This window comes from Tiliqua scincoides, chromosome 6 (assembly GCF_035046505.1).
Source record: "Tiliqua scincoides isolate rTilSci1 chromosome 6, rTilSci1.hap2, whole genome shotgun sequence".
Classification (NCBI taxonomy): domain Eukaryota; kingdom Metazoa; phylum Chordata; class Lepidosauria; order Squamata; family Scincidae; genus Tiliqua; species Tiliqua scincoides.
The window spans coordinates 81,935,046-82,079,224 of NC_089826.1; the positions used below are offsets into that span (position 1 = coordinate 81,935,046).

At 44.2% G+C, this 144,179-nt stretch overlaps 1 protein-coding gene and 1 pseudogene across 3 annotated transcripts; one reads left to right on the plus strand and one right to left on the minus strand.

The window, feature by feature from the left end:
- Positions 1 to 30,310: 30,310 nt before the first annotated feature.
- Positions 30,311 to 30,429, minus strand: LOC136656585 (5S ribosomal RNA; annotated as a pseudogene).
- An 18,803-nt stretch (positions 30,430 to 49,232) lies between these two features.
- On the plus strand, positions 49,233 to 117,656 carry RAB28 (RAB28, member RAS oncogene family). Of its 3 annotated transcripts, XM_066632099.1 has the most exons (8): positions 49,236 to 49,526; positions 56,662 to 56,758; positions 64,561 to 64,649; positions 68,566 to 68,695; positions 105,592 to 105,695; positions 107,481 to 107,558; positions 114,572 to 114,672; positions 117,169 to 117,251. In XM_066632099.1, exons 1-7 carry the CDS (start codon positions 49,449 to 49,451, stop codon positions 114,665 to 114,667), a joined length of 672 nt encoding a protein of 223 aa, XP_066488196.1. In that variant the 5' UTR covers positions 49,236 to 49,448; the 3' UTR covers positions 114,668 to 114,672; positions 117,169 to 117,251. The 3 variants fall into 3 exon arrangements, with proteins under 3 accessions (XP_066488198.1, XP_066488196.1, XP_066488197.1); XM_066632100.1 differs by lacking the exon at positions 114,572 to 114,672 and having other exon boundaries at positions 49,242 to 49,526; positions 117,169 to 117,656; XM_066632101.1 differs by lacking the exons at positions 105,592 to 105,695; positions 107,481 to 107,558; positions 114,572 to 114,672; positions 117,169 to 117,251 and adding an exon at positions 93,149 to 93,920 and having other exon boundaries at positions 49,233 to 49,526.
- The last annotated feature ends 26,523 nt before the right edge of the window (positions 117,657 to 144,179 follow it).

Genomic DNA, 144,179 nt, shown 5'->3' on the forward strand with positions numbered 1-144,179 from the left:
TTTCTTTCTTTCTTTCTTTCTTTCTTTCTTTCTTTCTTTCTTTCTTTCTTTCTTTCTTTCTTTCAACTCTTGATCAATTGCTCCAACCCGAGTTTTTTCTCCCCATTTGGGGCGTTTAAATCCCTTGTCTTCCCAGTCCCAAAAGTGTCTGCTTTTCTTTGCCAGTCTTTGCCAGGATTCCTTTATCTATTTCATTACACAAAGTAGATACGCCTTTCGTATCCTGTCTATTACACACACACACACACACACACACACAGAGAGAGAGAGAGAGAGAGAGACCCTCCCATGTGCACCTAACACGTGCCTGTCGTTGTAAATCGTGACAAATAGTAGGCAAATCAAACAAACAAGAGACACTCACAACTTTTTTTTCCAGTGGCTCACAAATTTCAGCTCTCCAGCGGTACTGGTGCTCAAGTCAATGTGTGTGTTCCCTGGGAGCCTTCAAATCCCTCCCACCCCTCCCTTTACGGGGCGAGAGAGAAGTGTTGAAAAATGGGGGGGGGGGGGCGGCTAGTGATGGAAACCCATCATACGTGCCATGCTCCGGACTTTTCTGCCCTGGTTTGTACATCCCTTGACAAGGTCTGGCCTTAAAAAATATAATAATAATAAGACCATGCCACAAAATAAATAACGGTGAAATTAGGTCACAGTCCAGCTGCAGCTGAAGCACTCTTGGAGCCCAGTCCTGGGCATGTCTACTCGGAAGTAAGTCTCATTGAAGTCAAGAGGGTTTACTCCCAAGTAGGCGTGGATCGAATTGCAGCTTTAAGGTCCAAGCTTGGACCTTGGCTTGGACAGGCTGCGCTTAACTTTTCCACCTTTAGGACCTCAAGAGGCTTAAACATTGACTGGATCGTGAGGGAAATGTGCTAGCCCTTCAGGACCTCCGATCAGGGGGTCGTTCAGGTACATCAGGGGGACACTGAGTCCGATCCTATGCGTGTCTACTCAGAAAAAAAATCCCATTATAGTCAATGGGGTTTACTCCCAGGTAAGTGTGCCTAGGATATCAACTTTTGCTGCTGTTACAGGCTTACAAAAGATGTTTCCCAGGCTTTGAACGAAAAGCCCCCCTAAGACTGATTCCCTATTCTTTTATGGGCCCAGTCGTGAATTTTTCCAGCGATCAAAAGGATTAAATCCAGCAGAGTTCATTCGATCTGAATACATATTTTGTTTTCTAGGCTGCTGGACTAACAGGTTTCAGGTACAACAACCAAAAAACAAAAAAAATCACGTAGGAAATCGGTTTTGTATCTTGATGTGGTTCAATATAATCGTGGAGAGGTCAGGTGTGGAAGCTGATCGGTCTCCATAGGGTTGGGATTGTTTTGTTTAATTCCTGTTTTAAAAAAAATAGAAGGGAAGGGGGGGAACTACCCTAAAACTATATGGAAAATAATTCCCTGAAAATCTCCCCTGATTGATAATGGCTGAAGAATCAGCTCTCAGGAGGCAGCAGTTGGAAAGCCCTTCTCTGCAAGGCACCCGAGAGAAAGGCAGGATCCAGAGCTCCTATGAGCGGTACGGCTGAAATATTCCACACCTATCCCTTGAGTCAACCAGGAAAGCTCACAAGTGAAGAAGTGTGTGCGATGAGTCAAGGAGAACGGTGCAAATGGCTGGAATTAATTTATTTATTTTATCTTAATTAATGAACCTAGGAATTAATTTCTCCAGATCTCAGGTTGGAGATCTACTGGAAACCGTTGCAGTTGATGTCTCCAGATCCAAGATCTCCCAACCCGGAGCGTTTATAAGCAAAATAAGCTATTGCAGGATTCTAGCCAGGTTTTTTTTTTTTTAAAGAGCTCAAGCCTATACCTGTCTACTCGGAAGTAAGTCCCGTTACAGGCAATAGGGCTTACTCCCAGGTCAGTGAGGACAGGCTTGCAGCATTACAGCCCAATCCTATCCACACTTTCCTGGGAGTAAGACCCATTGACTCTAATGGGACTTACTTCTGAGTAGACTTGCATAGGTGTGGGCCCCCAGGCGGCAATCCTATCCTCACTTACCTGGGAGTAAGCCCTTTTCATTTTTATTATTATTATTTTTTACTGTTATGGGGCTTACTTCTGAGTAGGCATGCACAGGATTGGGCTCTTACGTTGAGTACATGCACAGGACTGCGGCCTTTCGTTCTGGAGTGATGTGTGTGGAGAGGGGCGAGTGATATAATGAAGCTATACTTTATACACTGGTAGCGGAACCAGTGGCGTAGCTGGGGGGGCAAAGCACTAAGTTTTGCAGGGAGCCTCACCGCAGCATGCAACTTACTGGCCCTTCCCCTTCGGAGCTATTCCAGCTGGTGGGAACAAAACAGGCGAATGGGAGAAGACCCCGGGAAGAGGCCAATGCCTCCGTTTTGCTCCCAGCACCCGGAATGGCTCCGAAGGGGGTGGGGCCCCTTAACACTCTGTGGTGAGGCTCCCTGCAAAACCTAGAGCCCAATCCTATGCATGTCTATGCAGAAGTAAGTCCCATTGTAGACAGTGGGGCTTACTCCCGCGAAAGTGTGGCTAGGATGGCAGCCTTAGAGCCTAATCCTTTGCCTGTCTACCCAGAAGTAAGTCCCACTATAGTCAATGGGGCTTACTCCCAGGAAAGAGTAGATAGGATGGCAGCCTTATTGCTTCTGCAGTGAGACTCCCTGCAAAACCTGGAGCCCAATCTTATGCATGTCTACCCAGAAGTAAGTCCCATTATAGACAATGGGGCTTACTCCCAGGTAAGTGCGGATAGGATTTCAGTGCTTCTGCGGCGAGGCTTCCTGCAAAACTGAGTGCTCTGCACCCCCTTTAGCTACGCCACCGAGCAGAATTCTTTTCTGCGAGGCCCTCGGCAGGGGAGGGGTTAACGTTGCCCGGGACGGGGGGAGCCTCTTTCCCCCTCCGCGGCTCTGCCTGGAGAAGATCAACAAGCTGGCCTGGCGGCGGCAGAGCCAATCCGGGGGCTGGGCCGGGGAGCCCAGCCCAGTGGGGAAGGCCGGGCTGCGGAGCTGTCACTCATAGGTGAGGGATGACAGCTGCGAGCGCCCGCAAAAGGCGGCGGAGGAGGAGAGGGGAAGGAGCAGAGCCTGGACGGGGCGGGGGAGCAGCGGCAGCAGCAGGGCCGGGAGAGGTGGCCCCCGGCCCCGCAGGAGGAGAGGAGCAGCCCCAGCGGCGCCTGGAGGGTGCCCCCCAGCCGCGATCCGATGGGAGGACCGGGCAGGGCGCGGGGGGACCCGACGGCGCCAGCGCTGCAGGGAAGCGGACCATGCGGGCGCCCAGCTGAAGCGGCGAGCAGGAGCGCAGGCCCGGCCCTCTGCGTGTGCCCCGAGCACGGGGAAGGGGCGCCCCGATGGCCCTGCACGGCAGCGGCGCCCCGGCCCCCCCGACGCCCTTCTCCATCCAGGCCATCCTCACCAAGAAGGACCAGCGCGGCGCGGCGCGGGGCTTCCCCCTGCTGCGGCCCTCCTCTCGCCCGCAGGGGGCGCCCCCGAGCCCGGCCCCGACGTGGCGCCCGCCTGCTGCTGGAGGCTCTTCGGGGACGAGGCGGCCGCGCTGGCCGCAGCCCTGCGGAGGGAGCAGCGCCTGGCCCCCGCCGCCGCCGCCGCCCCCCGGGCGCCCTGGGACTCGGACTCGGCCCCCAGCGAGGAGCAGGAGGCGACCGGGAGGAGGAGGACGACGAGGAGGAGGAGGAGCCGCCACGAGGGCCCCCCTACGGCGCTCGGGCCCGATCCCCGACGGGCAGCCCCGGGAGGGAGAGGGCGGCCGGGCAAGAGCCTCCGCAGGACCAGCCGCCGGCGAAGCTCAGCGACCAGGAGCTCTCCTCCCGAGTAGAAGGTACGCAGCGCTTGGCTGGACTCCTCTGCGGCCGCTACAGTCCCATTCACACTTTCCCGGGAGTAAGCCCCACTGACTATAGTGGGACTTACTTCTGAGCAGACAGGCATAGACTTGGGTTCTAAGGCGGCCATCCTAGCCACACTTTCCCAGGAGTAAGCCCCCTCGACTATAGTGGGACTTACTTCTGAGTAGACAGGCATAGGCTTGTGCTGTCTATCCCGATTAAGAGTTCAGTTCTATACCTGTCGATGGGTTTTACTCCAGGAAAGTGTGGATAGAACCGTAGCCTAAAATCAGACTAGATCCGGATTAGATGGGGGGGGGCAGAGGGCCTTTCCTTGCGTAGCTGAAGGCTGGGAGTGCCTTTCGTGTGCATCAAAAACTTGGGGGGGGCACGACCCTCCGAAGCAAGCCCGCTCTACTCCCCCCATGTGCTGCGGGGGAACTAATCCGCAGTAACTGAGCCGGAGCTTGACATCGGGCTCCAGTTTGAGGCACAGGCCCCTGGCCTCGGCCGCGCTCGGAATTCAGGGCACGATCCCGCCTGGCAGGGCATTTGACACGGTAGCGGTGGGACTGAAATCTCTCTCGACCCGGGGCTGCGTCTCTCCCCGGTCGCTTTGGGGCCACTTCGCCCGGATCCCTTCACTGTGCCGAATGAAATGGTGGATTTGGGGTCCTGAGATCCTGGACGGGACCACTGTAGTGGAGAAATGGGGTGCAAGAGCCCTGCAGGGGCCGGTGGCGTAGCTAGAGGGGGTGCAAAGCACTAAGTTTTGCAGGGAGCCTCACTCAGTGGCGTAGCTAGAGGGGGTGCAAAGCACTAAGTTTTGCAGGGAGCGTCACTCAGTGGCATAGCTAGAGGGGGTGCAAAACGATAAGTTTTGCAGGGAGCCGCACTCAGTGGCATAGCTCGGAGTGGGGTGGGTGCAAAAAACTAAGTTTTGCAGGGAGCCTCACCATGGCATGCACCCCTTACATACTGTGGTGTGGCTCCCTGTAAAACTTAGTGCTTTGCACCCCCTCTAACTATGCCGCTGCCTGGGACAAACTCACCTTCTCCACGTCTTCCTGTGGTTGTTCTTTTACGTCATTCAGGGTGTCGTTTTGGTTTGTGTGTTGTTGTTTAACTGGGGAGCATTCCCAAAAATGACTTGTCACACCCCCTGCAGACTCAGGTGGTTCAGTCCAGAATTCCACTCCCTCCCTCCACCCCCCATTCTGCTAGTATGTAGAACTGGGAATGTTCCTGCTGGTAATTTCAGCTGCAATCCTATACACACTTTCCTGGGAGTAAACATTAACTACAATGGGATTTATTTCTGAGTAAACATGCATAGGATTGAGCTGTTTTGCTGCAATCTTATCCACGCACTTACCTGGGAGTAGTTGACTATAATGGAGTTTGCTTCTGAGTAGACATGGCTAGTGGTCTTAGGTTGGTTAACAAGTGATCACAAGGCTGGCTGTCTTCCCCTAGCACTTGTTTAGATGCATGGTTGGGGGGTGGAAGAGAAGGGGTTCCCATGGGTTTCCCATATAAAGGAGGCCACAATAATACTGACAAACCATACTCTCCAAGGAAGGGGGGGAGGCATTAATACAAAACAGTGGCGTAGCTAAGGGGGTGCAGGGGGTAGCAGCAGCACCGGGCATCAAGCTTTAGGGGGGCAACAAGCTGAGCTTGGCACTAGTGACCAAAATTGTGAAAATCTTGGTATGTATGAATAATACCACCATGTTATATATCATTGGAAAGGTAATTCAATGCAAAATGTAGTTAAACAAACCACATTGGAATATCTGTATTCTATAAAAAGTTATGGCCAATTAACCAGAAAGTGAAAACACAACTGTCCTGTGGAACAAAAAGTGGATTTGCTTAACTCCAAACGGACTTGAGTCTGATTGTTCTGAGTGCCAATGAGATGTTATAATGATACAGCATGGAATCAATAACTTTTTATTTGATTAAATTTGATTTTATCGTGCAAGGGGGCTACAAAATCTTCTTTGGCCCCAGGTAGCAGATGGATGCCTTAGCTATGCCACTGACTGGGGGGAGGGAGAACAGCAAGCTGGGGTGGTGAGCTGCTGGGGGGAGGAGGCAGGTTCCCCCCCCCCAAAAAAAATTTCACTTTTTAAAAAGCCTGAACATGATGTCACTTCTGGTTGTGACATCACTTTCGGGGCAACATTTTGAGCTTGGCACCGGGCTACACGATCATTAGCTACGCCACTGATACAAAATTCAGTGAGAAAGAAGGGGAAGACTCTGTTTAGCACCCTAAAAAAAATCTGATGTGGTCATATTGCTGTTTTAGGAGTGAGAGAGAGAGAGAGCCCAAATCCTAAACATGTCTACTCAGAAGAAAGGCCCATTATAGTCAATGGAGCTTTCACCCAGGTAATACTGGATGCCTAATCTTAGTTTATCGGTGCTCAGTCCAAAACTGTGACCATTGGTCTCTACGGCCCTGTCATCCTGTCCTGGGTGGTTTAGGAGTTTAAAAATGGAAGGCAAATACACAAGGTTACTGCACCAGGCCGCAGGCCCCCCCCCCCCAAAAAAGGGACAGAGCCCTTTCTGTTTTCATAAAGAGAAGTAATTGGGTTTGAAGGGGATGCAGACGGCTTGTTCAAATGGCATCTGTCCTGTGTCCTTGCTTGTTAGCCAGGATGTGGGGTAGGGCTTCGGCTCCAGTGATGTGGTCCAGAGGCCAAAGTGAAATGTAGCCCTGGCAAAGAAGCCTGCAGAGGACTGGGCTGTCTTCTGTACCTCCCACACACCAATCCTCTGTCCAGTGGCATAGCTAGAGGAGGTGCAAGGCATTAAGTTTTGCAGGTGTCTGAACATTCAGGTGCCAGCAAGACTTAGTGCTTTGCACCCCTTCTAGCTATGCTACGGCTTCTGTCTAGGGCAGGGAAACCTGCTCTCTGGGATTTCAGGTTCCCCCAAATGTCTCTTGCTTTGAGGATGCACCAATCTTCCTGACGCACCAATCAAGCTGAGATCCAAAAGCAGGCTGGGAAGTCCCATTGTGGAAATTGAGGAAGTGCCATGATGGGGGAGAGATGTCTAAAGAGAACTTATCTGGTGCCTTCCCTGTGGAGGTCAGGTGCCACCCTACTATGGTGATGGCGGCTTCAGAACAGGAGAAGAGAATGGGCTAAACTGCTCTTTGCAGTCTGGCTAGGTGCAGCCCTTGTATGGTTGTATGCCCTTGAGATAACACAATAACATAAGAAGAGCCCCACTGGATCAGGCCAGAGGCCCATCTAGTTCAGCTTCCTGTATCTCCCAGTGGTCCACCAGATGCCTCAGGGAGCACCACAACAGATGTGCATCTATCCACAACTTCCCTGCACCTGGTATTCAGAGATAGTCTACTTCTTGAACCAGGAGTACTTCTTGCACATACCCATCATGGCTTGTAATTTGTGATTGACTTTCTCTCCACTGAATTATGTCCTATTCCTTTTTAAAAGGCATCTAGGCCAGACCCATCACTGCATCCTGTGGCAAGGAGTTCCACAGAGTGATTACACGCTGGGTAAAGAAATATTTTCTTTTGTCTCTTCTAACTCTCCTGCCATACAATTTTAGTGGATGTCCCCTAGTTCTGGTGATGTGTGAGAGGGGAAAAGAACATCCCTCTATCCATCCCATTCATAATTGTGTATGCAGTATCATTCAACAGTGTTTAATGGTCTTTCCTGACTTCCTGAAGCCCAAAAGAATGCATTTCCTCCAGGTTGTTGCCGGGCCTTGAGGCCCGCCGGCTTGCCTGAGTTTTGTGACTGGAGAGCTACACAATGTAGGAGGCCTCGGGAGAGAAGGCAGGGGGGCTGAGAGAAGGTCCAGGAATGGGGAGGAAAGTAGAAACCAAACCTAGCTTCCAAGTAAGGGCTGTTTCATATGGCAACAGTGTTGCTCACTAGTCTCTCAGTGGAGACACTGACCTCCCCGCCACTGAACCCCTAGTAGGTTTGGCCCCCATGGAGAGGGATCCACAGGGACGGAAGGCCTGCCCCCCAAAACGGTTGGAGCAAAATGGAACATCTTGATCCCTTTCACCTTTCCCCCTCCAGTTGCCCAGTTGAGGGGTTTAGTTGTGGGGTTCCTCCCCCCTTTGTGCTGCCTGCCCTTATTGAGTGATGGTTAGAGGGTAAAGCAGTGGAATTCAGTTGCTGGGCCCTGCAGGTGGGACCCCATGCAAATGGGGGGGAGGGGAAGGTTGAATTCCTGGATAGCTCCCCAAGGTGCTTGGATGTCTGTGACTTGCAGCATTAACAAGCGATCTTCTTCCATCAGCTTGTTGTGGGGGGGGGGGGGGCAGGGCAGAAGCTGCATGAAAAGATCTACTTTCCTCCTTCCTCCTCTTTCTGGTTGGGATGGGTTCCTTACTGGAACCTACATGTCAAACAACCCAATCCTAACCATTGCTGCAAACATTCTCTTACCTTGAGGAGGCCTGCATGATCATCCCCCCAAAAGGCAGCGTGCACCCCCCTTGGCATGGGTGCTGGAAAATTGGTTTGGATTGGGTAGAAACACTGCCTGCTCCAAGTTCCACCCCACTGCAGTTGACTGGGCCCAACTGAAGTTGACTGAGTAGTCAACTGAAATTGACTGCTGTAGAGGAACTAGGCTGGTTCTGATTCCAGTTCTGCAGATTTCTGACTTGTTCTGTGTCTGTTTCGCAGTCCGATCTGCATTGAATTCAAGGAGGCCTGCTCCACGCTGCTGTACATGTCTACTGGGGCGGGGAAGGACCCTCTTAATTCAATGGGCTCACTCCCAAATCAGTGTGCCTTGGATGGCAGCCTTAGGGCCCAATCTTATCCAATTTACCAGTGCCACTGCAGCCATGCCAATGGGGCATGTGCTGCATCCTGTGGTGGGGAGTCAGTCACAGAGGCCTCCTCAAGGTATGGGAATATTTGTTCCCTTACTTGGGGCTGCGTTGTGGCTGAACTGGTGCTGAAAAATTGAATAGGATTGGGCCCTTAGAGTGTTCTCACCAGCAAAAGGTAGGTTGGAATCTTAGAGTTGGAATCTTAGATGTACTTGAGTAAGGACTTTTGAGCTAAATGGAACTGACCTCTGAGTAGATCCTGAACATGTTGTGGCCTGATTTCCAGAGAAGTCCTTTGTTTTCCTGAGGGGGGGGCAACTGTGGGCCCTGCTGCAGTTTATGGCCTTTAGTCCAAATTTGGTTTCTTTCTGAAGTGAGGCTTATTTAATTCCTTGCAATTTATTTCCAGTACCATTGATGATATAATATTTGGGGGGGGGGGGGGTTGCAAGCTTAAAAACATACCAATCCCCTCCCCCAAACACACTTACTAGGAATCGCAGTGCGGTCTGTTTCCATGAAGTCTGTTCCACATTTTGGAGTCACTTTGGCAAAGTGGCTTCGAATCAAAGGTGACCCAAGACAAGAAGTGCTCTCTGGGGAGGGCAGGGGCCACCCCTCTCCCTCCCCCAGCACCTGTGACCTTTTCACAGGATCTCCTCCATTTCTGACAAGTGGCTTTTCTGAGTGGATCTAAAATTTTTAAGCGGTTGGGCATTTCCATAGCCTCATGAGAGTAACAGTTACATGAGAGTAACAAGGTAACATGAGAGAGTAAATGTTACATGAGAGTAACAGAACCTGACCCAGACTGAGAAAATATCTGCAATAATTCTTATGGAATATTAGAAATGTGACCCTGGCAAAAGTCTTGCACCATAAGCTGCTTTTATTTTTCAAAATGAAATTAAATCCTGAATTGTATCCAAGAGAGAGGCCATTTTTTAAGCACTGCTGAGAAGGTTGCTCCTGATATCTTTGGGATATTCCGCTGAAGTGGCGCAGCTTGGGGGGGGGGGGCAAAGCACTAAGTTTTGCAGGGAGCCCAGGGTGACCAGAAGTCCTCTTTCTCCAGGACATGTCCTCTTTTTAGCTTCATGTCTGAAAAAGAACTTAAATGTCCTCCTTTTCCTGTGAGCAGGCAGTGCATAGGCCTCTTGTAAATAATAAATTTCTGTAATATAGTTTTAAATTTAATAATCAGTAATGTAACATTTAAATTAACCACATGAAATAAATATACAAATGTTTTCAGCTTTTATTTTTTGATGTCCTACATTTTGGGGTGCCTTATCCTATTTTGCAGTTATGACATCTGGGCACCCCGAAAGAGCATCACCTCTACTTGCAAGGGGCCCCTCCCCTTCCGAACCATTCTGGATGGTGGGAGCAAAACGGAGGTGCATTCCAATCGAATGGCTCTGAAGGGGGGATGCCCTTTGCAAGCCGAAGTGAGGCTCCCTGAAAAACTTAGTGCTTGGCACCCCTTCTAACTATGCCACTGAGTGAGAGCCCAATCCTATGGATGTCTACTCAGAAGTCCCATTATAATCAATGGAGCTTACTCCCAGGACAGTGTGGATAGGATTGTAGCCTGAAGCTCCCTGCAGAACTAGTACATTGCACCTCGTCTAGCTACGCCACTGAGAGAGAGCCCAATCCTAGGCACGTCTACTCAGAAGTAAGTCCCATTAGAGTCAATGGGGCTTACTCCCAGGAAAGTGTGGATAGGATTGTAGCCTGAGGTTCCCTGCAGAACTAGTACATTGCGCCTCCTCTAGCGACGCCAGAGTGGGGCTCTCTGCAAAACTTAGTGCGTTGGCCCTCTCTAGCTACGCCACTGAGTGAGAGCCCAATCCTGTGCATGCCTACTCGGAAGTAAGTCCCATGAGAGTCAGTGGGGCTTACTCCCAGGAAAGTGTGATGAGGTTGGGCTGCGAATGCTTTGCCCCTGAGTGCGGGAGCCCGGGGGTCGCGGAGCCCCCGCCTGACGCCGCCCTGTCTGTGCTTCCCCGCAGCGGATCGCAGCCAGCCGGAGGAGGAGGAGGAGGAGGAGGACGAGCGGGGCGGCCTGCGGTGCTCGCAGCGGCTGTCGGAGGAGGAGGAGGCGCCCTCGACGGGCGCGGGCGCGGCCCCGGCGGGGGCCCCGGCGGCGGCGGCGCCCAAGCCGCGCAAGAAGCGCTCGCGGGCCGCCTTCTCGCACGCGCAGGTGTTCGAGCTGGAGCGGCGCTTCAACCACCAGCGCTACCTGTCCGGGCCGGAGCGCGCAGACCTGGCGGCGTCGCTGAAGCTGACCGAGACGCAGGTGAAGATCTGGTTCCAGAACCGGCGCTACAAGACCAAGCGGCGCCAGCTGGCCGCAGACCTGCTCGCCGCCGCGCCCGCCGCCAGGAAGGTGGCCGTCAAGGTGCTGGTGCGCGACGACCAGCGCCAGTACCAGCCCGGCGAGCTGCTCCGGCCGCCGCCGCTCCTCTCCCTGCAGCCCTCCTACTACTACCCCTACTACTGCCTGCCCGGCTGGGCGCTCTCCGCCTGCGCCGCCGCCGCCGCCGCGGGGGCCACGCACTGAGCGCGGCCCCGCCGGCCCGACCCAGAGACCTGGACAAGCGGGGGGGGGGACCCAAAGCTGCCTTAGCGGCCCCTCGAATCCGCAGTCCGGGAGAGAATCCGGGCTAAGGAGCCTTGATGCGGATTAAGAGACCTGGATAAGACGGGGTGGGCGGGAGAGGAGGGGGCTAGAAACCCGAAGCAGGACCCAAACCTGCCTCAGCAGCCCCTCAAATTCGGGTTAAGGAGCCTTGATCCGGATTAAAAGACCTGGACGGGGCGGGCGGGTTGGCGGACGGACCCAAAGCAGGACCCAAACCTGCCTTAGCGGCCCCTCAAATCCGCAGTCCGAGAGAGAATCCGGATCCCCCCCCCCCAATCGCTCTTGATCTTCCAGCGAACCTTACTGGGGCCTCTTAGACGGTGCTGAATGTGGGGAAGTCCGGGCTGCCCCCCTCCCCACCCCTCCCTCCTTCCCGCTCTATGCCTTGCAGACTTCAGAACAATTTAGAGCTCAAGCCTATGCATGACTACTCAGAAGTAAAATTCCATTATACTCAATGGACTTACTCAATGGATAGGATTGGAGCCCTAGAGAGCAGAAGGGCAAGATTTTTCTATTTTTTTTACACCAAAACACCAGCAAGAAAATAATAAAAATAATCCCCCCCCCCAAAAAAAATAAATCCTGCAACAATTTTTAATTCTTGGTGGGTCTGAGCCACCAGAACCATTTCCTATGCAAGCCTCCTTGAACCAAATGCAGTGGCGTAGCTAGAGGGGGTGCAAAGCACTGAAGTTTTGCAGGCACCTGCAAAATTTAGTGCTTAGCTCCCCATCTAGCTAGGTCACTGGCCAAATGGGAGCTGTTGCGTGCCTTCCCTCTGCGTGGAGAATCCCCCCTCCCAGCCTCATGCCGCATGTCTTCTGTTCCCCGCAAGGTCAGGAGGGGGGAATTTGGGAGAGTTAACAATTTGTGCACTTTCCGGTTGTATTAAAATTGTTATTGTGATAATAATTATTTTTATATTCCGTGTGCATCTTGGAAGCTGGGCCTTAAAAAAGCCAAGACACCAAAGATCTGCTTCTCTCTGGGGAATTTGGATACCTTTTTATTTTTATTTTTGGGTCCCTTCTCTGTCTTTAATTTCCCAGGAAACCTCTTGGGGGGAGGGGTGGGCGTCTGCACTCAGCTAGGATGACTATTTACTTGTGTTGAATTGTGAATATGTGTTTGTTTTAAGCCCCTTTCCCTGTACCTGTTTTCTCTTTTATTTTTTTTTAATTTATAAAATTCAGTTTAACTCACGACTAGTGTCTTCTTTCTCAGCTGAATTGATTTTGGAGCAGTTTGACCAAGTGGTTTTACTTCTGAGTAAAATCAAGGCTAGTAGCATAGCTAAGGGATCTGCTACCTAATGTCAAAGAAGATTTTGTAGACCCCCTCCAATGACAAAATCAAATTTAATTTATTAAGTAAATAAATAAATTTTTTTGATTAATTGGCCATATATTTCAACATGGTTTATTTCATTGCATCCAGCATTAAATTACCTTTCCAATGATATATAACATGATGGTATTATTTGTAAATACCAAGGTTTTCACAAATTTGGCCTCTGGTGTCAAGTTCAGATTGTTGCCCCCTAAAGCTTGTTGCCTGTTGCAATTGCTACCCCCTGCACCGCCTTAGCTATGCTACTGACCAAGGCAAGTGATTACAAAAATGGAAATCTTCCTTTGGAGTTAAAAACTGATTCAGGTTGTGCTGGGCCTGATCTTGTTTGCAGGCAATAGCATAGCAGAGGCTGGGAAAGGGCTTGCAGACTTGCTGGGGACGCACTTGCATTTGGAACTTTTACCTAGAAGTAAGCCCTAGTGAATACAGTGGGCCTTGTCCAGTGCCTCCAAGTAGGCCCTGGCGACCAATTCTCAGTGGGAGAACTGAGTGTTTTTCATTCATTAAAATCAATGGAACTGGAAAATAATATTTCACTCTGGCTGGCCTGAAAGGGAGTTGATTTCCACACAGTCCGATCCTTGACTCTGAAATGCATCTCACTGTGTTCAGGGGCTTACCCCAAGTACATAAATGTGCATAGGCTTGCAGGTTTACCTTGAAGTTAATCCTCAATGACACCCCAAGCCTGGGCATATCTATTCCAAAGTAAGCCTGCAATTCTATGTACACTTTCCAGAAAGAGCCCAATCCTATGCCTGTCTATTCAGAAGTAAGTCCCATTATAGTCAATGGAGCTTACTCCCAGGTTGGTGGGGATAGGATGACAGCCTAAGCCTCTGCATTCTGACTCAAAAGTAGATCTTGCTGACCTAAACAGGACTATGTCCCCCCTCGTTCTTTATTGGGATGAAAGAGTAGCAGCATGAGCCTATGTATGTCTACTCAGCAGTAAATCTCTATTATGTTCAGTGGGACTCACTCCTGTGTAACAGCCCAATCAAATGCATGTCTACTCAGAAGTAAGTTCCATTATAGTCAATGGGGCTTACTCCAAGGAAGGTGTGGATAGGCTTGTAGCCCAACAGCCCAACTTTCCTGGGACTAAGCACCATTGACTCTGATGGGACTTACTTCTGAGTAGACATGCCTAGGATTGGGCTGCAAGTCTGTATAGAATTGCAGCCTTAATTGCCCATGGAAGCCTGGGACCTGGACTTGCGGAGGGCAGGGCAGGGAGGTCAGAGTCTACCAGGCTGGCGTTGGCATGGATGGGTGGATGGGTGGACAGGGAGATAGATGTGTAGCAACGAAAGGGTTTCCAGAAATATATTGGTGGCTGTTGCGGGGCTTAAATGGGGTGGGTCGGGAGGGGGGGGCTTTGTTTGAAAAAGAGACCAGGATTAAAGGACTTTGAACTAAGTCTGCAGAATGCGATCCGGTGAGGAAATGGAGTTGGGAGGGTGCAGAAATTGCACTTCCAAACTCTTAATTAAACTCTAGCTAATGTAAAAAAAATAACCTCTTGAGAACCCCTCCAGATCTTGAACGGATCTTCTCAAACTTCCTTCACCATCAGACCCATAAAGGCTGGGTTTATTTCCTCTAAAATTAACCATGAGGGAAATGTGTGTGTGTGTGGGGGGGGGGGGGTACCTGACCGGGGGTGGAGGGAAGCCAGTTTATGGTCACAGTGGTCCTGATGTGATTCTACAAGAGCCAGGAGCGTTGAGTTGCCGCTTTACAAGACCTTGAACGGTTTTTCCCGCTACGGTCCAGGGAGATGGAGAAGTGAGATCGACGTCTCCGTGGAGCTAGTCCGGCTCCTGCAATCCGTGTCCAGGTAAGCAGGGCCAACTTGCACTGAAACCAGTTTATTGGCCTTAAAAATCATCACTGGAGCGACAAACTCGCGGGACAAACCCGTTTATATTCAGGTCTTGGCTTTGATCAGGGTGACCAGATGTCCTCTTTTTCAGCCTAGAAAAGAACTTAAAAGTCCTCCTTCTCCCTGTGAGGTGTCCCTGCAGGCAGCACAGAGCCTTCTTGTAATTAATAAATTATATGCAATAAATTATACGTGATATAGTTTAAAATTTAATAATAAGTAATAATATAACTGTATGGAATCAACAGACGAATGTTTTTAAGCTTCCATTTTGTCGAGTCCTACATTTTTCTTGGACGTCCTACATTTTGGGGTGCCTGGTCCACTTTGGCGGTTGTGGCATCTGATCACTCTGGCTTTGATGGTCGTCTTGGGAAACTCACGGTGAGTCGCTCACGGTGAGAACTAGAATCAAGGCAACCTATGTTCAATCCACACTCCCTTCTGAAGTGATCTCGCTCCGAATCGAGCAGGAAACTGGATCAGGCCTTGCAACTTTAGTTCATTCAACAGTGGAGAGTCAGTTTTAGTTTAGTTTAGTTTTTAATCGGAAAGGGGATTTTTATTATTATCATTTATTTTTTTTTTATTTTAAAATATTTTAATCTTTGCGGTGGCGACGATAAGCAAAATTATGTCTTTTTCGAAGTGACTGCAGTTGGTGAGCTACTGTAATAGAATGGAAAAGGGTAAAGACCACCTTGTTATAAAAAAAAAATTCTAATTTTCGAAACTGGACTTTTTCCTACATTGTCTTCTCTATCTCAGAAAGGCGCCTGGTTGGAGGTTTTGGTAACAGCGCACTGATTTCACTATAATCGACTAACTGCTGTCTTCATGGGTGGAAAGGCAGATGCCTAGTTGACCACAAACCACTAACCAGTAGTTGTAGCTTCCTTCCTAGCGAAAGCTTAGCAGGATGCTATCCTGAAGGAGATCGTGTGTGGGTTCATTATTGGTCAGTTTCCTATTATTGGTCAGTTTCCAATATTGACCAGTTTCCAATATTGACCAGTTTCCCATTATTGGTCAGTTTCTAATATTGACCAGTTTCCCATTATTGGTCAGTTTCTAATATTGACCAGTTTCTCATTATTGGTCAGTTTCTAATATTGGTCAGTTTCCCATTATTGGTCAGTTTCCAATATTGACCAGTTTCCCATTATTGGTCAGTTTCTAATATTGACCAGTTTCCCATTATTGGTCAGTTTCTAATATTGACCAGTTTCTCATTATTGGTCAGTTTCTAATATTGGTCAGTTTCCCATTATTGGTCAGTTTCCCAATATTGACCAGTTTCCCATTATTGGTCAGTTTCTAATATTGGTCAGTTTCCCATTATTGGTCAGTTTCCAATATTGACCAGTTTCCCATTATTGGTCAGTTTCTAATATTGGTCAGTTTCCCATTATTGGTCAGTTTCCAATATTGACCAGTTTCCCATTATTGGTCAGTTTCCAATATTGACCAGTTTCCCATTATTAATCAGTTTCTAATATTGGTCAGTTTCCAATATTAGTTATTAGTTTCACATTCTTGGTCAGTTTGAATGCATCTAGAAACAGTCTACCAGGAAAAATGAACTAATATTTGGGCAATGGGGGGGGGGAGAGAGAGAGAGAGAGATTGGAGATTATCAGAATATTAGTACTGAAATTCCAGAAAGCTCCTTGTTCTCTACTGGGGACATCTGTCTTGTCTAGCCAAAAGGCTAACGTTGCAGGAGACCCACAAAACAAGGGAAAGCCAAGCTCTTCCCCCATCTCATTTATTTCCATGGAAATTATTGATCAAGCGGGGGCCACTCTAAGCCCTTTAAGACTGAGGTTTCATCACATACGGCGTTGAAATATAACTAAAAGTTGTGAACTCTGAGGCCTGGCAATCGACAGCAGAGGCCATCCATCCCAAGTGAAGCTTTGCTATGGTCTTCTAGGGAGCCAGGCACCAGTGCTTCAGTCCCAAGCTTTTGGGAGTAGGCATCACGGAGCTTCCTTCTAAGCATGGGCTTCGCCTGCCCACCTCTCTGTGGGTGACAAAATGGGCCTTCATTTTGTCTGCACCGTGGTTAAGAATAGCAACAGGACCTTTGCGAGGGTCGTATACACGCGACTGAGAGACCCCGACTCACAATCCAGCAGCGACGCAGTCAAAGGGTCAGGATCGAGGCCACTGGGAGGAAATTGGTTTCTATAGGCGAGCGTGTCGAGTTAATTTGGTCTGCCGATCCGGACGCAGCCCCCTTGCCAGTGACGTAGCTAGAGGGGGTGCAAAGCACGAAGCTTGGCAGGGCCCTGACCGCACCGTGCAAGCGGCCCTTCCCCTTCGGAGCCATTGCGGGCTGGGAGAGCAAAACGGTGGTATGCCTCCGTTGTGGTGTAGCACCCGGCTCCGAAGGGGAGGGGACGCTTGCAGGGCGCGGTCAGGAGCCTGCTAAAACTTAATGCTTTGCCCCCCCTCTAGCTACGCCACCGCCTCCTGCCCTGGTGGCTTCTCTCCTTTTCCTGCTCCAGCGATCTTCGCAGTGGGGGAGCCGGAAAGGAGAGGGGGCTGGTGGAGGGGAGCCTCCTCTGGGGGTGAGAGTTTGTCTTGGGGTTTGGGGCGGAGAAGTGCGATGCTGGGCTTCTCTTGTCTTCAGATGTGTTGTCCAGCCTCTCCTGCTGTGAGTAGCTCCGCTGGCAACCGCGCAGAGAGCCCGTCCTGTGCCGGCCTCTTTGCAGGCCAAAAGGAACCCCGAAATGGCCTTCTGAGCCCTTGGATTATTTTTTCCCCTATTTTTCTTTCTCTTGGGCAAAAGTTTCTGAAACTTTCACCCTGAAACGAGACCAGCCCGACTCTCTCTGTCCCAGTTTCCCGTTAGATTCTAGAACACTGCGTATTAGTGTACTGGGGGGGGGGGGGTACTTCTGAGGCTCACCCACACTGGGTCTATTGGGATGGTTCACTGGGCCGATCCAGTCCAAAATAAACACTTCAAAGCAGTGGCGTAGCTAGAGGGGGTGCAAAGCTCTAAGTCTGTAGGGAGCCTCGCTGCGCGGAGCACGGAGGGATATAGCACCAGTGGCGTAGCTAGAGGGGGTGTAAAGCACTACGTATTGAAGGGAGCCTCGCTGGGGGGGGGCACGGAGTGACATAGCGAAGTTTCCTGTAAAACGTAGCGCTTTGCACCTCTCCTCTAGCTACGCCACTGTGCTATGTCCGTCCCTCCCAGCGAAGACCCCAGTTTCCGCGAAGGTGTTACCCTATTTCAGCACAAACAACGCAGGCTCTTGAGTTTGGGACATCTGAAAGACTCAAGCTTGGTGGACCACAGTCGGCTTCCTCGGCTGCCACCACCAGCGTGTTGGCCACGCCAACGCGCTTGGACAACTCGGTTAGCCTCTTCAAGGTGTTCCAACTTTGGAGTCAATAGGCTCACAGCCTATTGTGATCCTAGGCATGCCTAGGATCACAATCCTAGGCATGTCTAACCAGAAGTAAGTTCCATTAGAGTCAATGGGGCTTACTCCCAGGAAAGTGTGGGTAGGATTGGGCTGTGAGGCTGCAATCCTGGCCACACTTACCTGGGAGTAAGCCCCATTTATACTGGGACTTACTTCGCAGCAGATCTGCATAAGACTGGGCTCTTTCAGTACAATATCTTCTGCTCTTGATACCAAGAGCAAACTTCTGGTGGGACTGCAGCTCCAGACCAGATCGCATAGGAGAAGGAGGGAGTGTCGGGTGCTCTTGTAGGACTTTCCCCAAGGTAGGCTGGCTCCATTTCGGCGAGGGGGGGGGGGCTTTGGCAGGAGACCCCAAAGTTCTTCTGTCTCCATGTCCAGCCTGGTTAGTCTGGGAGGGAGGTCAGCTTTGGAGTTGGATCGCTTCCCCCCCCCCCGCCTTTATGACTGTTATTCCTGCCTTTTAAACGACTGTTTTGCTTTGCAGTCTGCCGTACAAAACGGAGGGGGGGGGGGAGAGAAAAGACTTAGTCTTGCAGCTTCGGGGGTCTTGGATTGCAAAAAGCAAGATCGGGGTTTCGATCGACTCTCAAAATACCTCCCTCCTCAAGGCACTCGTGGGGGCGGTTAGAAGAAGAAGGACCATCAATCCTCTTCTCTCCAAGCATGCAGACCCCCCACTCATCCCTTGCCAGTTACATACACACCCAGATTGTCTACTGAAATAAGTAGTGGAGGGAAAAGGGGGGGGGGCGTTCTTCATTTTGGCTCTACTGCACATTTTAGGGAAGAGTCCATCAATTTAGTGGGAAATCCCCCCCCCCCACAATTCCTGTGGTGCTTTGGTTCTTCACGTGTTTTCTAGAAACCTCCCACCCCATCATATTTTCTCTAGATTATCCTGAATAGCACACTTTAGGAAACAGCCCAGGGGCCACGTTCACAAGTCATGACTCTGGGATAACTCTGAGAGTGTTTGAAATCGATTTCAATCCGGACCTGAAAAAAAAGCATGGAAAAATTGGAAGCAAGTTCCCCTGGAATCAATGGGGGGTGGGGTGGGGAGAGTGCCAAGTGCAGTGGCGTAGCTAGAGGGGGCAAAAGACTAAATTTTTCAGGAGCCTCAGCGCGGTGTGCAAGCGGCCCCTCCCCTTGGGAGCCATGAAGGGCGGGGAGTGAGAGCAAAACTAGAAGTAGGCTACCTCAGAAGGCCAAGTGCAAGGGAATGGCAACAGAAGACAAGTCTTTTGCGTGCTACCTGACGCATCTGATGGGCCACAGGACTAGATGAACCCTGGACCTGATCCTTAAGTAACGAGCTTCAGACCATCAGACAGGTGCTATACTACTAATTGTGATGATGATGACTTCTTTGGCAGCTCTTCAGCGATCCACCAACCTTGTTCTCACTGTAACAGTAAACTTGAGTCAGGACTGTACCAGTCTAGATTGCAGATGGAGTCTCCTGTGATAGAACGCTCCTCCACAGCCCTTCAAACAGAAACCTTGACGTCAAAAGAGAAGAGATGAAACCTCTGGGTTTAACACCTCCTTGAGGACTAGGTTCTTCATCTAATCACATTATGAAGTTCTTGTGGGGCTGAAATCTTTCTCTGGGGTTCCTGGAACTCCAGGGGAAAGCGTCATAAAAACGTTCCGAACACGTAAATAAGGGCACAAGCCTAACCAGGTCTACTCAGAAGTAAGCCCTATTTTGTTCAATGGGGCTTACTCTCAGGAAAATGTGGTTGGGATTGCAGCCTTTAACACATAAATAAGTAAATAGGTGTCTTTAAAAAAAATGCAACAAGGTTTGCCAGGGGAATAAATTCAAATATTTTGACTGGGGATGTCAGCCCCATTGACGTCAGTGGGAGGGGCTCCTGCAGCTCGATTCTAAGCACAGGACCCCTCCGAAGCCTTTGCCTGAGTTCACTCTCACTTGGCCAGTGGCGTAGCTAGAGGGGGGCGAAGCACTAAGTTTTGCAGGGAGCCTCAGGGCCCAATCCCGCCCAACTTTCCAGCACCGATGCAACTGCAGTGCAGCCTCATTGCAGTGTTTTAATGCAACAAACATTCCTTTGCCTTGAGGAGGCTTCCTTGATTGCCCCTCTATAGCAGGATACAACACACTCTCCATTGGCATGGCTGCATCGGCGCTGGAAAATTGGAGAGGATGGGGGTCTCAGCGCGGCATGCAATGCCTCCCTTTTGCTCCCCCCACCCGGAATGGCTCGAAGGGGAGGGGGAGGGGCTGCAGTGAGACTCCCTGCACAACTTAGTACTTTGCACCCCCTCTAGCTATGCCACTGAGTGGGGCTCCCTGTAAAACGTAGAGCTTTGCACCCCCTCTAGCTAAGCCAATGAGTGAGGCTCCCTGTAAAACTGAGTGTTTTGCACCCCCCCAGCTACGCCACTGCTTCAAGGAAACTTGTTCCCACAGCTTGGAACTCCAGACGTGCTTGGCAAGGAAGTCCTACTAAAATCGAGCCTTGTTCTGCCATCGCAGATCGTTTCTCCAGTCCAGTGATCTGGTGAGTCTCCTAGGAAGCTCCTGAAGCCCCCCCAGGCTCCAAAGTTTCTGAGTGCCGAGGAGGCGCTCCTGCCCGCAGCCCCAGGGAAGGCTGGCAACGCTGAGCTTCATCCCCTTGCAGTCTCTGCTGACCCGTGAAGCGCCCGTCTCCAGGTCAGCCACAGCGCTGGAGGGACCACCAGGCACCTCGCAGAAGAGGAAAGAAGCCGAGGCAGGAGCAGGGATGCGAGGCACGCCTCGCTGGAAGCCCAAACACGCAGGGTCGGAGAGCCCCCGTTAGATCAAACCAGAGGCCCACCAGGTGGCTTCCCACCGCGGCCAGTCTTGAAAGCGCCCGAGCAAGACCTGAAGATAGGAGGCCTTCCTTGCTAGTCATCGCCCCCAGCAGCATCTGAGATGCACCCCAGCCCGCCTGGGCGCTCCCTTTACTTACCAGGGAAGACGAAGAGACCCCCCCCCCACCCCGCCTCCATTTACCTGTCAAATCTTTTTAAAAGGCCCTCTATGTCCATTCATATCTTGTGGCAGGGAGTTTCGCCGGTTAACGGTGTGGAGCGGGACTCTCTTTTGCTTGCCCTGAAGCTACTTGCCAATCAATGTCATGTTGGGGAGACCTCCAGTCCTGCGATTGTAGGGAAAGGAAGGAGGAGAGAAGTTCGGTTTTGGACTCTCTCCAATCTCCAGAACGTTTATGATTTCATTCAAATATGCATATATGTATATGCATATTTATATACGTATATATATGTATGTATTTAAATACACATACATATATAAATAATACGCACGCACGCACACACACACATATTTAAATACACACACACATAAATAATACACACGCATTTATATACATACATATATCTAAATGTAAATATGTATTTACACACACACACATTACACACACACACACACACACACATATCTAAATGTATTTAAATACATACACATGTTTATATAAACACACACACACACACACACACACACACACACACACACACACATGTATTTAAATACACACACAGCCCAATCCTATCCACACTTTCCTGACAGTAAGCCCCATTGACTCTAATGGGACTTACTTCTGAGTAGACATGCATAGGATTGGGGTGACACACATTTATGTGTGCATTAAATACACTTGTGTGTGTGTGTGTGTGTGTGAGTGTATATATATATGTGTGTGTGTATGTGTGTATATATGTGTGTGTGTACATATGTATGTATATACGTATATATGTGTAGTTCGCAACTATATATGCGTAGTTTGCAATGGGAGCTTGCAACTAAGAAGAAAGTGGGCTTAGATCCGCTTTGGATCGGTGAGGGCGGGCAGGTTGGTGTAAATTCAATGTATCTTGGAGGTATATTAGCTCGAAGGAAAGAGAACGACTTTTCCATCCCTGAACATGTTTAATTAGAATTACGTACCATATAAATCAGTGGCGAGTTAGGGCTGCAATCCTATCCGCACTTGCCTGGGAGTAAGCCCTATTGACTGTAAAATGACCTACTTCTGAGTAGACACGCCTGGGATCGGGCTGTGGGTCCGGAAAGGCGAGCACAGACTGCGCCTTTGCTGATTTTCAAGACTGAGAGCCCAATCTCAGATCGGTGTACTCAGAAGTCCCATCATAGTCAATGGGACTTACTCGCAGGAAAGTGGGGGTAGAGTAGAGTGGAAACGCGTAGAGTGGAAGCGGGGAGAAGTGAGTCGGAGTTTGATTCAAACTCGAACTCTTCAGGCTGGAATTTTTCTTGATCTGTTTTTGAACCGAAACTGACACTGACATTGACGAGAAAACAAGAGTTGGTTGGACCCCTTAAAACAAAAAAATGGAGCCACGATTACATTCAGGTTACAAATTTGGGTAAGTCCTGAGGGTAAGTCCCATTGAGGGAAGTGGGACTTACTTTTGAGTAGACTTGCCCCGGGAGAATTTAGTCTCGTCTCCCCCCACACACACACACTCGCACAGAGCCTAATCGTGTAAGAGGCGATCTAGTTCAACATTCAGCGCTGTCTTATAAAGCACAGAGGACTCAATCCTAGCCACACTTGCACTTACGCACTTACCTGGGAGCAAGCCCCATTGAACACAATGAGACTTGCTTCTGAGTAGACATGCATAGGATTGGGCTGAGAGCCTTACCAGGCAACTTCTGTACATTCCTTCTGGTTAGGTCGCTGGTCCCCTTCAATTCTTACACTAAACTAGGCTGACCTCCAGGGAATTTAAACTACATCGAGAACTGCAGACCTGACCCCCCACCCACCCGCAACACACCGCCACCACTCTCGATCAGAGCCCAATCCTACGCATGTCTACTCAGAAGTCAGTCCCATTATAGTCAATGGGGCTTACTCCCAAGAAAGTGTGAACAGGATTGCAGCCTCATTTCTTTGAATGTCATTTATTATCCTCACCCTCTTTTGCCCCAGGTTGGTCTTGCATTGCAACCGATATAAATAACGCGTGTTCACATGTAACCCACGCGATCCCACGCACTTCTGTAGAGCCAGAGATAGATGATGGGTCGTAGCAAAGCGCTAAGTTTTGCAGGGAACCTCACCGCAGCCTGCAAGGGGCCCCTCCCCCTCCTTTCAGAGCCATTGGGGTGCAAAACGCAGGCGTAGAGGGGGGCCCTTGCACGCTGCAGTGAGGCTCCCTGCAAAACTTAGCTCTTTGCACCCCCTCTAGCTACGCCACTGGAGCAGGAACACTTCTTGGTGAGCTGCGTGTCTCTTTTTTTTGCTTTCCTAAAAACCTTGGAGCGCAGGAGAGAGAAACTGCAGGGCTGTTCAGAAGCGAGACTGACTTGCAAGGGTAATTCCTCGCGAGGAAGCCTCCTTTCTTCCCTTAGTCGCTAATACGATGGTATTTGGAACGGAGGAAAGAATCCCCAAAGACTTGAGAAAGAAGGCACCCCTCCATCGTCTCAACCCAAAGCCCTGATCCTGGGCACGTTTGTTGGGAAGGAGATGAAGGTTTAGAACAGTGGATTCAGCCACGGATCCACCACCACTTGCAAGGAAATCCCATTGGAAATAATTGCCACGGAATGTGCTTGGCACAGGGACAACCCACGCGTGGGTTGTGGGTGCTTGGGTGCCTCACAAGGCAGTGGCACTCACTCCGGTGGGGAGGCACTGCCTCACCTGCCTCCTTGCTTGGCACTGGGGGAGCCAACCCGAAAGTAAGAATCCTGAAGGTGACTGGGTGAGACTCTTGAAGACGTGATCAAGGCAACTGCATGTGAGGGGAGCTATGCGAGGTGTGCAAGCACTCACAACCCACGCGCTATGCGCATTTCGGAAGACTAAGGCAGGTGAGGCTCTGCCTCACCTGCCTCCCCACCCACCCCACGCCCGTCCCTGGTTTCTAGCTAGAGTCGGGCTCTGCTTTGATGTAAAAACAGATTCAACTCCCATTTATTTATTTCTTTATTTATTTTAGAACCCAATCCTATGCATGTCTACTCGGAAGCAAATCCCATTCTAATCAGTTGCTCTTACTCCTGGAATAAGTGTGGAGAGGATTGCTTTGCCCCTCTCTAGCTACGCCACTGCTATTCTTCCTGAGATCAGCCTCTTGAGCCCTCCCAGCCTTCCAATTTTTCTGTTTGGAAGCCCTCCCTTCCAATTTTTCAAGTTGGAACCACAATCTATTTACAAGGAAAGGTTCAACAGGCCAGTTCTAATTCGCTTTACGGAGGATCTAATGGACCCTTCTGGATTCACATTCTAAACATATTAGAAGGAAATAGTTTTAAAACACCCCTCCATTACAGTACTATCACTGCAAGGAGTTCAGTGGAGCTTGCTTACTCCCAAGTAAGGGAGGAGCTGTGCATCAGGCATTAGAAAAATCTTCTACAGACCATCAAACACCATGCTAGCAGTTCTAGAGACCTTTTATATTCATTGAAGGGCCTTTGAACATCTCTGGATGGCACAGATCCTAAGACTGTAATCCTAAACCAGCTCCAGTATGCCCAAACTCATGGGGAGGAAGGAATAGATGAATGTTAACTAATACTAATGAATACATAATAATTTGGCATTTGCAGTCAAGTAATTCCTGGGAGAAAGTGCAGTTGAACACAATGGGACTTACTTCTAAGTAGACAGGCATAGGCTTGTGCTTGAAGAGTATCTGGGGTTGCAACAGATATATGACACTGGGTGCCTTGCATTCTGATTCTATGTAGGTTTAACATGAAGTAAATCCTGCTCTGTCTCCTGGAATTTACTCCCATGTAAGGGTGCACATGATGACAACCTTAGTCACCCCAGTCCAGATGAAACCCATTGACTGACCCACTGACCCATTGACTGACCACTGACTGAAGACTGCACAAGGTCTCCTCTTCCAATCTCACTTCTGTGGGGAAATTCTCCTCTTCTCCCAACTGGGGGGCACTGGAAAAGTAGGCGAGAAAGCTTGGTCTGATATGTTAAGGTGCTGACTTTGCAGTCAGAGGGCATTCAACTCTCTCTGAGGTCCATTACCAGAAGGAAAAATCCCCTTAATGTTAGGGAAACTAAGGAAACAGGAAAATGGAACCTTCAGGCACAGGAGCACCATACCTGCAAATACCCAGTGCCTGAGTTCAGGAAGCAACCTTGATCATCTTTGCCTCACCTGGAAGCTTTCAGTGGCATTGGATTGGCTGCTGTTGGAATCAAAATGCTGGGCGATTTTATTTTGTTTCCAAATTATTTGTGGCATGGGAGGGAGACAAGATGACTCTCTCAGAACCAGGGGACATCCATTAGAATTGACTGTCTAGAGCAGGGGTGCCAAAACCCCAGCACGGGGGCCACTTGCAGCCCTCAGGAGTTACCAATCAGGCCCTTGGGGAGACCCAAGTCTCCAGTGCGCATCTGGCCCTCCAGGGACTTGCTGGAGCCCATGCTGGCCCGAAGCAACTGCTCTCAGCATGAGGATGACTATTCAACATCTCATCTGAGCTGTGGGATGAGGGCTCCCTCCACTACTTGCTGTTTCACACCTGTGATGCAGCAGTGGCCGCCAAGGAAAGGCAGGTCTTGCTTTGTGCAAGGCCTTTTATAGGCCTTGAGCTACTGCAAGACCATCATTCATTCATATAAGTTCCATCTCTAATAAATTCATTTATGTACATTTATTCAAATTTTAAATGTAAATTGATTCTCCCCCCCCCCCCGGGCCCCTGACACAGTGTCAGAGAGATGATGTGGCCCTCCTACCAAAAAGTTTGGACATCCCTGGCCTAGAGAATTAGAACAGACAAAAGAAAATATTTCTTGACCCAGCATGTCATTAGTCTGTGGAACTCCTCACCACAGGATGTGGTGGTTGCATCAGGCCTAGATGCCATTAAAAGAGAACTGGACAGACTTCTAGAGGAAAAGTCTGTCACAGGTTACAAGCCATGATGGGTATGTGAAACATCCTGATTTTAAAGCAGGCTACATCAGAAGGCCAGGTGCAAGGGAGTGGCACCAGGATGCCACTTGTTGTCTTGTGTGTTCCCTGAGCATCTGGTGGGCCACAGTGAGATACAGGAAGCTGTACTAGATGGGCCTTGGGCCTGATCCAGTGGGGCTCTTCTGTTCTTAATCTCGGATTATGTAATGTATTGGAGCAAGTGAATACTACTGGAGTCAGCAAATACTCTCACAGCCATAATCGTATCTTGGAGGGCATCACATCAAGAATTATTGCCATGCTGGGTGATTTTTGCAAAAGAGGCCCAGAATCAGAATTGCCTACAGCAGCCTGATTTTGTCTGGGGTGCAGGGATGTGTGGTGGGTGGGAAGGCAGGTGAAGCAGAGCCTCCCCACCAGAGTCCTTCAAAAAGTGCCTCCATGGGGCAGTGGCTTGTGAGTGCTTGCACACCTCATATGGCACACCTCATATGGCTTTCCAAAGGATTCTAGTGGGGAGGCTCTGCCTCCCCTGCCATGTCCCTGCTGGGGCACTGGATGATTACTGGGTGAAAAGCTCTCTGCATATGCCCAGAGGCATTGGTAAATAACATTTGACTAATCCTCTTCATCCTCTTATTACTATTGCTAGTGCTGGTTCCCGGGGCAGAGTGCCTCTGAGCATAGACAGAGCATTGGCAGGGGCGTGGTTTCCAGGAGACACTGGTTGTGGCCATCATCATTCTCTCTCTGTAGGGCTGAAGTCTCTCAGTCCCCCAGTGGAGGCCCCACTGGGTCCTCTCTCACCTCCCCCCCCCCCCAGCCCTGTCACTTCAGCTTTGGATTTCACACGTCAAGGCTAATTTGCACCCCCCCTTCACGGCCTGACATCCATAATGAGCGCTAATCATTCCGCTTATTTTTGCCAGCCGGCCAGACATGTTCCAGTTGTTGGGACAGATCGCGTTTCAGACCCCTAATGATGGACAATTACCCGCTCTAATTCGATGCCGTCGCCGCCGCAGAGCCGTTGACACCTAAAGCCATGCACCAGATGTGCGCTCTTGCGCATTCCGCAGGCCAAGAGATCTCCCTTCACAGGGCACAGCAGGGATGTGCGATGGGTGGGGAGGCAGGTAAGCCAGAGCCTCCCCACCGGAGTCCATCGAAAAGCGCCACCACACAACCCATGTGCTGTGAAGCAGTGACCCCCCCATTCCTTCTGCTCAGTGATGTCCCCTTCAAGTGGTACCCATTCAAGGGGGAGTCTCCACAGGAGAAGAAATGGGGGCATGAAGCTGCCAGCACCTCTTCCCTCCAGGAAGAACCCAAATGTGACATCATGATGTAACGTGAAGTCATGACATTACTGCCCCAGGTCACAGAACTTCCAGGTATGCCTCTGATGGAGCACCGTGAGGCACATGTAGGGTGCCTTTGTTGGAATTGGTGCAACTCCGTATGCTCTCAGGGGGTGGCAGGAGACTGTCCTAAAAAGGGTTAAGCCATAGCCCAGCGTCCTTTGCAGTTTACCTGTCCACCTTGGATGACCTATGTGGGAGGGGCATGATCCAGACCCTATATAACTCCTGAGCACGCCCTCCTCCCTCCCTCTTACCTCTTCCTCACCACAACTGAGGAGACAAGATGGCATGCAGCAGGGATCTGCTGGCGCCGCCATCTTGACCACATGGCACATGCAGGAGGAGGCAGCTATAGGGCCTTGTTATCTTTACGTCAGAGTACCTCTGATTCTTAAATCAGATGCTGTAACCGTACTACCATTGAACTGTGAGTAAATGAATCTGTTCTTGCAACTTCAACCAGCCAATGTTGTTTGTGTGTTTCTTGACTAGCAGTCAGCCGGGTGTGGGAGGCTCCCTGGGGTTGATTCCCAGCAAAGGGGGGTTCTGCTGCTGAAGCGACTCTGCTCCCCCCCAACGGAGGAAATCTGGTTTAAGAGATTCCTCCAACAGCCTTTCCATACCATTGAATAAAAACAGTCTCCCTCTTTTTCTCAGAGCCACACCCAGCAGAAGCTGTGGAAGAAATTGACCTCCATTAGATGATGGTGAAGGTCCGTAGCCTTAGAGCCCAATCTTATTCATGTCTACGCAGAAGTAAGTTCCATTATAGTCACTGTGGATTACTCCAAGGTGCGGATAGGATTGCAGCCTTTGTGACTTAAAAAAAAAAATTAGACAAGTTCTTGTAGGATAGGCCTATCTGCCAGCAGAGCTAAAATGAACCTCCATAGGCAGGGGCAGTATACCTCTGGATGTTAGGTGCCCAGGAAAAAGGAGGTGAGCCATCCCTTTTCCTGGTCTGTTTCCTTAGCCTCTGAGAGAGATCCCTTTGGCTCCTGTTAGAACCAGAGTACTGGAGGAGATGGGCCTTTGGCCTGATCCAGGAGCAAGGCTAAAGGCAAAGTCATGTGTGGCTTGCATGTGTCAATTACAGAGCAAGCCTATGCATATCTACTCAGAAGTAAGTCCCATTGTGTTCAGTGGGGTTTACTCTCAGGAAAGTGTGCATAGGATTGCAGCCTTTGATATGCTCATGGAGAACAATGGAGCATTAGTTGGTATTAGCTATGATAGTTTGGCTGGAATACATTTATTTAGGGGTAGGTCCCAAGGGGTGGGTCCCTTTAGGGAGAAGGGCGGGATACAAATAAAGTTTATTATTATTATTATTATTGAACTCAATGGGACTTACTGCTGACTAGACATGCATAGGATGGCAGACAGAGAACCTCCATACCTGAAAGTGCTCCAGAGAGGAAAGCTATTGGGAGCTTCTCAGAAGTTGCAACCAGAATGTGGGCTAGAAAATCTGATTTCCTTTTGAGGGCATGTCACTATGTTTCGGGTGCCCCAGTACTTATGCCTTTTTCATTTCCACAGCCTGTTCTTAGTCGTGTTTACTCAAAAGTAAGTGCCCTTAGGCTCTACACATGCAGCAGAACTAGGAGGCAGAATGGACTGCACTCCTTCAAATTGCAGATCAATTTTAAAAATGCTCTATAGTTCCCTGAAACTAGAAAATTAGCACAACAGGGAGATTCCTGTGCTTTCCCAAGACTAGTTTTCTACTTGCAGAGAGAGAGAGAGAGAGAGAGAGAGAGAGAGAGAGATCATGTCTACTATAACTTTCACAAACATACACCCTTGCACACTGAAGTGTTATAATCTGTTCCAAGCACCTCAGAATTTTTCCACTTCAACCGAATAGGGTGTAGAGTATTGGAGGAATCTTAAAAAATTGGTTTCCTCTTTAGGGGGGAAGCAGAGTAGCTTCAGCAGCAGACCCCCCCCCCCCTTGCTGGGAATCAACCCCAGGAAAGCTCCCACACCTGGCTGACTGCTAATCAAGAAAGACAAATGACAATGGCTGGTTGAAGTTGCAAAAGAAAGTCATTTACTCAGGGTTCCATAGAAGCATGTTTAAAGCATCTGATTATGATCAGAGGTTACACTAAACTTGAGATAACAAGGTCCTGGAGCTGCCTTGTCCTTCGTGTGCCATGTGGTCAAGATGGTGTCGCCAGCAGAGCCCTGCTGTGACCCATCTTGTCAGGTCAGTGTTCAGTGAGGAAGAGAGGAAGTGCACAGAGCAGAAGGGAAGGTCATAGTGTCTGGGCCACACCCCCACATAGGTCATCCAAAGGGGACAGGTAAAGTGTAGGGTCACTGGGCCATGGCTTAACCCTTTCAGGACAGTATCCTGCCATCTCTGGATAGTAGACACAGTTGCACCAAACTCCAACATAGAGTTGGAGCTTTAAAGAACTGTTTAAAGAATTTCTTCTCAGGGAAATTTGTGGTCCTTGGGGGAAAGTGAACAAACCAAGATCAGCTTTCTGCTCTTTCTTCAATGAGGGTGATGGCCTCTCCTGTCTTTGCTCCTCTCTGGGAAGAACCCCCCCCCCCTCAGCTACAAGGATGGGGGCCTGGCAAGCAGGGGAATGGGCCTCTGCTCCCATCAGGAACCCTATCCCGGCTGGCAGGGTCTCTGAGAAGAGTTTTATCAGGGGGTACAAAGTTTCTTTTGGGCCCTCTCCCAAAGGGTAAGGGGGTAATGGGGGAAGGCAGAATGGGGGGCAAAATAGGGCAAGGGGAGGGTGCTGACAGCCAGAATAGTCTTTGGAGCCCAGGTCTACCAGTCTTCTTGATGCGGAAGCCAGGTCTACCCAACCATGTGGCACTGGTTGGCAACCTTCAGTCTCGAAAGACTATGGTATAAGCCTACAGCACCTGATATTCCCAGGCAGTCTCCCATCCAAATACTAACCAGGCCCGACCCTGCTTAGCTTCCCAGATCATGGTATAAGCCTACAGCACCTGATATTCCCAGGCGGTCTCCCATCCAAGTACTAACCAGGCCTGACCCTGCTTAGCTTCCGAGATCAGATGAGATTGGGCATGTGCAGGATAACAGTTGCACTGGCAGCTAGATAAAGTAATATGAAAAACCAAACACACTTCTAAGTCCCTTTGAAATTTGGAAAATCATTGCTGAAAATTAGTGTCATTGTATTTAGGCTCACACTAGAATGGACAGTGTCCTGTGTGCACCAAAACGCACTTCTGCAGCAGCTGTAGCCTTGCAGCTCTGCCCCTGAGCCCCAATACACTTCTTCATGGTTATCAGATACACAAGCCAAAGAGCGACTATAGCAGGCCAGTTTCCTCCCAGATCTGACACTGTGTTAAGGAGGGTCATGGGTGCATTTCTGGGCCAGGTGTATATGGCTTGCAGCAGCAGTTATGCCCCCAGCATCATGCATAGGCAGTGAGTTTGGGTGAGATAGGAAAATGTAAGATCCCAGGAGCTTTCTGGGCCCCCTCCTTTGACTCCTGGGCTCCCTTTCTGAGCCTGGGCCCAGGTACAAATTACCCCCTCTACCCCCATCTCCTAGGACCTGCTGGCGCTGGTTACTTTTGGGATGCTGAGCAAATCTGAGCAGGAGAGAGGGCACCAAAGGGAGCAGGGTGACCAGATGTCCTCCTTTTCAGGACACATCCTCTTTTTTTAGCCTCATGTCCTGGTAAAAACTTTAATGCCCTCTTTTTCCCTGTGAGTGGGCCCCTGCAGGCAGCACAGAGCCTTCTTGTGTTTAATAAATTATACACAATAAATTATATGCAACATAGTTTTAAGTTTAATAATAAGTAATCTAGTGTTTAAATTAGCCACATGAAATCAATAGTGTTTCTAGCTTTTATTTTGTCATGTCCTACTTTTTTCTTGGATGTCCTACATTTTGGGATGTCTGGTCCCCTTTTGAGGTTATGACATCAGGTCACCCTGAACGGGAGGAACAGCCAAGGAAAGGGGAAGGGTACTGCTGGTGATAACCTGTGGCTGCAATGCTAGGCACACTTACTTAGGAGTCAGCCCCATTGAACTCACCTAGAAGTAACTCAGATGTATCAGATCTCCTAGAAGTACTGGGAGTACATGTTGGCATCCTTCAGTCTCGGAAGACTATGGTGTCACGCTCTGAATGGTGGTTCTGGAACAGTGTCCTCTCCAGTGCACAAAGCCTGGGTAAAGTATATAGTTGGCATCCTTCAGTCTCGGAAGACTATGGTGTCACGCTCTGAATGGTGGTTCTGGAACAGAGTGTCCTCTCCAGTGCGCAAAGCCTGGGTAAAGTAGGTATGGAGGATAGGCTGTTACCCATGCAGCAAATCCCCCCTCTCCACGTCGCTGGAATGGTCCAATGGAAAGGCAGAAGCCAATTGGGTTGGTTCCAGTGTGTTCAGCCATGAACTGCCTCAGGGACTCTGGCTCCGGATTTTGCCTCGAGGTTGACTCCTGAAGCCTTTTCCGTAACTGGATGTAGCCACAAGGCAGTGGAGGTTTGGGATCAGAGTTTTCCTTCTCTCAGATGAGTTGCCTTCCCAGGCTAACATCTACCCGGTGGCTGTTTAGTCGCCTCTTACGACAAGCACAGCCAAACTGAGGGCCTATTCTTATCCCCAGTCCCCAGGGGTACATGCACTCCTAGAAGTAACGCGGATTTAGTAGGATTGCACCCGCTGCAAGTGATTCTGGGTGTGTTCACAGAGGGTGAGAACTGGTTTGCTTGTGAATGTTACCACTGTTGCTAGGATTTCTTCACCATCACTACTATGACTTTACCAATGGATTCCTAATCTGCATTATGAGGCCCTGAGCCTTAGAGAGAGTCTGGGAGTCTCTACCTAGGCTCTCTCTAAGGCTACAACGAGCCATGTTGAATTCCAGCGTGACTATTCGGTTACTCCAAGTAGTAGGTCACTTCTGCCGTCCCTTGCGTTGCGGGGGTGGGGGAGCGGGGAGGCAGAAACTCATCCCAAAGAAGTTGAAAGCGAATTTCATCCTCAGCTCAATTTCAATGTCAATTTCATCCTCAAGTTATTGATCTCTGCGGAGGACCGCCTTCCCAACCCCAGCCCACGCCGTCTAGACGAGTAGAGATCAGGTTGCACAGGGTAGTTGAAACAGCCGGAAAAAGGCAGAGACCCCAAGGCTGTTGCCAATCCCCCTTCCCCCCCAAAAAGGCTGCGATCCACGGTTCACAGACTCCAGAGTAGCCCTGCAGGCTTCAGTGGGAGGATCGCCCTGCAAGTGTTTGTAGTACCCCCCGTTTTGCCTCCTGAAGGTGGGCACTGAGAACCCAATCCTATGTCTGTCTACTTGGAAGCAAGCCCCATTATAGTCAATGGATCTTACTCTCAGGAAAGCGTGGATCAGATTGCAGCCTGAACCTCCAGCCGTTGGAAGCCCGCAAGTCCGTCATCCGAGCCAACCACAACTCCAACCTGAGGTCACTGGTGGAAGATTATGCGGTCTCTTTAATCAATTTCCACGCTAATCCGAATTCAAGGCCCCCCTCCCGTCCGAAACCGAGAAATGTTCACAAGGAGAAGAGGAGAGGCGTCCAATGTGTTGCAAATCACTAACGTGTACATTTCATTATTCGTAATGTGTAAATTACTAAAGTGTTGTAAATTGCACACATAGTTGCAATTAACACTGCAGATTATTAAGAACATGAGAAGTGCCCCACTGGATCAGGCCATAGGCCCATCTAGTCCAGCTTCCCCTATCTCACAGCAGCCCACTAAATGCCCCAGGGAGCACACCAGATAACAAGAGACCTGCAAGGCTTTCTGGGAATTGTAGTTAAGAACATAAGAACAGCTCAACTGGATCAGGCCATAGGCCCACCTAGTCCAGCTTCCTGTATCTCACAGCGGCCCACCAAATGCCCCAGGGAGTACACCAGACAACAAGAAGACCTGCAAGGCTTTCTGGGAATTGTAGTTTAAGAACATAAGAACAGCCCCACTGGATCAGGCCATAGGCCCATCTAGTCCAGCTTCCTGTATCTCACAGTGGCCCACCAAATGCCCCAGGGAAGACACCAGATAACAAGAGACCTGCAAGGCTTTCTGGGAATTGTAGTTAAGAACATAAGAAGAGCCCCACTGGATCAGGCCACAGGCCCATCTAGTCCAGCTTCCCGTATCTCACAGCAGCCCACCAAATGCCCCAGGGAGCACACCAGATAACAAGAGACCTCATCCTGGTGCCCTCCCTTGCATCTGGCCTTCTGACATAGCCCATTTCTAAAATCAGGAGGTTGCGCATACACATCAAGGCTTGTACCCCGTAATGGATTTTTCCTCCAGAAACTTGTCCAATCCCCTTTTAAAGGCGTCTAGGGTAGACGCCAGCACCACATCCTGTGGCAAGGAGTTCCACAGACCGACCACACACTGAGTAAAGAAATATTTTCTTTTGTAAATTACTAAAGTGTTGTAAATTGCACACATAGTTGCAATTAACACTGCAGATTATTAAGAACATGAGAAGTGCCCCACTGGATCAGGCCCTAGGCCCATCTAGTCCAGCTTCCCGTATCTCACAGCAGCCCACCAAATGCCCAGGGAGCACACAAGACAACAAGAGACCCCATCCAGGTGCCCTCCCTTGTACCTCCACTTTTACCTTTTGAACACCGATAAGGGGGATCGAAGGAAGGAGGGGCGATGCAACCCTCAAAGTTGCACCCATTCCAAATCCATTTACACAGGAGTAAGAAGAGCTTATGTGTGATTTGGGTTTTTCTTCCAAGAAAATATATTTTAAGATCCAGCTTGTTAGGGTGGGTCTATTCTGGTTCAGTTCTCAGTGACTTCCAAGGGTCAGTCCAGGAGTACATTCAATTGAGATCCCTATAAAGGGGCTTTAGGGGAACTCATTTTAAAATATCAGTGGAGCCCCCATTCTACACTCTACTCGAATTATGGGGGGGGGTTTAAGGGGGGAGGTGAATGAAATCCACAGTCCCTACTACTGATTTGGGAGGAAGTCAGCATAGGGTTTGTGGATTTTATTCACCTCCCCCTGTCCTAATTTGAAGGGAGTGTAGAAAGAGGCATTGGGGGCTCCACTGACATTTTGAAATGAGCCCCCCTGAAGCCCTCTCGTAGAGATACGAGAGCCCAATCCTATGCATGTCCACTCAGAATTAAGTCCCATTATAGTCAGTGGGGTTTACTCTCAAGTAGGTGTGGATAGGATTGCAGCCCCAATCTCTTGGGAATAGATTTCAATGTTAGCCAAACCATGGCTCCCTTAACCGTCTAAAAAAGCAGCTTGGGTGGGGGGCTATGTTCTCAAAAGATAAGGGGTCGCCCTGTTAATGCAAGCACCTTGTGTATCTATTTCCCCCCCCAGCTACGCCACTGGTTCTCTGTGCGATCTATTGCATTGAAATCTCAAAGCAGCACTTTGTAAATACGTGGGGAAAGGGGAACCAATCGTGTTAAAACCGAGGGCATGTTTCACACGTGCGTGGTCTTTTTTATATGATGCAGTATCAGGTGAGGACTTAAGCGAGCAACACGGGGGAATGAGCCTTCCAAAGGGTGGGGGGGAAAAAATAACAACTTTCCCAAAATTCACTTTCCACATCGCCTCAAACCCAGAAGCTTTTTACAGTGAAACCAAATAGCATATTTAGTGGGCACGATCCATGAGAACGCACAGAGAACCAGTGGCGTAGCTAGGGTGGGCCAAGTTTTGCAGGGAGCCTCACCTCAGCCTACAAGCGGCCCCTCCCCTTCAGAGCCGGGGGGGGGGGAGTAAAAGCAGGTTATTTGCAAATAAGTCCCACGGAGTGCAAAGGAGGCTTCCTTCCTGCTGTCTGAAGGGTACTACTACCCTTCAGCCTTAGGAGTGAGTAGGATGTATTACTCCTGAATACAGGAAGATTTACCTCGGAATAAACGCGTGTCAAGATTGCCGTGTGCATTCGGCCAATGCAGAGCTTTCCACTGAAGAGGAAGCAAAGATGCCCCTTGGGAATCTTGGAGATCCCATCACCCACTCCCCCTTTTTTTCCTTCCCTGCTTTAGATACACACAAGCCAATATCGAAGTCACTTGTTTTAACTGAAGACAAGAAAAGCCCCCCTGAGGATCAGCCCCCTCCTTACAGGCCACCCGCAAGAAACAGAGGCGTTGATTTCCTGTGAGCCAGAGAGGATCGCAGCCCCAGTCTTCCTGAGCCCAACGGGCTTACTTCTGAGTAAGGTCAATGAACAAGCGATTCGTTCATTGTCATCCAGTTGTGGCCATAGACTCTTCCCAGTGTTTGGTTTTCCATCCTCCCTACTCACGAGAAGTCGATCCATTGATACACCTTAGAATGGCCAAGGAGGACGAGTCCTTCTTGTAGCTCTGATATGGCGTGATCTTTATGGTGTGGCTCTCATTCATTAATTCATTCCAGACTACATGGAATATTTTTATTGGCCTTTTATTATTCTTAAATATACATGAAATATAATCATCTCCGTCATTCCAAACGACATGAAAGACAGTTGTTTGCTGCTGTGGAGCAATTGATACAAGTCTCAATAATAGACTCAATAATAATAATAATGCGCTATTTGGAAGGCAACAACATAAAAAAAAAAATATCTGCCTCTCCTAGGTCCTGGGGAAGGACTCAATGTCTGAATAAGACAAACCAGTCAATAACAGCTACCTGACTGTGCTAAAATGTCATGATGGTGGTGGTGGTGGTGGTGGTGGTGGTGGTGATGATGATGATGATGATGATGATAATATATTAATATAATTAATATATATTAATTATATTAATATAATATAATATTAATATATAATATTAATAATAATATAATATAGTTTATATATTAATATATTATTAATATTAATATAATATTAATATTATATATTATTATTATTCACATCAAAATGACAACACAGCTGATAACGATCATATCTGTACACACACAAATATTATTATTATTACTACTTCTACTGCAGTCATAATTTTCCGTGTAAATCTCAGCAAGTGTTATAGTCCACTTTTCTGCCCTCTCGAAACTAAAGGGTATACCATGGAGGAGTTAAATTAATCTTCGAACTACCCTGTGTAGCAGGCTGGCTTTGTAAACCGCTGCGAGAGTGGAAAAAAAGAAGAAGGGCGGTGTATAAATGTCACCCTACATACCCAGCGCTCCTCAAGCAACAAGAGGACGGGGCAGCAGGAGCGTCTGAACGCCTGGGATCTTACGCTCTTTGTATCTTTGCATTTGTAAGCCGCCTTGAGCACCTTCAGGGAGAAAGGCGGGGTAAAAACGCTATGAATGAATTAATTCTGGGAGGCAAATCCCACTGAGTTCAACGGGTCTTCTTTCCTAGTGAGGCTGCAATCCTAACCACACTTACCTGAGAGTAAGCCTAATTGAACAAAATAAGACTTACTTCTGAGGAGACTTGGTTAGGATTGGGCCCTAAGGCTGTTTAGGGTTGCAGTATTAATGTGGAGGAATCTCTGGGCACAGTCAAACTTGCTTTGCCTTTCAAGATCCAGGCTTTCCTGGTTCAGTTTCACGCTCACCTCTGGAGTAGGCTCCAATTGCAGCCCTTGATCAGTGGCCCAGCGCTGACCCGTGGAGTGGGGAGCGTGTGAAGAGGAAGAACCCAACCCAAGCCTGAGCATTTTCCCCAGAGAGGAAGCCTTACGACGTTCAAGGGGGCTTCCACCGCGCTAGGCTTGTTGAAGGATCGCCTTCTTCAGTATTTCGCCTGACCCACCGCATCTTCAAACCTGCCCCCGGAGACGCGTTTACTTGGGAGTAAGTTCTGTTGAGGGCAGTGGGCTCCTCGGAGTGAACGTGCACAGGAGCCGACTGTACGATCTGGAAGTAGCGGGGATCTTGCCCCCGGGTTTCTTGTGATCAGTGGCGTAGCTGGGAGGGGCAAAGAGCGAAGTTTTGCAGGGAGCCACACCGCAGCGTGCAAGGAGTATCTCCTCTTCGGAGCTCACGCCTCCCTTTTACTCCCCCAGCCCGGAATGACTCACGCTGCGGTGAGGCTCCTGCAAAACTTAGCTCTTTGCCCCCCCCAGCTATGCCACTGCTGCAAGGCAGGCTTTCTCTGCAGCTGCCTCCCCTTGAATGGGGGAGGGGGGGCTGGTCTGACCGGGAAAGAGAAGTGCCTTGTTCCTAGACCTCTCCTCGCCCCCCCTCCCCGCGAGCCCCCTCCTCAGCCACCGGCCCTACTGCTGACAATCGGGATTTATCGTTTGTTGCTTTTGCTCCTTGGCTCTGTTTGCGCGTTCTTGCCCGTCACGTGAGAACTTCATTCCTGGTGCACTAACATCCCTGCAAGGAAGGGAGTCCAGGATTTGCTTCCCAGTGGCTGTAATTGGGACTGGAAGACAGACAAGTTCCTGCCCCCCCCCCCACAATTGCTGGACCTCTGCGTTAACTTGGAAGGAAAGGCACTTTTGACATGCTCAGAATGCTACTTTCCTTGATTATCATCCATCTGCATACATAAAGTGCGTTAACCCACCAGCGTGGACTCCTTTTTACCTATCAATGCAATCTTATTTACCAGGAATTGTCACAAATCATTCAACATGGACATTTGACCTCAATGTAATCAATCAATCAATCTTTTTCTTTCTTTCTTTCTTTCTTTCTTTCTTTCTTTCTTTCTTTCTTTCTTTCTTTCTTTCTTTCTTTCTTTCTCCTCTATTGTGTGATGAAATGAACCATACAGTAGCCTAAGACGACTTACGCTATCATAATTTTGTTGGTCTTTAAGGTGCCACAAGGCTCTCAGCATTTGTTTATTTAGTTTGCTGCTGCAGACCAACAGGGCTTTTTCTCTGGACGGACACTCCCAAAGGGTGAGCTGGCTGATCTGATTCTAAAAGCTGAGGTTTTTCTCTCTCCAAGGACCCAATCCTATATATAACTTTGCTGTGCAGGCGCTACAACAATGCAGCCCCAAGGAAAGGGAACAAACTTTCCTTTATCTGGAGGAGGCCAATGTGATTGCACCCCCCCCCCACAGGATGCAGTGTATGCCCCATTGGCATGGCTGCACTGGCGCTGGAAAGTTGGATAGGATTGGGCCCCAAGTTCCTAGACAAAATATTGTGGTGATGAATGATAAGTAAAACTGGAGGGGGAGGGACATATGTCTAATATATGGAACTATGTGGGCTAATGTAGCTTATCTATTTTTTTTTTTTTACACAAAATAACAAAGCACAATAATGAATGACAGTATCAAGGTGGTCCACAACAACCTCCCCACAATTAACCCAAACCCCCTTGAATTGGGCACCCACCCTGTGTTCAACCAATCACTCACCATTAGGTAACCAACACACATTTCTACTGAAAGGGGAAAAAACAGGAAGAAGAAAAGGGAACAAAAAGAGAAAAGGAGCTGAACCAGTGGCATAGCTAAGATGGGGCTGGCAGGGAATATTGCCCCAGATACCATGCCTTTAGGGGGTGCCTTAGAAACCTTCTGAGGCTGGCCTCTTAGGGCCCAATCCAATTTTCCAGCACCAGTGCAGCTGCATTGCAGCCCTGAGATAAGGAAACACATGTTCCCAATCCTTGAGGAGGCCTCTGTGACTGCTTCCCGGACACAGGAAGCAGTGCATACCCATTGGCACAGCAGCACCAGGACTGGAAAATTGGATAGGATTGGGCCCTCAGAGGCCACTGAAAGGCACGTCCAGTTTTTGCTGAAAACCAGCAAAAACACCCCCTCAAGGTACCAAATATATGGGTATAGAGTGTATGGGGGGATGTTATGGGGTGTGGGTATGTTAAAAATGTTTGTGCCCCCAGGTGCTAGATGCCTTAGCTACGCCACTGAGATGGGCAAAGGAATATTTAATAATGCTGAAACTTATTATATTTATAAAATATATATAGCACCATCTCTGTAGATGGCAATTTAGAACAAGTGGGAGGAGATGGGAGTGCCTGGAGGGGCTCACAATATAGAACTTGACACAAAGGAGATGAGAGAGGAAGTGGACAGGCGTAAATGAGGGAAGGGTACCTGGTTGTCTCATGTCTCCAACCTTCAGCTTAGTTGCAGTAGGGTACAGGGGTGAGGGAGTTGTGATTTTTTGTTGCCTTTGTTAAATACTGTAATTTTTTTAAAAAAATTGTATTAATAATCCTACCATTTAAGATATGTCTTTTCATTGCTCTAAACCAGAGTTTCTCAATGTTTGCCTCTTGGGGTTCCAGTTCATGTCGTCCACCTATTCGAAGCAACTGGCAATGATGTCATCACCAGTTGCCTCTGGATTGGGAGGCCAGATGTGATGTGACAAACACTGGTAAGAGGCTGAGGGCCCATGGGAGGGCTTTTTTGAGCACGTGAAAAAGTCGGTGCTGGAGCTCTGCCCACCAAGCCATGCGTCCTACTGATGCTTGTTGCATTGCATTACTGGTCTTGATGCCAGGTGACAGGGATTTGGCGGTCCTGTGAGTACCATCAGACGCCACCTCAAGTACCACCGGTTGTACCCATACCACTGGTTGACAAACACTGCTCTAAACCAGTGATTTTCAGTCTATTTCATCTCACAGTTCACTGACAAGCATTAAAATTGTCAAGGCGCACCATCAGTTTTTGACAATTGACAAGGGACCCCATGCTGCCAGCCAGGGGCTCACATCCCCCAATGGCCCTAGTAATAAATGACCCTCCCCCAAACTCCAGTGGCACACCTGCTGACTATTCACGGCACACCAATGTGCCACAGTGCACTGGCTGAAAATTGCTGCTCTAAACCCTATTTAGCAGAGTGCTATTTGGTCCAAGTTTGTACCTGATGAATACTTGATGCTGGTAAACATTCGTGCATGAGCTGAAGTTCTTAGGTGCTTTTGAAATGCATTAGAGGAGTCCATTGTGGATATCACAAGAGACCTGTGCAAGTTACCACGCATGCAGCTCCACTACAGGTACATTTTTCTGAACAGTGCCCAAGACATTATAGTTACACTCATAATTCAGGTAAGTGCTCTGGATGCAAGCAGTTGCTGAAATGGACAATCGAAAGAGAAAAGCACATGGTTAACTGGGTGTCACGGAAAACTGTGACACCCAGAAGTGCTGGACTTTTTAGATTGTAACCCATACAACACAACCATGAATTCCTTGAAAGTATTCCTGAAAAGAAACATTTCTTTATACATGTGGACAATCCTATTAATCCTATTCCTATTAATCCTATTCCTAATAATCCTATTTTTATTTTATTTCTTTCTCATGTTTTTATTCTGCCCTTCCTCCAAGGAGTTGAAGGTGGTGTACATGGTTCCTTCCCTCCTTTTTGTCCTCACAACAACCCTGTGAGGTAGGTGAGGCAGAGAGATAGTGATTGGCTGCAGGTCACCCAGGAAGCTTCATGGCTGAGCAGAGATTTGAAGTCCAATACCAGAACCACTTTATCATCCTGGCTCCATTTTGCACAATTTGATGCTTATGCTTACTTACATGGGAATCCATTGGAATTCTGTAGGGAGAAAACATCCATAGGACTTGGTCTTTAGATGTTCAGTATACAGGTCCAGCCTATTTATACACGGATTTTTTAATACATGGATTTGACTCAACACGAATGGCCCCTGCAAATGAGAAGGAATGTGCTGATCCCTGGAGAAGGGGAAAAATGCATCCCTTTAAAGTCAGTTTAAAAACTGAACAGTCCTTTAACAGTAGCCTCCTTAATGAGAGAGGGGGGGGCAGCTGGCTCACAATCCATCAATCCTTCTCTCTCCAGCTTCCTTCTCTCTCTCCCTTCCCCCTGAGCATCTGAAAGAAAGGTGATCACATTGCATTGGTGAAGGGAGGGGCTGAATGTAAGCTCTCAGCTCTTTGTAAGCTCTTGGAGGAGGACTGATTGATGGATTGTCTTCTTAATAACTCTTATCTTACATCACAAAGGTCATCAAGGCTGTTTTTAAATCACTGGAGCAAAGAAACATTGTTTTTAAATTGATTTGCTATAGTGCATTTTTTGCCATCCATGTGAGTGCTTGGAACCCAGGTGAATAATTAGTCTCAACCTGTATACTTTTATAACATGCGTGGGTCTTGGGTAAGCCTATGTATTGGAAGTAGACAAAGGCTGTGACCCTATGCACATGTACCTAAGTCCCATTGAACATGGTGGAGTTTACTTCTGAGTAAACACATAAAGGCTTGCACTGAAAGTTATTTGTAGCCTTAGTTAAAAAATGATATCCTTTTCTAATCAATAAAAAGCTTAAAATGTATGTGAAAGATGAGTAAAGAAGCCAGCACTGATTTTATGTCTCTTGAATCTGTATGTATGTTTACATTCTCAAGGTTATTTTAAGCATGCTCTTTTGAAATCACTCTGAACACATGAATGAAATCACTCTGAACACAATCCAGTCTGTTGGAAACCCTTTCAGACACCACTTTTTAAAATGTGAGAGTTAAACAGATACCAGAATCTCACCCATTAAATAAATGGAATCAGTGGCATAGCTAGAGGGGGTGCAAAGCACTAAGTTTTGTAGTGAGCCTCACTGCAGCCTGCAAGCAGCCCCTCCCTGTCCCCTTCAGAGTGTATATGTGCTCAGTTTTGCTCCCACCACCCAGAATGACTCTGAAGGTGAAGGGCAGCTTGCAAGGTGCATTCAAGTGCTTGCAAAACTCAGTGTTTTGCCCCCTTTAGCTATGCTACTGAATGGGATTGAAGAATAGCTTTACTTTCTTGCATTCCCTCTTGGAAAACATTCCATAACATGGACATGATTTAGCCTAAACATTCGATAAGGTGGACATGATTCAGTTTTTCCATCTCATTTCATTCAACCAGGGAGATTTAGGCATATGCTTGACTTTCTCGTTGGAATTAATGAAACTCAAAAGTGGTAACTTTGATTGGATCGTGCTCCATGTTTTTCTTATTTAAAGGCAAATATTTGGTTTCACGTTTTTCTTTCAGAACAAACCACAGAATCTAAAGGATATTGGCCATCGTGTAATTTGTAGGTGTGCCTTAATACCATGTACATTTTATTCTTGCCTGGAGAATTCCTGGAGTTATGATCTTTGATCTTTGTTCTCAAGCAACTGGTACCCAAGATGCATATAAAATAAGCATTAAAGTGGTTTTCTACCTTGTGTTTCTTCATTAGGCATCCACCTTACCACCCACCACTGCTGTGGATTTAAGGGACTCCACATAATTGAGTCTGTAAATTAAGAAACACCCAGACAGCTGCAGAAACTGAGCCCTAGGTGGGACATTGGCCCTAATGTTCTCATATTAGCACGTTAAACAAGCGAAAGGGGAGTTCTTAATTACACCTTGTTTTATGGGGGCATGATATATTCCTGTTCCTGGCCTCTCTGCAATGTCAATGGCCGTGTTTGTGCCAGCACTGAATTAATAGAGATAACCAAAAAAAGAAATAAAACCTTCCTTAGATTGAAGGATTATTCTGTGTATCTGAAAAACATCAGAAGTAGGTAGTAATGAACCTGGAGCACACCCCAGGCTGCTATTCAGTATTCTAAACTACCCGTTATTCAGCATTACAAACTGACAGCTTGTAAATGTAAATTTTATTAAATGCGCAGCAATAAAAATTTGTAGGTTTCTGTCACTTTGAATTTTAGTGGCTCGAGCCTTTTAAATTACAGCTTGTACAAGCGCAAGGCCAGAACCAGGCAGCTGTCTTAAACTGGGGCTTTTAAAAAGCTTCATTATTTACACTCACTCATGTAATATCCTTTGCAGGTTCCAGGTATGCATGTCTCATAACACATGTACGGATGACAGCCTTGCATATACACATAGGCCAGTGGGGCAGGAAGGGGCAGTATATATAATTTTGCTCCTGTGGCCCTGAGTGTCAGAGGATGGAATCAAGACACTTCGTATACCAAACACAGGCTTTCCTGGATCCACACCATGAGTAATTTGATTCTGATGCATCAGTTGGTTTGAAAAGCATGGGTAAAATTAGGGTATAACCAGCAGTGGCGCTAGAGGGGGTGCAAAGCACTAAGTTTTGCAGGTGCCTGAACGTGCTGTGCAAGCAGCCCCTCTTGTCCCCTCCCCTTCAGAGCCATTCCGGATGGTGAGAGCAAAACAGAGGCAAATGCAGGAAGATAGGGCGGCAAATGCCTCTGTTTTGTTCCCCTTGCCCTGAATAGCTCCTAAGGGGAGGGGCCACTTGTACATCATGCAGTCGCCTGCAGAACTTAGTGCTTTGCACCACATCTAGCTACGACACTGGGTATAACTGCACTACACCATAGATTTGAAAGAGTTTGGTATTTAGTTTAGTTTTCCTCTTGCTCCAGAGAACCTCAAGAATGACAGTGGTGTGAGAGGGGAGGATTTCCTGGAGAAAATTCAGAGCACCTTCACCAAGCTGCAGTTTCCAGCTTGTAAAGTATTCTTTACAGGAAGCCATAGTAGATAAACTAATATAAAGCCAAGCTAGAGCATAGTGTAGATATGCTCTGGTAGATAAACCAGTGATTTTCAATACTTTTCTTCCCAGGGCACACTGACCGCTATGAGCTTGATCTCTTGTTATGTCTCTTCTGGGTTCTGCAGTTCTGTTTCTGGCACATCGGTCTGTAGTAACCAATTGTCTGTTCCCCTTCCTTTGCCGGCTGCCAGCAGAGAAAAGGGGACAGACAATTGGTTACTACAGACCATTCCCTAACAAACAGAACAGCAGAACCCAGAAGAGATTTTCAGATGTTTTCAACCATTGTGCTCCAAACTCCAGTGGCACACCTGTGGACCTTTCGTGGCACACCAAAGTGTTGTGGCACTGTTTGAAAATCTCTGACATAGGGAATAAATCATTCTGTCCTTGTAGTGCACAGTATTTTAACTCATGCCTGCAGAATATGAAAAATAATGAAGACCAAAATTGAAAATATTTCTTTACTCAGCGTGTGGTCAGTCTGTGAAACTCCTTGCCACAGGATGTGGTGATGGCATCTGGCATGGATGCCTTTAAAAGGGGATTGGACAAGTTTCTGGAGGAAAAGTCCATTATGGGTTACAAGCCAAGATGTAAATGTGCAACCTCCTGATTTTAGAAATGGGCTATGTCAGAATGCCAGTGCAAGGGAGGGCACCAGGATGCAGGTCTCTTGATGTCTGGTTTGCTCCCTGGGGCATTTGGTGGGCTGCTGTGAGATACAGGAAGCTGGACTAGATGGGCCTATGGCCTGATCCAGTGGGGCTGTTCTTATGAACAGTACTGGTCTCTGTTAATTGCTGCGGGAATTTTGCATCATTAACAGCAGAATCCTATGCATGTCTATTCAGAAGTCCATTGAGTTCAAGGGAATTTATTTGCAGGAAAATGGGTATAGGTGTGCAATACATGATGTTCCATTGATTTTCACTGGAGAAGTTTAAAAAGTAGTTTACAAAGCTGAAATAAACAAATGGTTCCCTGTTCCAAATAAGCTCACAATCTTTTTTTTTTTTTTTTTAAAGATGCAGAAGAAACAGCAGCAAACAACCACTGGGAAAAACTGTATTCTGGGGTGAAAAGGGAATTATAAGAGCACCACTTGCAGATTTTCCCAGTTAGCAGAGCAAGGAAGCAGCCATATTTACAGCCCAATCCTATACTTCCCGGTGCCAAGCAGCACAGTAGCTCTGAAATGGCCACTGCTGTATCCTTCCGGGCCAGGAAGTGCGGCGGCAGTGAAGAAGGCCAATTCTATGCTTGGGATCATTAGGAAGGGTATTGAGAACAAAACGGCTAGTATTATAATGCCGTTGTACAAATCTATGGTAAGGCCACACCTGGAGTATTGTGTCCAGTTCTGGTCGCCACATCTCAAAAAAGACATAGTGGAAATGGAAAAGGTGCAAAAAAGAGCGACTAAGATGATTACGGGGCTGGGGCACCTTCCTTATGAGGAAAGGCTATGGCGTTTGGGCCTCTTCAGCCTAGAAAAGAGGCGCCCGAGGGGGGACATGATTGAGACATACAAAATTATGCAGGGGATGGACAGAGTGGATAGGGAGATGCTCTTTACACTCTCACATAATACCAGAACCAGGGGACATCCACTAAAATTGAGTGTTGGGCGGGTTAGGACAGACAAAAGAAAATATTTCTTTACTCAGCGTGTGGTCGGTCTGTGGAACTCCTTGCCACAGGATGTGGTGATGGCGTCTAGCCTAGACGCCTTTAAAAGGGGATTGGACAAGTTTCTGGAGGAAAAATCCATTATGGGGTACAAGCCATGATGTGTATGCGCAACCTCCTGATTTTAGAAATGGGTTATGTCAGAATGCCAGATGCAAGGGAGGGCACCAGGATGAGGTCTCTTGTTATCTGGTGTGCTCCCTGGGGCATTTGGTGGGCCGCTGTGAGATACAGGAAGCTGGACTAGATGGGCCTATGGCCTGATCCAGTGGGGCTGTTCTTATGTTCTTATGAAGGCTGCTTGAGGTCTACTCAGGGGAAGGGGACAATAATCCCCTTCCTCAAGTAAAATCCCAACCCCCACAATGGGGCTTTCTGAGTCTGCGCCAGCTAAATTTCTGGTGCAGATTTGAGAAGCCCTCTGTTGGGCTTCCACATCTGGGACAAGGGATAGGATCTGGTGGAGGAAGCCTCCTCTAGTTCCACCCTCCTTCTGGATGGGTGGCACTCCTGTTCTGCCCTCCCCTGCCCAGGAATGCCTCACCACGCCACCACTCTCCCTATGCCTTGTGCCGCTTGGCGCTTACCTTTACTCCGCTGGCAGCTAGGGGGTTCCTCCTTGGTGCTGATGGGGCAGCACAGGCCTCCTTGCTGGCCCTGTTTACTTGTAGGGAGGCAGAAACATGCCTTATGGCACGTTTGTGACACCCAGCAGTGGTGCTGGGCTGCAGCGTTGGCTGTAAAGATTGATAGGATTGGGCTCTTATTCTGGAATCCGAAACAGATCAGAAAGTAAGCCCCACAGTGCTACTAACTACGTAATAAACAGTGACAGGGTGTGTTCAAAGCATTTCACATAATTTCACAGGCCAGAAAGTTGGAAAAGCAACCTCAGTTGTTGATGCTCAGTTCTTTTCAAAATCTGCACAACACTAAGAGTTGATGGTGGGGACTTGTTACTTTGATCTGCCAGGCCCTGCCTACAGATATAATTTCTTTTCCATGTAGTAAATGCATTGCTCATAAAACCTAGAGGGATTATCCTCTTGGGAAACTGAATTGCTGACAAGAACATTATTTAACGCAGAGCATTCTTGACACCATTATCTCAGTTTACTAAAGCAGCTCATGAACAAAAATCAAGGGCCTGACCATTCATGTGCCCCTATTCCATTCTTCCAGTCTCCACAGTTCATTGCGAAATATCCCATCATGGACAAGTATAGTCCAGAGGTTGATTCCAACAGATAAAACCCTAACCACAGATTATTCTTTTTAAAAACAGCTGTAAAAGACAATTGCTACATAACACTCATCGTTACTTCGGCCATGTGAAGATTTTGGTTTGAGTTGACTTCTTCTCAGCGGTTATGCGGTTGCCAAGTCTGCTCTTCCCAGGAGATGGCTCCCAGATGTTCCTTATTTATCTCCCAAAGGCACCACCACATCCTTGTTTGCTGTAGTAATCTGCATTCATAAGACTACATCCTTCTACCCTATAGCCTGTTTCCTAAACCTTCTAGCACTGGGACCCACTTTTTTAATGAATCTGTATTGGGACCTAGTTTTACAAAAATAAAGTTCCACTTTGCTTAAGTCTTTTTTTAGCTTTTTTACTATGGGTGGGGGGGGGGGACCACATTCTGGAACGCTGTTGAACTCCATGTTCATCGAATCAGGACCATTATGATGGCCTTGTGTTCCCCTTTGCAATGGACAAAGCCACATTTATCTACTCATGAGTAAATGCACATGTGTGACTCAGTTTTGCTTTCCATAGGGTTCAATACATTTTCTTTGTCAGTGGGAGGGGGATGGGGTGGGGAGGGACTTCCTTCTTGAGAGTTTGTTGTGGTCTGTTTATCTGACAGGGACCATGTTTGCATTCCCCTAGGCCGGCCCTTTAAATTTGGCTGAGTCAGGATCACCTACTGATGAGTAAACATGCACATGCTACTCTGCTATGGTTTCCATATGGCTCAATACATTTCCTTCTCAGCTATCAGCTTATCAGTTTTAGGACCCATCAAAAATTGGGTTGCGACCCACTGGTCAATCCAGACCCACAGTTTGGGAATCACTGTCCTATAGTAATCTGGATTCTGGAATAGCAATACCCCACCAGTTCTGTTCTGCTCCGCTAGATCCAGAACACTGCGTTGGAGGTCCCTGTCTGACATGGGACTTCTCAACTCTGCACCTGCTATGAATAGCCCCATTGTTGGACTTGGGTCTTTCCCTGGGGAAAGGAGACGAACGTCCCCTTCCCCAAAGGAGACGCTGCCAGCTGCCCAGCATGCATAGGATGCAGCGCCAGCTATTTTTGTGCCACTGCTCCTCTGGGCATCTCAGGATTGGGCTGTCAGTCCTTTTTCATGGGGGATCTTGACCAAAGGTTTGGAATTGGGGGCTATGTGGAATAATAGTAGCTTGACATTACCCCTGCAAGATGTCTTGCAGAATACATGCCCCAGTTCACTTTCCAGTCTTTGACACCAAGAAGTTGAAGGGTGATCCAATTTGTTTATTAAAAAAAACAAAAACAAAACAAAAAACTAGTCCTATTCATGAATTTGCATTAATTTATTATTTTAAATAAAAATACTTATACCACTTTTCAACCAGACTAGTTCACAAAGCTAATTTATAGAATAAATTTATTTTATAATATTTATAATATCTATAATTATATAATGTTTATTTTAATAATATTTATAAATATTATTTTATTTTGGTTTCATTAAATAAATAACAAAATATTATTTTTATTTTATCACTAAAACAAAAATATTAAATATATAATAAAATATTATTTTATGTTGTTAATAAATTAAATATTTTTCAATTTTTTAATTTGATACTTAAAAATTATGCTATAGAAAGTTATTATTAAATAATAGCATTTAATATTCAATAAAATTAAATCATAATGTTAATTTAAATTATTTATAATTAAATTAGATAAAATAAAAATTTAATTTTTCATTTTTATTTATTTTGTGACACTTAAATACCACATTATATAATTAATTAATTATATTTATTTATATTTATTATACTCATATATTTATATTATATTTATATAAATTATATATTATTATTATATATTATAATATATTATATTAAATTATATTTATATTAATTTATTAAAAATAATAAAATTAATGTTTAATAAGAATTAAATTATAAATGTTAATTAAATTATTTATAATTAAATTATATTGAATAAAATAAAATAATAGTTTTATTTATTTTTGTGCCACTTAAAAATTACAAGAGTAAATTCAATTCAGTCGATAATAGTCTAAAAATCATTAGCCTCCCAGAAGTCACGTGGTCTGCACCTTTACAGCCTTCAGACTTGTTGCCGCCATCCAATCAGATCACCTATTCAAGGTCTTCCTATCCCAATGCGCATGCGCAACGTCTCCCTGCGAAACCCCGCCCCTTTTGTGTTATTGACAGGCAGGTCTACTTCCGGTCACGCCCCATGGCAGGTAAAAGGGGCGTTCCCTCTTTCTCTCCTGTCACGTGTCACGGGGCCTCAGTTACCACTCCGGGCGTTGCTAGGAGAGCGAACCATTGGCGGTCACTCGTTCTAGGGCTGTGGGCTGAACCATTCGCTTCAGGGGGGGAGAAAGTGTCAGCGCTGAGAGTCTCCGGCGGAGGCGTCTCTCGCTCCCCCTTTCTTCCCCGTCTCTCAGCCCCCCCTCATTCTCCGGCCCCGGCGTCGTTTCCTTGCGGCGGCCGCCCCCGCCTAAGTGTTTTCCGCGGCTTCATGGCGCCTGCCTTTGTCCCCCGCGCCGATGGTCTCGCCCGCCGCCTGCCCTAGCGACGGGCGCTGAGGGGACCAAGATGGCGGCGGGGGTGTTGCCGCTGCTGCCGCCCCCGTGAGCGGATGCGCGCGGCTCTCGGCCCTGCCGGCCAGCGGGGCCATGTCGGACTCCGAGGAGGATGAGTGTGCCGACCGGCAGCTCAAGTTCGTGGTCTTGGGCGACGGGACCTCGGGCAAGGTCAGTCGGGCGAGGGTCCCCGCGGCCGCAGATCTCGCCGTGTCTCGCGAGAGCAGTGCTCCTTGCCCAGCGGGGAGGCGACAGAGCCTGTGTGTGTGCCAGACCGGCTTCTCGCCCCGTGCAGCCGGAGAGCTCGTGCGTCGCCAGGAGGCTCGACGCAGTCCTGTGCGGGTCTGCTCAAAAGTGAGCCCCATGTAGTCAATGGGGCTTACTCCCAGGAAAGTGTGCATAGGATGGCAGCCTTAGAATCCAGTGCTAGACATGCCTACTCAGAAGTAAGCCCCATTATAGTCTATGGGGCTTACTCCCAGGAAAGTGTGCATAGGGTTTCAGCCTGACTCTGGGAGTCATGTATTCACTAGGGCTGCAATCCTATCCACTGTTACCTGCGTTGTAAGTAAGCTCCATTGTTTACAATGGGACTTACTTCTGAGTAGAAATGCACAGGGTGCAGACCTTAAGCCACCCATACACTCAACTCACACTGAAATCCTATGCTTGCCTATTCAGAAGTAGTCCCACTGAATTCAGTGGGACTTACTCCTATGTAACTGTGCATCAGACTGCAGGCTTGGTCTCTTTCCACCAGCCTCCCCCCCCACCTGCAATATCAGGTTGTGCATGACCTGCTTTACAGGTTGCTGTAAGGCAGTGTTTCTCAGCCACCAGTGGTATTTGAGATGGTGTCTGGTCAGTGGTGTCCCTAGAGTTTGCGTCACCCGGAATGGAATACAAGAATACGAATGGAATACGATGGAATACGAAGAAAGGCTACGGCGTTTGGGCCTCTGAAGCCTAGAAAAGAGACGCCTGAGGGGGGACATGATTGAGACATACAAAATTATGCAGGGAATGGACAGAGTGGATAGGGAGATGCTCTTTACACTCTCACATAATACCAGAACCAGGGGACATCCACTAAAATTGAGTGTTGGGAGAGTTAGAACAGACAAGAGAAAATATTTTTTTACTCAGCGTGTGGTTGGTCTGTGGAACTCCTTGCCACAGGATGTGGTGACGGCATCTGGCCTGGACGTCTTTAAAAGGGGATTGGACAAGTTTCTGGAGGAAAATCCATTACGGGGTACAAGCCATGATGTGTATGCGCAACTTCCTGATTTTAGAAATGGGCTATGTCAGAAGGCCAGATGCAAGGGAGGGCACCAGGATGAGTCTCTTGTTATCTGGTGTGCTCCCTGGGGCATTTGGTGGGCCGCTGTGAGATACAGGAAGCTGGACTAGATGGGCCTATGGCCAGATCCAGTGGGGCTGTTCTTATGGTTCATCAGCCCCCATGATGAACTTTCTCCCATGCAATGGATGGGCCAATGCCCTGGGTAGTGGGTATGGTGATGCTCCATTGCTCTGCTCCTGGTGGTTTTTTGGCTATAACTTTTAATAGAATAGAACAGTGTTTCTCAACCAGTGGTACAGGTAGAGAGCCAGGGTGGTGTAGTGGTTTGGGAGGTGGACTTAGACCTGGATGGTCCAGGTTCAAATCTCCCCTCAGCCACGAAGCTTCCTGGGTGACCTTGGGCCAGTCACTTTCTCTCAGCCTCACCTGCCTCACAGGGTTGTTGTGAGGACAAGAAGGAGGGGAGCAGCTGTGTACATTGCCCTGAGCTCTTTGGAGGAAGGGCGGTATAAAAATGTGAAAAATAAAATAAATACAGGTACCAGGTGCTGTCTGGTGGTACTCACGGGAGCCCTGGAACTTGCCACCTGGTATTCCAAAATACTAAGATTTTAAAAATCTTGGCCAATAGTGGTGTCAGTCCCTTGTGCATGTCACCCAGTGTGGCCTGCACCTAGTGATGTTACTGTGGTTGGTGGTGCTTATGAGACCCCTAGACCTCTGCTGCCTGGCAGTGCGTCCAGCAATGCAACTTGACAAACAGTGGTAGGAGGTTCTGCTCAGCAAGCAGAGCTCCGGCCTGTGCTTTTCACGCACAAAGTCCTCACGTCCACCCTGAGCCTCTTACCAGTGTTTACTGTGTTATGTCTGACCTCCCAAACTGGAAGTAACTGGTGATGAAATCATCACCCGGTACTTTTGGTGGTACTTCCAATAGGTGGACCGTATGAAGTGGTACAGCGGGGGACAAATGTTGAGAAATGCTGTTGTAAAGCATTGCAACAGGATGCTGAATATATGGAATACTTTGAAAATATGTCTTTACTCAGCGTGTAAATGTATCTGTGAAACTCCTTGCCACAGGATGTGGTGATGGTGTTTGGCCAAGATGCCTTTGAAAGGGAATTGGACAGGTTTATGGATGAAAAGTCCATCATAGGTGACAAACCACGATGGGTATGTGTAATCTCTTGGTTCTAGAAGTAGGCTACCTCTGAAAGCCAAATGCAAGTAGGGCACCAGGATGCAGTCTCTTGTTGTCTTGTGGTGCTCCCTTGGGCATCTGGTGGGCCACTGTGAGATACAAGAAGCTGGACTAAATGGGCCTATGGCCTGATCCAGTGGGGCTGCTCTGTTAGTCTAAAAGCCTTCTATAAATGCTAAATATTAAGAGGGACCCTTGTTGGATTTTTTTATGGCACCCCTGTTTTCCCAGAAGAATGTCTGAGCAATGACAGTGCCTGGGCTTGATGTGGCAGGTATTGCTTCACCTCATGGACTAATATTCTTCTGTGCACATCTTTTCTACGTGTAAGAAACATTAACCTGTCTGGGAGAAGGTTAGTCTGGAGATCTCTTTCCTGCTGTCTTGTTTCCTGTGTGGAAGAAAGTTCTTCTATGTCTGATTGGCCAGTCCTGTGAAGTGGCAAAGCCCAGTGCAAGTTTAGTTTATCTGTGGTTTGTGAGAGCTCAGCCTTCTTTGCAAGGCTGTTTGGGAGTACATTCCATTGAATTAAAGGGGCTTCCACACAGGACTGTTTGTTTAGGACTGCTCCGCCTTTACATAATGATAATGGCTTTTAGATCTTTTTTAAAAATGTAAAATTTCAAAACTCTGGAAATGAGAGCTCAGGCTGCAATCCTGTGTACGTTTCCCTGGGAATAAGCCCCATGGAAGACAATGGGATTTAGTGAACATGCATAAGGTTGTACAACATGTCAAGTGAAGTTGTAAGAAATTTGAAAGTTGAAAAGTTGAGAAGAAATCTTTTTGGTTCAGTAATATCTTAAGGTAGCATCCATAGTTCTTCCACTGGACAATAGTCCTTATTCTAGAGAAACTATGAACTCTCAGGGTTGTCAACTAAGGAACCACGATGGAGTTAGGAGATACTGTGCATGTTTTGGAAAGTGAAGTCATTGGCAACACTGGTAGCGAAAAGAGTGGTTGGTATATCCATGTTGGCATCCTTCAGTCTTGGAAGACTATGGTATCGTGCTCTGAATGGTGGTTTTGGAAGAGTGTCCTCTCCAGTGCGCAAAGCCTGGGTAAAGTAGATATGGACTGTTTCCCATGCAGCAAATTCCTCCTCTCCACGTTGCTGAAATGGTCCAATGGAAAGGCAGAGGCCAATATGGTTGGTTCCAGTGGCGTTGCAGGAGTTGCCAGAACGTGACTTGTGTTCAGCCATGAACTGCCTCAGGGACTCTGGCTCCGGATTTTGCCTCGAGGTTGACTCCTGAAGCCTTTTCCATAACTGGATGTAGCCAAAAGGCAGTGGAGGTTTGGGATCAGTTTTCCTTCTCTCAGATGAGCTGCCTTCCCAGGCTAACGAGTCCCATCTACCTGTTGGTATAAGCAAGTAGAGAAATGGGAAGATTAAGAGAAGACTGCTGAAGATTATTAACAGTCAATAAATGATATGGCAAAAAAAGTGGTTAGAGAATGTTGATGAATAAAATAAATAATAACTTTATTTATACCCCGCCCTTCTCCCCAAAGGGACCCAAGGCGGCTATGAACTGCCTTGAATGATGAACCACTAATGAAATGAACAAGCTGTAGAATTAAAACAGGCACATCTACAAATAGCATGGAAGGGGTTTTATAGCATTTTTTTTTTCTCTCTCTCTCTCTCTCCCTCATCTTCTCAATCTTGGGAACTGCAATTCTGTGGAGAAATTGGGATGCTGTTGGCCACATTGGTAACCCTAAACAACTCAGGGCCCAGTCCTATCCAACTTTCCAGTACTAGTGCAGCTGTGCCAAGGGGATTGTGACAGAGGCCTCCTCAAAGTGATATTTTATTCCCTTACCACAGGGCTGCATTGTGGCTGCAATCGATGCTGGAAAGTTGGATAGGATTGGCTATCAGTAAAGTTCTCATGGTTTATGTTTGACAGCCTTGATGTAAACCCAATAATTCAGCTGTTCCTGATGGGCATGGGATATAGGGAGGACTTTGTGCCAGTACTCTTGATGCTCTTTATTGTTCTGGGCCCAACAATACTTGATCCATATAGTAGTGTTCCTTAACTAGGGTTCCACAGTGTTCCTTAGCCTTGAGACTGATCCTCAGGAGCAGCTATTTAGGAGGCTACAGTGAGGAGGAGAGACAGGGAAGATGCCTTGTGCTATGGGGCCAGCGTGACTGTGTGTGAATCCTTAGATTTCAGTAAAATCAAAGTGACAAAAATAGGTGAATTGCACATCAAGGTTTTGTTTTGAATTGTTTCAGGATTTTACTTATACATGTCACTAGACTGTGATCTGTCTTGCTTTCAAATTGCTGATTCTAATAGTCAAATGAGTTGAGGCTCACAGCTGTCAATCACAGAAAGGCTGTTGGAGTTTTTACAAACTTGAAACTCCATTAAAAAAGAAACCGCTAAAAACTAATTTTAGAATTAGTTTTCTGGATTTTTGAACCCAAACGTCCTATGAGGAAAGCCAATCCCTGAATAAGGTGTTTATCTGCTTGATACCATTATTCTTGGGGGATAAATCTTTGGCTAGAAGTCTTGTTTTTTCAAGGCATTTGGCATACAACCTTGTATATACCATTACATTCATTAACAGAAAAAGAAGAAGGGACCTAGCCAATGATTTTCTGCTATATGTTCTTTTGCATTAAGTGGAGGATGCAGGGAACGTTCTTTAAAAGATCTTTGCTGTGCTGTTGATAACTTTTTGCTCATATTGGCAGCTGTTAACCCCAATGCATGTTTTCATTAACGCCTTGAGAAACCTTTAGGGAATATTGAGTGTCACAGAGTGATAAAGTTAATATTTACAAAGTCCTTAAATCAAGGATGAAGGCATAAAATATATAACCCTACTGGAGGTTTCTGTATCTCCAAAGTTTATATTTAGCTATAAATATATGCTAAATATATTTTCCTTTTCTTATCAAAAAGAAGGGATGTTTAAGGTAAGAATAGGCAGATTGCAGGATAAGAGGAATTTTTGTTGATTTCTTCCATGGCTTACTCTAATCCAGTTATTTGTAGTTTTCTCTGAAGTTCTAATATTTATATTCTTCTTGTAAACCTCTTCAGTATTTTAATTTTGGAATATTCTAATTTTGCCTGAAATATAATTTTCTGGTCAAAATTTCAAATTAATGTTAGTCTGAATATCCTTTTAATAGAAATGAATGGGATTACTGCAATTACTGACAACCCTTTGCAATATGGATTGATTATTTTGGAAAATAATAACCTGTAACTTTGTCTAAATTAGTCTAAATTTGTCTTTCCCTCTTTTCAGAAGTCTTTGGTTTATGGTCAGAACTATGTAGTTAAGACTTTGTTCTTTTGAGAAATGTATTCCATTGCACTCAGAAGATTTTTCTTCAAGTGATGCAGAATGAATACTTGAAGCTTCTAAGGGCGCGATCCTAACCCCTTATGTTGGTGCTTTCCAGCACCGACATAAGGGCAATGCAACTCTGAGGTAAGGGAATAAACATTCCCTTACTTTGAGGAGGCCTCCATGAGTGACACCCAACTGCAGGATGCAGCACATGTCCCATTGGCACCGCTATGCCAATGCTGGAAAGCACTGACATAAGGGGTTAGGTTTGCGCCCTAAGTAGAGTTTGCTTTTTATTGCTTCTTATTTTCTAGGAATGTCCTCTAAAGATTTGCATATGTCCATAACTTCAGTAGACCTGATGTCTCCTGTATATTAAATTCCAGTGGAAAGCATTTTGAATTTGCTTCTAGGAGTTCTGGGTTCAGATTTTCCATGGGCTGCACTATTCAAATGGCTACCTTTCTGCCTCAGTTTTCTCTTTGTGAGGAGTAATCATTACCCATCTTATAGTGTATGAGGTTCGAAGTGCTTCTTTAGACATGCTCAAGAGCTTGTGCTAGCCTACACAGTAAAAACATTTCCTTTCATCTGCATACCTTCTGGCCACATCACAAACTGGATTTGCTATTCCCCTCAGGCTGCAATCCTATACACACTTCCCCTGGGAGTAAGCTTCGCTGAACATAATGTTACTTACTTCTGAGTAGACATGCATAGGATTGTGTTGTCGGCTTCAGCAGTTATCTGAATGGGGAGATGGGTGCTAATCAAAGCTAAAGTGCCCTCTCCCACAAGTGTGTTTTTTTTGGGGGGGGGGGTGTCCTGATCAGTGCCATTATGAGAACAAATGAGATAAAAATTCTGACATGTTTTACAATGGAAAGTATTGTCAGGATCTTGGATCTGAGAATGTATTTGTGCTCTATGCAGGAGCAGCCTGTGCCTTGTGTATGATATTGGGATATAGTATGTGTATTTAATTAATTTTTTCATTCTAAAACGTTTAGCTTTCCAGTCGGCCTAAACGGTCTTGCATTTAAAAGAGAGAAAAAATATTGCTTTTGCTTTAGGTATTTTAATAATATTTTAGAAATGGTAATCTGAGTGCACTTACGACATTCAGCAAAAAAGCATTCTCCAAATGCCTATTCTTTATGAATATAATCGAAGGCTGCAATTTTATACCTGCTTAGTTGGGCTTCGGGTTCAGTGGGACTTACTCTTTAGTAAGTATGCAGAGGGTTGGGCTGCATGTCTAAATGTTTCTCATTTTTCCTGCTATATTTTCCTTTGAATTATCTTATATATAGCTGACTAGGATTTCTTTCTATATTGCTGTGCAAGTAACTGAAGTGTTAACAGTCATTGATCTAAAAAAAATTGCCTAATTTTTATTTTATAGCATTAGACTTTAGTTATAGTTTTTATGATACCAAATGGATTTGATGTGATTCTGTTTTTAGACGTCCTTAGCCACACGTTTTGCTCAAGAAGCTTTTGGGAAGCAGTACAAACAAACCGTAGGACTTGACTTCTTTTTGAAAAGAATAACTCTACCAGGTAAGAAGAGATTAACATGCATAATATAGAAAAGTGGGAGTAACAACAAAGTGTTGAGAAACACATTCTGTACTTAAGAACAGAACTCTAATATGGAACTTTAAGGGTTGTTACAATATTTTTAATTTCTAATGCAGGATATGCTCTGATAAAGAACTGTGTATTTGCAATTACATCATTTTGTGCTGCATGTGAGGTATTTCGTTCTTGAAAGTGTTGGACTTAGCTTCCTACATCTAGGATTTTTAAGTAGGTAATACCATGTACAAACGAGAAGCTAAAGAAAAGTAAATGCAGTAATAGCAAAATGCTTTTTTTGAAATGAATATGATTTTAGATAAAATATTCCGCACTTTTACTTAGGTTGAGGGTATATATATAATGTAGCTATGGAATTGCTAGGTGAATGCTGTCTTATGCAAGGCAGCATGAAATTGCTGGCATTTAATAGACCACTAAAATTCAGGGTCCCCAGGCGCTCATAAAAATACAGTTTGAGCATTCAAGATGTTTCACTTCAGGATGCAAAGAAACTATTTAGATGCCAGTATTAGCATGCTGCATGGAAAACGCAAAGAAATAATTTAAAAAGAATGGCAAGTTCTTAAAAATTTGTTTCTAAACAATTGGGGGTCTAAAATGAGCCATTTATTCATTTTTATCCTAATTCAATTTGTAAGTATAAAAATATTCTATTGAATCCATTTTCCCCTGGTGTGCTTAACAAACCAAAACTGGAGAGAGTATTTTCTCTATGTCACTGCAGGGAGAATTGATAATGGTGCTGCAAGATTGATTTTTTATTATTTCAGGGATATTCCATGAGAATACAAATGAAGTGTAGTTTAATTGAACAGAATGTATGGTAGTGGTGGTGATTGTTTTGCTAACCCCCTCCCCAACACACTCTCTGGAACATCATATTAAACTATCATGCCAATAATTAGGACTCCAAAATATTTTAGATTCTGAGAAGCTAGCATCAAACTCTGAAGAGCCAATTTCAAATTTTAGAAGTGCCAGCCTTGCACAGGCTTGAAAAAAAGAGTTCAAATGTTTAAGCCCTAACATCAGTTTCACCAGGTTCTTGGGATATTTCTAGCCCTGCTAATAATCAATTTGTATGGATTTTTCAGTGTAGTATTAATTCCAACTTTGATCGCCAATTTCTTTAAGAATTGAAAAACTAATTCTGTTGGTCCTGTAGAAGTAAGAGTATGTATAATATTTACACTAGTACTAGTGAATGGAATGTGTGCCTTGTGCATGTGAGAACTTATATGCTGAGAACATATATTTCTGTGAATTCCCCTCCCCCCACTATAACTGCTCCTAAGTATACTTATTAGTATATTATGGAATGCTGAAATGGGATGGAATGCTTGGAAAAATATCTAGTTTTTTCTCTACTCGCAATTATGTCCTGCAATTATTTTTCTCACAAATTCTCATAATTTTCTCAGAGCTTCTGCATATTTTTTTATCGGTATTTATTACCAGTTTTCAATTATTTAGGTGTTGGTGCAGGAAGTAGAATAATTATTTCTGTAGAGTTTTCCACAAATTATTTTGTGAATGATAGCCTAGCTTTTCAAACCTAGTTTTTCCAGACACATAATTTTTTGCTGGAGAATGGGAATCCTTTTATGGTTTAAAATGTGCTTTTGTGGCATAGAGATGAATTAAGTTTTAATTTTAACAACATTGGTTATTCTTAAAAGTGGAATAACTGATGTTGCATTTTCTTCAAGGAATTATTAAACAGTTCTTCTGTTTACATTCACCAGAGGGACATAATAAATTGCAGCTCTTCAGTTACAGCATTTTTTAGCGTACATGTTTATATATTTTTACGATGACTTAAAACACTCAAATATATTATTTTGAATGCCCGTGCTGATTTTGCTTCCCTGTTCAAAAACATCTAATTTATCAAAAACTATATTGATTTCAGTTTATATTTGACAGCCTTCTATGTAGCAGTCTTGAATCTAGTAACCTCATAATACAGGTTAAATGAAAGTTCAGCAAAGGATTGGCAAAGTCAAAGATCCTAACACATTTACACAGAAGTACATTTGGCTGAAATTAATGGGATGTTCTTTGTAGTTGCAGCAATTCAGCAAGCATTTCCCATGTCCCTAACCAGACTTCTGTGAACTTCTGGATTGGGTCTGCGTGTGCAAAGGAAGGAATTGAACCCCACTTTGAGCTCCTGTTGTTTCTGAAAGAGTTTCTGTGTTGTACTCTTTCAGGAGCCACATTGCTGAACACATGGGTGACAGCCTGCCTATGTAAACCGCCTTGAATAAAGTCAGAGGAGTAATCTGATGACCAGAAAGGCGGTATATAAATAACCAGTTGTTGTTGTTGTTGTTATTATTTAGTTTTGACCAGTGGTTCAAGAACTGTGTGGCAGGTGCCATGGAAACCAGCCAGGGCAGCTGCAGAATCATTGTGAAAAGCCCATCACCCTATATAATGTGTAGGATTGTATCCCTAATGGGGAGCCATGGCCTGTGGCTCAGTAGGTCCAGGGAGCTGCCAGTTGAAAAGGTTTGGGAACCATGGCTTTGTCAATTGTTTGCAGTGGGAATGTGAGCTGATTGAGTGCACCTCTTTCCCACTCAACAAGTTTTCAGTGATGTCAAGGCTGACAGGAAACCATCTGTATGGCTGGTATGATCCTCATCATGCTCAGCCTATTTGTGTTCATGAGATTCTCAGCATTGGGGCCACTATATTAAGATTTAGGGTTTACCTTTTTCAGTACAAATCTTCAAATATCATTCAGCACCATGTACAAAGTATTACATATGAATAGTTAACTAGGGCAGTAAGAATGCAAGTAAAACAAGGCCAACCCAAAATGAAGTACTTGTTTTCATATCCTCTGGGAACTGACTGATGTACTTCAACACACATACTCTTTCTTTGAAGTTTACAGATGTGAAGGTATTCTTTCTCCCCACCTTGTGCAGCCCATGCATGCTTAGTAGCCCCCCCTCCCCCAGAACTAGTATTTGGACGGAATTGACCTACTTGATATTATAACAGCTGGAGGTGGGCATTAGAATTGGGGAGATGCAACAGATTAGTGTTAAACGAATCTCATTCTTTCTGTTTAAGGTAATTATGTTCCCAGTAGTGTTCCATTTCATGATCCACTGTGCTGTATAGTCTGGATGCAACCACTGTGCAGATTTCTCTGCTTAAAATAGGGTATCTGTTAGTTGGAGGTTTTGCAGATAGAGCTTCTTAACAGTCATAGTCAAAATACTTTCAGGAAGGTTGTGGGTATAGTCCAGTAAACAGGGTTCCACTGTGAAAAGGCTTTTAAAAGTCCTCAGTAAAAGAGGTGGACAGACATGTGTTTTTAGTTCCATCTTGACTGTGTAGAACTTTAAGTAAGGTTAACCATGCCCCAAGTATACTTTTAGAAGGTGGCTGTTGAAGCCTGGTAGTGGCTTCAGTTCTGACCAAAAGTGTTTGGATTCCTGCCCTATGTTCCCTCGTAAGCTCTGCATTGCTTTCAATTGAACACTATTTCCTGTAGAGTACAAAAATAAATAAATAATATAAATAAACATAAATAAATCAGCAATTTTTTTTGTAGAACTATTAAAACTGCTCATATGCACACTTCAATTTTAAAGAAAATGTGGGGATGTTTTTGTTGTCAGTGACCACAAAAGCATTATGCAATCCTATAAAAAATGTCCAACAGGGTGTAGTTACTAGGAATATTTAGCATTGTGTGATGCCTTCATGGATATTCTGTAATCCTTATAGTTTTATTTCTTACTAGGGATCTGGAGAAAACATAAGTGAAATATTTTGGATTCATCTGGAAAATGTACATTTTGTGTGACTGCAAGTAAGGGCACAATCCTATCCAACTTTCCAGCACTGATACAGCCATGCCAACAGGGCATGTGCTGCATTCTGTGTAGTGGCAGTCACGGAGGCTTCCTCAGGATAAGGGAATGTTTGCTCCCTTTCCTTGGGGCTGCATTGTGTTTGCATTGGCACTGGAAAGTTGGATAGAATTGGATCCTAATTCTCATTTAACTTCCTACATGTTTTGAGTACATTTCATAAGTTTCATAAATTTAAGTGGAAAGAACCATCAAATAAATTAACTTAAGATCAAGATTCTAGGAATATAGTCGGAGACAATGTAAGTATATTTTCAGGGAGAAAAATACTTGTTCTTAAAAACGTGTTTTTGAAGGCTAAACTCTTAATGAAATGCTGCATTCATAATTCAATTGCTCATAAGGAGATAGTAGGTTAGTCTTCAGAGTCAGCAATGCTGTTTGCTTGGTGGCTTCAGGTGTAATCCATGACGAAGTTCATTGAATGAATGAGTGTCCATTTATTTGCATGTGACTTGCCCAGGAAAGATGCCTCATGGATTGTACTCTATGCATATGTTTACATGGAATAAGAAGAGCTGCTGAAATAAGCTAGTTGTCTTATGCAGAAAGATTATTCCAGTCCTGTTTATACAGTCACTACAGATTTCTCTTCAACATAGACAAATTCATTAGCTGCACTGGATAACTTTCTCATGCAACCTTGTACAGTGTACACTTTATTTGATCATCCGGCGCTTAGTAAAAGTACTAAAATCTGCAACCAAATTTTTAGCAATTTTTAGAGGATTTTTTAAAAAGTTCAAATAGGAAAGCTTATATTTAATATTTGTATTAAGTTGTATATTGTTAAGGATACATGCATTTTCCCCAGTTACATGTCACCTCAGTAGGAATATGTGTATAAAGTTGTGCAGCGTTCCAGCTGTAGTTTATATTAATTTAACTATATAGAATTAACATAATTGAAATAAGATACTATTTGTACTTAATAAATATTGAGCACCATACGTGCAATGTGGTTTTTTAAACTTTGCTACACTTCAGAGAAGTAAAATATATCCTTATTATGGTTACAGGTTCTGATAATTTTTACTACTACAATTAAAAATCAGAAAAGCAAAGCATATTGGATTTTTTTACCTTCCTGCAATATAAAGGATGAAATCAATCTGAAGTCCCAACTAGCTTTCTCCCTGTTCATGTACAGTCCTTCCACTTCCTCTCAGCATGATATCTATCGTTGGGACTACAAGAATATTATTACAGTGGAATTTGTAACTTCTTAACCTTTAGGTTCTGAAATCACTTTTTCCTGACTGAGGGGCTGCACCTTTAACCAACATAATCAGCAGACACTTGGCAGATGCTTGTGTAAATGTCATCTTGGGGAAAGTTGCACCTATTGAATTTCTGTCATAAAGTTCATTCTTAAGGGCAGAGAATTTCTGTCAAGAAAATGGTAACAGCTTTATAGGTCTTGATGTTAAAGCATTTATTTGGGGATTTTTGTCTAGAAGAAAACTTGCATTGGCAGTTCACATAACTTGAGCATAGTATATAGTGATTTTGTGTTGTCTGGGCTGTACTGATTGAACTTTTCACTGAAGTGGTATATCTTTTACTGGTGTGGTATATATTGGCAATATATTTTGCCCTAGAAATGTTAATGCTGGTTATAATGATTTATAAAATAATAAATTACATAACTTGGGCATATATGTAAAATGTTTTACAAGAAAGGCATGTGTGCATTTTGTCACACTTCTGGTTGTATACCTGGTTAGGTATACAGGAGCACACTTCAACAAAATAGCATCAAATTGGAAATAATCTTTGGTCTTTACCTGGCACATACCTCCCGCTCCCCCTATAATTTCTATGCAGGGCCTTATTCAGCCAAAGTTGTTTTTTGTTAGTGACAGTGTGAGATTTAAGCTTGTGGCTTAACTTCTCCTTTGAAATCAGTGACAATGAAAAGTGTTTGGCTGTATTGTGCCCATATTTGAATTATTATAAAAATTTGAAATTAAAATAACTGGGTATTCTATATGAAAAATCTGAAGTGGATCTGGTTTTGCTTTTAGAATATTTAGTAAAGCAATATAATGGCAGGGCTAGTTCAAAATCCATAAGACAGTTTTTCCCAAACTGTGAGCCATGACTCCTCAGGAAACTATGGAAAGCAACCAGGGGAGCCTCAGAATCCTCACAAAAAACCCACCTCCCTATACAATGAATAGGATTTTAGCCCTAAAGGGGAGCCGTGGCCAATGGCCCAGTAAGTCATGGGAGCCGCCAGTCGAAAAAGTTTGGGAGCCACTGCCATAAGATATTGAGAGTGTTGAATATTTACTAATGCAGCTATGCCATATCTCTGAAACTAGATGTGATTGGGCAAAACTAATGCCATTTTTTAAATTGGCACCCCAAATATACCCAGTGTACCCAGAATGTATTGACAATCCACTTAACACTTCAGAGGACCAAACAATGTCAGAGATTGTAGTAGGTGACTGTTATTTAGAATGCAGGCCAGTTGTAGTTGCTGTAGAGTACAACTTTGTTCAAGTCTTTTTTTTGTGACCTCATCAGATGATAGCCAAGATCCAAAAAAAATACTTCTGCATGTACAGGAGAGTACTATGTGCTCAGCAGGAGCATGTACTTTTTTTTACCTTGTACACATATCATGTTATGTTCTCTTATGTACCATGCGCTCAGCTCAGCTTTCACTTTTCTTGGCAGTTGTTCCCACTTCTGAACAGAAAAGAAAATGGATGAAACTGAAATGGTGCAGAACTAGGGTATCTCAGAAATTAGCTCCTTTGGTATGAATATTATCTGAGAATGCTGATCTACTTTGGAGGACCTTCTCTCTGCCTCTTTCTTTCCAGAAATTATGTGATGGGGTGTGAGAGAGGAGGTCTTTTTGATCATGGCACCTAGATCTTGAGGTGAACAGTTCCCAAGAGAAATTTGCCTTTGTTTTCCCAAATACAAAATTAGTCACAATAATTTGTACAAAATTACAGTGTTTTCCACTTGCTGACCAGGATCCAAAGAAGTCCTTGGATAGTTACACGCACCCAAATCGAGCTTTAGAGCCCAATCCTATCCAACTTTCCAGTGTCGTTGCAGCTGTGCCAACATGCGATGCAGTATGTGCCAACAAACAAGGAAATTTTTGTTACCTTACCTTGGTGCTGCATTGCTACTGAGTCAATGCTGAAAAGTTGGGTAGGATTGGGCCCTTAATCTTGTATTTCTTCAGCACACAGCAGGCTATATAACAAACCGCTTCTTTAAATTGTGGGAAGGGACAATTTTAAGTGGGCATGGATGGAGCAGGATGCTATTCGGAACCTCAGTGGGCTCCCACAAACATATGCTTAAGTCACTCTTTGAATCCCAGCTAAGCTGTATTTACCATGGATAGTTGCATGTGCCAGTCAAAAGCTGGGATCCAGAAAATTGCTTTGGTGTATCCAAGGGCTGATGCAAGTCTTGTGAGATTTTTGTTTTCATTTTTTGCCACATAGCAGCCCATTCCATTTAGCAAATTATCACTTTTAATGAATTGGCATTATTTAATGTCAAGTACAACTTTTGAACAACCCCTCAGTTAAAAAAAAAAGTCATCAGAACTGAGACTGCTGTGTTTCCCAAATAAATCTAAAGTTTCTGTGTATATGCACACCAGGTTATGTGGCTCTTTGGATCCTGATCAAATGCGGGCCACCATTTTGCCACAGGCAATAGCAAAGCCTATATTGTATATGCTGTTAGTCTCCTTGTATAAGACAAATACACTCGCAGCAGCACCTTTGGCTGCTCCAATGTTAAAGATTCCTTATGTCCAATGTTTATAAATGGCATATGTCAAATGCATCAACTTTTAAAATGTTTTTTTTTCTTTTCCAGGAAATGTGAATGTTACTCTTCAAGTATGGGATATAGGGGGCCAAACAATAGGAGGCAAGATGTTGGATAAATACATCTATGGTGCACAGGTATGGCTACATTATTGTAGAGTTCTGATTGTTAGCCTTCCTAAAACGTTTACTGTAGAAATAGTTTTCAGGAAAAATTTTTTTGGGAAACTACTACAGCGCAACACATCTGCTTAAGTGAAACTGTTGGTTCATTGGTTTTGTAGTCTGGCTTAATTTTTGGGTGCTGGATTGCTCGAACAGTATTTCCTTTTATGAAGCAAAAGTGCTAGTTTGTATATCCCTAACAGTTCTCTGAAACAGATGTTCATTGCTCTACATTGTGGTTTAAGTTGAAAATAGCAGTTTTCATCAAGGTTATTTAGATATCCCCCATGGCATGGCAGGCATAGTGGCTGTTTTGAGTGCAGATGCTTCCTGGGGAGCAAAGGTAGAAAGAGGAAATTAAGAGCAATCCTATGCCATTAAATTCATTCAGCCAGCTGAAGTTCTTACAGGGTGAACAAAAGAAGGTAATGAGGTTGCTAAATATTCTTGCAGAACAGTGAAAATGAACTATGCTTTTACCAGTAAGTGAAATTTAAAGGTAGCGGTAACAATACAGATAAATACCTCTACATCTTTTCTTTCTTAAAGAGCATTTTCAACAGTGCACCCTTTGTTTTGGAGATGAGCTACATAACAACATTTGAGTTTAGAACTGCAGTTTTTGAAGAGCTTGTGCTATAAATATGGATAATACACTTATCATATAGCTGTGATAATATTTTCATATACAGTGGCACCTATTTTTGTTTCTGTTTACTGCTTCTTCCCATCGTAAAGAAGGAAATAGTTTGTGAGATGGATCTTGGGGTGTGGTAAAGTATAAATATAGAGGAGAAACTGTTAATTGAAGAGAGGCTGGAAATTGTACATTAGTAAAAGGAAAATGGGCAAACTTGTTAAATTTTACAGCTAGTCATTTTCAAAACTGTAGTTAACAGATGCTTAGCACATCTTACTCAACTCTGAGTCAACCTTGCCACATGTGTGGAGCCAAACAATGTTTTCCTACATAAAGTGAGGCAACACCATAAAATGAGATTAAATTAAAGCGCACAATAACATGGAAATTTCAAATATAGAAAGAAATCATATGTCCTAAGTTAAAAACAATTTCCAAAGGAGTTCCACTCCTAAAAACATTTATTTGGGGAAAAAATCCAATCAATTTTAATGGAATTTAGCTGCACCTAATTTTTAACGTGTATATAATGCTTTTTCAGCATATAAGTATCAGAAACATTAGACAGCTTAGTAATGCGAGTTATAATTAACTGTATTCCTTTATTGCAGTGAGAAGCTGTCCTGGAAGACAGTGACTTGTATAGGTTCACCTAGTCAATGATTGGGTTGAATCTTAAGTTGTCCTGCTTACATAAGGGTTTTCTCACACATGGAAGTGATAGCGTTAGGTTCTTGTACACAGGTTCTTAACTTAATGGAATCCTAACTGTATCTTGCACAATGTATTAGTTGCTGCATATAAAGTTGTCAGTACTTCATTGTTGTGCAATTTCTTTTGCACGCGCACATGTGGCTGCATGTAGAACATCACAAAATACCACCTTATTTCCATGTGTGCAGCTTAGGATGTAACCCAGATGCAAGATCTGGACCATGGAATATTAGCCATTATATGATGCTAGTACAATTGCAATTATAATTTCATTCATATGAGGAATTATAATTGCTTCATGCCCTTTGATTTGAGGCCACAGTATTTGATGCTTGCTGTCTTATAACATAACTTACACTAGAAACAGAATAATATGAATGTATGTTATGACAACAAAATTGCTGGTAATTTGTGGGTATCTGTATCCTAGACCATATTTAAATATGACCCATAGTGTTAGCTGAGCTGTTGTTTAATTGCCAGATCTAAGGCAGAGTGAGCTTTGCTGAGAAATCATCACCATATCTTTTGACATCTTCTGTACAGTGTGTTGGCAACCTTCAGTCTCGAAAGACTATGGTATCACGCTTCTGTACAGCTGCTATTATATATAACAGATTCTCAGTGCAGCCCTATGCATGTTTAGATCCAGGGTGGTGTAGTGGTTTGAGAGGTGGGCACAGACCTGGAAGACCCAGGTTCAAATCCCCCGTCAGCCACAAAGCTTCCTGGGTGACCTTGGGCTAGTCACTTTCTCTCAGTCTCACCTACCTCGCAGGGTTGTTGTGAGGACAAAAGGAGGGGAGCGGCCATGTACGCTGCCCTGAGCTCTTTTGAGGAAGGGCCGTATAAAAATGTGATAAATAAATATTTAATTGTTTTGTATCCCACGTTTTTCCCCAAAGTGCATCCAAAGTGGTTTACTTGGAGTAAGTTCCCTTGTGTTCAATAGGGCTTACTCTCATGTAAGTGTTCATAACATATACTAGATCAGTGATTTTCAACCCTTTTCATCTCGTGGCACACTGGCAAGGCACTAAAATGGTCAAGGCACACCATCAGCTTTTTGACAATTGGCAAGGCGTGCTGAGCTGTCAATGTGGGCTCACATCCCCCAATGGTCCTATTAATAAATGACCCTCTCCCAAATTCCCGTGGCAAACCTGGGGACCATTTGCGGCACACCAGTGTGCCATGGCACAGTGGTTGCAAATGGCTGTACTAGATCATTGTCCCAGCTTTCATCATTGTTGGTGCCATTTTACTATACACTGTAATCTCAAGGCTAGTGACTCCTGATCAAGACTCATCCAGGGGTGGTGGGAGCTTTAAGGTATTAGGAACGGGTGCTGGTGATAAAGTTTCAGTTGAAAAAGGAATTGTTGACTAAGAGGAGGATGTGTAAGAGCTAGGTTGGTCTCATACAGACAAAATTCTGTAGGCCAACCTAATTATTCAGGAATCATCATAACAGATTTTGGCTTCCATGTGAACATGGAATTGTCTAACAGCCCAATCCTGAGCTGCCTGGCGTGCGGGGCTGCAGCAGCGCTGGAAATGGCTGCGGCTGCTGCTGCTGCATCCATTGCGCTCCAGGCTGCTGCTGCCGCCTCCTCCTCAGGAGAAGGGGACTTTTGTCCCCTTTCCCCCAGGTAAACCATGTAGCCACACAATGGGGCTACTTGATTCTACATTGACCTGAAGCTCAGCGTAGAATAAAGAGCCTCCGTGTCGGGCGGCCAGCCTCCCTCCCACCCCTCTCCCTCCCCCTTGTATGCCTTCTCCATCCTTCCCCTGCCCCGGCACGCCTCCTCCCTGTCTCCCTCCATGCCCCCACCTACCTCTCCACTGCTTGGCGGTCCACATGACATTTGAGTGGCAGGTTTCTGTTGCTCCCCTGGCACTACCCCAGCGCTGGGCTAGCACTTCCATAGCACCGGAGCTATGGCCCACAAACTTGCCTTACAGCGCATTTGAGACGGTGCATGCTGGAGGTTAGCCAACATGCTCTGTATAGGATTGGGCCCACAGTTCTCTGAGTATACTATTTTTCTGCAATACAGTGTGATTAGGAATATAAGATGCCCCTTTTTGTAATTGTTACCTCTTAACTTTTTAAAGTTGTGTCTCTTCTTGATGTACTTGGCACATGACGTGGGAGGAGCATGTATGAACCTGAGACTCTGTTCTAAGCGCAGTGGTTCCCAAACTCTTTGAGCTAATGGCTCCCCTTGACCTACTAGGCCATTGGCTGTGGCTCCCCGTTAGGGCAACAATTCTATGCATTGTATAGGGAGGCGGGTTTTTTTGTGAGGATTCTGTGGCTCCTTGGCAGGTTTTCATGGCTCCCCAGGGAGCCACAGCTTACAGTTTTGGAACCACTGCCCTACATGCTGAGGGTCCTGTGTAAATCAGCCTTGTGTAGCTGTTCATTTTGTGTGACAGTAATTGTGTCTACAGAAAAAAAGATAGAGATAATATACATTCACATGCTTTTTTAACATGCTGTGCTTCACATTTATCTTTTCTTTTTAGGCTGTCCTTCTGGTGTATGATATCACCAACCAGCAGAGCTTTGAAAACTTAGAAGACTGGTATAACGTTGTGAAGAAGGTCAATGAAGAGTCAGAAACTCAACCACATGTGGCACTGCTAGGCAATAAAAGTAAGTTGTTAAATTGTTACTTAGTTGGAATGTTTTGGTGATCTAGCTAAAATGCAAATCAGCGCTATGTTTCATTTTCGCAGCTCTACGGCACAGTGATGTGCGCCCTAATCTTGCAGACATTGGTACATGTGTGGTCCCTTTCATTTTACTGGCACCATTGTGCATTGATTTTGGCAGGCTCTGGCCTGTAGAATATAATATTTCATGCATTAGACCAAATGTGGAGGGGGGGGGCTATATTGTGACAGCAATCACAATGTTTGTCTGCCAGGGGATATCACTTCACGGAAATAACTTGCTTCAATGATTAGCAGCATGATATTACCCATAAAACCTGGGAAACTTTGCCAGTGTGTTTTCCTTATTTTTCTCATATAAAATGGCTGCATTTTTTTTTTCTTGAACCTTGCATGGTCAGCAACACACAGCTTGATCCTTTTTTTCCCCTTCCTCTTCATTTCTAAAATGCTGTTTATGGTCACTATCAATTTTAGTGCTTGATTGATGGCACCATTAGTGTGTATAACATATTAGAATAATATAAGTAAGAAAACTAGGGTCCTGCCACAGTGTTGATAGTGTTGCAGAGTCAAGATTGGAATGGGATGGTAAAGGTAATAGGAGCTATACACACGCTGTTACATATGTTCTTGTAAGATCATCAGCAGGAGCCTTGTTTTCCCAAAACCATTTTAATAAATACCTTAAATGACATCTCTGCCTTCACATGTTGGAAGATGAGCACCGTCTGTTTTCAATGAAACTTTTTAGAAAGCAACATTTGTTTAGGTTTCCCTTCCCCTCTACATTCTTTGGGGCTACAGAAAGGGTAGAGTGCCCAGCCATCGCTGCCCCTTCTAACTGCTTCATAGTGTAATTGCATTTTGAATTTCCTGACCGTCATTTGAAATGTGTGAATAATATTGTGAATGTGTTTTAGTCTTTGCATGTATGAAGACTTACAATTCTGTGCAAAGGCTTACAGATACTATATTTCTTGCTAGTTTTGTTTTGATTGTTAGTAAAAGATTAATTTAATTACTCTGTACTGTATGGGCTTGGGAAAACCTTATGTCAATTTGGCATTCATATAATCTCGTCTGTGGGGAGTTAATTTATGTTCTTTCTACATCGTAACAGAAAGCAAGCATACCAGTCAATGCTAATACCTTTCATAAGAGTTGAGATGGTATGTACAGAGAGTGATGTCTGTGCAAATTCTTTAATTAGAATTGGTGCTAAGAAACTGTAAAGAAAAAAAGGCAATTGAGCAGACCTCCGATTTAGAAGTTCTTTATTTTTGACCAGCCTAGCTCTGGTTGCCATTTTAGAATGTCTCTGCTTTTTTCTATTCAACATTTAAGATTGCTGCAGAATATTGAAATTTTTGATTTCACAAAAATTGCTATGGTCAGCTGTGATTTTAACATAAAGGACAAGAACTAAGCATTAAAATGGGAATGTACAAAACCCCACTACCACCAGAGTATAATTTCAGTCTCTTTGGACCCAGCCTCTGCCCTTAGCGTAAGCAGAATGGTTTTAGAGCTCATATGTTGGCAGGATTGGAATTAACAATCAACTTTGTGTTTTGAGGCTTAAGTGGGGGATGAGTCTTGAACAACAGAATAAATATTCCTTTTAAATTTGTATTGTGCCTCTGTTCTTATCCATATTCTGCAGTTTCTGAATCAAACTGTTTTCTATTCTTATCATACTTTTTCATCTTGTTTTATTGTCTACAGTTTTGTGTATGTAGTGTGTACCTGCCACTTTGTAGTTTACTGAATCCCATGAAGCAGACTGTTGCCTATGAAAATTCTTGCCATAATTAAATATTTAGCTGTTAAGATTGCCATAGTACTGCCAGTCTCTGCACTTGCACTCTTGTTGGGTTGAAGATGAAGGTTCTTGTGGTTCTTTGCTCACCTTGACATAGATTGGATCATCTAAACTCTTCAGTGGTGCTGAACTTTTGTTCCTTCTCAAGGCAGCGTGTATGCTTTTAAAAAAATGCTATGATTGTGCTTTTTAACTATTTCCTTGTTTGGTAACTTCCTTTATATTGTAGCTATATCACTACTATTAATAATTTTATTGCCTTGATAATGACATTGTTTTATTGATATTTATTATTCTATATTGGCTGCTCTTGGCAGAGAGAGGGGAAGCAGGCTATAATTTTTAAAAAGTAAATATTTTGCAGGATTTTGCAAATCAGTAATCCAAATTCTTTGAGTTCTAATCCAGAACTCAGAATCTGGCAGCGCCAACATGCTGGAGTTGGTAGTCTGGGAACAGCAGGTATTCTATTGCTGTAAATTTAACAAATTTGCCTCAGTTTATGTACCTAGAATCTTCTAATGACAGGACTTTGTCAATTACAGGGATCAATTATGAGAAGGGGGGCCCTAAAATACAAGAATGTAGGCAGCCTATTTGCTCCCCCCACCTTACCTACCTTGAACTGAGCTGTATGGGGATGTAGAAATGAATGTTTTTCACTTGGTTTTGCTTGGTTGTTACTTTTGTTACTAAAAAGTGTTACTTTTTAAAATTAACATCTTGATGCTATGCATATTTCTTCAGTAGTCAATTTGAATTAACATTCAGTTCAGTTAGGATTACACCCAATAAAGTATACATTACGGCCTAAGTGTGTAGTTCATACATACTTTCATAGGCGTGTCCATCACTGAACACAGTGATGCTACCTACTAAGTAAACATGTACATTTATCGAGTGGCCGCAAAAGGCCACTGGTAAAACATGCTTCAGTTTTACTTGTTTCTAGAATTTTGTTTAACTTTTCTACTGCATGCTTCCAATGATGCCAGTAATTTGGACAACTAGGAGCATTAGTTATCTGAAGAATTAATTTGCCACTTTTTAATTATATACTGTCACAGGGGTGCTCACACTTTTTTGGCTCGAGAGCTACTTTGAAACCCAGCAAGGCCCGGAGATCTACCAGGGGGGAAGGAAGCATCTGACAGACACCCCCTTTAATGTATGGAGCCCCTGCTGGAGTCTAGTCAGTTTCGTCAGTTTTGTTGCTGCATGCCTGAAGAGCAGCTAAAGTGTCAGTTTCAGTGTCAGTTTAGTGTCAGCTAAATATGTCAGTTTTGTCTAGTCACTAGACGAAACTGACATATTAACAGTTTGGAGAGACAGGGTTTCGCTATCTACTCATTTTGCCTCGCGATTTACCGGTAGATCGCGATCCACCTATTGAGCACCCCTGTACTGACACATAGCTTCTTGGATGATCCAAGGTGGGTGGAACATGCAGGGAAATGGGTGTTAGAAATATGATGGAAAAGTTGTTCTAATGAATCAGTCCCATAACTGTTTTGCATTCAGTTATGATGGTGTTATGGCCTTTAGGAGGAAATATAGTGGCTGATAATATTTCGGTGAATTCATAACTGTTGCTAAGAACTTTGGTTCCAATTCAGGCTTTCATGTCTAACAAGGGAAACAAAGAAAAACATATTTATTTTTGCTTACAATTCAGTTACTTTATTCACTACCGACTCCTATGAGTTAAGTAAAACTTGTTAAGTTACATATGGTGCTGCTCTACTTTTTCCTTGTTCCTGATGAGTACGATCAGTGTTTTTCTTCCTTATCACATTTATAAGCAAAACCTGTAAGTGTCAAGTCAACATTCCTAGTGGATAAATTGTGACCTAAAATTAACCCAGGCTACATAGGAGCTGCTGCTGTTTGATTTACAACTGGATGATTGGCCCGAGGGCAGTGGTTATCAACGACTTATAGAAGGGGTAGGAATTATCAGGCAGCCGTGTAGTGTGGATGGATGAATGATATCTCCTCTTGGAGATATTAACCAGATCCTTTCCCAAGCAGAGCCTAATAAGTCAGTTTTTTAAACATTCATTGTGACAGATGGGGCCAAGAAGAGAGTGCATCAGTGCTAATTAAAAATGTTGACGGTATATTCACCACAGTGATGATTAATTGAGGCTGAAGTGCTGTCTCTGAGCAGGAAATGTTGTACTGTCGTAGAGTGGAGTTTAAAGGTTACATTTTAATGTAACTCCTAACATTAATGCATGGAGTTGTCCAGTCAATTGGGGCAACATAATTGTATTTAAAACTGTAATTGTAGTTATTTTTAAATAGATCTATAACTTCTGCCAAAGCATGCTTAGATATTTCCAAACAAACTGACCAAATAAACTCTGCTGGGTAATGCTGCTTTGTTTTGTGGAACAAGAAGGTGCCATAGTGACTTCCTTGGTTAGGCTGGGATGGCAAATCCTAATAAAAAATAAATAGTTGTACATTTTTTCATATTCATTACAAGGAGAGAGTTTGAAATCTAATACCTTGTTTTAATACATACGTATCTTATACAGTAGTGTCCTGGATGTCTGTGAGTGAGTCTGTCTACCTCTTTTTCCTGAGCAGGAGAGGTACCTTCAGAAAGCTGATGGTAGGATGAAAGGTAATGGACAGAGGTGTTTGTTTCTGGTGAGTAAGATAGGATTACAGTGTTACTGAACACAATGGGCTTATTTTTGAGTAAAATAACACCGTTTTCAAACACTTCTAGTAATGAACTGTGCTTGAACGTTTTGACCATCTCCCCATGCCATCTTACTGCTTTTCCTGGAGAAAGTAAAAGGGTCTTCCAACACAAAGTTAAGGGGGCATTGTGAAGAAAGTAGCTGCTTTACCAGTTCCCACTTCTTTTCTCCTGTTCTCTCTACTTCTACGTTCACGTGGGCCATGCTGCAGATCACAAACATTTTTCACAATTTCTGCTAAATATGTAGGAATTACTATATAATGGCCCAGGCTATTAGACAGTTGAACATAACAGCAGTGGGGTAGCTGTAGCTTCCTGTTCCTGCAAATGAAGCGGAGTGCTTTGTCTCGACCTAGCTTGGCAGATAAAACCCGCTTGTTAATGTATTTTGAGCAGTTATTGGTCCAGAGATGCCAGCCTTGTTAGAAATTCTGGTGCCCATACAAAGTTTTTAGGATGGTGAATTAAGTGGGCCATAAATTGCCTTACCAATGTGCTCCTACATTTCAGGCTATTTTGGATAGCACTGCTGCGTTGACACCTCTTGTGCTAGCTATGGTCTTTAAGCCACAATCTGGTTCTTGGGTATTTAACAGGTTAATCTTCTCCCACCATTTATCTCCATGCCAGGAAAGATGTCACCTGATTTCTGTGTGACAGGTTGCTGCTAAGGCTCTCTAGCAGGCCCAAAGACCCTAGCAATACACTGGATATAGGAGATCTACACTGGATCTTTAAATTCCTCAATGCGATTGAAAAGAAGGCAACTGTGGCTTGTACTTCCTCTTTCTCCTTTATCTTATCACCTGTCCTTTCTGCCTGATGTCATGAGCAGGACTCCAGGTGTTTTGCATGCCAGGGGAACAAAAACCATCACTGTTGGGGGTGGTGAAGGTGGACTGGAAAGCTACTGCTGTCCATTTTTTGTTGCATTACAAAATTTAAAATACAATGCAGATTTTCAAGTTGCATTGGGAACAGAGAACAGAGACTCGTGTGATGCTTCCTGGGAACAGAGACTCGTGTGATACTTACTAGCAGAGGAACTCTCGTAAGTTATTTATTTTTTACATTTTTATACTACCCTTCCTCCAGGGAACTCAGGGTAGTGCACATTGTTATTTCCTTCATTCTGTCCTCACAACAACCCTGTGAAGTAAGTGAGGCAGAAAGGTAGTGACTGGCCTCAGGTCACCCATGAAGTTTCATAGCTGAGCAGGGACTGGAACCTGGGTCTTCCAGGTCTAAATCCAATTCCCAAACTACCAAACCATCCTCCCATGAAAGTGTTCTTGCTTATAGAATCAGACTGTTAATCTGTCAGGACTCCGTGTTTTAATTTTTATTAAATTGTTGTGAATATTGCTGAAGCCTGCATACCATTTTTATGCCATTCTAATGTGGCTGTGAAACTTCCACACTTTTCAGCATGACAGTGTAGTTGTCATCATGAGTAGTTCCTAGTTCAGTGCACTTAGTCTCAAATTTGTTTCTTGGCAATTGCTCCTTAAAAGTTTCCATAGTTCATTTACAGTCTTACAAAAACTGTGCAGAGTAATGATGGTTGGAACGGTGCAGCTGAACAGCTTTCCAATCCTTCAAAATTGAACACTTTTATTTTTTCTAATGTGCAGTTGATTTTTTTGTGTGTGTCTGTGTCATACTTGAAGGTACTGAGGCGAAAGAAAAGAACACCAAGTATTAGAGAAGAAAATTCCTCAGAACAGCAGGAAAAAGCTTCCTTCAGTGGAGGTATAATTAATGGTCACAAAAAGAAATGAAATTCAAAAAGACTTTAATGCAGAATTTAATTGCATTTCATAGTGAAACAGTCTTTCAAATACATTCACACACATAAATTAAAAAAGGTATTTGTGGCACATTGAAGACTTAAAGCAATGTAGGAATTCTCTTTCTCTTCCACTTTGCAGAAGTGTCTCCACCTAATCACCTGAAGGAGATTCTTGCCACTCTTTGTAAATATGTTTATATTAAAAAGTATGTATGTGTTGATCTCCTAGTCAGATGTGAAAAAGATGACCATAGTGCATAGTATCATAAGTTTATTTTTACAAGAGTCTTAAAGCTGAACAAATGATAGCTGGAAACAATTCTACATTTAGAAAGTTCAAACTAGCTGGCAGCTTTAAGTGGTGCTCAATTTCGACCTATTTAATCCTGTGGTATGAAACCTCATATTTCCCTGAGAGTGCAGTCCTGGCCAACACTTAGGCTGGCCTATGGGACTTGGGCTGACTTTGAGGTGTCACGAATGTGCCGTAAAGCTTGTTCACACCACCTCAGGAGTTGGGCAGGCTGGTGTGAGGAGGTGTTCCGGCCTCCCGACACCAGTTCAGGCCAGCAGAAGGTGATGTCACACCTGCCTTGGGAAACCAGCCTGGGGGATGGGGAGTGTGGTGGAAGGGTGAAATGGGCGTTTTGGGGCAGGAGGAGGGCAGATTGGTGAGCAGACAAGACCCAGGAGGGCGGTGGAACCAGCCTGGGTGACCTAGACTGTACCCTAACCCCCTCCTGGCCAGCCCGGTGTTTCACTGGGCTACTCAGATCTGCACCAGCAATTTTGCTGATGCAGATCTGAATAGCCCCATAGGGGTGGCTGCCACACTACATGGAGTAAGTACATGGGGTAACTTACTCCAAGTTGCATGGCAGCCTCCTACAGTCAGCCTGCCTGTTCCGGTGCAGGATAGCATTGGGGTGTAAGTTATCTTAATGATGGAACATTGTATTTGAAAATTGTATAGCTAAGATAACAAAATATTGCCATGAAATACTAATTAAAATTGAAAAACATACAGTAGTATGAAGGGTGATAAGTGAGAAATGGTAGTAAACAATAATATGAGTATATTCTTATAGCCATGTGTTAGCCAAATAAGAGACATTGCCAGGAATTTTGTCTGTCTGTGTATGAAGGCATGATCTTCTGGGAAGTTATACTTTGCATGCTCAGTTAAAGGAAATGGGAACTGCACAAGCAGTCCTGTGCAAGCTCCATTCATTTCAGTAGCTCTTGTGTAGGAGAACTTTCTGATAGATTATATCAGCATATACATAAATGTAGTTTAATAAATATCCTTCATCATCCATTGTTTGAGATGAATGTACTTTTGTTTTTTGGAATTTTTTTTTCTGTGTAGAATTTTTTTTTTCTGTGTCCTTTGTAAGTTGGTCATCTCGCAACAAATGGAGAACTCTTACTTGCTCCAAGGGAAGTAGAGGGGTGTGTGTTTGTGTGTGTCTGTGTGTGTGTAGAGAGAGAGAGAGAGAGAGAGAGTTGTGGTTGATATGTATGTTAGGAAAATGGAGCTTGAATGAAAGCTATGAGCAAAAAATTTGAGAATGTGTTCTTGGTTAGTTACCTACAATTTATCTTAACTTACAGTTTTTGCTATTGATGCTCTAATGAATCTCTTGTTTTTTAAAATACAAAGGTGCAGCATTGTCCATCAAGTAAAATGAAATGTTTTATAGTTCTTTTTAAAAAATAAAGTTTGCTACCTGTATCAATTGCAAGGCATAACTGAGAGGTCTAATTTCTACCAGTTGGGCTGGCACACAAATAACATTTTTTGGATAACACAGAACATTCGGCTTCGTTGTGGATAATCAACATTAACCCCATGCAGTGCTTTGGCTTGATGGATTCAAGCATTATATGTGGTTGCGCTGCTCCAGCAAAAGGTTAAGTATTAATGGAAAATGTTCACAGCTCTTTTACTCAAAGAAAACATGTTACTTGTAAGTTTTCTTTTGATTTTTACTTTTACAGTTACATTGAATGTCTTCATTCATTTAGCCATCCATAAAGCAAATATTGTTGCACATGCAGTGGATAATAAGTCTTTTTAGGGCTACTTGTGTGGTATGTCACAGATCATTAACTGCAAGTAACCACCTGACTTGAGGGAAGTCTGGAAGCATCATTACAGTGAAATGAGCTTTTATTTCTGTATCACTGCAGCACATTGATTTGTAGGAATGTCTCCATTAGCTACTGTGGAAATATATCCTTACCAAAGGAAGCTGATGATAGAGGATAACGAATGTTCAATTGTGAGGAGGACATTAATACTGGGCGTTTGGACAGGGTTTGAAAAGGGAAGCAGAAATGTGTTCAAGAATGTCTATAAATCCTGTTCTGTATATGCCATCAAGTATTTTTTTATAATTGTTTCTTTCACTGAAGAGTGAATCAAATTAGGAGCTGCAATAAAACTTTGCTGCCAACGTACAAGGTTGGTGCTTATGCTGCAAATTCATCTCCAATCTGTATATTCACCAAATATAATGTTTGTTTACTTCTCTGCTAGTGTGGCTGTATGTGTTTTGGAGTGGAGAGGGATGAAAGGTGGAATAGGATCATCTAGAGAGAAAAATAAGACTTCTCAGTTTAATTCCAACTGGACAAAAAATTGAGGATTTTATAGCACTCCTTGACATTTGTTTATATCCTTCTTTAAACAAAAATAGGAATTCTGAAAAATTAGGTATATTTTTCATGGCCCCTAAAATTAGGGTAATGTAGCAATTATGGTAACTTGGACTTTTCCGAGGTGGTGATTCAAATGGCAGATTAACATTAAATAAAACATTCTGCACTACTTTTGATTTTAATTTGTAAAATCAGGCTATTAATGACCTGCCTTCTGAGACTATTGCAAGAATGAGTGAGGTGAACATTATGGACATTATCCAGTTGAAGTTGAGCACATTTATGCACCATATGATTTTGCTGGGAGAACAAAACAAATGCTTTACGCTGTTGCATTGAAATAAGTGGGAATGAAAGGTTTTTAATTTTGTCTTGGTCCTTTGTACATGTTAATGGAACTGCATATTCAACAGGAAGCATAGAGTTCTCGGGGTTGCTTGTAATGTTCTAAGCAAGATGAGGAGAGGAGAGATTTGTAGGAAAGATGTAGCAAATGGTGTGCTTAATTCTTGTATGGTCTCCACTTTTTCATCTTTAGCCCCTCCCTTCAACTGCTTTTCTTCCTAGCCAGCATTCCCAGATGTGCTTGCCATTCAAGTGAGGAAAAACAAAGTAGGAGAGGATTGCAGAGAAGTGTAGCGTGGTTTGTGTTCCCCTCTTGTCTGCAATCTGCCTTCTGCAAATTTGCCACCACTTTGCAGGCTGACAGCAACCATGGGGTTGAGAATCCTGTTGTCAGATTTTTCCTTTATGGAAAATTATTTCATCAGTGAATTAGTATACATCTATCATTTTATCAGTTGGATTTCTAATAATCTAATAGTCACAAACAGAAGACAGAATTGGTCATGATCTAAATGTTATCCTTCTCGAATGACAAGCAAATACATGTTTGGCAGGAGATAGAAAATACTCAAGAAAAATACTTGGAGGTTAAGGATGTGCTACCTGTATGACTTTTTTGATGCTGCTGGGGATTTATCTGCCATTTGTTAATCTGTTTTCTCATTCTTATAACTTTTGTAACTCTGATTTTATGTTTGATTCTGTGTTTCACTTTGTGTAAAGTTGTTTTGAAACAGTAGTTTATAAATCTTCTAAATAAACAACATGAACATGACTTGTCCAACTACTGATCACATAATTCTGTTGTTTTTCAAAGATACAGTTGAGCTCCTGTTTGGGCTCTGGTTTTAGTTTTTAATAATGGTTTTCTCCATTAATTTTTAAATGAAACATTTTTGAAGATCTTTATAGTAAGCATTTTGCTGGAAGTTTCATTTCTCTACAGAAACATTGGTTTTCTTCCAATATTGGTTCTTTTGCCTTCCTTGTACTGAGAGAGGCATTTTAGAGACTGAAAAGTGAGCATGTGAAATATTAGCTGTTTTTCTGATGTTGGTTTGGGCTTCCTCTTGTGTATAATCAAATTGTTTGTTTAAATGGAAAAATGACAAATTTTCATTATTGAATTTCTTATTTCAGTATCTCATATTTTGCCAGTTTTCCACTCATCTTCATAGGACATAGGTTGGTCAATCCTTGAATTAGAATTAAGAGTAATACTTCACTAGTTTATTTCAGTCATATCAAAATTAGCATAGAGAGCAGACAAATATACTTAGATTATATATAATGTCCAGAGTATTTGTTTTAACACAATCTCCTGTGATAATTAGCAGCATAATTTTCACTGAATTATTTTCATGGAGAACCTTGCTTCGCTTGTTTCCACATCTACACTTTATTGAAAAGCAGTAAATAAATTATCTTAATTTAACAAAGTGGTTGACTCAGTAAAAAGAAGACATGGTTTTCTGTCCCAGAGGGCTCAATTTTTAAAACAAAAAAAGATACGCAAGTGACACCAGCATGAAGTTACTAGAAAAGATGCTGTGCACAGATGAATAGTTGATTTTCCCCCTGCTAAGTATTATTATTCATTATTATGAAGAATATATAGTGCTTTCCAATGAGAGTAGTTCACAAAGCCATTTGCAGAGTAAAATAAACTAAGACATTGTTCCCTGTCCCCAAAGGGCACATGGTCTTTAAAAAAAAATACAGACGAGCCACCAGCAACAGGCACTGGAAAAGGCACCGTACTAGGCAAAGAGGGACAGTTGCTCTACCCCTGCCTAATATAAGATAATGCCTCTTTAAGGTACCTAGTTGCCTAGTTAGCAGGAGTGAAAACTAGCACTAAAAATGACTTTTAGCACAGATAGCAGGACAACAATCCTATACTAGAATTTTTGGGGGGAGTTCTTAGCCCTTTTCCATGGAACAAAGTTAGTCCATTGCCCCAATCAACATTGTGCCAATTAACTACTCCTGGTATTAGCTGTGTGCCAACTGGATGCCTTTTCTCATTCACAGCTACATGAAGCTGCAGCCCTTCTTGGATGGTTGCCATATGTTCCTGGAGTGCTTTTGCTTTCGGTGCTGATTTGAACAAGCCAAAGTATGTTCATCAAGACTGGCTTGGCTCAGCTCCATTTTTTGTGGGCGTTGCTGACACGGACTGAATTTGTGCTGAAAGTATCACTTGGGAATACTTTCAAGGATTATGGCCCAGCCTTTTCAAACAAAGTCTGGAGTTGTAGGATTTAGAGAGAGACAAAATTGTAACTGTGGAACGCATTTCAGTGCCATAATTGTGTGTAAGCGTTTGTGTGGAACTGCCTTAAATGACATCATCATCTACATTAATTTTAGAGAGTCTTGTCTGCCTCATGTGACTTCTGACCCCAGTCACTTAAACTATTCTCTTTGGAAACCCTTAAGCTCTTTTTCTGAAAAGCAGGAATTAAATTGATGCCATGAAAAAATATGATCCCCACAATAACAAACCGTAAAGTACTGTTTTTGGATGTTGAATAATCTCCTGGATGGGATGGTTTGGGACTGTTACATGTCCCAGACCAGTTCAGGAATTGTATTCTCCTGGCCAATTTTATAATACGTATGATCAGTAATTTCTGCTCTCAAGTGCATAGCAACTTATTTTCTTGGATAATAACACACATGTGTGGCTGCCTTGGAGTATCACATTTTGGTATACATTTTATCAGGTTTGCTTTTTTTGTGACCCATGCACTAAGCAATCACACTTTGGTTTTTCAATTGATCCTTGCAATTAAAAAATATTTTGTATGATAATCTGGTTCTTAAAAATAAGTTCACTGATCTTCTGTGTGACTTCTGTGCAGTCGCACATAGTGGTATTCTGCACATATGCAGTGCTGACCTTGGAAGCTTCCAGAGTGTTGTTGAGTATTATTCTCCTGGGCTCTAATGGATGGGAGAACCCTGAGAGTACTGTGTGTCTCAAGTACAGGTAGAAAACCCAGCAGAGAAGAGAAAATTCTGTTTCAGATATGATGGTGGGGTGGGGTGGCAGGCAGTGCATGTGCATGATTTCTAAAGATGCACTGAAAGTCTGCATGTGACTGAAGAAGCACTTTTGTCTCTGTTAGTGAATATGACTTTCCTTAGCTGGTGAAACATTTCACTTAAGTTGTCCGACATCAGAATCATAGAAATTAGGAGGTCCTTGAGCACCACAGATCATATTAATTTCTCCTTGTCTGTGTAAACCAGGCTCCAAGCTTTTGAATTTTCGGTTGTGAGTAATCCTTTCCTTTTTGCAGAATGAGCAAAATGTTTTTACTGTTTACCTAAAGTGCCCCAACTCCTTCAAAGGCAGATAGCAGTGAGGTGAAAGGGCAACTCGATGATCTCTCTGCATCCAGTTTCGTGTGTAAAGTAACTGTGTGCATGTTAAACAGCCTAAATATTCCTCTTTTTTTTTTTTTTTTCAAAAACACACACAGTAAACATTTGACATGTGAATCCTTTACCCAGGGCTACGTGTTTTCTGTACTGAGACAATTTGGATTCTGCACTAAGCAAAGATAAGCTCCACAACCTGTGTTGATGGGTACAAATGGAGAAAAATGTATTTTGCATGATTCAGAGTTTACTAGCGATGAAGAGGGGAAGAGAACCACAGAGAGCACTGACCCCTCTTCTCTAGTTCTGAAAATTTTAGTTAGTTCCTCCTTTGACTCAGGGCTGGCCCATCCATGAAGCCAACTGAAACTGTTGCAGGGAGCACCTATTTGCATCCAGCTACCTGCCTTCACTTATCCTCCTCTCTCCACTCCCTGGATTGAAAAAAGGAAGAAGTGTTGGGGGAAAATGGAAGTGTTGAGGAGAGGTGAGTGGTGGGCTAGAGTGTCAGAGGAGCAGAGGTGGGCACAATCTCCAGATAAGGGGAGCAGAATCTAGCACCAAGAGGCCTTTGGCTCATCCTGCTCTTGAGATTTCAGTAGATATTGCCTACACACTTTGAAGATCTTCACATCCATAGTGCAAAAAAATTGCTTATCAAAAAGTAGAGATTCTTGAGAAGCTAAATTCTACACCAAGTATTCTTTTTCATGTTTTTATACCACCTGTCACCCAAGGATCTTGGGTTGGTGTACATGGTTCATCCCCTCCTTTTGTCCTCACAACAACCCTGTAAGATAGGTGAGGTTGAGAGATTGTGACTGGCCCACAGTTACGCAGGCAGTTTCATGACTTAGTGGGTATTTGTACCTGGATCTTCCAGGTCTAAGTCCAGCACCCAAACTGCTACATCCTGGCTCTCAGTAACCACACTGCGCACTTTTCTGTGTTCCTGTGAAATTGCAGCATATACACAGGTCTTCCTCTTCTTTTCTTGTATGTTTTGCAATGCCTTTCTCCCCTAGAAAGGTAAAATCAGGTGTGGTATCAAAAGAAGGATCAGTTTGGGGGCATTTTAGGAATAGCAACCTGGGTCGAAGACATTTTTTTGTTTTTACATTTGAAGCCTTTTTTTTCCTTTTTTTTGGGGGGGGGGGATGAAAGTGTCTTAAAATATTTTTTGTAAACGGAACTTTTAAATGACCAGGTAGTTTTCTCATTAGAAAATTAATAATTTTCTTAAGCTGTCTTCTGGTCAAAAGCATAAACAGCAAAGTCAGTGGACTCCCTTTGGTGTTTATAACATCCAGTGTGAGATCAAAGCCGAGCCAAAGATTTTTCAGGGAGTTTGAGTAGCTGCATGTTTCATGAGGTAGATCACTTGGGCAATAATGCACATTTCTGAGCACAGCCAGTACTTTTTCCAGCTGCTTTACAGTGATATCTTGAAGCTTAAAATGTAATCTGTACGGGTAAACCACAAAAGCCACTCTATATTAAAGCAGGCCCAGATAGTAAATCACAACTGAACAGCTGGCCTCAGTACTATAAAGTAATGAACTTATTTATTAAAAAATCTAAACAGGAGAATTGTATTAAAAAGTAAGGTGTAATTTCTAGTCCAGTGGATGTAGTTTAAAAATAAAATCTGGAAGTGTTCTAGATTAAGGGTCAAATTTATGAACATCTGGTCCTGGCTGTTTCTGTGTGATACTTGCACTTTTTACAATAAAAGTGTGAAACATGTTTCTCTCCTTCTGCCATATTAATCATGCTTCTCTGCAGTTCATAAACCTCTTAGTCGACCTTACACGAGTGGGTTTTTCCCTCTTTACACACTTGTTAAAATAATTACTCCATTATTTGCCATAAAGCAAGTGTTATCGTAGCATCAGGGGTGGGGTGGGGGGTGGTATACTTACATCAGAAAGTTGACACATTGAGTCATGTCTGAGCTTTGAATGTGGTTAGGTTTTTTATGGTTTCAGAATGGCATCAGTACTGGAATAACAGTGGAGACTGGCTATTGATGGGAGTGATTATGTGTTACATCTTTAGATAATTGCTGAAAAGTTGTGTATAGCACTGGCAACAGAATGCGGTTTCCTGAGACTGACTCTTCCTTTAAAAGGTTTCTAGCCCTTATGGAGATCTACTTGACACTGTGCGGGTAGAGATATGGGAGAAAACAGTGATACTGAAATAAAAACATATAACACTGCTTTCTGCATGTAATATTCTTTTCTTTAAAAAAAATTACAGATCCAAGTTTTATATATGCAATTAAGTGTGCCTAATTACCCATTATAATTACTCAGTTACGTAAAGCCATGCACCATACTGATTAATGTAGCAAATTGTTAAGTGACCCCATATCTTTTCAACAGTTCAATTCAATTCCGCAGTTTGATAGCACAGAAAGAATAGCAAAGCAAGAGGGGTATATCTGCAAGAGGCCTGCCATCTGGATCTCTAGGGGGCCCTGTCTTGCACTTTGGGAACTGTGGCTTAAAATAAAACCAAAAAACACACTTAGGCTGCAATCCTAACCTCACTTTCCTGGGAGTAAGTCCCATTGAACACAATAGGACTTACTTCTGAGTAGACATGGTTATGATTGTGACCTTACACTCCTGTGATAGAATGGCCTCTGTATTTATCCCTCAATTGCCGCATATCACACAAGTTGTTCTTATGGTTGTTGACCACAGGTCTAACACTTTCTGACAGTGAAATATAAGAGTAGCTGAGAAGTAAAAATGGGAGACTGGTTTCCTAGGAAATGACAGGTATTTATTTAATAAATTTCTATCCCACCCTTTCTCCAAGTTGAAGCTGATTTTGGCTTAAGCGGCTTCAGGTACATTGGAACCAGGTTATGTTTCTTCAGTACATCAACTCTGCAAAAAAAAAAAATACTGAATCAACATTCTAAATATTTTGAAGATGAACTCAGGCATCTGAAAACTATGCTGATAAAGCACTGTGATAATGAAGCTCTGGGAAAGGTCAGTCTAAATCAGTGATTTTGAACTTTTTCTGTCTCATGGCACACTGACAAGATACTAAAATTGTCAAGGCACACCATCGGTTTTTTGTCAATTGATAAGGCTCACCATGCTGTTGGGGGAGGGGGCTCATATCCCTCACTGGCCCTATTAATAAATGATCCTCCCCCAACCCCTGCAGTGCACCAGTGTGCCACAGCACAGTGATTGAAAATGGCTGGTCTAAATGTTGTGAACCACAGCTGATGCCTTTATGTCTTAAGATCTCTTGTGGAAGCCAATTTGAACCATTTATTGTGGTGTTGGAGTGCTTATATCTGCTTCTCACAGTGAGGGGGCAGCCCCAATTGTGCCTGTGGTTGGCATGGTGAACCTTCTGGGAAGATTTTGAAATGACTCTGAACCGCACTTTATGAGCTGCCAACCATTTACTACCTCAAATTGAAGACCGTGCCCTTAACAACTACTCAGTTTTCTGGAGGAAAAATCCATTATGGGGTACAAGTCATGATGTGTATGCGCAACCTCCTGATTTTAGAAATGAGTTATGTCAGAATGCCAGATGCAAGGGAGGGCACCAGGATGAGGTCTCTTGTTATCTGGTGTGCTCCCTGGGGCATTTGGTGGGCCGCTGTGAGATACAGGAAGCTGAACTAGATGGGCCTATGGCCTGATCCAGTGGGGCTGTTCTTATGTTCTTATGTTCAATGGCTTGCAATGAATTGCAATGGCTTAGCAATGAGTTAATCACTGGTTCTCAAACTTTTAGCAGCAGGACCCACTTTTTAGAGTGTCAGGACACACCCAAAGTGATGTCATGACCAGAAGTGACATCATCAAGCAGGAAAATTTTTAACTATCCTAGGCTGTAATCCAACCCACCCAGGAATAAGTCCCATGTACTATCATTGTTAAAAGCATATACATAGTAGCCTGTTACAAGTACAGATCTGTAACATTTCCCCAAATGCAGTCACATACCATGGTAGCATCAAGTCTAATGTATTAAAAATAAAATACACATTGAAATTAATGGGGACCCACCTGAAATTGGCTCATGACCCACCTAGCAGGTCCTGACCCACAGTTCTAGAGAGTCTAGAGAGTCTGGTCTAGAGAGTGTATGAAAGCATTTAAAGGGGGCAAGAAAACATTCTGCTTCAGCTACAGTTTTTGCACATTTTGATTGCCCTATTCCTATAGCACTTCATATGTGCTCCACTTTGTTGTTGAAAATTATGCATAAATCAGAAGGGAAGCCTTGAGCATTATTTATGGTGTATGGAAATTTTATACCTATCTACATGATAAGAAATTTTGATTTATTGACTAATCAGGATCCAATACAGCATTTTTAAAAAACTAAAACAGCGTTGTTCTTTTGGTAGCAGCTCATATTACTGTCAGCATATTTTTATACTGTTCAGTACCCAAACATAACTTTACCCATTAATGCTGATGGGCTCTTATGTCTCCTTTAACCACCAGCCTCGCAGTATGAAGGATACTTCAGATGAAATTTGTTACTTTCATTTAGTGGACAAGCTGCCTGTCACTTTTCTCTCAGAATTATTTAGTTTGAGTCCCTGGGTTGAAGAAGTCTTAGGCAATTGGATGTGATGTTGGTCATTTCACACGGTTGGTTTGGTTATAGAACTGTGGTTCCCAAAGTTCGCCTTAGGAAGAGGGAACCAATTAAGTCTTTGTGGGGGCAGGGGGATTGCAGCAATGCGATCCTCAGGATCGCACTGTTGCCAGGGAAGGGGGGTGTTTCTGACATGCCTGAAGTCAGCACCGGCCTCCAGGGATGTGGGGAACTCCGTGGACACCTCTGCAGGGCTCCTCTAACCTCGAAAATAATAAAAATCTGGTTTCGTGTTCAGAAACACAAAGTGGCTTCTGATTGCACTCATTATTTTTGAGGCTTGGGGAGCCCTGCAGAGGCATCTGCGGTACTCCCCCTACATACACACACCAGAGGCTGGCACTGGCTTCAGGTAAGCCAGAACCCCCCCGGCAGCAGTGTGATCCTGGAGATCACGTTGCTGCAATGCCCCTGTCCCTTAAGGGACCAGAGCAGAGTGCTTCCCTAGCTGGTGGGTCATGACTCACCAGTTTGGAAACCACTGCTATAGAATATGGTCTGCTTTAATCAGGTCAGTTTGTTTAATAAGGCAAAGCATGTTTACTGCTCAGTAAATCTGTTCCTAAGAAAACATGTATAAGGTCAGGATGGCATATCATATTTTTGGTATCATAAGCATTACATGTATTATTTGAGCTGCTGTTTGTGAATCTGTGAAGAGTACAACCTGGGATTTAGGAAAACGTGAAAAGAACGTTGCTTTGAAAAGGTAACAAATATTTGCACAAGGCGAACTTTCCATTAATTAAAACAAAACAGCTGTTTAAGGCACCCACTTAATTTTTGTGGAACTGTTTTATGTGTTTTTACCTCACTTTTTTCTCTGGACTTCTCTCCATTGGCACCGGCACAGCTGCATCACCCGTTGCCATTCCCCTTTTAACCTCTACTTTTAATTAAGAAAACCTTAAATCAAATGCTTTTTAAAGCTTCTAGCTTAGCGTTGGGAAAATAAAACTTCACATCCAACCCAGAGGTAGGTGAACAGCTGCTTAAGAACCACTAGCAAAATATGCTTATAAATAAAGGGAAGATTTTTTTTTAAAAAGTGAAATTTCCACCTAACCTTGCCTATCTAAAGCTCCTTGACTTTGGTCTGTTGCTCTTTAACGTTTTGAAGCAAGCGTTCATGTAATAGGAATATCAGGACTGTCTTTATTGCTTTATTGTCCACCGTTTGGGAGTGAAGCAATAAGAGGCCAGTACCAAAAAGACATGGTTGGAGAAAGAATTTGAAGCTCTTCTACCATTGCTTTGAGAAAAATCTTTAAATGTAAGGAAAGGTCATAGATCTCTTTATTGAAAATCTTTAAGGCAGCTCTACTCTACTAGATCAATCTGTTTCCACATTTTTTGGATTTACTTTATCAAGACCTGGTTCTTTTGCTGGTATTTGCTCTTAAATCTAGGGAAGTCTCTTTGAAAAGGAAAGAATCAAGAAAGTAGAAGGGCCAAAAACCACTGAATGGAATTGTAAATTTGATGGAGACCTGTGTGCCCATTAGACAACAGCCAAGTGTTGATGGATGGGTCCACTTTTGACGTAGAGTGTAAGTGGGGGTATCCTTCCCCTGCTTATTGCTTTTCCTCTGCAACTCTCATGTGTTCTCCCCTTCTGTGGGTCAGTGGTGATCCTGGCCCCTGTGTTCCCAGAGCCAGAACTGTAGAATGCCATCGCCCCACCAAGTAAATGCCACTCCCCACCATCACATCCAGGGGCCTTTTGGGGGCTGGAGGAGTCTGTATGTGGCTTCTAAGGCCTTCAGAAGGCCTTCTACCATCACTTCTGGAAGGGATGCTTTAAGGCCCTCAGAAGGCCTCTGAACGGGGTGGCCAGGGTGAAGAAGGCGGCAAGCAGTGTGTGGATAGCAGTGGCGCCCCCATAGGTGTGGTGCCCTGGGGCATTTTCCCCCTTGATCTTCCCTAGGTATGCCAGTGCTGTGATTTCAAATGTGTTTGCAGAGTGATGTGTAGGGAAGGATTACGCATCCCCTCTGCCCTTTGTTTCTCCACTTCAAATTTGGCTCTGACACTACTTTGGTGTAGCTGCTGTGGCGTGAGCCCACATTTCCAGACTCCACATGCTGCTGAGCATGTAGGTCTTGCCACAGTGTCTATATTCACGGCTATTCTATGTCCTATGAAATTTGGCTGCAATTGTGGAATTGGAATTGTGTTGCTGAAGCCTATGTATATTTAACCAGCTGTTGGATATGCAGTAGATTTCACTACTAATTCACAGGTCCATGTATCCAACAGTGGACTACATGCATGCAACTTCACATAAAGCTTTCTGCATGTTTACCCACCAAACAGTTGGGGCAGGGGGAGAAGGTACAAGTTTGAGAGGTTATTCACCACAATGGTTTATTGACCATTTTCATGACATTTTTAATCTGCAGTTTGGTGATGGGCTGTAACATGAATTATCACATGCGGTTACAATTTGGCCAGGATTTCTTATCTTGAAAATGGTGTATCTTACCATATTTCTCCTTTGAAGTAGAATAGACCAAGGCATCTTAAACCATTTCTAAAACATGCAAAAAAAAAAAAAATCCAGTAACTTGGCATGAAAATTTTAAAGATGTAATTATGCCCTGTGAGTAATATGTTTGCTGGCCTTTGCCATCAAAACATCCCCAAGAGAGATGCAGAGCAGGGGAAAAAATCTCAGCCGTCCACATCTTTATTGCCTCTGCTGGAGATGGTGCTCAAATGAGCTGTGGAATGTTCATCGAGCTGAGTTGCATTGCCACTCTTGGAAGTATGTAATTGAGGACAGAGAAAGAAAACGCCATAGGTGACAAGGCATTCAGATGTTTTATGGCTGTGTTAAATCTATAGGTATCAGTAGAAACTATAGCTATCAATAGAAACTACTCAGAAACTTACTGCAGCTGCATTCCTCCAGTACTATTTCAGAGCAACACTTGGGTGTAGCTTAATTTTTTTTGCCTTGTGGAAGTCTTGCACTGCCACCCTAGAGCAGTGGCGTAGCTAGAGGGGCGCAAAACGGTAAGTACTGCGCTGTGCTGTGTAAGCAGCACTTCCCACTCACCATGGGAACCATTTTGGGCAGCAACGGCAATGCGCAGGCGCTCATCGAACCAGATGGCATCTTCTGTGCATTGCCATTGTTGCCGGCTCTGCTGGTGAGTAGGAAAAGCCATTTACATGGCGTGTTGCGGTGCCTGCAGTACTTTCCGCCCTGCCTTCCATAGCTTTGCCACTGCCCTAGACCAAGGCAGTGCTGAACAGTAAATATTTGGTCATTTGCCCTTTCCTATTCTTTGACCACTGCTCCAACTGGACATCCATTTTTTTTTTAAGCTGCCCGTTCGTTATGAATTTTTTTCCCCCCATTTAGTATCTGAAAACTAGAATTATTTTCTTCTCTGGAATTATTTTCAGATGCCTGCCTGGGGCAGCATGAGTGCTGGTGCATGACAAAAAGTACACATACAAACGTGCAATCAAACTAGCTTTGTCTGTCTTCGCCTAATAACTCTCTGTCATGTTATCTATCTGAGCAGGGGTGTAAACAGTTTATTTTGTGTTTGAAATAACTTCCTGGAGGTTGTTAATGTACCTCATAGTTTGGCTGACATGAGGATAACCAGGTCATCACTCTAGATGCTTTCCTGATAACCTAAAAATTATGATGTATATCTGTTCTGGAACTGTACTTTTTTCTGATTTTTATTTTCCTTACTCCAGATTAGCATATCTAGGTGTTGGTGGTTTGTTTTTTTTTAAATTATGATTTCACTGAAAATATATGATTTTAATAAGAAGAAACATTGCAGGTAGTAGTAGTAGTTGGCAACCTTCAGTCTCAAAAGGCTCTGGTATCGCACTCTGAATGGTGGTTCTGGAACAGCGTTTAGTGTGGCTGAAAAGTCCGTTTTGGGAGTGACAATCTCTTTCACACTGGGAGCAAGTGCAGTCTGTCCCTGGTCTGTCTCCCTGGCTATGGGCCTTCATCCTTTGCCTCTTTGCCTCAGACTGTTGGCCAAGTGTCTCTTCAAACTGGGAAAGGCCATGCTGCACAGCCTGCCTCCAAGCGGGCTGCTCAGAGGCCAGGGTTTCCCACCTCTTGAGGTCCACTCCTAAGGCCTTCAGATCCCTCTTGCAGACATCCTGTATCGCAGCTGTGGTCTACCTGTAGGGCGCTTTCCTTGCACAAGTTCTCCATAGAGGAGATCCTTTGGAATCTGGCCATCATACATTCTCACGACATGACTGAGCCAACGCAGGCGTCTCTGTTTCAGCAGTGCATACATGCTAGGGATTCCAGATCATTCCAGGACTGTGTTGTTTGGAACTTTGTCCTGCCAGGTGATGCCGAGGATGCGTCGGAGGCAGCATATATGGAAAGCGTTCAGTTTCCTCTCCTGTTGTGAGCGAAGAGTCCATGACTTGCTGCAATACAGAAGTGTATTCAGGACGCAAGCTCTGTAGACTTGGATCTTGGTATGTTCTGTCAACTTCTTGTTGGACCAGACTCTGTGAGTCTGGAAAACGTGGTAGCTGCTTTACCGATGCGTCTGTTTAGCTTGGTATCGAGAGAAAGAGTGTCGGAGATTGTTGAGCCAAGGTACACAAAGTCATGGACAACCTCCAGTTCATGCGCAGAGATTGTAATGCAGGGAGATGAGTCCACATCCTGAACCATGACCTGTGTTTTCTTAAGGCTGATCGTCAGTCCAAAATCTTGCTAAAACGGATCATGAGCTGCTGGAGATCTTTGGCAGAGTGGGCAGTGACAGCTGCATCGTCGGCAAAGAGGAAGTCACGCAGACATTTCAGGTGGACTTTGGACTTTGCTCTTAGTCTGGAGAGGTTGAAGAGCTTTCCGTCTGAACTGGTCCAGAGACAGATGCCTTCTGTTGCAGTTCCAAAGGCATGCTTCAGCAGGACAGCGAAGAAAATCCCAAACAAGGTTGGCACAAGAACACGCCCTGTTTCACTCCGCTTCGAATGTCAAAGGGGTCTGATGTGGAGCCATCAAAGACAACAGTGCCCTTTGTGTCCTCGTGGAAAGACCTGATGATGCTGAGGAGCCTGGGTGGACATCCGATCTTGGGGAGAATCTTGAAGAGGCCGTCCCTACTGACCAGGTCGAAAGCCTTCATGAGATCTGTGAAGGCTATAAAGAGTGGCTGTCGTTGCACCCTACATTTCTCCTGCAGTTGTCTAAGGGAGAATACCATATCAGTGGTGGACCTGTTGGCTCAGAATCCGCACTGCGATTCTGGATAAATGCTCTCTGCAAGTACCTGGAGCCTCTTTAGTGCAACTTGGGCAAACAGCTTTCCTACAACGCTAAGGAGAGAGATGCCGCTTTAGTTGTTGCAGTCACCCCTGTCGCCTTTGTTCTTGTACAGCGTGATGATGTTTGCATCCCTTATGTCCCGAGGTACTCCACCTTCTCTCCAGCAGAGACAGAGGATTTCATGCAGCTCAGTGACGATCACTTTGCAGCACTTTTGCAGGCAGTAATGTATACATTAAAGGACAAAATAATTCATTTTGAATTTTAATACTTTGCATTTTGTTGTGTTGTGAAAGTACATTATAATTTGCAAACATAGTTGTGAGGGAAACTGTGCATCTCTGTCAGTTCTAGCACCTACCAGGTTGCAGCTGGTATTGGGATTTGAGCAAGGTGTAAAGTCAAGGTGCGACAGAGGTGATGTTGATCTAAACAGGGAAGTCGCACAGACCATAAGGTAAGCTAAGTTGGGAGCTTCTGCTGACTGTTCTGGCCAATTGTTTCTAAGGACCATACCAAATGTACACCTTTCACTCAGTAATGGAATTTCAGTGGAATAAGTGCACGTTCAAAAGCACAACTCACATGAGTTTCTTTATCTTGTGCGTTTTGTGCCATGGAATTTCCAAGTCTTTTTTTTTTTTTTTTTGGTCACTTTGTCTTCCTAATGTTTGAGTTTGGATTTTCCCATGGGGGTTTTGAACGTGTGGCTGCAGCACCCATGTGGCTCTCCATGACTGAGTTTGGTAGGTGAGACAGCATCCTAGACCATCCTCCCGGGGAGCCCCTCTTTGCCACAGCCCCTACTCTTGTTGGTTCTGGCTTTAAAGACAGCTGTCTCTGCCCCCTCACTTGTGGCAAGTAGGAGAGAAAGAGATGAAAGTGAACTGCATTATCTGACAGCTTTGGTCTTTGCCAAAAGGTGAAGACCTTTTGCTTTGGATTGAGATGGAGGGAAGGGATATTTCTGTGGCTAAAGTCACTCCTCTCAGCAAAGGGGCACTTCCTTCCATCGAAGGAGTCCTTCATGGACCTAAAAGGAACTCAGGGCGTTTATTAACATTTGGCAGGAAAACATGACTCTCAGCAAAATTTACCAAAATGTGGAGCAGTGCCGATACATTTCGGAGAAGCTGAAGGACGTGAGTGACTGTCAGGACCTAGAAGAAAGTCAAGGAATTTTGGAGGACCTGCAAGCTAGTCAACAGTCATTCTGGGCACTTCAGGAAAACCATTTCCTTCATTGACATTCTGGACTAGGTCCTCTGTGTTGACTGTAGGGTGGTTGTTTCCTGCCTCCACAACTCAGGAATGATGTAGCGGAGGAGCTATGCCACTCCGCTGAAGGACTCAAAAAGAGATGAGGAAGACCACTTTGTACTTGACCTGCTGCCTGTTGAACTAGGCAAGTCTGTTTCACTGCTGCCAAGACTGTCCATGAATTCTGCAATGCCATGGGTAACATATTCAGCCCACCACTCTTTAATGAGGCTTCCAAACAAGCGCAGGAGGATACAGGTGAATGCTCCCTGTCCCTGTGGAGAACTGTTTTGAGAAAAGGAGGGAGGGCAGTGGAGGAGTGGGGATAGGTATGGGGGAAATCCTTTTGGTTATTTGGCAAGCACCATCCAAACAGCTTTGTTCTGTGTGGGGTTGGGTTGGGTTGGCAAGAGCGGGGAGAGCTGTGGAGGGGAATGCTGGCACTGGTTGCAGCAACAATATGGCAGGGATAGCATGATTAACTACTCAGAACCATTCTCTCCTTTGCAGAAGTTGAGCAGTGAAGGCCCCAGATGACAGCAGTGGAGAGGATGTGGCATCTGAGAAATTGGCAGAAGTGGCAACAGCTGGAGTTCTCCCAGGAACTCTTGAAGGCAGACTGGAAGATGAGTGAGATGCTCACAGAATGCTTGGACTGTCTCCATGACAGGAACCCTGATGTAATTGGAGAGGACAGCAGTTGGTCAGGAGCAGGCCCTCAACAACATGACCCTGTAGTTCCTTGCTCTGGCTGGAGTTACGTGGTGATACACCAGTTCCTGCCTGAAGTCATTTGGTTCCCAGGTTCAGAATTTGTGGTGGGCTTGAGTTCTGAGGAACTTGTAATTTGCATGATACAGATGCATGCCACCAATGAAATAGTTGAGCTGAAGATAACCTTTTCCAGAGTAATAGTACATCAGTATGGATCATCTTACAGCTCCTCTTTTGAAATTATTTCTACTCTTCAAGCACTCTGTCTCTAGTTTCTAGTCATCTGGGTCGTGTGGGAATTCATTATAATTCAAAGCAAACAACTTTCTTTATGCATCGCAAGTGATTACTTGGTGCATAGGCACATAAGAATTAATGAAAGCATTTAAAGTTTTTTCATGGTTGCCTCTTGTTCCTTCCATCCCACACAATTTTAAGAACTTGATTCATCAAATCAAAACATTTCCATCTGATAAATCTCAAGGTGGCTAACATCTGCTAATGAAACAGAACACAGCCAACAATGAGCAAAACTTGAACAGTCTACATCAGTAAAAACAGATAAATGTTCCCACCATAAATACCATCTTTAAAAGCCCTTTGCTGCTTGTTGAAATTTGAGTAAAGAGACAGATTGGTGAGGGAGGGGGTCTTTAGCGAGAGTGTTCCACAGTTTAAGTGTCACAGAAAGAAAAACCTTGTTTCGTGTGTATTTCAGACAATTAGCAGGGTTTCAGGAGGCAGTCCTTAAGTTATCCTGCTCTTAGACAGCTTGGGACTTCAAGGTTAATACCAATACTTTAAAGCAGTTATTTTCAATCTTTTTCAACTCGCAGCACACTAGCAAGGCACTAAAATGGTCAAGGCACACCATCAGCTTTTTGACAATTGACAAGGCACACTGTGCTGTCAGTGGGGGCTCACATCCCCCAATGGTCCTATTGATGAATGACCCTCCCCCAAATTCCCGCAGCACACCTGGGGACCATCCACAGAACACCAGTGTGCCACGGCAGAGTGGTTAAAAATGGCTGCTTTAAAGGAAGTCTCACACCATTGAAGTCTCGATGGAACTCAGGGCCAGAGCAGCCACCAGAGCTCTTTTCAGGGTAAGGGAACTTTGTGTCCCTTACCCTGTGTAGTGTCTCCGCAGCCCCTATGGGTCTGCTTGAATCTGCATGAGCGGAATCGCTGTTGGATTTGAGTAGCCTTTGTTGGGGTTTCAGGCACAGGTGGGGAGGGGTGATAGAATCCAGTGCAGCCTCCGCTACTGTCCCTGCCCCCTCTGGCTTTGAACTGACCCATGGGTCCACCTTCTCCTGCTCAGAAAACTCCCTGCCAGCCTTCCCTCCCCCTCTCTCTGCCTAGAAATGCCTTCCCACTGCTCAGTGGGCTCCTTACCAGGGACTGCTTCTCCTGCTTATCCCACTGGTGCAGGGGCCTAGCAATGACTGGCACGTGTCTTACCTGCTGGCGCCTTCCCCCTCTTGACTGCCACAATGTGCCTTACTGCATGTTTGTGACAACTGTTGCTTGGGCTGAGGATCAGGCTGTCAATATCTTTGTGTAGACAAAATCTCTACATATAAGTTGCTCTGCACAGAACGGTGTCATGGTTGATTGAAAGCAGGTGCCTATGAAGTATGCATTTAAAAGAAATAAGTGATTCCAAACATACCTGCCCAGAAAGCAGCTCTCTGCTTTATGCTTTCATACCGTTTCCTAGCAAGAGTTCAGTCTAGATTTTATAGTGGCACTAAAGGGGTGGGGTTTTGGCAGTGTGAAGGTGATATAATTGTTCCTTTGGATTTCTGGTTTCTCAAACAACCATTCTGCCCATCTCACACACATTTACATAAACAAAAGGAATCCCAAACCATAGTATTAAATTTAAAGTTGCTGTACTTCTTTTGTTGGGTAAGTTTGCTTTCCCATCAGAACCACAGGTACATTTTTCTGTTGATTTACCGTGTTGCTGGATGCTTGCATTAAACCAGGCCTGCCCACTGTGTGACCCACCAAGCTGAATACAGCCCACTTGGTGGGTATTGTGGTCTGCCAGGTGTTTCACTCCTTCTTCACCCTGTCTTTGCAGTCCTACATGGGGAACAAAGACGAGGTGTATTGAGCACCTGCTGGGTGGCCATATAGCTCCTGGGCTGTGTTGAGCTTGGTGGGTCACAAGTTATATAGACTCGCATTCAGCAAATTGGTTGAGTTAAAATCTCCTTTGACACCATAGTATAGTAAACTAAGTTAAATAAAACATTTTTGCATGCTTTTTATAATGATCCAAGTGTATTTTTAGAAGACTAATATGTGTATAATTTTAAGCACATGTAAATCAGTTTAATAAATGTTGAGAGTATTTTACTTGTCAGATCGGTGTGGGCTAATCGTAATAGCTCATTATTTAAGCATTATGTAATTTTATAACTTGTATGAACAGCTGCAAATGCTTTGCAAAGAGATTATTTTTAGTTTTGCACAACATGTTTTAGAAAAAGTATATTCTTTTACAGATAGATTAATATATAAAGACTGCCCATGATGACATGCAAATATGACACTGTTTACTGACCAATTGCAGTTCTAAAGCTATCACCCAGTTTAAAAAGATCTTAGTGATTTATTCGGTAAATTTGCATGTATGCTAACTGGGACACCATGGCATGACTTAAAGTGGCAATGCTCTTATATTTAGCAATGAGAGAAAGACAGAGAAACTGTTTTTACCCCAGCATGTAGCATTTTTTGTCTAATGGCTGTTTGGTGGTAGTGACTACATATATTTTTTTTTAGATTGGGAATCCTTTTGGGACAGGAAACTATTTCTTTTCCTATGTAAATTGCTTTATTAGCCGTTTCTCCTCCTCCTCCTCCTCCTCCTCCTCCTCCTCCTCTTCTTCTTCTTCTTCTTGAAAAGCAGTGTACAGGCATCCCCCTATATCTGCAGATTCACTTATCCCTTGCCCCCCCTTGAGCCCATTACTTATCTGTCTTACATAAGAACATAAGAACATAAGAACAGCCCCACTGGATCAGGCCATAGGCCCATCTAGTCCAGCTTCCTGTATCTCACAGCGGCCCACCAAATGCCCCAGGGAGCACACCAGATAACAAGAGACCTCATCCTGGTGCTCTCCCCTACATCTGGCATTCTGACTTAACCCATTCCTAAAATCAGGAGGTTGCGCATACACATCATGGCTTGTACCCCATAATGGATTTTTCCTCCAGAAACTCGTCCAATCCCCTTTTAAAGGCGTCTAGGCTAGACGCCAGCACCACATCCTGTGGCAAGGAGTTCCACAGACCGACCACACGCTGAGTAAAGAAATATTTTCTTTTGTCTGTCCTAACCCGCCCAACACTCAATTTTAGTGGATGTCCCCTGGTTCTGGTATTATGTGAGAGTGTAAAGAGCATCTCCCTATCCACTCTGTCCATCCCCTGCATAATTTTGTATGTCTCAATCATGTCCCCCCTCAAGCGTCTCTTTTCTAGGCTGAAGAGGCCCAAACGCCGTAGCCTTTCCTCATAAGGAAGGTGCCCCAGCCCCGTAATCATCTTAGTCGCTCTCTTTTGCACCTTTTCCATTTCCACTATGTCTTTTTTAAGATGCGGCGACCAGAACTGGACACAATACTCCAGGTGTGGCCTTACCATCGATTTGTACAACGGCATTATAATACTAGCCGTTTTGTTCTCAATACCCTTCCTAATGATCTGTGATGACTGTGTGCAGTCTGTGTGCAGACTATGTGCAGACAGTCTGTGTGACTGTGTGCAGACTGTGATGGCTATGTGCAGAGTTGGCATCCTTCAGTCTTGGAAGACTATGGTATCACGCTCTGAATAGTGTTCTGGAACAGTGTCCTCTCCAGGGCACGAAGCCTGGGTAAAGTAGATATGGAGGATAGACTGTTACCCATGCAGCAAATCCCCCTTCTCCACATCACTGAAATGGTCCAATGGAAAGGCAGAAGCCAATAAGGTTGGTTCCAGCGGCGTCGCAGGAGTTGCCACAGCGTGACTGTATACAGCCGCGAACTGCCTCCTGGACTCCGGCTCTGGATTTTGCCTCGAGGTTGACTCCTGAAGCCTTTTCCATAACTGGATGTAGCCACAAGGCAGTGGAGGTTTGGGATCAGAGTTTTCCTTCTCTCAGATGAGCTGCCTTCCCAGGCTGACGAGTCCCATCTACCCGGTGGCTGTTTAGTTGCCTCTTACGACAAGTACAGCCAAACTGAGGGCCTATTCTTATCCCCAGCCCCCAGGGGTTTGGCTATGTGCAACCTCCTGATTTGAAAGGTAGGCTACCTCAGAATGCGAGATTCAAGGAAGGGCACCAAGATGCATGTCTCCTGTTGTCTGGTGTGCTTCCTGAGGCATCTGGTGGGCCACTAGGAGATACAGGAAGCAGGACTAGATGTGCTATTGGCCTTATCCAGCCGGACATTTCTTATGTTCTTACGAAACGAGAAATGTGAAAAGCAGTCAACTGGAACATTGGCTATTTTGGGAAATGGAAACAAGGCTGGAAAGTGTTCAAGTGATGGGAGTTGGGCATTGAATGCTGCTTGACACTGAACCCAGTTCTCGCAGCACCCTTTTAGACATTCGAGTGTACAGACATGTATGCAACTTGTATGTTTTGTATGATGGGAATACTGATGTGTGTATTGTTCTAAACAGGTTGTATGACTTCTACATATGGATGATCAATCCTAACACAGCCTTTGGCAGCTGTTACGTGCCTTAGGCAATAAAATTCAGAGGCTGGATTCCCAGTGCCTTACTGAGAAGCTGTTGTTTCTGACAGTGTATTCAGGAATAATGATATTCACTTTAAAAGTTTATGTAGATAGTCTTTCCAAATGTTTGAGGCAGCTATGAAGTAATAACATCTGTAATGATACTGAAATGGACCACTGGGAAAATATTCAGATTGAGAAATGATTTTGTTTATTAAATTTATATCATGCCTTTCTTCTTTGGAACTCTGGGCTGTGTGCTTGGGGTTGCTACATCATGTGCCTTTGTACCAATTCTGTGACTGAAAATTTTAAAGACTGTTGAAGACATAGTACCCCCGTCCCTTATGTATTTAGGCCCAAATCAGCAAGGTCTTTAGTGATGGCAAATAAAATGTAACCCCTCTTTGTTCATTTGTATTTGGTTTAAAGCCTGTTTTATTCAGTTTCTGTCTTGTAAAAGACATTCTTGTGTTCATCTAGGACAGTCAAGCAATGTATTTAATATCTTTTGTTCTGTGTAGATCAAAGAATCTAGGAACTTTCTTTCCTCTGTGGCTTACAAATGGACTTCCAAAAATACCAACTGGTGATACTACTGATTAATTGTGATAGAGTATGTTGAGCCAAGTGATGGCAAGTGTCCCAGATTGTGGTATCCAAGATAAGCAGATATAACAGAGTTGGAGATAGTTTGGTTCTAGCATGCTTTGTTTGCTTCAGGATTCTTGGGTGGCATGATATTTAAGTGGGAGAGTTAATAGGGACAGCTGTGCCAAAAACACTATATCCATGTATTCTACTGCTCTGAAAATATTTGAGTGTCATTGCCGCTTCACTTCTACATTTGTTCTGTATGCCAGGAAGTAGCTTTTGGGTGATCTCCAGAGACAGATTGTGGAAGACTGTTTTAGTGAGAAAACTGATGATACAGCTGATTCATTTGCCTAGCCCTTACTTACTTTTGGTCAGCCATAGTTGTCCCTAAGGACACTTGTTTCCATGTTATTGATTTCAGGGAGATGTTCATGTCCTCCAATTCATTTTTGCGGTCGTTTGATAATGTTTTTTTTGCTTTGATACAGTATTTGATCCTTACATATACATACACACATACATATATATGGTGTTGACTGGAGCATCGACCATGATGCAAATCCATCCTGGTAAGAATGGCTTTTTTTGCTAAGAGTAGTAAAATTCTGATTCATCTGCTATACGTATCATGAAGACTGTAATCTTACATAAGAACATAAGAACAGCCCCACTGGATCAGGCCATAGGCCCATCTAGTCCAACTTCCTGTATCTCGCAGCAGCCCACCAAATGCCTCAGGGAGCACACCAGACAACAAGAGACCTCATCCTGGTGCCCTCCCTTGCATCTGGCTTTCTGACATAGCCCATTTCTAAAATCAGGAGGTTGCACATACATATCATGGCTTGTAACCCGTAATGGATTTTTCCTCCAGAAACTTGTCCAATCCCCTTTTAAAGGAATCCAGGCCAGATGCCATCACCACATCCTGGGGCAAGGAGTTCCACAGACCAACCACACGCTGAGTAAAGAAATATTTTCTTTTGTCTGTTCTAACCCTCCCAACACTCAATTTGAGTGGATGTCCCCTGGTTCTGGTGTTATGTGAGAGTGTAAAGAGCATCTCTCTATCCACTCTGTCCATCCCCTGCATAATTTTGTATGTCTCAATCATGTCCCCCCTCAGGCGCCTCTTTTCTAGGCTGAAGAGGCCCAAACGCCATAGCCTTTCCTCATAAGTAAGGTGCCCCAGCCCAGTAATCATCTTAGTCGCTCTCTTTTGCACCTTTTCCATTTCCACTATGTCTTTTTTGAGATGTGGCGACCAGAACTGGACACAATACTCCAGGTGTGGCCTTACCATCGATTTGTACAACGGCATTATAATATTAGCTGTTTTGTTCTCAATACCTTTTCTAATGATCCCAAGCATAGAATTGGCCTTCTTCACTGCCGCCGCACATTGGGTCGACACTTTCATCGACCTGTCCACCACCACCCCAAGATCTCTCTCCTGATCTGTCACAGACAGCTCAGAACCCATCAGCCTATATCTTAAGTTTTGATTTTTTGCCCCAATGTGCATGACTTTACACTTACTGACATTGAAGCGCATCTGCCATTTTGCTGCCCGTTCTGCCAGTTTGGAGAGATCCTTCTGGAGCTCCTCACAATCACTTCTGGTCTTCACCACTTGGAAGAGTTTGGTGTCATCTGCAAACTTAGCAACCTCACTGCTTCAGAACACTTATCTGTAAGCAGACCTTTCTGAACTGTGAAACTTTACTTCTGAGTAAAATGATTTTAGTTTGGACAGTAATCTTAGGCTTTGCTTGCCTAGAGAAACTCTCAAGTGGCTCTCTGTTATTAATCTTTGGAATGGAGAAAGCGTCCACTGCAGATTTTGCTTCTTGATCTCTGGAATGGAGGAGAGGGGTTTGGCTGAGGTGTGTACCTTGTCTTAGGAATTCATTAGTAATTTTTTTTTCCATTTTCTCTGTGTGGTAAAGGTGAGGCCCAAGACCTTCTGCCTCCTGAGGTTGTGTGCCAAGTGCTGCCCCCCCTTACCTGTGATAATTCAGCTTCTGCTCCTCAGACACTTTAGCCCATTGCTCCACACTTTCCCCTTTTCCTTTTCCAATCCAGGAAGTAGGTGGAAGAGGATCAGTGGAGGTGGACAGAAGTGGATGCCCCCCACCAGTCTGCTGTCTGAAATGCCCACATCAGTTGGCCTCCTGGATGGGCTGACCTTTGATGAAGGGGATGGGAGGTTCTCTTATGTTTGAGTTTTCTCCCCAGAATGTTCTATCTGCTGAGTACCTCAGTTTAACATTCATTTTTAAAAATCCCACTGTTCTGTTTAGGAGGGGCAATATGATGGTGATAGAAAAATGAATCTCAAATCAATTTACAGCCTATCAGAAGATATCTTTGTGAGCACATATTATCTTCAAGTGTACAGGATTATAGATTATGGGCATGTGCAATGCCTAGCTGAAAAGTTCTTAGCTGATGTGCTTACCCAACTCCTTCCTATTTGAGAACGTTTCAGCTAACACATGCTTTTTCACGTTGTGCAAAAATCTTGTGAGTAGAAGCTAAGTTTTTAAACTCGCTAAAAATTGTTTCCACTATAGCCTGCAAGACCTGTCAGAGCATCTGTTGATAAAGAACCCTATTAGCTGCTTCATTTGGTTCTTTTTTCCCCAAACCCCTTCATCTTTCTTTTAAAAAGAAAGTTTACCAGCTTCAGTATTATGATATTCCTGTACAGTTAAGTATTGATATTACTAAGTTAATATTTAAGTCTCTTTGTTTTTAAAGGCAAAATGGCTAAAAGCCTCACACTAAGCAAGGAATGCTATATAAACGGACTGTAGGAATCGTGTTAGACCAAAGCTTTCTCAGACCAAGTCTCCAGAGCCTACAAATTAAAGACCTCCAGTATCATTTTTAAATAAAGCATTTTATGTGGCATTTTTTTCAGTTGATAATCAAATGACACTATTATGCAGACTTACTAGATTTGCAAATTTACAAGTTTTCACAAGTCAGCTGGGTCCCTTCCTCAGGAAATCATTTCACATTTTTTTCCTGTGTTGACATAAAGAGCCTGGCTGTCCTTAAATCTTTGTGAATGTATTTGCTTTATAATTTGACAGCATTGAATCAACACCCTTATAGGGACTGTAAAGTAATAAAAAGAGAAGCAGTTCAGTATAGCTTCCAGTTACTTTAGGATTAGGTTTGAAGAAACTGAAATGTGCACAATAAAAAGCATGCAAGATTTGAGCTCCATGTTGTACATTAAGGGCTTGGAGATTCAGTGAAACATGGTAGTGTTTAAAAATGTTTTTCTACCCCCAGCAGGCATATAATGGTATAGCATGAAAGTCGTAAGAATGTATTTGAATTTCTTGCTATCGTGTTCTGAAGTATGCATTTGTAAATATTAGGTTTTTCTATTTCTGCTAATAATTGTTAAGTTAAAGTAAAATAAGTGTTGGATTTGGACTAGGGAGGTCCATGTTCAAATTCCTGCTCAGCCATGAAGTTTAGTGGGCCAGCGTACTTTGGGCCTCTCTCTCTCTCCCTCAGCATATACTATCTGACCAGATTGTTAGGAAGAGCTATGTGTGCTGCCTGGTAGATGGCCAGGGTGGTATATAAGTGTGATAAATAATGGTTTGCTTTGACTAAAAGCCATTGTGTAAACTAAATATCATGCAAAAATTACAGTTAATTAGAAACATTTGTATTTTACCATTCAAGATTGCTTACAATAGTTAAAACAGCAAAGTTAAAAAAAAATTATAGAAGTAAAAACTTCCAGATTGGCATCAGCAATTTTCTGTGCATATTGGGAGAACATCTGCTCCCAAAAGCTCTCTAGAGAGGTAGATATTATAGTTCCTTTAAAAAGTCAACAGAGACAGGCCCTGATGAAACAGTTAATAGCCTATTTAAATATAATGATACAATATATTAAGGGGTTCCCCCCCAAAAAATTACACACATTCTAATGAGTTCCAATTCATCCATACTTCTTTAAAGAAAACCTGCAACACTCAAGAGCCTAAGGCAGTGCTTTCCAAACTTTTTTGACTGGTGGCTCCCTTGACCTAGTGAGCCATTGGCCGCGGCTCTCCATTAGGACTACAGTCTTATACAGGCGTGTACTGCTTAACAACCATCTGCTTAATGACGGACCACATATATGACCGTGGTCAAAGCACTGGTGCAGGTCTGAACCATTGACTGTCAACGGGCTTATGAAGGGGAAAGGGAAATTATTTCCTCATTGCCTTCTGAAGCCTTCCAGTCACCGCCACCACCATAGCATGCTGCACAGCAACCCATTTTGCTGAAGCTGCAGGCCGTGGCGGGGAAAAGCATAGAACTGGACTGTTACATTTCTTTTGAAAACGAATGTGGAAGAAAGCCTAGATGTACTCCTAAGCTTAGGCAGTATTTGGGGTCCTCCAATGCTGCCACTGGGTTCTAAGCAGTAACTGGGAGGAGGTTTCAAAGGAGTTTCAGGGTGTTAGTCCACAAAAGTTTGTGCTGAAATTAGTGTGTTAGTCTTTACAGTGTCACAGGACTTGGTTGATCTGTAGTGCTTGCATGTATTTTATAAAAGCAATTGAATAGCATTAAGACTTGAACGTACATAATAGGTGCTAGCTTCTTCCTATGGCGCACTCTAGATCTGGACAATGAGTGGCTGTAGTAGTTATCCAGTGGTGAATGCCAACAGGAGTCTTCCAATCGCTCTGTCATGAGAGATAGTCATTTCACACAGGCACATTATCACATGATAGCTGTTATACTGTTATCAAGAGAGCAATCAGGTTGTGTAGAGTAGCAACAGTAGTGGCATCAGAGGTTGATCAAAGGTCTGTGCCCATCAGTGGGTCCACCTGCTCAGGCCAGTCTCTGAATCCTTACCACAGGTGGTAGTGTCCACTGCTCCATCAAGGGACAAGTGGAGATGCGTGCACCATGGGGGGCCGAGAGTAGGCTTTTGCCTCAGGGCCTTAAGCCACCTTGCACCAGCACTGATTGACCATCATTTAATTTTTACCTGGTCTGTAGCACAGTGGTTTTCATTAAATAATTTGAGGCACTTAATTGTGCCTGACTTTTTGTGGATTGTGCCTATGTAGTCAGATGAAATTGGTGGGCTTTACTTCATGTGATATGTTTACGATTGGTTGTAAAATCCATGTAATTGGGTACAGAATTACAGTGGTGCTCTGCAGTCCAAAAAGTTCATGCGTTTCACTTGTCGAATGGTGGCTGGTTTTCTTTTGAAAAGGAAAACTGGCAATGGGAAAGCATTTAAATTTCCTTTCTCATAGAAGAAAACAGCAGGTCCCAGAAAGCAGGACCTCTGTATGGTGCCTTTGTTAAATTGTGTGTATTAGGGACTCCTAGCAGTCAATGGAACCCTACCTGCAATCTGCAAGGTTGTTTTATAAACCGGTTGCTTTTATTCCATTTAAGTATTTCCTAATTAATGATTCTTCATTTTAACCTATTATTTGTTTAAAAAAAAAATCTTTAAATCTCAGGAAAGATAGAAAGAGGCAACATTTGGTGTGCCCAAAGGCTGCCGTTTGCTTTGATTAGTAGCCCTTCCCCCACCAGATCATGTCACAAACTCCTCTTAAACATCCTCTTAGTAATCTGCTGTGTAGCAAGAGAGGGGGAGTGGCTGCTATTTTAAAAAAACACTTAGGTATGTGGTGTTGGATCCTCTCCATTACTATAAGGCAAAAGATTTAAAATGTTATGATACAAGGAAGTTTCCATATATTCCCACCCCTGCCCTAAGCTAATCAAATACCACCTCTAACATGTTAGGGGGTGTGATAGCAAGAAGCAGGACTTTTTCTGTTGCGGCACCATAGCTGTGGAATTCACTCCCTTAAGAATTGCCTCCTCCTTGGAGATAGTCTGATGGGGCCGGAAGATTTTTTTTTTTATATTTTTATTGGCATGTTGAGTGCAAATGGGATCTTGGGCTGGGTGAGCTGCCCTTACTTGTTCTTATACTGCTTTTTTTGGTGGTGTTTGTATTGCTGTTCCTTGGATGTTTTGTTTGGACCGTCTTGATTTAATAGTTTTATGCTGCTGCTTTAATTGTGATACGCAGCCATGGGGATTGAATTGGATGTGCTAGGGTCTGCATGCTTGTTGTTCTCCTTTTGAATTGTATTGGTTTAATTCAGTTAGATGGTTTGGAGTATTCTGGTGCTCCTATACCTTTGAAAATGCTTGCCAAAGCTGCAGGTGAAACATCAGACGGAGAGAGTTTTTATTGCACTGCGGCCATTAAGCCCAAACAGTTTTAATATTATTTCTTTACTAGTTTGTTAATTTTATTGTCATTGTATTTTTAAATGTGTCTGGTTTTATTGATTTGTATTGTATGTATTAGGAATTTTACTAGCTGCCTTGAACTTATGTGGAAAGGTGAGATACAAATTTTTTAAATAAAATAGTATAATGCAATAATCTTCAGCTTTTTCACTCCCAGGACCCAACTTTTAAAAGCTGCAACATAGGAGCCCCATTTAATTTTGCCTTTCATGTATAACATTTTTCTTCTCTCTTCAGGGTAGACTCTAATAGCAATATACTGTATAAGAAGTAGTTTTGGCAAGGATTGAAATTTAAATGTGGTTTAAGTTTGGGCTTCTACACAGTTACTGAAGATATGGGAGATCTGTTCTTTGCATCCTTCCTGTCTATGTTCCTCCTCTTGTTTTCACATTTCTTCTTTCTGGTCCTTCAACCCAAAAAAGTGAAAAGATGGTGATGTCTTTGGCATTGGGTTAGGGTGTGACCCACAGTTGTAACATCTAATATATAGTTTTAGAATGTTGCTAAGTAAGCATCATCACACTATTTTGTTCCTTTTTTTCCTGAATCATTTAACAGTTGATCTGGAGCATCTGCGGGCAGTAAAAGTTGATAAACATCTTCGATTTTGCCAGGAAAATCGTTTTAGCAGCCATTTTGTATCAGCCAAGACAGGTGATTCTGTAAGTAATATGAATATATCTTGGGTACCAAAAGCATTTTTTTAAATCTCCAGAGTGGAGTGCAGAGCTCTTTATCAGTTGGTATTTACCTTTGTTAAATTATATTTTCACAAGTGCTTAAAATATGATTTTCATAGGGGGAAAAATTAAGCATCTAATTCAGTGTTTCTCAAGCTGTGGGTTGGGACCCACTAGGTGGGTCCCATTTCAATATTTTATTTTTAATATAGTAGACTTGATGCTACCAAGGTATGTGACTGCATATGGGAAAATGTTACGGATCTGTACTTTTAACAGGCTACTCTATATGCTTTTAACAATGATAGTAAATGGAACTTATTCCTGGGTAAGTGTGGGTAGGACTGAGTCTAGGATTGTTAAAAATTTTCTTGCTCAATGATGTAACTTCCAGTCATGACATCACTTCCAGTGAGTCCTGACAGATTCTCATTCTAAAAAGTCGGTCCCGCTGCTAAAAGTTTGAGAACCACAGATCTAATTCATTAAAAAAAAAACTGTTCCTTTGTTCAGTGTATTTGGATTTTTGACTGGCAATTTTAAATTCCTCTTAGTAAAGATGCGTTAATTTCTAAAACAGACAAAGCTAATTAACAGTGCAATCCTCTGCACGTCTACTCAGAAACAAGTCCCACTGAGTTCAGTGGAACACTTCTATGACAGAGTGTACAAGTCCTCACTTAAAGTTTTCAATAGTTGGAAACAGCAACTTTAAATGAAACAGCTTATAACAAAACCAATTTTACCATAGGTTAATTGATATACATAAATAAGAGTTACGTTTATTTCTGGTCTCGAAAGCATCACCAAACTTCTAAATAAAGACCCAAAACACTTCTAATATTGAACATTGAAATAAATGTAAGCTTTCCAGGCCAGAGAAAACCCACGCAGACACAGGGTGAATGTGCAGACTCCACTCTGATAGTGACCAGGAATTGATTTCTTTTCTCAACAACTTTAAAACTAAATGATTTATAATGAAGTGACATTAAGTGAGGACTTGTATAGGATTGCAATCTGAACTAATGTTTTCTTTTTATTAGTATTGAGGATTTTAGCTGGAGGTTTTTCTCAGATTTTTCCCCCAGTCAATAATGATTTTCTTTCTACAATCATTTGAGCCCCATAACAAGCAGTTCCACCTGTCACTACGACCAGGGACATGCAGTGGTTAGGAAGGCAGGTGTGGCAGAGCCTCCCCACCAGAGTTCTTTGAAAAGCACCGCTGCCTTGTGAGGTGCCCAAGCACTCTCCACCCATGCGCTCTGCCTCACCTGCCTCTCCACCAACCGCACATCCCTGAGTACAACAGTATTAAGCGGTACTAAACACAAGCAGTCTGATTTGCTGTTGTGGCTGAACTCTTGATACTCTGACTTGCAGAAACTCTATTTCTTGATGTGCTTCTGTAAAGGTGTTTTTAAAAAAGAACTACTAATTAATGATTCTTATTGTGTTGGGCACAATTTGAGGAATTTTGTGCAAGAACTTCTTTTTGACTGAATTCTCTGGACTAAGGCTAACCAAAAGAGAAGTCTTAGGGATCTAGTAAGGTGTTCATTCTAAAATGGCTGAAATGTTATATAAGTGGATTTTGCAATGGCTACTGGCGTGAAAATTACCAAAGAAGTGCTTCAGAGATCTCTTGCGCAGGGTTTCTTTTTGGTCATACTTCACTGTTTATAGTTCAGGAAATGTTTGCTGTATTTGAAGTTACTTGAGGATGTCTGTTTCTAATCACTTAAGCCTTTTCTTTTTATATAGGTTTTCCTGTGTTTTCAAAGAATTGCTGCTGAGCTCCTTGATGTCAAATTAAACAGAGCGGAAATAGAGCAATCACAGGTGATATTACTAAGCATATTGCTTTTACTAGCTGATACATTCACTTTTCAAAGAAATATATTTTACTCCAGGGTGTGGCTAACGTGTGCTTTGCATACCATGGCAAAATTATTTGCTCTTGTGTTCATTACATTGTTTCAAAACTTTAATATGGTGAAAAATCTAGAATTATTCCCAACACACTTGTGGACTCACAATTGCCCACAACCCCCTAAATATTTTGGCCACAATCCAGGGAGTTACTTTACACTCATTCAAGAGCTTGTGTGTACACTACAGGACCTTTATTCTTGGAACAGCAAACCCTAGTGCTATATCTCAAACTGCAGTTGAATCTTCCCTTTATTTTTCTTCCCTGGTTGGGGTGCAGGTCAGAGTTAATAGAAGAATATAGTATCTTTTTCATCTTACTGTCAGAATAGTATTTTGACCCCATTAACAAATCATAAATGGGTAAATTGATGATTTGACATTAAACTGTTATTTGTGTGATACAAATACAATGATATTGCAACTCCACTTCCCCTTTGCGTTGGCTCGGTCATGTTGTGAGAATGGATGATGGCCGGATCCCAAAGGATCTCCTCTATGGAGAACTTGTGCAAGGAAAGTGCCTTACAGATAGACCACAGCTGCGATACAAGGACATCTGCAAGAGGGATCTGAAGGCCTTAGGAGTGGACCTCAACAGGTGGGAAACCCTGGCCTCTGAGCGGCCTGCTTGGAGGCAGGCTGTGCAGCATGGCCTTTCCCAGTTTGAAGAGACACTTGGCCAACAGTCTGAGGCAAAGAGGCAAAGAAGGAAGGCCCATAGCCAGGGAGACAGACCAGGGACAGACTACACTTGCTCCCAGTGTGGAAGGGATTGTCACTCCCAAATCGGCCTTTTCAGCCACACTAGATGCTGTTCCAGAACCACCTTTCAGAGCGCAATACCAGAGTCTTTCAAGACTGAAGGTTGCCAATAACAACTTCCCCTTTTCAGCAGAGATAAGACTCCTCCATATCGAAGTCAGGGGCAGATTTGTCCCCATCCCAATGGTATCTCTGATTATTGCAAAGCTTCCCCCCCCCCCCACACACACACATTCCTTTGTGCTCCAGTGTTTTCATATGTTCCATGAGCATGTCTGATTTGGCCATATTCTTGAAGATCAGCAAGTGGTGTGTGCATAGCAGTACTCTCTGCTGTGTGCCACATTTGAAAGTCTGTCTGGCTGCACTGCTGTTTCTCAACCACTTCTCCTGGCATGGAGAAGAGGTACCATCAGAAACCTTAGTGTGTGTTTGGGGGGGGGGGGGAGGGATAGTAACAGGCTACTTATGGGGAACCTGTGAACTTCCCCCTTCTTCTTTACAGAGTAGTGGGCAAAGAATGCTGTAAGTCTGTCTGTATGGGCTCATTTCCTTTATGACACCAGCAAGCAGTAGACCATTTTCCAGTGACATAGCTAGAGGGGGCGCAAAGCACTAAGTTTGGCAAGGAGCCTCACTGCAGAGTGCAAGGCACCCCCGCCCCCCCAGCCATTCTCAACCATGGGAGCAAAACAGGAATTTGCTAACCAGGTGATAGCAGAGTAGAAGAAAAAGAACTGGAAAAAATACTAAATACAAAGATTTACAAGTAGAAATTGAAAGAATTTGGCAGAACACCAAAGTGATCCCAGTGCTGATCGGCGTCCTCGGTTCTATTCCAAAACACTTTGAAGAACACCTGAACAGCATAGAAGCCACAGAAATTACCATCAGTCAGCTGCTAAAAGCAACTTTACTGGAACAGCTTACATTTTGCATTGGTATTTGTAACAACAAAATAGGATAAAACCAGACATCCCAAGTCCTTGGGAAGGACTCAGTGTCTGGATAAAACAAACCAATCAATAAAAATCTACCTGACTGCGAAAATCTCATCATCGTAATAAAAACAAATTCCAACAAGCTCATGTGCTGAGAAAAGTGAGCAAAAGACAAATGAGAAACTGCTCCAAGACATGAAAAAAAAGCAAATTAAAGCAAGTGGCAAGCAGTTCAGGGCACATCGTTTAGAATGCATCCCACATATTTATGACGGAGGCTAGATCTACACAGGCAGTTGAACCAAAGGGGTGGTAGAATGGGCTATACCACTGTTCTGCCAAGCTGCCTGTTCTGAGTTTTGCCTAGAGATCCTCTGCCCACTTTAAGGCTTATTAGTTCCCCCAACTTGACTACAGCTAAATCTGCCTGCACCAGCAGGAAGGAGACCAGTAGGTGGCTTGTCTGTAAGTCTGCAGGGTCCTAGCTCTCCAAGCAGCAGTCCTTCCAGGTAAGCAGCTGCAGCTCAGCTTCCCAGCACTCAGCAATCTGTTTAAGTAGTCCATGAGCCAGATAATCAGTCCAAAAGTCCAATGTGTCAGTAGCCGGTCCATTGGTTCGTTAGCAGAGTCATGGATCAGTCCGTGAGTCAATAGCCAGTAGGTCAGTTAGCCAGAAGGTTAGTCCAAAATGCACAGCCATAAGTCAGCCTGTGAATCAGCAGTCCAGTAGGTCATTTAGCCAGAAGTTCAGTCCATTTAGTCCACAAGCCAGTCTCCTTTCCCTCCTCCACTCTCCACTACAACACACAAACTCTCTCTGCATCAGGTGCTCCTTAAATCCTGTAAGGGCCTGACTGCCTCTAGTGGCTGCAGCTGTGCAGCACACCCTCTGCTCAAAGCCCAGACCTTAACCCTTAAAGGGACCACTGCTGACACCACGTGATAGCTCCTTGCCAGATCTTCCATGATTCCAATACAACCACTTTAGACCACAGGCAGATGATCATATTTTTTAATGCTCCCCGAAATAAATAAGGTTCTTATAGTGAGCGTCCAACGTCTACCATTGCATGTTTTGTATTTTGGACACAAAACGTGTCTGACGTTTCAGCCGTGAGAAATGTTGACAGTGGCTATGTTTCAGACAATTCACTGTGACTTAAACATAAGACTGTATCCGAAGAGTGACTTTAGGTGTGTCCATGGGAAGTTCTTTACTTTTTCCTTTCGAAATAGATTTTGAGTAGCAGAGCCCATGCCATTGCACAAACAGCAGTTCAAGAAACCACCAATTCAGGTCTCCATTGGGCATTCAGACTTACTTATTTTCAAAAACTTTTTGACTCTGGAAAGATGGCTAATAATTTATATTAAAACATAGAAATGAAACAATTGTAAAATCCAAGGAACAGAAGAATGCAAAGAAAAACCTGAAAAATTAAAAAATGAAAACAATGAACTACCAAGAAACTGCAAATGAAAGATAAAGGATCTTAATAATAAGCATTAATAATAATATTTTTAAAAAATCTACTGGCACTTGAAGGTATACAAAGATGCACTACCTGAATTTCCCATGTAGGAAACCGTTCCAGAACTAGTTCCAGACCTAATTGTGTAGTATATAGATCATTTATGGAACAGCATTGGGTCAAAATAAATTGATGATAGGAATTGTTCATTTTTCCCATTTGTGTTGATATTTAAATCGTACCATCACTGAGTTGCACATTTAATGAAGGTGATATTTTGCCACTAAACATAGTGTGAACACATATTTGAATAGGATAATCAGACTTCCAGAATATTGTTTGACATATAATAGTCTCTATCCAATTAGCCAACTTCGAAATCTGCTCAGTGACAGAACATACAGCTTTTGGAAGATATTTTTGTGCAGATATATAAAGTTTGAATGTCCAGCGTACGATATTATGCTCTTTCTTATAATAATAATAATAATAATAATAAATGCTCTTCTATTCATTGAGTTGAAATTATTTTAAGGAGACCGTTGGCCCAATCCTATCCAATTTTCCAGTGCTGATGCTGCTATGCCAATGAGGTACGCACTGCATCCTGGGGTGGGGAGGTAGTCACAGAGGCCTCCTCAAGGTATGGGAACAGTTGTTCCCTTATCTTGGGGCTGCATTGAGGCTGCACCGATGCTGGAAAGTTGGATAGGATTGGGCCCCCAGTTGTTTTGTTGCTTTTGCCATGCAGTGCCTTAAATGTGGGCCACTAACCTGGCTGTTGTATATGTTGGGATTTAAGCAAGCATTTTGAGGAACCGTTAATTGCTCAGTGAGTCTGAGAATTCTCTCAATTCCAGCAGTGAGCATACTAAACACAAATTAAGTCCTGTGAAGTCAGATAACACTGTTTAATGCTGGTCTTCTGTTAACATCTTCATGGAATTAAGTTCTTCTCATGATGCCATGAGGCCTAGAGGCCAGTGAACCATAACTCTTGGCTACCTGATAAGATAATACGATGTTGATCAGTCAAAACTCAAACACAGAACATCAGAAGCCCATATATTCAAGCTCCTTGCCATCTACCTCCCTTTTATCACTTCTGTTTTTGTATGTAAAGAGGTTATCTTCCAACAAGAAATATTTATATAATGAGATTATCTATACTAATGCATTTTTCTTTTCAAAAAAAATCTAAGATATGATCCAGGCATTGGTGTGCATGTTTAAGACCTGATTTCAGTGGAGCTTACACTGCAGTTCTGTCCATATTAAGTTGAGCTTTAGCCCTATTGAACATAGTGGGATTCACTTCCAAGTACACATGCATTACAAGTACATTCACTTCCAAGTACACATGAACAGTTAAGCACTTTACCTGGATAAGTTCTCTGCTGTATTTTATGTATATTTCGGTATCATTTTGCTGATTGATATATTTTCAGTTGGATGACAAGTTAAAATTACGATGAATTTTTTTAAAAAGTGTTTTAAGTTCCAGTCATCTGCCCAAAGCTTAACTTTGGCTGGATCATTCCCCTCATTGAAGGATATTTGTATCCTTCAAAAAATGTTGTACCAAGTTAGGAAAACAACTCTTCCCCTTACAGGCAACTTCTAGACTGTCTGAGAAAACAAATATTAGGAAATTTAGTGGCTTTCATGTTGAAAATTAAGTGGTTCTCAGGCACTAGTTTTGGTAACAATTTTGTTTCCCGTTTTAATATTCTTTTGCTCTAGATCAGGGGTGCCCAAACCCCGGCCCTGGGGCCAGATGTGGCCCTCGAGGCCTCTCAATGTGGCCCTCAGGGAGCTGCCAGTCTCCAATGAGCCTCTGGCCCTCCAGAGATTTGTTGAAGCCCGCACTAGCCCGAAGCAACTGCTCTCAACATGAAGGCAACTGTTTGACCTCTCGCGTGAGCTGTGGGATGAGGGCTTCCTCCACTGCTTGCTGTTTCACATCTGTGATGCAGTAGAGCAGCAAAGGAAAGGCCAGCCTTGCTTTGTGCAAGACCTTTTATAGGTCTTGAGCTATTGCAAGACCTTCATTCATTCATATAAGTTCATCTTTAATATATTCATTTATGTAAACTTACGTAAATTTATTCAAATTTTAAATGTAAATTAATTCTTTTTTCCCCCGGCCCCTGTCACAGTGTCAGAGAGATGATGTGGCCCTCCTGCCAAAAACTTTGGGCACCCCTGCTCTAGATCAGTTGTCTTCAACCTTATTTGTGCCACCCCCCCCAATAAATAAATAAATAAAAGTATGAGACTGGGGACACACTGCTGATCCTGGGACCCAATCTGCCCATCCCTGCCACTGCATGCCCCATTTCTCCCTGCCTCTTGTGTACAACAACCCTTTGTGGTAGCAGCCTGAGCAGGGCCTACCTTAGCTGCAGGGCAAGTCAGTGAGAAGAGGCTGTGCAGGATTGTATCAGTAACTCAGTTTTGATAAGGCAGCACCATTATTGGATTGAATCCAAGCCCTCTTTTGCACCGACTTGGAAAGGTTGCTGCGACCCTCCAAATGAAGCTTTGCAGTCTCATTGGGGTCACAACCCACTGGTTGAAGAACACTGCTCTATATACTTGAAGATATTTTAATTTAAAGTAAACATAGATTTACTGTGATACCTGTGGCAAAGAATATACAAAGCATTACAGCATGGAATTGTTGTAATTCCAGCCACACAGTGGACACAGGCCCACTTCCAGTTTTTTGTTTGTTTTTTTTTGCTGCAATATACATAGCTTTTGCTTTTTGCATTACGAACAAATCCCCAGTACTTTTGAAATATTTGCTTGTGAACTGAAGAACAGACATAATCTTGACTTGAAATTGGAAAGAGAAGCTAAGCACCATTTTCCTATTTTTCCTCCTTTTTTCTTGTCCCCCTCCCCTTCAGAACCTTTTCTTGACTGTGTCGACATTCATTTTCATTGAGTGCTTTGATTGGCTTGGCCTTTGCAAATTAAACTCTTTCTCTAGACATATCTGTGGGAAGGACCCTGAAATGCAGCCTAAATGCATGCTTCTGCATGTTCTGCACTCAGGGATGTGGTGCAGTGCTGGTTCCCCCGTGTACAGTTGGACCTTAGTATCTGCAGGGGATCTGTTCCCAGACCTCCCACCATGGATACCGAGATCCATGGGAGGGGGCATAGAAGAACTCCAGATGCAACCAGAAGTGCCTTCTGGTTGCATCTGGAGGTGTTCTGAGACACAGTGCATGGCATCCCCACATCTCAGAAGGCCTTTGGCACTTTCGGTTTCCTCTCGGTTTCCTCTCAAAGGCCTTCCGGTCACATCCAGAGATCCTCTGTGGGCCCTCCAGATGCAGGTTTGGAACCCATGTTCGGTCAAATCTATGAGTTCCGAACCTATGGATAAGGTGGACCCACTGTATCTGTGGCACTCTGCTTTAACAAAGGAACCAGCCCAGGATTGTTGCCAGTGGTCATATATGCCTGACCAGCTTTTTGTTATGAAGGGAGGGGGGGTGGTGGAATGACCTCTTCAATATACTTGTCTTATCCTCTGAAAGAGTTATTGCTTGCAAAGCTACCAGTTGGATGTACTGTCCACTCTGCACAGTGTCTGGACCGACACGTTTGTTCCTACTCATTTGTGTCTTTCATTTCTCCTTTTCTAACTGTTGATCTGTGACTCTTCTTTTCTTTGTTTTTTCTCGCTTGCCTCCTTGTACTCTATCTTCTGTTTGACACATGGCCACAGCATGTTGTCAGGGCAGAACTAGTGAAGTATCCTGAAGAAGATTACCAACAGCACAACCCTGCCAACTGTCAGAGTAAAATCTGTTCAGTGCAGTAGTTCAGGTAGTGTAGTGCAAAGATGTGGTGCTTTTAGACATAAATGCTACTATTTTATTTACATGAAATAGTAACCATAATATTGTGTGTTGTTCTGATTTGAATGTTTGCAAAGAAAAAACAATGAAATATTCTGAGAAGACATAGGTGCCCTGCATTCCCATTGAAATCCTTGTCCAGTGATTTCAGTTGAATTTAAGTGTAAATGCTACTGGGGCTAACAATTACAATTTCACATCTTAAATGTTGGAGACTGAGAGCCCAATCCTGTGGTCTGCGCCGCGCCTCCGCGGCACGGACCACAGTCGCAAACATGCCATAAGGCACATTTGCGGGGCTTACTACTGGGCTCCTGCCGGAGGTGGCTCAGCTCCGGTGGCGCTGAGCCACCGCCCGGTGGGTGCCTGCGTTCCACAGCTCAGCAATGCCTGCAACCGCCAGGCTGCGGAACAGGGAATGGGGGCGTTCCCAGGGGCATGGGGGAGGTGTTCCAGGGAGGGGGGAGGTGTGGTCTGTGGCATTTCCGGGGGCGGGGGAGAGGCAGGTCTGCGGAGCCAAGCTCCACAGGATCCAGGGCACTCGGGTAGGGCTGCTCGCCCTACACGAGCGCTTTCACTTTAGCGGCAACCAGTCGCCGCTAAAGTGAGTAGTCCCATTGCGGGACTGCTTCCCTTACTCGGGTGAAGGGGACGAATGTCCCCTTCTCCAGAGGAGCCTCCCGTGGTAGCGCCGGAGGCTCTGGATCTGGCAGGAGCCCTTTCTGGAGCCGCCGGGTCCCGCAGCGCCGGGCAGCTCAGGATTGGGCTGTGAGGGCTTAATCCTAACCCCTTATATCAGTGCTTTCGAGCACTGACATAAGAGCAATGCAGCTCTGAGGTAAGGGAACAAGCATTCCCTTACTTTGAAGAGGCCTCCGTAAGTGACACTCAACTGCAGGATGCAGCACATGTCCCATTGGCACTATTATGCCAGTGCTGGAAAGCACTGACATATGGGGTTAGGATTGCACCCTCAGATGGTGACCCAGAGTGCCCCGCTAGGTCTGCATATGGGCACATCAGGACTACTTGCTTTTGCACTCTCCGCCTCCTTTGCCTTAGTATATCTGTGCTAGATTAGATGCTGCTGAAGCTCCTCTAAGTTTCAGAGATGGCTTCTGAGGTGGGATGGGGAAACTGCTTGTATAAAAGAGGACTTGGTTGCTGCCCTGCATAGTAGAAGCTTGTTACTTTGTCTTTTGAATCCAGCCATTCATTGAAACCTCCAAAACAAGACAGTATACTTTGAAACAGCAGTTATTTCACAATTAGGTCAGCTTTGGAAGAAGAGCCTGCACATGCTGTGCAAGGCATCTTGCCACTGGCCTCTCAGCCCAGGAGGCAAGTCCATCTATTTTTTTATTTTTTTGCACCAACAAGATGCTGAATCACGGGGGTGGGGGGCTATCAGTTGTTTTCCAAGGTAAGGGAAATGGCATTGTTCATTTTCTGTTCACTTCACCTCAGAGAGAATACTGCAGGTATGTGCTTGTGCCACAGTGACTGAAGGAAAAAGTAGGAGTGGGCTGACTATGCTTGTAAATGACTGATTTCCTATGTCAAATCTTTGAAAATCTGATTTCTAATCTACCCTGGGCCCAATCCTCCCCTCATTCTGCCCTCTCCTGCCCGGGAATGCCCCCTCCCCACTTCCAAAACACCCTCTCACCACCCTCTCCCAGCCCCCGCACTGCCTGACGCAACCTTACCTGTGCTGGCCAACACTGAGACAGGATGCGGCACAGCTGGACCAATGCAGGCTTTTGCGCCAGCCCAGCTGGCTCACAAGTCATCACAGGCTTTCCTTACGACATATTTGCAAAACTTTGAGCCAGCTCAAGATGTTAGGATTGCACCTTGAAGCAATCTGAGGATTTTTAGGATAATAGTACATTTAGGGTTTATTTTCAAAATCTGCATGAATCCTAATATGCTTGCACTGTAGATTGTTCTTCAAAACGTGTGTACCTTGAGAATTCATAGATACTGTTCCATTGTTTCCCAACATCTAACTCTAATAACATGGAATTTAGGATATTTTTGGGGTGCTGAATCCAAAATGAGGAAGCTGCTTGAATCAGCATATCAGGTGGTTATGCCATACTCCCAAAACCCGCGTCAGCTGGTTACAACTGATGCCATTTTTGGATTCAGCACCCCCAGTATACCCAAGAATAGGCCTAACTTTTACAACAAAACATGTTTATAAAAGTGCCCAAGCCACACTAGGCTCTGTACTGAAATCTTTCTAGGTGATTTCTACAAAAAGAGAGCCACAGCATACATTTGTTCTGACCTGTTTATCCTTTTGAATGCTCCATATTTCATAATCCCGTCTCCCTCTTTCAAGTCAAGTCATTAACTTGTGAAATGTTTTACTAGCACTTTGGAACAGTGTTTCCTTCGGATTCTCTTGCTGTAACTTCTTCTGTTTTTCTTTTCTTTTTCTTTTTTTTTATGACAGAGGGTGGTGAAGGCTGATATTGTAAACTACAGTCAGGAGCCCGTGACAAGACCAGTTAACTCTCCTAGAAGCTCAATGTGTACAATTCAGTGAACGTTTTTCTCTCCCCCCCTTTTTTTTGTATTGATCTCCTTTGGCAGCCATGCTACCTTTGCACAGGCATCGGGGTTGCCAGGAATGTTATTTTAACAGTGAACATTTCTGTAGTGCATTTAGAAGTTTTTGAAAACTTACTACCCATTTGTGTGTTGAAAAAGCAGCAGGCAGTTTCTCTCGCTAGCCAAGATTCAAATGTTGGGACCACACACTTTGAAAAATTATGAGATATATCTATATTCTTGTGAATTATATTTCAATAAAGCATTGTAACTATGTATACAGATGTCCTTTTACAGATATTGCCAGAATATTTGGGGGGAAAGTTGCAAAATGTATAAATTATACTGGATGAAAAGAAATACTTGAAATAAAGCAGTGGATTGAAAATATGTCACCAGTCATGCTTGATATTTCCATTTAAATTCCTCTATTTAAATTAGAAACAGTACAGGAGATCTTCAGTTTTATTCTTGTGGTCTTTTATTAATTATTTGAGATTCATATTCCACCTTTCAATTTAAATGTGCTCACTCGTTTAGGGCCACACACACACACACACACACACATTATGCAAATGGGAATTATTACAAGCTAGGCAAACCAAACTGAGAAATGGGTATCCTCCCAGCACCATTTTCTGAAACTGCCCCACCAGGAAGGTGTACAACCACCATAATTCAGTGACCCACAAGGATACCCTGGTCAAACTGCAGGAGATACAGCAGAATCAACAGGGACTCAGTCCGTCTGCCTGCTTCCTGGCCTAGGTTTTCCAACAACCTAGGGGTAACCCAGGCTATCTTCATTCCAGAACCAGACATAAAACTAGATTTAAAAGATGAGTAGAGGTGCATTTTTTGGTGATAACGAAATACATAACACTATTTTCTGCACTTCTCATTTTTGTAAAAAAGACCAAACAAATCCTGAAATCTATGGAAAAAAATGAAACCATTATCTAGCACTTCTAGCATGGTCTTTAAACATCTACATGCATGTGGCTGCATCTGCTGACTCTAGACCACCTACGTTATCTACCTAGTACTCCTTTAACGTGATTATAATTTATAAAAATGCGCCCTTGGAATAAAAACACATAACACCACTTTCTGCACTTCTAACTTTGAAAAATACTGAAATCTGCAATAAAGCCATTTTCATCCTGCTCTAATGATCAGCACCGCTTAATGATCAGTTACAATCGGCTATATTAATTGGTACATCCTGAGACAAGATCTATGTATCTCATTATCTTCCTCCAAACCCCGGCCCTGGGGCCACATGCGGCCCTCGAGGCTTCTCAATGCGGCCCTCAGGGAGCCCCCAGTCTCCAATGAGCCTCTGGCCCTCTGGAGATTTGTTGGAGCCTGCACTGGCCCAACACAACTGCTCTCAGCGTGAGGGCGACTGTTTGACCTCTCGAGTGAGCTGTGGGATGAGGGCTCCCTCCACTGCTTGCTGTTCTATGTCTGTGATGCAGCAGTGGCAGCATAGGAAAGGCTGGCCTTGCTTTGTGCAAGGCCTTTTATAGGCCTTGAGCTATTGCAAGACCTTCATTCATTCATATAAGTTCATCTTTAATATATTCATTTATGTAAACTTATGCAAATTTATTCAAATTTTAAATGTAAATTAATTCTTTTTTTTCCCCGGCCCCCGACACAGTGTCAGAGAGATGATGTGGCCCTCCAGTCAAAAACTTTGGACACCCCTGCTCCAAACCAACAGGTTCTTGGGCTATCTGTGTTTTATTAGTACAACATATCATTGAAAGGAACAAAATATTGCTGTGAGGGCCAAATCTGGATTTAAGGTTTTTAAGTTTAAACATTGCAAGATATTTGCAATTTCTCAACTATTCACATAGTAATTTGCAAGCTTTGTTTATGACTTTGTTTATGAAACAAAGTCGACCTTTGGATCCCAGCATAATGTATCAGTTGAATACGTCAAGCAGGTTTTTTCTCCAGAATATTTGACCATACAGAGTGTTACTTGTAACTGATTTCTAGATGTTGGAAACATCTATGTTTAATTTACAGATGTTCATCTGGGATTTTCCTCAAATGGAAGATAGCAAAAGCTAAGTTTCTGTTTTTAGCTTCCATAGAGAGAAGTCTTTTCAGCCAATTTGGGTTCCCTGCTCCACTTCATCTTCATTCAGCTTGACAGTGATTGGATTTTAAACAGGAATGTTTCCAGGTATCCAATTGCTTCTCTCTGTGTGCATATGTGCATTTATAATGTGGAAAGTTTGTGTCAAGTGCTAAAATAATCAGTTAATGCAACATTATTTGGTTTCACCAAAATTCAAATGTAAAGCAAAAATTCTGATTGTATCCTTTGTCCCTGCACAGAACCCCTATTCTGGCTGACATACCTTTAAAATGAATACAGTTGGACTTTGTTATCCATAGGGGGTCTGCTCTCAGACCTCCCCTGGATACCAAAACCTGCAGATAATTGAACAAGCGGGTGGGGGTCATTACCTTTGTCCAGGAGGTGATCTGAGTCTTGGTGAGGCCACACGCAGCCTTCCCAGGCCACCTCCAAGACGTGACCATAAGACTCTTCTGGTCACATCCACATGTGGGCTTCCTGATTTGCACTGGGTCAAATTTGCAGGTTCTGAATCTGCAGATAAGAAAGATTGACCAGTATAAGTTGCCACTCTTGCTGGGCTTCAACTCTGTTTTGTCATGGGATCCCTACATTATTATCCTCAATTGAAGTGAAATGTTAGCATGCCTACTGTTGAAGAGAAACATTCATTTGTATTAAGATTTAAAAAAAAAAATCTTTGGATGAGTCATTGTTCTTGGAATTAACAAAGGATGACCCTCTCAAAAGCAGAAAAGGAGAGGTTACTTAAGTGAAGCCAATGGTTTTCCCAGACAGGAAAGTAAAACACATGAAGCCTTCATTTGTATTGTCTGGATCAGAGCCCTGACATGGAATATAAACATGAGTTTGCTCATCTCGGCGGGATTTTGAGAGGTATTTGATCTCCATCTAGCAAAAAAATGAAGTGAGATTTCTGAGTATATTCTTGCATTTGTCAGGGGGAAAAAAGGATGAGGCAATGTTTTAAGCTGCTTAATGGAAACATTCTAGAGAGATGTTGACATCCCCTTAGTCGAACCATTTGTTTATAAATCTCTCCATAGTCTTGGTCTTGAGAAAAAGAGGAAGGTGTAAATCAATATTGTCCAAAATGGGTGATTTCCATATAAATGATAACAGTGAAACAGATGACCCATTTTGTGGTGTGAAAAGTCCTTCAGCGGGAATAAACGGAGGTGGAGCAAAACATAACCTCACAAAGAGCCACTTCAGTGATGTCAGGAAGGAAATGGAAGACTCCAGTTTAAACTTCCGTGCCAGTTTTTTTACTTGTAATTTAGATTCGCAAACAGGAGCTAATGTATGGAAATAGATCTAAACCTATTGTATTGTGCATCTATCCATTTAAACTGGAGACCTAAAATGCTCATGTTTGAAGCCTATGTACCTTTTTAAACCTTAAGGTGGAGGCTTGTAACTCATTGGTGGATCATATGCTTTTGCATGCACAAGGTCCTAAGTTCCAACCTTGGCATCTCCAATTAAAGGGACCTTGAATAAACTGAGAAAAAGACCTTGGCCTAAGACCTTAGAGTGCCACTTCCAGTCAGAGCAGTCCAAACTGGCCTAAATTGACTACTGCTTTGACTTGACATAAGGCAGGCTCATGTGCACCCATGGTCCAGGATACAAGGCAGTATATCTATGTGTACATAAGGTTAAAAAAAGTGAAACATTCATCAGTACAGGGTGGTCCAACTTTTACCGCTAAGGAGGTCGCAGTGCACTGGCCTCAACCCTGGGCTTAAATGCAGAAGTAATTGGAGGTGACATGATGATATCACTGCCAATTAAGTACATAAGAAGAGCCCTGCTACATCAGACCCAGGGCCCATCTAGTCCACAGCAGCCCACCAAATGCCCCAGGGAGCATACATCTGGCATTCTATTTACCCTCACACTCTCCAATGAAGACAGCAGCCTGTGGCTTTGGTTTAACTTGGGCCACAATCTCCGCAGGGAGATTGAAAAGCTGCTGAGGCAGGAGGAGGGGGTGGGTGCCGCAAGGTTCTCAAGGGTGCCAGAAGAGGCCTCAAGGGCTGCATGCAGCCTGCACCCTAATCTAGTAGGTAATGACATCACTGATGTAGTGAGGGCTGTTCCCCATAGTACTATAAAAATGAAATATCTATTACATTCAGAATTTTAAAGATTAGTTTCTAGGCAGTGAACCTGGTCTGGAGGAAGCTGATCCTCTGCAACCTGAATACAAGAGAACAAGATGCACCCAAGATGGCCTCGCAGGTCAACCATGAAGGAAGTCAACTATAGTGTACTTGCAGTAAAAGAGGGTATAAAAGAGGCGCTACAGTTAGTGAAGCTTGCTTTGATTAAGGTCATGGCATGCCCATAAGACAATTACAGGGATCCCTAGCATGAAGGGGCTCGGAAATGGAGCCATGTAATTTGAAGATGTAAGCGTTCAGTTTGCCAATTCTATGTGTAAAGCATATTAGCTACTGCTCATCTCCTCGCCACTACAAAACTCTTCTAGCCAGCACGGCCTGCATGAATAGAAAAAGCCAATAATCAATAATAGCCACAATTTTCTATTTGGTGGGAGTGATACGGAGCCAGATGCAAAATCCTAATTTCCCTCCTGCTCAGCGGATGAGAGGGGTCAAAGAATAAAGCTGGTGTAACACCAGCTACCAACTGGAAGGGATCGTATGTGCACCATTTGGGTGCAGGGTTCCTTCTACTGCTATAGATACATATGTGAAATCCCAGGGCTGGATCAGGAATCTCTTTGTATACTTAGTACTTGATGCTAGTTTTGAAGAAAACAGCTCGTACCATTTACGTTTGGCTCTCCCAGCAGGGAATTTTTAATGGAAACGAAATCAAATAGTAAAAAGGATTTATTGGCTGATTGTAATTTCCATGCTGAATCTGCATTTTGCAGATTGTGTTTATGCTTTGAAATAGCTTAATGGTAGAGACCCCATTTTCAGAAGTGGAGCAGAACTCTGATAAAGCAAAAGAATTGCCGCTGAAAATTCGCTCATGAATTGAAATTGAGCGGATCGTTATTTTACTTCAGGGAGACTTCGGCTGAGGACAGCCAGCTCTAACTCGATGTTAATTTATCTTTGGGGAAGCTTGACTCGAGTTGTGAAAGCATGCCTATTTTGACAATTCCCAAAGATATGAGCTTGGCAAGGAGTTGGAAAATAACCCTCAAAATAAACTTTCCAGTACCACCCAGAATCGCCCATGACTCCTGACACCTCCCTTCTGCAACACTAAAAAAAGAAGTCAAATGACTAACATTTGAGTTGAAGGTTTATGGAGTAGTGTCTGAATAACTGTGGCCAGACGGTCTCTGTTAAGGCGGGACTGCCGCTGGCGTCCCTATCTCTGCCGGCGACAGCTACTCCATGCTCTTTGGGCCTCCAGCTGGATTCTGTGAGCACCTCCAGACTTTGGGAGTGATTCTGGGAGTGGGGGACTTCCTAGAACAGGTTGAACATTGCCTCTCTCAACAGACAAATCCCCTTCCATCTCCATCTTGGGAAGAATGCCCATTATCCTATCGGTCGCAGACAAGAAGAACCCTGCTGGATCAGGCCAGGGCCCATCTAGTCCAGCTTCCTGTATCTCACAGCGGCCCACCAGATGCCTCATGGAGCACACAAGACCACAAGATACTTGCATCTCACTGCCACTCCCCCGCATCTGGCATTCTATTTACCCTCACACACCCCAATCCCATACGCTGATTCATCACTTCTGCCATGCCACCCAAATCGGAAGCAAAAGAGAAACAGAAATTCTCACATGATGACCAAAATTGACATATGTGCTCTATATTGATAGGGATTGAGAGTGGCTGCTCAGCAGTCTTTGGGCCTGGTCACATGCTGACCTCATCCATAGTACTGATAACTGTACACCAGCGTTTTTTAACGTCACATCCGGCGGATCCTGGCAGATGTTTATTCGAAAAAGTGTGCCCTGGTGTTAAAAGTTGGAGAACCACTGTGTGTCATGCAGGACAGTTTAGTCACTGAAGACAATATCTAATTTCTTGGAGGGGGAAGCAACAAGAGCTCAGTAAGAAAAAGAAGAACCTTGTGGGTTCCAGAAACTCAGCCCAGCCAGTGGTGTATGGATGTGGAAACAAATCTTATTACTTGAAAATGATTCCTGCTATTACTTGGTCCTTTCCTTCTTGGGTTGCATGAGTCAGCACCCCTCAAAGCTAATAAAATGCAGGAGGAAAATAGCACTGTGCCTTTTTTTTAAAGAATGAAACAAAAACAAAACACCCAGCTTTGAAAAAAAAAAAATCATTAACTTATTTGAGCTCCAAAACATAGGTTTGCTTCTCAGCTACAAATTGCCCTCTTACCCCACAACTTTGCAGAGGCTTGGCAGAAACACACACACAAAAGTCTGGGTTCCAGACTTGGGTCGGCTGCCATTAATGTAGTTCCAACCTAGGTTGCCAAATTATGGTACATCTGCGCCTGTTACATGGTAGTGATTTATATGGAGACGTGACTTGCAAATGACCTTGTTTTGGTAAATACTAAAGCTTTCGGGGTTAGCGTTCATAGCATTAAAATTAATATTAATGTTGTTTAAGAATAAATCTGCTCCAGACTCGATCCTGACCAGAATTTGGGATGCCTAGGATGCATTACCCTGGAAAAAAAAACTGCCAGGACAAATCTGGACTAGGTCCTCATAGTAATAAAAGGAATAAAGTCCCCTAACCCCGTGACTGTCCTGATTCAGAACAGCAGCTCACTGGACATGCTGCTTGCATTTTCCAAATGGGCCTAACCCTTGCCTCTTTGTTCTTCAACTTACAGGCTCATCTGAGCTTCACATGAGCCTGTAAACCAGAAATTTTCCGGTGTGCCACGGCACACTGGTGTACCGCAAAAGGTCTGAAACTGTGCCATGGGAGTCTGCAGCACAGCAGTTCAAAATAGCTGAAAAATGCTTCTGGGTTCTGAGGAAGAGAGATGGACAATTCATTACTACAGACAGTTGACCTCGTAGAAACAGCCACAAAAAACAGATAAATCTCCCAGAAGCTGGAAGTGACATCACAAGAGGCAAAGACCATAGAGAAGATCATAGAGATCCATGTGCTGTGAGAATAAAAATGGTGATAATCACTTCTGGAAACTAATCGAGCAACTCATTCTCTCTTGTCATCACCAGTAGTTTCCTCTCAGTTCAGGCCTTGGTTGTTCCACATGGAGGTCTACAAACACCTAGGTATGATTTGGGCTACCTTTCCTCTCAAGAATGAGTTGGGCTACCTTTCCTGTAAGTATGAGTGGAGACTGTGCAGCTGGACCACCTGCTCCCATTTAACTTTTCATGTGTAGTTGATGGGAGATGCATGCCCACTTCTCCACTAGCCACTCCATAACCAGTTAGGTAAGTGTGTAAACTGACCCATAAATAAATGTAGTTTCTAGAATCATTTTAAAAAAAAATTAAGATTGGGGGTTTACCTTGTGTGTGGATAGTACAGTGAGTACTTCTAGTCATTGGGGTGGGAGGAATGTGACATGGGTGTTCCTTTGTCCCATTCATTTTGAAGTCTAAAAAAATCTATGTCGAGTCCTTTTTTTGGATAGTTTGGTTTCAATCCAAAGAACATAAGAACCCCGCTGAATCAGGCCAAAGGCCCATCTAATTCAACTTCCTGTATCTCACAGTGGCCCACCAAATGCTTCAGGGAGCACACAAGACAACAAGACACAACCTGCGTCCTGGTGCCCTCCCCTGCATTGGGCAATCTGAAGTAGCCTACCTCTAAAAGCAGGAGCTTGCACATACCTGCCATTTCTTGTAACCCGTGATGAACTTTTCCTCCAGAAATTTGTCCAATCCCCTCTTAAAGGCGACTAGGCAAGACACCATCACTACTTCCTGTGGCAAGGAGTTCTACAGACTAATGTAGAAGACAGTTCCTGAAGCTAGAAACTGCACGCACACCAGCCATGCACACCAGCCATGGGCGGTTTTGGCTCCTTAAGTGATTTTCAACCTTTACCATCTCATGGCACAGTGACAAGGCATTAAAATTGTCAAGGCACATCATTGGTTTTTTTCTGACAACTGACAAAGCACACCATGCTGCTGGTGAGGGGGCTTCCACCCCCCCCATGGCCTTGCTGATAAATGACCTTATCCAAAACTCCTGCAGCATGCCTGAGAACCATTTGCAGCACACCAATGTGCCACAGCACTGCTGCCTTAGGTTAATAAACATGGAACAACAGAGGTTGGGATGGGTGGTGGATGCAAATTATGTGCATCCAAGTGTGGAATCCTAGAACACTCTTTTCTCTACTCCATTCCTCACAACAATAAAGCCTGCAGGTATCCTCAGTGGAAATGTGGACAAGAATGAGGCCAAGGGTGATGTGGCAACCAGCACTGTCAGATGTAACTCACAATCAAAGCAAGCAACTGTGACAGGTAGTGGAACATTAAGAGCCACATGGCTGTGAACTGCACAACATGTTCCTGGATGCCATGGGCTCAGAAATTGTGACTTCATGACTTCTCCACATGAAGTCAAATAGTAACAATATTACCCCAAGTCCTTGAGCAGATCTAGGCAGATAAAGCCGTATAGCTTAAAAGCCAGATAGCTAGAAGGAAATGGTCAGGAGAAACATATTCAATTTCTCTCCTTTCCAACAGAAAATGTAACTTTTCCTTTACTGTTATGTTGACAACAAAATAACAGGTTTTTGGTTTATTTCATCGAAACACATCAAATCCCAAGAGCTTTTAAGAAAATTTATTCAGCTGGCTTGGATTAAAAAAAAATATGTGTTTTGTGCCAAATGTATTTTTGACATTTCTTCATCTGTAAAAGTCACTTAGAAATCACAAACTGAGAAGTTAATGATTTTTGCTAGTGCAAAAAGCAGCCAATTAATTTGGGGCAGATTCCATTTAAAAAAAAATTTTTTCCCATTCCTTAACCATATGAAACAGTAGATTTTACTTTGGATAGTGGTATGGAAGATTATAAAGTCTTTGAAATACTAGTTGTTTATCCAGTGTTTAAGAATGCTTGAATGTCATATCATCCTGATCTTTAGAGAAAACTTAACTTTGAGTCATCACTTAACCTACCATAATGTTCAGTCATTTACGGGGCATGCAATAATGTATTAACTGGGAGTCCGAGAACAGAATTCACCTTGTCCCTATACTTTCAGTTTCTTGGGACAGTTACTTTCTGGGTTCTTCTCACAGTCAGCGTTCTGGTTTACCCTCCCCTCCCTACACACACTCATATGTCCCTGTCATTCAAGGTCGGCCCATCCACTGAAGCTAACAGAAATGATAGCCTCAGACAGCAGATGGAGTGCCCATCTATCCCAGCAGATGGATAGACAAAGATGGGAGTCTTTGTCTATCTAGTTGCCTCCACTGCTCTTCTCTTTCATTCTACTTATGGTTTGGAAAAGAAAGAGGGAGCAGAAAAGAGAAGGAAATGTGGGGGGAAAAGAGTGCTGAGCTAGAACATTGGAGAGCAGAGGCTGGGACATCATGTAAAAAAGGAACCAGTGTTTGACATACAACCTCTGGTGTCAGGGGACCTTGGGCCTGCCTTATTCTCAAATCTGCTTCCTGAGAAGTTAGAATGTTTGTGGACATTCCGTAACATCACATTGTTATCAGGTGGTTACGTGCACAGAGTTGTAGGTTACAATTGGGAGAATGTTGTCTGTTTTCTAACTTGCATGTGGTTAGAAGGCGCCCAGAGCATGCACTTACATCGGTAAGGCCATGTTATAATGAGAACAAAATTGTTATCTGTGCATCAGAATGATATTCCATTAAAACCAAAAAAAGCTGTTATATCCACTCTCCCCCTTTAACCATGGATAAGAGCTGTGCATGGACAGTGCTCTGACAGTCAGAGATAACAATCACAGTCCTGAGTTTATAACTCTTTCGGCTGACTTGTAAAAAGGGTATTAATGTCTCTGGCTACTGCCTGAAAGAAAACAATGTCACATACTGATTTATGCCTTTGGTCAAATGCCTTCTTTGAGTTTGATCTGCCTGGTAGAATACACAAATTTATGGAGAGATTAATTAGTCCACAGGAGTTACATCTTGTTAAAGGGCCTTTCCTTGTCTAACTACCTGTCTAGCTGTCAAAAACATAATTGCCCTGATTAAAGTTGTCCGAGGAAAGGAATATTAACCAGATGGGTCATTAATAAATGTAACTGGCATACCAATTAGTAGCATCACTTTGGTCGCATTTTGGTGAAAGGATGAATTTACGATCTGTGGTAAAGAGGATGTTTGTTGCTTCCTGATAATATTCTTCAGAAATAACTTTCTTTAGCCAGAGGTAAAGTGCAGCAAAATTGTTTTGAAAAGTTTCTGGCATTCTATGAATTTATGAGATTTTGGGGGACGTAACAAAAAAATAAAACATGATCATCATCATTATCATCGCCATCCTCATCCTCATCATCTAGAGTGCCTACATTAACAATGTACTGTATATGAATCAAAGACGTAGGCCCTGACCTCAGGGCTGCTGAGAGCTGACACTGGAGCAAGGTGCCCCCTCCTTCCTACAGTCTCCAGAATGCATTGGGGTAATAGAAGTGGATTGAAAGTGGATTAAATTTGTAGTGGAAACACAGCCCTGGATAGGCTGAGACTCGGGTACCAGCATTTATTTTGTCATAAATTTGTGTTGTACTTCATAGTTGGTTTTGTCATGGCCCAGACCTCCTGGAAGCCTGGGCCCTGGGAATTTTGCTCCTCATCTCCCCTTCCTTAGACTTACCTGAACTCAGGTGTACTATCTAAAAAGCTAGACATATAAGGGAAGGGGAATGAATGGAAAAAGCAAAGGAGAGAAATGAGTTTGACAATGTCAGAAGGGATGAGTTTAACCAACATTTAAATTCTGTTGGGTGAAATCTTTTTTAATAAAGTGAAACTATTTGAATCCCCCAGCCCTGAAATTGCAACACTGTTCAGACTTGACATTCAATGACCGTTGTGAGTGATCATGGCCAGGTCCCTCCTGTCCAAAGCCAGCATCCTCTCAACCAGCAGGGCAACTGTCCTTCAGTGAGATGCTTTAAATTGGCCACTAAGGTCACCAAACAGACCCAAACCATCTCACCTTTCACCTGCAGAGGAATTCCACTGGGATATTATATTGCAGGGCTTCAGGGTTGTGCATAGCTGGGCCCAGGAAAGTTTCACAGATGGGCAGAAACATTGTTGACTTCACTGTGAGCATCTGCATGGGTAGTGCAACTGGACTATATCGAAATTCAGTTTGAACAGGAGGAGAATTTTATCCTGAGGCATTTCCATTATTAGAATGGGCTCCAGATCAAAGTTGCTTTTGTATTCACACTGCAGCTGGAGGAATCCCTGGCCTAGGGCCTATTCAGACTCCATCACTCAATGGTATAAAGTTTCAGAAATAGAAAATGTTGTGCTCCTGAGATTGTTTCACTTGTATCTTCAGGGAAACAGTCTCCGGCCTGTTGTGTAATGATTTTCTTTTCACACCAAGGTATGGATTTCAAAGAGCAAAAATCTCCAAAATGTTCATGCCAGGTCTACATGGGATTTTTTTAAAAAGTGCAATGAAATAAACGGAGCATTATAAAGCCAAAGTTAGGCACTTTTAAAGACCCATTAAAGGCCGTTGGAGAGATTTAAGGACATGCTTTTTCCACTGACATCAATGGGACTCAAAAGGACATAGTTTTGGTTTGATTGTGAGTCTGTAAACTTGTGTTCAGAAATATTGCTGGAGTCTGCGGGTTAAACCAAAAGTTCATATTTAATATTATAATGCCATTGTGCACATCAATGGTATGGCCACACCTGGAGTGTTGTGTTTGTTCTGGTCACCACATCTTAAAAAGGACATAATGGAACTAGAAAAGGTGCAGAAGAGAATGACCAAAATTTTTACCGGGCTGGGGTACTTCCCTTACAAGGAAAGGCTACGGCGTTTGGGCCTCTTCAGCCTAGAAAAGAGACGCTTGAGGGGGGACATGATTGAGACATACAAAATTATGCAGGGGATGGACAGAGTGGATAGAGATATGCTCTTTTCTCTCTCACACAACACCAGAACCAGGAGACGTCCACTAAAATCTTTAAGCATCCTTGCAAACACTCCCTAAGTGGGTCTTCATGCTTTCCCCTTAACTCCCTAATCATTGGTAAGAAGCATTCAAAATATATGAGGTGATGAGCACTTGGAAAAGTTTGCATTAATACTGATTCCAAGCACTTGTACCAGGTCTACGAATTCTCCAAGTTTTGCGGAATACGTATATAACCAGCAGTTCTGGAAGGTACACAACAGTTTCCTGAAGATGAGAAAAAGAGGCTTCAGTTCTGCTGGCGGAGCCGAGCAGCAACTGAAACGATGCTATACTCCAGAATGGCCAGAAGGTGTCAAAGTAATCTCCCAGTTGAACACGACTGCCTGGATCTCCAGCTCCTCGCCCTTGTGCCTAAGATAGAAGAGGTTTTAAATCAGTGGATACAGGACCAAAGCCAGACATTCTGTGGTGAGGGGGCCCAAGTTTATATTGGAGGAGTGGGGGAAATCAGTGCTTAACAACCAGAACCTAAAGGCAGGCAATCCAGCATGTTTCACATGATTTAATTGTGTCAAATATTATTATAATAAAATTTCATTTTATAGCATTTCAAAAGAAAGGCCCAGTGCTTGTCAGTTTCCCTGGCTTTCATTGGCCAGAACATGTGATGGCAGGAGTAGATTGATGGACACTGAACAAGGGGAGTAAAATACTACTTGCCAATAGATGGTTGGCATCCTTCAGTCTCGGAAGACTATGGTGTCACGCTCTGAATGGTGGTTCTGGAACAGAGTGTCCTCTCCAGTGCGCGAAGCCTGGGTAAAGTCGATATGGAGGATAGACTGTTACCCATGCAGCAAATCCCCCTTCTCCACATCGCTGAAATGGTCCAATGGACAGGCAGAAGCCAATACGGTTGGTTCCAGCGGCGTCGCAGGAGTTGCCAGAACGTGACTGTGTTCAGCCATGAACTGCCTCAGGGACTCCGGCTCCGGATTTTGCCTCGAGGTTGACTCCTGAAGCCTTTTCCATAACTGGATGTAGCCACAAGGCAGTGGAGGTCTGGGATCAGAGTTTTCCTTCTCTCAGATGAGCTGCCTTCCCAGGCTGACGAGTCCCATCTACCCGGTGGCTGTTTAGTCGTCTCTTACGACAAGTACAGCCAAACTGAGGGCCTATTCTTATCCCCAGCCCCCAGGCGTTAGATGGTGATCCCTTTATAAGTTGGAGACCTGGAAACATTCACTTTTTAAAAAAACTTTAAATGAAAACTTCCCCTTGGGGAAGGGGCCTGGAATCAGTAGCATAGCCAGAGGAGGGGGGGGGTGACATGGTAAGTATTGCAGGTGCTGCAATTCACCGTGCAATACACCGGCCCCGCCCACTCTCCATCAGACGCATTGGGGCAGTGACAGCATATGCTGCTAAAAGATAGACAGTGGTAGTTTGTTAAAGTCCGGGGGCCCAATCCTATCCAGGGCCATGTCCATAATTGCCCCCCAGTTCAGTTCAACCAGCCTACAGTGACCAATGCAGGGGTGTTAGAAAACAGTTTTATTTTTGCTCAGATTTTTGCTTTTTTGCAAAAAATGAGAAATTCAGAAGGCAGTGCGACGCGTTTTTATTTTGTTATCCCTGAAAAATACACCTCTAGTCATCGACCCAGTTCTCACAGATGTAGTGAACCTGTTTGTGGTGTATCACAGGCTGCAGTTGGGGTATCACATCACTGATTGCTCCTCCACACACAGAAAATTCCTGCATGTAGAAGTTTAGCATGTCCAGACTTAGAATCCTTTCCACTGACGTTTAGTTTTCTATGTGCGGTGAACTCTTTTGTATGGAAGGAGCATGCAAGAAAGTGAGCCCCCTTCTGCACTCTGAAGTAGTACTCGGTGGCGTAACTGGAGGGGGGGCAGAGTGCACAGCCTGGCGAAGAGGCTCAGCGGGGTGGACAAGTGGCCCCTCCCTTAGGAGCGTGGGGAGCAAAATAGAGCCATACGGCTTTGTTTTGCTCCCCCCACTGGGAATGGCTCAGAAGGGAGGGGCCGCTTGCCTGCCCCCCCCCCGCCGAACTGGCTGCTCTGCCCCCCATCCAGCTGCGCCACTGGTAGTACTTTGTGAGACAGAAAGAGAATTCAACTGTGGTCTCACTGTCCCAGAAGTGCTGCCCCATTCTGTATCCTTGGGGGATGCTGCTTGGCGGATGTCTTAAGAAAACACGGGAACACATTCATTTTGCGCAGAGGAAACCGTGAGACGTTTCAACATTTGCAAGCTTGGAAACTTCTAGAGGTGCTGAAATGAAAGGTCACACTCTGGATGGGGCCACTGCTTGATGGAATCACGTCAGTAGGATATTTCTGGGGTGCTCAACTATGGAGTCCACACATTTCAAAGCACTGGAAGGGTCGCTGTCAGCCCGATGGCACAGACTGACAGCTGACATGATCCAGCTGCTGTGTCTGGCTGAAAGGGGGCATGTTGGGTTGGGGGGAGCTGTGGTTGTCTTCCTTATTGCTCTAATTAAATTTTTTTGCCCCTAAGAGCACGGGCTGTATGGTCCACATATAAGGGGTATTCTGCCATCTCTTCTCACCAAGCAGCTACCTTAGAAAAGCCCAATGTGATTATGGGACGGGGGGGGGGGGGAATGGAGGAGAACATAGAGTTGCAATTACGCATCTGTTAATATGTGATCAGCCTGTTTGAAAGCCAATATTGGACAACAACAGTTGCAATCCCCAAGGCCCTTAAAAAATGTCTTGCCAATAGAGACATTGACAAGATAACAGCTGAACAACTTCAACAAACTGCACCACTAGGAATATTATTATTATAATTATTGGAATTATTATAATAGAATAATAATAATAATATACCGCTTATCAGCAAAAAAGTTAAAGCGGTTCACAGAAAAAGTCAGATAGCTAACTGGCTATATCTCACTAGTTCTTAAACTCTTGGATAGAGTTCAAACTAATGAGAAACCAATAAAATCTGGTGTCTGTGACACCACTGATGATGATGATGATGATGCAGTATATGTGTTCAGTATCCGGATGGAAGGAGCAGATCTGGAGGCTTCGGAGGAGAAAGGAAATTTAAATTCCCCTATTTCTTTGTGAGCGTCCCACTCCACAGGGAGTCTCTGCAGACCTGTGCTGGCTCTGTAACTCCTGCAAGTCTGAGGAGAGAATGGGGAAGGGGAGGCTGCAAAGTGAGGGGACAGGATCCAGCACACACCATCATTGCCAGTTCCACCCCTTCCCGCAGCCTCCACTCCCCCGTTCCTCCCTCCCCCACCCTCTCTTGCCCCCTCCCCACCCATTTTGCCCTCTTCCCACCCCTGCCACATCCTTACCTGCTCCAAAATCAGGCAACGTCCAGGCAGTGCCGCTGCCTCTTGCCGCACTCCCAAAATGGTCGGCAATGTGAGCTCCGACCGCCATTTTGCAACAGTGGAACTCCATCCCACTGCCGCAAAGTGCTATGGCCAGCAGTCCGGTCCACACCATAGGACTGGGCGACTCAGCAGGTAATTACAAACATTGGTGACATAATGAATTTTAACATCTATTTCAAGGCTTGGACTCTGAGATCATTCATAGCATTCTGTTCCTTTCCCAGAACTCCACAGTCCTCCTGAAAATAACAGCCTTCCTTTATTTCTATACAAGATGGCCCTCCTTATCCCCAGCTATGGGATCCATAGATTTGTCCCCGTCCCCCCCGGGTACCAGCTGAATGCAACCGGAATAATCTTCTGGTGGCGTCAGGGAACCATCTGTGACCTTGGGAGGCTGTGCAAGGCACCCCTGGGACTCAGATGCCTATCAGAGGCATCTGAAAGGCACTTCCAGTTTCTGCTTGAACCTGGAAGTGTCTTCCAGAGGTCTTCTACCCACAGGTTTTGGTATGTGCAGGGGGTCCAGGAATGGATCTCCCACTGATTCCGAGGTCCTACTTTGGTATTCCTGCTTCGTCCAGTGTCATCAAATGAGCCATTCCTGCACAAACTCTTATCTGACAACTCATTGGAAGTTGGCACTGTGCTTTGTTTGGTTATGGACAACTGTAGGCACTGCAAGTGGCATAGCCAGAGGGGGTGCAAAGCACTTTGTTTTGCAGGGAGCCTCGGTGTGCGAGTGGCCCCTTTCCCCTCCGCATTGGAGCCATTCTGGATGGGGGGGCAGCAAAACAGAGGCGTACACCTGGCTCTGAAGGGGAGGGGCTGCTTGCATGCCATGGTGAGGCTCCCTGCAAAACTTAGTGCTTTGCACCCCCTCTAGCTATGCCACTGCACACCTCTTCCCCCCATAAAAACATAAACTCTGTAAAGCAGGAATGTGTGCCTGTCAGAAGCCCAACAGCTGTACAGAAAGCAGAACAGGGATGTGAATGAAAAGGTTCCTCCGGAGCACATCATTTTCCTCTCTGGTTGTCTTATAGACCATATATGGGAATCTTCCACCAAACGGGCTGGCAATAAAAACTACCCATTGAATGGACTCATCTGCAGCAACCCAAGGACAATGCTTGTATAATCTGGGTGAGAGCTCTTATTTATGACTGGGAAATGACGGTGCAATTTAAAGTACCCCTTGTGTGCAGAGAGCAGAGGAGATTCTTAAGCTATTAACATTTGATCTTCAGCTCTCATTAATCAGGAGCTGAATGTAATCTAAATAATGTGTTTGTACAGTGTTGTCGAAGGGATGGATTTGCAGCCTGCCTTGGCACTTAAACCGGACTTCATTCAACTTTTTCTTTTTGACAAAAGGCACCTTCCGCTGCCTGTTGTTCCGACTATTTTAATTTTATGATGAGATATTTTCAGTAGAGGGGAAAAACCTCCCGTTTTAAACCATCTGGCAAATGTTTTCTCCGCTTAATAATAATTCCCCCCAGTTGAATCAGTTTTGGAATTGAGATGTCGCAGGTTAGGAATTGGTTTCCTGGATTTCAAGCATTGAATAAACAAGAGATAGAGAGTGGGAAATGGAGGGAGGGGTGAGAGAAAAGAGCTTGTTTAATGTAAAACCTGTCATCTTTGTTTCAAGGGCTGTTGTCACTGTTTGATAAATATAATGTGCATGTGTGTGTGTGTGTGTGGGGGGGGATTGCTGTGCTTCAGTGTGTCCTCAGGGGGAAGCTGAACTAGATTTTTTTTTAAATCTTCATGAAGAGGAGTATTAAGGTGTGGATCGGCCTTCATGGGGTTTAATATGTTTTGCAGAAAAACCAAAAGTTTTCACAAGTTTTGCGGAAAAACCAAAAGGTCTCACAAAAGGTTTTGTGAGAATTTGGTACTCCATTGACCTTTGGATAAATATTAGGATTCTAGATCAGGACTCTCCAAACTATGGCCTATGGGCCAGATCCATAGCCCATGCTAACCTCTCCTCTATGTGAATGGAGCTTACCGTTCCACAGGGAAACCTCTCATCTTTGCTCTCCATCTCCTCCAAACCTCACACCAGCCACTTTTGCATTCTGTTGCCCCCGCTGGCTTTGTGCCCGGATTTCTGGGCAGATGCTGCTGACCAGCGCAAGGTTTGTGGGAGATTGGAAACAAAAATAAGAGTCTCCTTGGTGGAATTGTAAAGTCTGGTTGCGCTGGGAAGGCTGTTTTTGGCGCACAACAGTTTCTAGTTTGGAGATTGCTGTTCTAGATCATGAACACATAATCTAGAACAGGTGTGGGCAAACATTTTGGCAGGAGGACTACATCATCTCTCTGACACTGTGTCAGGGGTCGGGGAAAAAGAATTAATTCACATTTCAAATTTGAATAAATTTACATAAATGAATATAATAGAAATGGAATTTATATGAATGAATTTTACTGAGCTTATTTATAATACACATGAGAACTATAATACAGGCATGTAGAACCACATGAGAACTATGAACTGTTTGCCACATACCTTTTGAACTATGAAAACATACTGACCAAGCCAGAAACACATGGAGAGGCAAGTTTTTCAGAGGCAATGGAGGGAGGGGAGGTTTAAAATAATGCCCAGGAATAAGCAAAACTCATAGGGAGACTATAAAGGCCTTTCTCTAACTTGGCCTGCAGCTCATGTCTGGCAGTCACAACCAGCAGTTGTGAGCCAGTGCGGGCTCCAAAAGTCTCCAATGGGCCAGAGGTTTATTGGAGGCCGGAGGCTCCCTGTGGGCCGGACTGGGGATCTCCAAGGGCCGCAAGTGGCCTGTGAGCTGGGATTTGCGCACCCCTGATCTAGAAGTTCTCTTGTTTGAGCTCCATTCAAATGAGTAATTGTTGTTCTCATTAGGGCCAGCAGCAAAGGTGCTCATTATAAACTCTAATTCAGCTGATTGCCTTTCAAAGTTTATCTGTTAAAGAATGGTCATCTGAAGATCTGCAGCAGAATGCGGGCATGTTAAAATGTTCTCCAACAGTCCAATACTATACATGTCTAATCAGAAGTCCTAATGAACTCAACTTCTTTCCAAGTTATGTATGTATAGGATTGCAGCCAGAGCTGGCCAAAGACCTTCTGATACCTAAGCTGCCATGCCACCCCCTACCCAGTCTCTGTTCTTCCCATTCTCCAATGTTCTGACTCAGCACTCTCCTCCCCTCTTTTCTCTTCCTTTCTGTCACCCTCTTCCTTTTGATGAAAGGCATCTCTAGCTAGGCCATGTGAGGAGAACCAATGGGTGAGCTGGAGATGACATCAAAGTGAAGCCTGAAGAAAGTATGAGTCAAAGTACACATTATATGGAATGAGATGAGGTGGTAAAATTCTGGATTGTTCCACTTCATATTGCAAGGGGGGGTGTCTTTTTTTTTAGAATGCTTCCTGTGGTCAACCCTGCCCTTTTGACTCATCCCAAGGTGTAAGAGGTCTACATCATAGGAGTTCAGGTTCAACATTGTCCATACCTTGAGGTGGCCTCTATGCAAACACATAAACCAAGGTTCACTCATGAATTGTCATATGATTAGGTCCACTCAACTTCAGCCTCTGCCAGCTTCGACAGTACAGCTTGCCAAGGAGCTCCTCCTTCCTTATCCTGATCACCAGACCTCAGAGGCTCTTCCCTGCCAGATTCCCAGTCTAAGCTCCACCTGGAGAATTATGCCCACTTTAAGCTAATTAGCTCCCCTTCTTTCTCAAAAAAAAGAAAAAGAAAAAAAAAAAGAAAAAAAAGACCCCAGTTCTGCTTTGCAGCACTGCTGGACCCCACCACCAGGGTAGCTCGACTGTTTAGCATGCAGAGGTCCTCTTTCCTCCCTCTCCTGCCAGCAGCTCCTCCCACCACTATAGCAGCACTTTGGTCCTCAGAAGGCCTTGGGCATGGCAGCCAAACACCAATCTCAGTTTCTCATGCAGTCTGTTCCAGCTGTCTCTAAAGTCCATTCACCCATCAGCATTTCCAGCAGTCCATTAGCTATTAGTTCATCAGTCCAGTCTCCCTTCCTCAAGCTTTCCTACTACTACTACCCACACCAAACTCTCCTTTCATCAGGTGCTTTTATCCCTGAAGGCCCTATTGCCTTCAAGTGGCTGCAACTGTGCAGCACACTTTCCGCTGAATGCCCAGGCCTTAAAGGGGCCACTGCTGACACCACATCCTACCTCTTCCGTGATTCCAATACATTCCCCTTGCTTCTTTCCTTTTGCATTCCCCCCCCCCCCGGTTGCTGTCTCCTGCTTCAGTCCTCCCAGATCTTCTCCCCATATGCCCCATCTCTGGTTCATGCTTTTCACCCCATTCTATCTCCCTTTTGCTCCTGTAAGCTGTGGTTCTCTTGACCACCCCACTTTCCTGCCACCTTCATCTCTTGGTCTCTGTGAACTCCCTTGTATTGCCTGTTTTTCTTGTCCTCCAACACCTATCTTGTCCTCTCTCTCTCCCACATCTAGCCTTGTCTTCCCACAGCTGTCTTGCTTCTTCACCCTCTCACTTCTGTCTTCAGCCTTGATCCTTCTTTCTCCACCCTTGATCCTTCTCCTTCCACTCTCCATTCTTCTCCATATGCCTCCCCTTGCCCTGTTCTCGCTGCCCCTTGAAGCCCCACGTTGTTTCGATCCCTTTGCTGCAACTGTTCTTAGCTGCATGGTGTCTCTGGCCCCAGACGATGTCATAACCTTATGAGCAGAACATCCCTTTGTCTTTGGCCGCCTCTGGGTGCCTCCAGGCAGTGGGCGAGGTTGGGGGCTCAGGTTGGTGTTCATGGTTCTTCCTTTTGTCCATACAACAGTCCTGTGCAGTTGGTGAATCTGAGAGATAGTGACTGAACCAAAGTCACCCAGGAAGCTTTATGGTTGATTTGAACCTCGATCTTCCAGGTTTAAGTCCAACTCCCAAACCACTACTCTTCAAAAATAGAAACTCCCGCTTGCATCCTGAAGTGGAACAATCCAGCCAGCATTTCACCTCACTGTGTACAAAGTATTCCTGGAGTCTAGGACTGCTCCCGGAGTAATCTGATGGGGCACTTCAAAACACAGGATGCTGTACTAGACGAGCCTTTGGCCAGATCCAGCAGGGCTCTTCTCATGTTCTTAAGAGGCAATATGGATGGGGGCAGTGCTGATATCCTATCCCCATTACTCAGCCTCAGTCCACCTGCCCAGGTCCACTTGAACTTATGCCAGCAAAGTAGACTTATCAGGGCATCCCCTAGAGATGCCTAGAGAACTAGGAGCACACATGACCCATTGATGGAATACTTAGCGCAAAAGGAGCACTTTCACTTTCCTTGGCTGGAACAAGGGTCTCCAAACCACAGCCCGCAGGCCACATCTGACCTTCTGGAGCAGTGGTTCTCACACATTTAGCAGCGGGGTCCACTTTTTAGAATGAGAATCTGTCAGGACCCACCAGAAGTGATGTCATGACCAGAAGTGACATCATCCCGAAGGAAAATTTTTAACAATCCTAGGCTGCAATTCTACCTACACTTACCCAGGAGTAAGTCCCATTGACTATCATTCTTAAAAGAACATACATTGTAGCTTGCTAAAAGTACAGGTCTGTAGCATTTCCCCAAATGCAGTCACATAACATGGTAGCATTGAGTCTACGAATAGTAGCATTGAGTCTAAGAATATTGAAATGAATGGGGACCCACCTGAAATTGGCTTGTGACCCTCCTAGTGGGTCCCGACCCAAAGTTTGAGAAACACTGCTGGAGGATTTCATCTGGCCCATGCAGTTCTCCAGCTCCCAGAACTAAAATAGCTCAAAAGACGCATTTCCAGGTCTCCCTGCATGGGCATATACCACTAGAAGTGTTGAATGTAATGCAATATAACGGAATGAAGTTATTCCTTACATTGCATTACATTTAGAACCTCTGCTGACTGAATGAGGTAATATACCTGGTATTTTCCAGGCCTCCCAGCATTCAGCTGGGAGTATACCTGAATGAGGTATATACCTGGTATTTTCCAGGTCTCCCAGCATTCAGCTGGGAGTATACCTCATGCAGCTACTGAATGTAATGTAGTATAATGGAATATTTCCATTCCATTTAGCACCTGTAGTGGCTGAATGTGGTATATACCCACGATCTTTCAATTCTTTTTCAAAATCCATTCCACCCTCTTCCTGTGCAAGTTGATTTTGCCCTCTGCCCCCTCCTCATTCTTTCCCTGCCCACTTCTTATATTCAGTCAAACTCTCAGCACATGTATGTATGTATGTATGTATGTATGTATTTATTTTCTGACCCTCAACACCATGTTAGATATATGATGTGTCCCTCATGCCGAGAAGTTTGGAGATCCCTGCGCTCGAGTGTGAACTTTCTACATACTTTGCTTCAGTCTCTCATATACTCTTGCCCCTGTCAGGTCTCTGTCCCTTTCCCACTTCCCCCCCATCCGTTCTTTCTCTCCCTTCATGTCTTTCCGCTCACACTCATCAAGGTATCTTACGGCTTAAACGGAGACAGAAATTCGGCACTCAAAGGGTTGCTTTGGTTTCTCATCTGCATGTATTCACTGATGTACTGTAAACAATGAGTGTAACTTTTTCCACACTCCAAACTAGTATGCAACTTACCCTCCATATGGATTTTTTGATGAGGCTCCAGGTCTGAGCCTGAAGCTTTTACCACACTCCTAGCATTTATATGGTTATTGCCCTGTGTAGAGTCTTTGCTGTCTAGTAAATGTTCTACTGTCATAGCGATTGGAACTTTATTGTAATTAAAATGCCAATGGTATAGGATGAATTTTACTGCATCTCCAAGTTATATTCCCTAGCACTAAACCATTAAACAGTTAAACTGCCTTTGCTTTATAAGTCAAAACATTTATAAACGATTAGCCGCGATATGTTACGTAGCTAGATCATTGGTTCGCCTAAGATGCTTTCAGCTTGAAGATGAAGATGGACATCTCACAAGCTAAGAAGAACTTTGGCAAGACAGAAAAACAAGATTTAGAGACAATACGTAACAAGAATGTTTCTCCCTTGCTGGGTTCTTATTTATCTCTGAGTGATTGAGACTTGTTCTACTATTAAAAAGGTCTAAATGAGGGACACATGGGAGAGCTTTTATGGAGCTGGTCACCAGGACTCTATGGGCAAAACTCTATTCTTCTCTTTGCTGGGAATGTGTGCACTATTTCCCAATAAAAAGGTCTAACAGACTGCTGCTTTTATTTCTTATTATTTTTACTTATACTGAGGCATGGTGTCTAAGTGGTTAAAGACACTGGACTGTCGGCTGAAAGGTCAGCAGCCCAGGAGTTCGAAACTCCGGTGCCGCGGAACAGGGTGAGCCTGTTACTTGCATCAGCTCCTGCCAACCTAGCAGTTCAAAAGCATGTAAATGCAAGTAGATAAAAAGGTACCACTTAGGTGGGAAGGTAACAGTGTTGCGTGTGCTTCGGCATCTAGTCATGCTGGCCACATGACCGAAGATGTCTTCGGACAACGCCGGCTCCCTCAGCTTGGAGACAGAGATGGGCACCGCCCTTAGAGTCCGACACGACTGTGCAGAGGAAACCTTTATCTTACTTTTTAATCTTATTTTTACTTAACTGTAACCAAACATCTAACAAAATTTGCACCAAACAATACAAACACTTTCCACGCTCAAAGCATTTATTTGGTTTCTCCCCTGTGTGGCTTCTTCAGTGCAAGTTCAGCTTTATGCATTGATTAAAGCTCTTTCCACTCTCCCAAGCATTTATATTTTTCTCCTGTCTTTCATGCACCATGAGGTGTCTGCCATTACTGAAGCTCTTTCCACAGTCCCGACATATATATGGTTTAAGAACATAAGAACATAAGAACAGCCCCACTGGATCAGGCCATAGGCCCATCTAGTCCAGCTTCCTGTATCTCACAGCGGCCCACCAAATGCCCCAGGGAGCACACCAGATAACAAGAGACCTCGTCCTGGTGCTCTCCCCTACATCTGGCATTCTGACTTAACCCATTCCTAAAATCAGGAGGTTGCGCATACACATCATGGCTTGTACCCCATAATGGATTTTTCCTCCAGAAACTCGTCCAATCCCCTTTTAAAGGCGTCTAGGCTAGACGCCAGCACCACATCCTGTGGCAAGGAGTTCCACAGACTGACCACGCGCTGAGTAAAGAAATATTTTCTTTTGTCTGTCCTAACCCGCCCAACACTCAATTTTAGTGGATGTCCCCTGGTTCTGGTATTATGTGAGAGTGTAAAGAGCATCTCCCTATCCACTCTGTCCATCCCCTGCATAATTTTGTATGTCTCAATCATGTCCCCCCTCAAGCGTCTCTTTTCTAGGCTGAAGAGGCCCAAACGCCGTAGCCTTTCCTCATAAGGAAGGTGCCCCAGCCCTGTAATCAGCTTAGTCGCTCTCTTTTGCACCTTTTCCATTTCCACTATGTCTTTTTTGAGATGCGGCAACCAGAACTGGACACAATACTCCAGGTGTGGCCTTACCATCGATTTGTACAACGGCATTATAATATTAGCCGTTTTGTTCTCAATACCCTTCCTAATGATCCCAAGCATAGAATTGGACTTCTTCACTGCCGCCGCACATTGGGTCGACACTTTCATCGACCTGTCCACCACCACCCCAAGATCTCTCTCCTGATCTGTCACAGACAGCTCAGAACCCATCAGCCTATATCTAAAGTTTTGATTTTTTGCCCCAATGCGCATGACTTTACACTTACTGACATTGAAGCGCATCTGCCATTTTGCTGCCCATTCTGCCAGTCTGGAGAGATCTTTCTGGAGCTCCTCACAATCACTTCTGGTCTTTACCACTCGGAAAAGTTTGGTGTCGTCTGCAAACTTAGCCACTTCACTGCTCAACCCTGTCTCCAGGTCATTTATGAAGAGGTTGAAAAGCACCGGTCCCAGGACAGATCCTTGGGGCACACCGCTTTTCACCTCTCTCCATTGTGAAAATTGCCCATTGACACCCACTCTCTGCTTCCTGGCCTCCAACCAGTTCTCAATCCAGGAGAGGACCTGTCCTCTAATTCCCTGACTGTGGAGTTTTTTCAGTAGCCTTTGGTGAGGGACCATGTCAAATGCCTTCTGAAAGTCCAGATATATAATGTCCACGGGTTCTCCCGCATCCACATGCCTGTTGACCTTTTCAAAGAATTCTATAAGGTTCGTGAGGCAAGACTTACCCTTACAGAAGCCATGCTGACTCTCCCTCAGCAAGGCCTGTTCGTCTATGTGTTTTGAGATCCTATCTTTGATGAGGCATTCCACCATCTTACCCGGTATGGATGTTAGGCTGACCGGCCTATAGTTTCCCGGGTCCCCCCTCTTTCCCTTTTTAAAAATAGGCGTGACATTTGCTATCCTCCAATCTTCTGGTACTGTGGCTGTTTTGAGGGACAAGTTGCATACCTTAGTCAAGAGATCTGCAACTTCATTCTTCAATTCCTTAATAACCCTTGGGTGTATGCCATCAGGGCCCGGTGACTTATTGATCTTTAATTTATCAATGAGGTCTGAAACATCTTCTCTTTTAACCTCTATCTGACTTAACTCCTCGGTCAGGAGGGGCCGTTCGGGCAGCGGTATCTGCCCGAGGTCTTCTGCCGTGAAGACAGATGCAAAGAACTCATTTAATTTCTCTGCCATCTCCAAGTCTCCTTTTATCTCCCCTTTCCCTCCCTCACCATCCAGAGGGCCAACCGCTTCTCTGGCGGGTTTCCTGCTTCTAACATATTTGAAGAAGCTTTTATTATTCCCCTTAATGTTGCTGGCCATGCGTTCCTCATAGTCTCGCTTGGCCTCCCCTATCACCTTCTTACATTTCTTTTGCCACAGTTTATGTTCCTTTTTATTCTCTTCATTAGGGCAAGACTTCCATTTACGGAAGGAAGCTTCCTTGCCCTTCACAGCCTCTCTAACTTGGCTGGTTAGCCATGCGGGCACTCTCCTGGATTTAGTGGAACCCTTCTTTCTTTGCGGTATACACCTCTGCTGGGCCTCTATTACTGTTGTTTTAAGCAGCCTCCATGCACTCTGGAGAGACTGGACTCTTTTTACCCTCCCTTTCAACCTCCTTCTAACCAGCCTCCTCATTTGAGGGAAGTCCGCCCGTCGGAAGTCAAGGGTTTTTGTTAGAGATTTGCCTGGTATTCTTCCCCCAACGTGCACGTCAAAACGGATCGCAGCATGATCACTGTTCCCCAATGGCTCAGTAACGTTTACATCTCTAACCAGGTCCTGCGTACCGCACAAAATTAAATCCAGAGTCACCTGTCCTCTGGTGGGCTCCTTGACTAGCTGATCTAAGCCACAGTCATTTAGCACGTCAAGAAATCCGGTTTCCTTATCGTGACCAGAACACAAATTGACCCAGTCAATATGAGGATAATTGAAGTCTCCCATGATTACAACCCTGTCCTTCCTTGTCACCTCCCTGATCTGTTTCCTCATTTCAAGGTCCCCATCAGATTTCTGGTCTGGAGGACGATAGCACACCCCCAGTATTACATCGCTGCACAAGCCTGGTAATTTAACCCACAGAGATTCTACGGTGGAGTCGGACCCACCTTCAATCTCTACTTTGCTGGATTCTATCCCTTCCTTAACATAAAGGGCCACCCCACCTCCAACACGCCCCTGCCTGTCCCTCCTGTAGAGTTTATAGCCCGGGATTGCGGTATCCCACTGATTCTCCGCATTCCACCAGGTTTCCGTTATGCCCACTATGTCAATATTTTCCCTTGTCACCAGACATTCCAGTTCTCCCACCTTTGCTCATAGACTTCGGGCATTCGCATAAAAGCATTTATACACGGAATGCCCCAGGATGGGCTGCTTATTCGCTCCTTTGTCCCCGCATCCTCTCATTGTGCCAAACCGTTTATCACATCCCATCACCCTACCTTTCCCAATTTCTTCTCCTACCCTGCCTTTGTCTTGTTGTTCTCTAACCTCCCCATCCTCATCCCATAGGGATGAGGAGTCCCGAACCGGATGCCCCTCGGCTCCTGTCGGCCTTCCCCCAGGGATCAGTTTAAAAGCTGCTCTACCACGTTTTTAATGTTATGCGCCAGCAGTCTGGTTCCATTCTGGTTCAAATGGAGCCCGTCCCTCTTGTACAGGCCCCGCTTGTCCCAAAACGTTCCCCAGTGCCTAACGAATCTAAACCCCTCCTCCCTACACCACCGTCTCATCCACGCATTGAGACCCCTGATCTCCGCCTGCCTAGCTGGCCCTGCGCG

What these genes read in the sequence shown, in the direction of transcription:
- RAB28 (XM_066632099.1), top strand. Translation starts at nt 49,449, where the DNA reads ATGTCGGACTCCGAGGAGGATGAGTGTGCCGACCGGCAGCTCAAGTTC. An exon ending in GAAAAGAATAACTCTACCAG is followed by an intron (nt 56,759 to 64,560) that starts GTAAGAAGAGAT and finishes TTTCTTTTCCAG; the next exon opens with GAAATGTGAATGTTACTCTT. An exon ending in CGGAAATAGAGCAATCACAG is followed by an intron (nt 107,559 to 114,571) that starts GTGATATTACTA and finishes ACATGGCCACAG; the next exon opens with CATGTTGTCAGGGCAGAACT.